The sequence below is a fragment of the Phyllostomus discolor genome, chromosome 6 (genome assembly GCF_004126475.2).
Source record: "Phyllostomus discolor isolate MPI-MPIP mPhyDis1 chromosome 6, mPhyDis1.pri.v3, whole genome shotgun sequence".
In the NCBI taxonomy this organism is placed as follows: domain Eukaryota; kingdom Metazoa; phylum Chordata; class Mammalia; order Chiroptera; family Phyllostomidae; genus Phyllostomus; species Phyllostomus discolor.
This window is the reverse complement of record NC_040908.2, coordinates 9,293,847-9,435,558: the sequence shown is the minus strand read 5'-3', so window position 1 is coordinate 9,435,558 and position 141,712 is coordinate 9,293,847. Positions and strand designations below refer to the sequence as shown.

The window sequence follows — 141,712 nt, the reverse complement described above, 5'->3', positions numbered from 1 at the left end:
TATGCCCCACCCTTCCCAGCTTATTAGTTATTAGTTTTGTAGTTTTTGCAGAATGTACCTATGCATATATACATAAAACAAGTGTATATTTCCCCCCTTATTTTTGGCTTACAAAATGGTATGATACATTGTTCCGTACATGTTTCCTCATATCTCGGAGATCTTTCCAGTAAAAGGGTGCAGCACTGTTCAGTGAGTCAGAGCCCACTGGTGGCAATCTAACAAGCCTGGGCGGTCTCCCAGTGTTGCCGTCACTAGTGTTATCCAAATGATGAACCACATTGTTCGTACATCACTTCACGGAGGTGCAAGTGCGTCCATCCTGTAAGTTCCCAGAAGTTGGACTGCTGGGCCAAAGGGTGTGAGTTCATTTGAAATTGGAAGTATTCTGTCACATTGCCTTCCACTGGGGTTTACGCTCCTACTAGAAGCAGATGAGAGGCGCTGTCTTCCCATAGTCTTGGCAAGAATGTGTATTACCAATGTTTTGGGTGTTTGCTAAGCTGTTAAGTCAAAAATTGAATTTCAGTTTAATTTTGGGGGGAGGGGCTTTTGATTTTGATGTAATTTAAAACGGACAAAATTTGTAAGAACATACAATGACTTCCTATATATTCTCGGTTGAGAATATTTGCATTTTTTGTCATTGAGAGCGAAGTTGTGAGTAAAGCCTAAGAACTGGTTGGAGACGCCATCAACACAGCTAGATGCAAGGTGTTCCTGTGGACGCCAAAGCGCAGGCAGGTGGGACACATCCCTGAGGCAGCGAGACCTGCGTGGGACGGGTTACTGTGCGGGGAGGGCCGAGGGGCTGCCAGGGGGCTGCTGGCCCAGAGCCTACACTCACCAGCAGGCACTCACAGGAAACCCAGCAGGCAGGCCGTCCTGAGGACCATGTCCAGACTGGGAGGGGGCTTTGCAGGCTCCCATTGTAGGAAAGCAGCTGGTAAGGCTGGGTGGCGCTGGTACCACCGGGGCCCAGGAGCTCTCAAAACTGACCAACCCAGGATCCCTTCCAAGACAAAGCCCCAAGTGAAAGAGAACTGCTGGGGCAGTATCCAGATCGAACGGAGCAGGGGCCCAGGCACAGAGAAGCCTAAGTTCCAGTGAAGGGCAGAGCAGAGCCAGCAGAAGGCATGGGGCCATGTTTTTTAATACTTTGTGATGATGTTGAAGAGGAAGCCCGAAGACGTACCAGCGAAAATACAAAAAATGCGTCCACAAGGATAGTCATTGTGGCTCTATTTGTGACAGCAAAAACTGGCAACAAATCCAAATAAAAAAAAAAAACCATCGATAAGAGGCTGGCTGAATCAACCATGGCACAGCCACACAATGGACTCCTAAGCAGCTATCAAAAGAAACAGCGATATCTCTGTTTAGTGGCCTGTGGTCCCTGAATATCCCACTGACTGAAAAAAAGAAAGTGGGAAGAGTGGAGTATACACCAATTTATTCAATAAATGGGGGGTGATGGACACATTAGTACATATGTGCTTAGATTAAAATTCTTCTAAATTAAAAAATATATATGTACCTATGAAGGGGAGAGGGGGTGGTGTATGGGAACAGGAATAAAAAGCTAGGTATCTATGAATATATTCTGTTTTGTAGATTAGGCCTTGGAAGCATGTCAGTTATACTAAATTATTTTTAAAAATCAAAATGAAAAATCAGCTCTTAAAAGTTGAAAAAGGCGTGTGACCGAACGATTCCACTTCTGGGAATTTATCCAAAGGAACCCAAAAGAACACTAATTCGCCCTGGCTGGCATAGCTCAGTGGATTGAGCACGGGCTGCAAACCAAAGCATCGAGGTTTGATTCCCAGTCAGGGCATGTGCCTGGGTTGCAGGCCACGGCCCCTAGCAACCGCACATTGATGTTTCTCTCTCTCTCTCTTTCTCCCTCCCTTCCCTCTCTAAAAATAAATAAATAAAATCTTAAAAAACAAACACTAATTCAAAAGAACATATGCGCTCCAGCGTTCATCGCAGTGTTATTTACAGTAGACAAGATGTGGAAGCAGCCCAAGTGTCCATCAGTAGAGGAATGGACAAAACAGCCATGGTATATTTACACAATGGAATACTACTCAGCCATAAGAAAGAAGAAAATTTTACCCTTTGCAACAGCATGGATGGTCCTGGAGAACATTATGCAAAGTGAATTAAGCCAGTCAGAGAAAGACAAATACCATACGATTTCACTCATATGTGGAATCTAGTGAACAAGCTGAACTAACAAGCACAATGGGGACAGACTCACAGACGGAGAGCAGGATGCCAGCTCTGGGAGGGTGGGAACTGGTGGGTGGAGGGACTGAGCAAAAAGGGAAGAGGACCCTTGGACACAGTTTCCAGTGTAGTGATTGCTGGCGGGGGTGGGGTGCTGGGTAGAAGTGGAAGAGCATATCAGGGGGACAAATAGTAATGGAAAAAATACAATAAAAATCATTTAAATAAAATAAATACAAAATACAAAATACTGCTAAAAGAAAGTTGAAGAAGTCCATAGACGTAGCTGTACTTTCAGAGGACGACATACTGCACAGAGAGGAATTCCTTCACGTTACTTTGAAACAGTCATTGGACTGCGGGGAGAGGCCGCAGGCAGGCCTGCAGGTTGCACTGCCCGGTGGCTCTCGTCTGCTGTTGCATCGACAGGGGCTGCTGCCCGGATGTGTGGTGTTATGGGGTCAAATGTGTATTACCCAAATTCAAATGTTGAAATCCACCCCCCCACCCCACCCCGGCATCTCAGAACGTGAACTTATTTAGGAACTGGGTCATGGCAGAAGTCATTGTCTAAGTTAAGAAGCGATCACTAGGACGGGTCTTCATCCAGAAGGCCTCCTTATCACAAGGGGAAATCTGGGCACAGGCGTGCCTGCAGGGAGAACGCCACGTGATGATGGAGGCAGAGACTGAGGTGGGGCTTCTACAAGCCAAGAAATGCCAAAGATTGCCAGGAAAGCACCAGAAACTACGCAAGAGGCATGGAACGGACCACCTGTCGCAGCCCTCTGAAGGAACGCACCCTGCCAACGCTGTTACCAAACTAAAGGAGTTCGTTCCCCTGTGCGGATCAGAGTCCAATCCAACACGAGCAGGCGTGTTCAGGCTTTGCTGAAATGGCGCCACACCGGAGCTAAGGCTCAAAGACCGGGCTTTCCGACGGTGGCTGGAGGGGGATGGGTTATGGAGGGAAAATTCACTAATCATGGCAGAGTGAGGGTTGTGTGGTCTCTAAGGTCAGCGCGAGGGTAGGGGGAGTTGATCACGTCAGCCACGGTGCTGCTGTCTGGTTTGGCAAGGATGTGGTCGGTAGGGTCAGTTAGCTTTCGTGGGCACCGGGCTGAAACACAACTGCAGTCGAGAGGTTATCTTTAGTTTGACCAGAGCTCTGCTTCTGTGGTCAACAGGACTGAGGCTTTATTCTTAAGGCAGGTTGCCGTTACCCAGTATCTGATGTCCCAGGGGCTCACGGATGAAGGCAGAGGGTGGATGGGCAGAGAACAGAAATGGAGTTCGTGTGTGTGCTAACGCCACCTGGATCTCAGACTTCCAAGACCAGACGCGTGAGACACACTTCTGTTGTCTGAGCCACCCAGTTTGTGGCACTTAACTGGGAGGCCTGGTCTAGGACTCTCTGTGTAATTGTTTGTGTAGGCCACTTCCCCAGCTACCTTGCAGTAGATCAAGTGGTCCAAGGGGGCTACTGCCATCCTTCCTGCTCGCCAAAATCCATCGGCACCGGGAGGCACATCCCCTCCCTTCAAGGTGAGTCCCTCGCCTTGGGAAACACCTGTTTGCTGATGCATTTTAGACTCCGCTGCTGTTCGGGTCTTTCATTTCTTCCTCACGTCCTCCTTCACCGCTTCTGTCGAACCTCAGCTGGCCTCGGCAGCCCCGGTTTGCACTGTGCGGGCCGTGGATACTCACTCTCGGCTTTGCTGAACATCAGGTTCACGGACTTGCCATTCTTCTTTATGTTTTCTTAAGATTTAAAGGAGAAGGAACAGGGAGGTACTAAATCAATGTTAGCACGTTCATGCCAGACGTCCTTAAGGTTAAAATGTAATTCCACAGCCTGCGTAGTGATCTCAGCCAAGTGGATGGAAAGCAGTTTTCCCATGGTGATAATTACACAGTACTTTTCATCTTCAAGGCACTTGGACAACACTTACCAACTACTCCTTTCCAATACCTTGGAACAATTAAAAATAAAAACCACAGGTTTATTTTGTCTGAAGGAGATAATGACCAATATCAGCAGATAAGAAATACCTTAAGGGGCTAGAGGTGGATACTCCAATTACGGTAGAAATATTTCAAGGCGTGATTGACTTCTGCTTTCACCAGGGTAAAGAAATGAAAGCTTCACCGGGAAGCACATCTTCGTGTCCACTTTACAGGTGAAAAAGCAGATTCCGACAAGAGGCCAACATGGATTAGCCAGCCACCTAAACTGCTAACTCGAGAGTTGTATAAACTTACAGTATTAAGAATTTTGAAAATCCTAAATACCCTTTCCTTTTCTGTTAAAAAAAAATCTGCTGAGGGTGGATCTTAGGGTCTCCAAGTCTCCTTTTCAAATATCATAACCATTGTCCACTGTGGTGGTTAGAAAGTTTAGGTTAGTGGTTCTCACACTTTTTGGTCTCAGAACCCTTTACACTTTAAAAAAATTATAGAGGACACCAAAGAGCTTTTATTTATATGAGTTATAGTGATGAGTAGTTATTATATTAGAAAATAAAACTGAGAAAATTTTAAAATATTTAAATTGATTTAACAACAATAATAAATCCATTATCTGTTAACATGGCATACTCTTATGAAAAAGAACTACATTTTCTAAAATGTACAAAAGTAATGAGAATGGCATTATTTTATATTTACATCATATTTCATGTAAATCATATATTTATATGGAAATCTCTTTAATGTTTGGCTGGATGGAAGTAGCTGGATTCTCACACCTGCTTTTGCATTAGGTCTGTTGTGATACGTTCTTTGGTTGAAATAAACAAAGAAAGCTTAGCACACATACGTAGTTGGAAAAAGGAGGGGTCTTTTAATAGCCCTTTTAGATATTTGTAGCCATTCTTCTTTTATTCTACACTAAAACGTCAGTTACAGTGTATAATATGAAACCATATCAATGCACTTTTCATACCGTTACATGAAAAATTATTGGTTTATCTTGTATTTTGACTGGCTCCTTTACTATCCATAATTTTGTGACATTATCCATTGTTTATCTGGGAAATGTTGGTTCACTGCATCAGGCAGATGTTCAAATGCTGACATTACACAACATCAAAAAAAAATCAGTTTATTTCACTTCCATTCCCATCAGAAAAATCTGTTACCATCAAGCTCACAGTGGTGGGTGTAATTTTTCTTTGAAAGCCTAATTTTATCTTTGGCAACAATATTCCAGTTAGGACAGGCTTAATTTCATTTGTTTTCAAGAAATTGAATACCAAATAGCATGTCTGAATTGTAATATTTGCTGGCCAGTCATTCTTTCAAGGAAAAACGGTGCTGTGTGAAAAAAGCGGACAGTTCAGTTCTCAGATCTTGAAAGCCCTGACTCAGTTGTGGTACATGTCATTTCTGCTCATATTTAATGGTAATTAAAACCATTAATCTTGATATAAGGGATCCTATAAAAACTACGAGGGATACCACAGGTCTGTCTCATTCATGCTTGTATCCCATCACACGGTATATAGTAAATCCTCAATAAAAATTTGCTGAACTAATGTGAATAAGACTAAGCCATTAGTGAAAGAGAAAAGTAGGTTAAACTATGCTACGGGAAGAGCTCACCCAAATTTCTTTTTCTGCAGATATCTCCAAGTTATTTTCTTCTAGAAATACTGCCCACTTCCCAACAAAAAAGGACAAACTGTTTGCTAATAGTGCCTTAAAATTATTTTCTCCAAAAATGGTGTGTATATTTGATGAAAATTATCCAGATAAAACTCCATATTTCTCCCCTTAATCCACAGCTGTGTACACTTCCCTGTAATGGACACTTAGCCACAGTCCACTGTCCCTTTCCTGGAACAAACAGTCTTAGCACAGGAAAACCTTAGAGCTGATCTGATGCCATGTTAAACATACCTGATTTAGAATATGGATTGATTTTGGCTTTTAGAGAAACTGGATAACTTTTCCCCATCTTATCTGACTTATTATTTTTTATTGTATTAATTTTTGTCGGCTACATTTTATATCAAGACAGCATTACAGTGCTGCACATTAGAATAACCTGGAGAACTTTAAAAAATTCCCATGCCCAGGTCTTATTCCACAACAAGTGCTTTTCCAAATATCCTCATGTGGTCCCGACATGCAGCAGCTTGGAAGCCACTTGTGTGATAGGTTTTAATCTCAGTTCCGACACATGCTGCCCTTGTGAGGGCAAATTCATTATGAGTTAAATCACTACCACTCCATCCTTTAGTGTAGCAAGCTTGGGCATGTAATTTAACTTCTTTGGAGTTAAACAATATAAAAGTGCCTGCTTTGCCCTGGCTGATGTGGCTCAGTGGACTGAGCACCAGCCTGCAAACCAAAAGGTCACTGACTGGATTCCCAGTCAGGGCACATGCTTGGGGTGGAGGGCCAGGTCCCCAGTTGGGGGCATGCAAACGGCAACCCATCAACCCATCTCTCGCACATTGATGTTTCTCTCCTTCCCTTCTCTAAAAATAAATAAGTAAAATCGTTTTTAAAAAAGTACCTGCCTAGCCCTGGCTGGCGTACCTCAGTGGATTGAGCATGGGCTGCGAACCAAAGTGTCGCAGGTTCGATTCCCAGTCAGGGTACATGCCTGGGTTGCAGGCCATAACCCCCAGCAACCACACGTTGATGTTTCTCTCTCTCTCCCTCCCTTCCTTCTCTAAAAATAAATAAATAAAAGCTTAAAAAAAAACTACCTGCCTTATAGGGTTGTTGTTATGAGGATGAAATGATTCAAGGGAAACAGTGATCCATGCACAAAACACAGTGAAGGCCATGTTACTTTTTTCTTGCGGGGAGGGGATGTTATTATAGTCTACTCCTTGGCAAGTGGAAAAGTGCCCAAATTTATTATGAGTTAAATTACTACTACTCCATCCTTTAGTATAGCTTGCTTTAATGATGACCTCCCAGGTATTTTGAAATATCAGCCAAATTGGGAAAAGTGTCCATGGACAATTCTTTCACTGATATGGGAAAAAAAGTCTCTGCTTTTCCAGAATTCACATTTTAGTAGGCAGGAAAAATAATCAACAAATCAATATATAATTTCAGGTAGTGTTCATGGAAGCCGTGCCAATGCAATAACCTCTACTCTGAAGTCATTGTGGTCTCTCCAGCTAAGAATACATTTGGCAGTGAGGAAGGCCTTTCTGTTCCCTAAAAAACGTGTAGGAACTTCCAAAGTGTTATAGTATGGATGAATAAAGGGTTCTAGGAAAAGTGACCTCAGGATCAGATCATAAATTTCTTACTGGGTAGGTGGTGGGTAATCCCGACCCAGGCATGTACCTTTTTTTTTAATTTTAGGGAAATCCATTTGTTGTTCCACTTATTTATGCATTTATTGGTTGTTTCATGTGTGTGTCCTGTCTGAGGATTGAACTCACAGCTTCGGTTTACAGATGCACAGCCACAGTTACCGTGGAACTTAAGTAAAAGTTTCTTTGCACTAAGCAAGCCTTGTCTGTTGTTTTCACGCATCTACATTAACCCACCTTTGAAATCAGTGTAACTATCCTCCAGAGAACACTTGGTCTTTATTATTCTGTAATCCAATCCCAGCCTTGCTTTCTCCTACCTTTGTGTAATCTTTACATTCCTTCTGTAACTTCAAAAACATAAAAGAGAGTGCAAAACTCATTATCCGGATCATTTGAGATCTTGTTTCCCAGCAGTGTCATCAGTTGGGCTCAAATAAAATATTATAAAAATTCCTTACATGTTTGAACGTTTCTTGATTCAACGGTACACTTTTTAAAAAGAAAAAGTCATAAATCTCTTACCAATACGAAATCAACACGTGTCAAAGATTTTATTTACCCATTAATTGAGACCACTAGGATGTAGCACAAGTTTACAGGACAATGTAAGTACCCACTTATTTGCCCTACAAAAATCACTCTGGTGATCTGTAAACATCCAGCACCTAAGTCCTAAGCAGTTCTCTCGTTTCATCCTCGATCCTCTGGCCTCTTAGTTGCTTTTGGAAGGGTTGAACGGTCCGTCTTGGCTTACACCAAGAAGGCTCAGGCCGAGGAACAAAGGAAACCTGATCTTTTACCCCCCCAGGAAGTCAATTTCCGCTCTAGCAGAGAGGAAAGCCCAAGAACGGAGATTAGCCCCGCCCATTCCCCCACAGGCACCGCCCCCGGCCAGCCCAATAATGAGCTGTGCGCAAAGGTCACGTGAGCAGCCGCCCCCTCCCCCCCCCAGCAGTTCTTGGCGAAGGCGTCGCTCAGAAAAGTCCTTCGGCCCTGTCTGCCAGCTTTGCGTCCGGTCTCTCCCTTTTTCTGTTAAATGCCTGTTTTCTAGTCGCTCTCGTTGCGGAGATGGTGAACTACCAGGCTACACCCAACTCCAACTACCCTAGGCCTCCGCGGCAGTTCTCACCCTCACAAACTGAGGCGAGCTGAACTTCTGATTGGGCTTAACGTCTTGTCAATCTCCGAGTTTTTCCAATCAGAAGTCGAGTCCTCCCAGCTTCCAGCTCTTCCATTGGCCTGTGTGCCCGGGAAGGTGGAGGAAGAAGGGTAAAGCGAGGTCGCGCGAGAGCGGCGCTCTGTTCTCAGTGCGCAGGTGCGAAGTAGCTGGCAGGGGCCCGGGCCGGGGGCGGGCTTGAAGACGCGTCTTTGGGTTTTGGACACTGTGACAGAGCCAGCTCGGTGCACCGCTTGGGCGCAAAGCCTTTGTCAGGGTCCCGGCCGAGAACAAGGCCTGCGAGATTCCCAATGGTGTCCATGACTTTCAAACGGAGCCGCAGCGACCGGTTCTACAGCACCCGGTGCTGCGGCTGCTGCCATGTCCGCACTGGGACGATCATCCTGGGGACCTGGTACATGGTAAGGACGGGCGGGGCGGGAGGGTAGGGCCCGGGGGGAATGCGCATGAGCGGGAAATGGGGGATCCCGGTCTGGAAGGAAGGGAGTGTTTCCTGGGAGGGGTGGGACTGAAAACGGGGTGTTGGGTGGGGCGGGAAGGCATAGGGGAGCTTCTTTTTAGGGTGCTCCAATTTGAGGGAGGGTACTGTGTCCAGGAATCAGAGTCGGGGTGGAACTGGGGAGATTGTTTCTTGGCTAGAATTAGAGAAAAACTGGGGGTTGGGAAAGGCGGAGGCGTTGCGGGCGGGGGGGGGGGCGGGGGGAAATGAGAATGTTGGGTTTTGGTGGGAAGTTCTGGAAATTACCAGATTTCAGCTCTTTTTGTACTTCTGTGATCTGAAGCACCACCCCCTCCCCCAACCCTTTCCCGATCCCTGGATTTATTTTTTTCCCCCCTAACGAAACAGTTTGAAACGGACTTAAATAAATGCAGCCCAGTTTCGAAGTTCTGTCTAGCCCGAAGGGAAGGGAAAAGGTCCAGTTTGCAACGCAGTCTGGTTTCTTGACCTTATTTGTTACAATGTGTTTGTGATTTCGGCAGGAAGGCTTTTCTGGGCGGCAGTACCATTTGTCGGGATTTACACTCCATCTGCTTCGGTGGAGCGCTACCCCGACGCTTTTCCTATCAGACCCAATCCGTTTCTTTTAAGTGTCCTTTTTTGAGAGCCTGTTCTATCTATTCTGACCACACAGGCTAGCATTCCCTGGATTTCAAGGCCTGTGTGATTCTATGTCATAATCAAGTTGGCAACGTTATTGATGGATGGTTCGCTAGTAATATTTTCGTGATTTCTTACTATTTCCAGTACGCGTACATTTTGAGGCTAATTTGCGACTTTTAAATACGTGGTTTTGTTGAGGCAGCTTTAGGCTGTGATGGCTTTTCAGAGGCTTTGACAAACTTCTCTCACGGTCGACGTGGCCACTTTTCCCTAATGAGTTTGTGATTTATTTTTTTGGTGTGGGAGGTTGTGGCATTAGTGACACTGCGCAGGTTCTGATGACTTCAGTTTCAAAGGGGGAGAGCTTTATCACCGACATTCTTTTTGCCTTTCTCTGTACTTGTTACTTCCCTACCCAGTGCCTTGAAATCATTACTGTTTGGACAAACACCAGATGAGAATCATCTTCAGTTAGGCGGATAGTGATGCCTGCCCCCTCCCTCCGCCCAGGGGACTGTCCGATCTTATTATTTCTTAATGCCCTGTTTTTACAGCCTTGCTGCATTGGCGAATATTAGAAAAAACAACACAACTTGAATGTGCGGGCTTATTTGCTTGTTTCTAAGTTTAATATTTCCTGTGCTTTTATGTTCAGAATTACCATCTTACTGGTGTCGTTTTCCCGCATTTCCCTGAAAAAACTTTCTAATGTATTTTAACTGTTAATGACAATAGCAGCTGTTGTATTTCTTTCTTTTATTTCTAACCCATTTTTCTAAGGGTATGAATCTTAATTTTTTTTGTTTGCTCGCTCTTAGGTCTGCCTTTGTTCCCCTACAAGAATAATTGAGGTCTTTAGAGTCCTCAGACCTCTTACCCAACCCTGCCTCCCCCGTACCTAGAAGATGGTCTGCCCTGGGCCTTTAACTGAGGAGTGGAGGAGTGTCCGGTAGTCTAGCACTCCTGCCTGCAAATGGAGTCTTTTTCTTCTTGGTGTCTTTCCTCCATTCACAGAACAAAGGATTTTTAACTTCTCAAGAGGAAATAGCCACCCTCTCCCAGTTTCCACTCTGAATGTAATTGGCTGGTTTTCTTTCCAGGGGAGATTTTTTTGATGCTACGGGCTCAGCCCATAAAAATGTAAGGGATCGCAGGGAGAAGTAGGAGCTAACAAACAACAAAACTCAGGATGGAGGGAGGAAGAACTTTACTGGGTGCATTTATTTTCCCAAAATAGGGGATGAGGTGTTTAAATCTCTTCCCCTCGGAAACACTTGATGCAGAAACTTTTCACATCTGTGTTTTTTCTCCTGCTTTAGCTATAGCTGTTCTTACTTTGCATGGACTTTTCTTGTTAGTAGAATTTATAAACTGCTTAAATTAGTTAATGTAAAATTAAGAGATTTATTGATAGTGTACAGTGGACAGGGCTGTGGCAGATACTGAAGAAGAATAAATCACAGGGACCATAGGTTATCGATCTTTTGTATTCTTACCACCTGCCATATGGTGCCCTCAGATGTTTCTTGCCTTGAACATGGCGCCTGTCCTCAAGATTTTTATGGTATTACAAAGAACTTGGGAGCACACCTGCAAAATTAAATTTAATCTACATTAACAAAGGGGAGGGAGAAAGTGGTCAGATTCTAATCAGATTAAGGACTGGAAAAGGCCATTGTTTTCTTGGTTGCAGTATTGCTGGTGACTTTGAAAAGTGTGGCTTCAGTACCCTAGCAATATAGGGTCTAGTTGGAGAGGCATGCAACATTTAGAAAAATGAGACCAACTAGAGAAAAGTGTAATAGACTATACTAAGCAAAGGATGTGCCCACACAGTGCGTTTTGTTGCCAGAAGCTCCTTTACTAAGACGAGAAAAAATACAGGCATTCACGAGGTGGAGTGTTAACTTCTCTTTCCATCCTCCTTGTCCTGATACTCCCCTGTATTTGAGGTGGGGGAATATTTATGGTTCCCTTTAGGTTGCCTCTGGTGTTTGGAACCTGGAGTTGCAGCCCCTCCCACCTGCTGGGCCCAGACCGCATATCAATGACTTAGTATCTGATATCCAGTCATTGCTTTCTAGCAACTGCTCCTCTTGGCCTGGTGGTAAGGCACCTGTAACACTATATACATGTGGAGTATTAGGTGTACGGTACTGAGTAGTGCAGTGGGACTGGAGAAGCCAGAGTCAGTTCTGTGCACCCGGCTCCAGGTGTTCGTTAGTCTTGGGCATTTTGGATTTGAAGGAAGCGCACCTGACTTAATACGTGGTTGAGTGATATGTGAAATTTCAGGATGAGCTCCAGTTTAAATTTTGGCATTTCTGAAACTGGCTTCTCTACCGTTTACTAAAGAACTTGAAGACATGATTATTAAACAACAGTTTCTAATGTGGTATATTTACCACGTAATGTTTATTGAATGATTGAAGATGGGCTTACAACTCTACCGCCGGCGTCCCCCCCCCCCCCCCAATCCTGTTAGTGGTGTGCTGCAAAATGGCGTTTTGAGCATTTGGAATAATTTTAGGTCTTGCAAAGATTTAATATATGACTAACTTTATTTCATTTGGCAACATAATTTATTTTGAAATTATCTGTCTTTCCCTGGGAAAGGGTGAACCCCATCATCTGTATAATACATTTTTTATGAGTGTCGCAGACATGAACCACCTGAAGTCAGGTAGGAGGCAGAGAGGCCAAGACAGGTTTCCTCAGGCTGCACTCCTTTCCAGCCCTGACCCCGAGTCCTTTGCACACGAATGGCGTGTTCGTGTTTCAGAGTCAGTCCCTTGCCTCACTCGTGCTGCTCCCTGCCTCTCCCTGCCTCAGTGCCTTTGCAGACGCTGTTTCTTCTCCCTGAGACGTTCTTCTTCCCCGAACTCATAAAAAAACCTCATGAAAGAAAATTTCAAAAATACGGAAACAGTGAAATGGTATAAAAGTCTCCCATTACTCATCACCCGGCTTCCACCATTAACATGTTGCCAATTTTGGTTAATTAATTTTAATTGTTAGCTAAATGGTTAACATTTTAAAAATGTTTTCTTGGTGAAACTTACTTTCTTTGCTTCCCAACCAGAGGGATCTGGTTTTCTCACTGGTACCTGGAAAAGTTTTTATACGTCTCTTATATGTACTTTTAAAAAAATCCTTAGTATACATTAGTATAATTACCCTTTTCTTACTTTCCTCCCCACACAAGATGTTCTCCTCAAAGGAGGAAGCTGATACGCTCTGCTGTGTAAAATGAGTGGGGTAGCTAGATGGTTCACCAGAACACTCCAAGTACTCATTAGACCTTCGTTCAGTGAATCGTCTCCTGCAGAAAAGCAGTAAGAGTAACTCACTTGTAATTGCACTCGAGGGCTAATAGCAAAAGCATAACCTATAGTGTACATTTATTATAATTTAAATTTTATAATTAAACATTTTTTGGCAGTTTTTTGTTTTTTATTTTATTTTTTTAAGATTTTATTTATTTATTTTTAGAGAAGGGAGGGAGGGAGATAGAGAAACATCCATCTGCGGTTGCTGGGGGTCATGGCCTGCAACCCAGGCATGTACCCTGGCTGGGACTCGAACCTGCGACACTTTGGTTCGCAGCCCATGCTCAATCCACTGAGCTACGCCGGCCAGGTTGTATTTTATTTTTTATCGAAGTTACCGGGATGATATTGGTTAATAAAATTACATAAGTTTCAGGGGGTCGAGTTTTATAACATATCATCTGTGTGTTATACAGGCAGTTAGACATTGTCTGCTCACCACCCAAGGCAAGCCTCCTTCCCTCACCATTGATCCCGTTTTACCCTCTTTTCCTGCAGCCAGTGCCCCCCCCCCCCCACCATGATGTTGTCTGTTAGTTTTTTTTTCCTTAATCCCTTCACTAAACATTTAAAGATAGTTACTTTTGATCTCTATCTGATGAGGTTTTTTGCTGGCCTGGGGGGTTGTAGCCTTGGCTCCTCGTGGATCCCCCTCTCTTTGCCTGTGTGACCCTTATCTGGATGCCCTGAGGCCAACACGTTGCTTTAATTATAGTCTCCCAGATACTGGGCTGTGGCAAAACATGCCGTGGGAAAAGTAAAGAGTGATAATTAAACAGCAGACACCAGTCCACAAAAGTCTCTCTGTGGATGTGGCGGTGACAGGAGAAAGCGAAGAGGAGTAACTCTCTCAAGGTCCAGTGCTTGCTGGGTCTGATGTTGTTTCTTTGTGACAAGTGAAAGCCAATAGCGTCTGGTTTGACGTTTCTTGTTTGTTTCCGTACATGAGGCGTAAAGAAATAGTGCAAACCCTGTTGTTGGACCCACTGAGTGTGTGGCACCGCTCCCACGTTAAGTGGTGTGTTCATTCCCCACGGTGTTAACACAAGAGCATAGTTGCTGCGTGCTGTAACTCCACGAACTACGAGATTTAGAAATTAATTGTTTTAATTACATTTTTGTTCATTTTCTTTGTTCAAAGTACAGTAAAGGGAAAAGTGAATTGGGAATAAATATTCTGGAATTGTACATACTTGCTATTTTCAGAGAAATTTTATACCGCAAGCCTATAACATCAGTTTCATGTACTTTTTGAAAAATGCTACATGGAACTTAGAAATATCAACTGAAATCAAGCGTGAATAGCGCAGGCCTGTATTTGAGCACAGGATAGGTGTGTACTGGTGAACCTTTTAAGGTCCCAAGGGTGGGTTTTTCAGATGAGTGTTTTAACACGTAAGTTGGGTCCTGATGAAACGTGGTGACTTCATGGAATGTGATGAACTCAGTGAAGACTTGAAAAATCGTGTGAGCTTTTAATGAAGGAACACTGAAATTTCTTTTACCATTTCTTGGTCTTTTTGATTAGACCTATGATTTGTTTTATTCATTATTTAGGGGTAGGACTCACTGAAATTTGAGGTGTCACAAATACTAGAAGATAATAGTGGGTGATTCTGGCTTATCCATGGAAGAGAAGACATTTGTAGAAGTCCTCCACGTGATACAAATATTTAAGAAGGGAATATGAGACTTCTGAGTATTTTGAGTGTGTTATTTCTTTCATTTAGTAATTGAGTTTGCATGTTTTTCTTGACATAAGATTGTTTCTTTGCTCAGAGGTTTCTCACTGTGACTGTATTGTGTTTAAGCAGCGAGTTTGCGGAATTGATTCCAAGCTGATTTCATTAGAATGGATAACTTCAGTAGATGTATCTGATCAATAATTAATTCGTCTAATCACATTAACTCATACTCTTACACCAATACACTGGCCACACCCATTGCGATGACAATGAACAATTTAACAAAATCAGCCTTCAACTGGGAGGGGCCATCTTTTGTGAATGTGATTTTCCCTTTTAAGACCTTTCAGGAGTTGAGGGATAAGTACTTTGCCTTTGAGTAGTGCAAGGAGAAAAGGCATGTTACTGAACATTTATTTGGAGAGTTAAGTATATATATTTTATACCCTTGGATAATGGGTTTGCTTTTGGAAAGACCCCCAAACGAGTTGCTTAGGAATGTAGTGCGAGGAAGCAGGCTGTCTTCTAAGTGCCAGATTTGTATCCTAGCTGTGTCCTGCATCCACTCAGTGGACTTAACATGAATTACTGTGCTGTTTTGAACCTTAGTTTCCCCATCTGCAAATGGGCTTTAGTTACATTTACTTCCCTTACGTAAATAAGTGAAGTATGTCATTGTTCTCGGTATATAGTGTATCTTCAGAAATCTTAGTTGATTCTGTACTTGATATTGTGACATTGTTTAGATCACCTAACCTTATGTTATTTTGAGATAAAAACTTGGGTTGCTTGTCTAGAATGTATAAAGCTTTTGACTGATAAACACCTCTAGGAAAATTTAAGCCCTCATAAAAACTGTCATTTATCCTTCAGGGTGGACAGGAAAGAGCTACATAATAGAGTTTGTTTAAAATGCTATTGATAAGACTCACACATTCCTTGAAAGTGTCAAACGTTCAGATTCTCCAGCTAGGGGAGGAGGGCGGGTTCTGTTGGATGGGGAACCCTAACCCCAGTTCCGGGTGGGGGTTCTCTGTGAAATCATTAACATCACTGTTTCGAGCACTTAACCGGAAACTGGGGCCTGAAGACCAGGGGCATGAAGAATATTGCCCTTTCTGGTGGGGTTGCAGGCCCCACCCCGCCACCCGGGAAATTCAGCAGATTATGGTGGGCTTTCAGCAAGGTTTTTGACAGTCTCAGGATGTTCCTCTGCATCAGATAAAGAGTTGTAGTCACGTGTAGTAGCTTTGTCCGCCCCCTTCTCTTGCTGGTGATGCGGAGGGGAGTACTGATGACATGCTGATTGTATTTTCATACGCAGGGTGCTGAGAGATGGGAAATCTTAGGGCGTCAGAATCTAAATGGAAAAAATCTTGACGGGGAGGAGTGTGATGAGATGACGTTCGATTGCAGACGTGTGTGAGGGCCCGTGGGTGGGCCTCTGACCGCAACAGCACAGGCACAGGCGGGAGCAGCTTAGTGGGACCGGCCGAGCGTGAAGAGGAATGAGGGGTTTTAGGGAGTTGCTCTCGTTCAAGAAGTTTGGGCCAGTGTGATTTCATGCTGTATTAATTGAAGCTGGTAGCTGGGATGTGGCAACTGAGAACCCCCTGTGTCCCCTCTGGGCCCAGCTTAGCTCATCTGAAGAGTGTGCCCAGTACACTGGGGTGCCGGTGCAGGCAGGAGAGCAGAGAGGAGTCAGCCGGGCGGTGTGCTGGGGAGAGCAGCAGGGCAAGTGCCTGAGAGTTGGTTCTGGAAAAGGCCTGTTTGGAGGCACCTGTCAGCCTCGCCTGGGTGTTAGAGGAGCACCTACCCCGAAGAGGGAGCAGATTATCTCCCAGGGTAGAATTTAGAATTTAGACCGGTAGGTGCTAAATTCTGTGAAGGGGTTTCAGGCTCATCTGATGGGTCATCATGCAGAGGTCGCCAAAAGTAGATGCATGGTTGTGAGTGATGTTATTTTGTGTTGATGAAGCTGTTGTAATAGTCATAACCTGCATGTCTTTTTCCAAATGAAAAACGGCAAACTCCCCACTTCTGCCCACCCCTCCATGTTTGTCCGGTGGCGGGTACAGCTATCTGATGGATAAGTATATTGGATGAACTGGCTTCTTCAAAACCGGAAATTCTGAGATTGGTATATGAATATGTGAATAAGAACGATTTGTAATGATCCCTTATTTTTAATTTCTGTTTTATTGTATTGAATCAAATCAGTCATTTATCTTTGATCTGAAACAATTAAGTTATACTTTAACTTTATGAAATATTTATCTTAAAACCATTCTTAATAGTGGTATTGCATATTTATCTCACAGGTAGTCTCCAGTTGTATGTTTTTCTTCAATTAAAAGAATTTTAAGTATGGACAACCTCCAGAGATTGTGCTGAAGACTGGCTGCTTCCTGATTAATAATATAATTGATAAAATAATATCTTTCGTAGGTGGTGAACCTGTTGATGGCAATTTTGCTGACGGTGGAAGTAACTCATCCAAACTCAATGCCATCTGTCAACATTCAGTATGAAGTCATTGGCAATTACTATTCAACTGAGAGAATGGCAGGTATGTTTTTAGTTGAAAATGTCTCCTGCGAATGACACACACACACACACACACACAGGCAGACACGACTTGTTATTTAGAGGAGGATTAATTATGTTTGAGTTAACTCTGATTGCTGAGGCAGAAAAGTGTTTTGTGGGTTTTTCAAAGATACTCAGTGAGGGTTATAATTGAGCATTTTTAGCCAAGAACTGTAGCAGACTACCAGAAGATTTTTGAGAAATGGGTGTGTGTACTTTGACTCCTGTGGGGTGCTGTGGAGGTCAGAGGGAAGAAGGAGTTACAGAAAGACTGGTGGAGGGTGGGAGGTCTGCTCATGGAACAGAAGGACATAGTGAAACACAAGAAGGAATTGTTTGAACACTTGGTGCTATCTATTGCTTAGGGTCACGATTCTAAATGTGTTTCTTTTAGACGGAGAAATACTTAACAGTGGAATTAAAAAAGAGTAACCCTCGGACATTTATAGAAATTATCTTTTTAAACCTGTTTATTCCCTGATAGCAATATTTTCTTTATTTATTTTCCTCTACAATACGGGTGTAGAAAAATTGTAGTAAAAATTTTATATTATTATAAATTATGTTAGAAATTTAATATTTGAACAGAAAATTATGCCTTAGATTTTTCAGTGTGAAGAATTCCTGTATGTTGATGTAAAAATTTTTTCACTTCAGAAGAATGTTCCCAGTTCACCTGAATATGTTATGTACATAATATTACCAGATCCTAATGCTCATTTTTAGAATTACTAGCTTTTTTGTGACATTTATGACCTGCTCTCCTCCATTTATGAAGTTGCTGTTTAAAAACTGTGGTGGTTAATTTAGGTGACCCGCTGTCCACAGGGCTGACTTTCTGTTCCCAGGAGCTCCGCAGCTGTGTGTGGGCCTCTGTCAGCCACTGCGTGCAAACACTAGCAGCTGTTCGCCGCTCTTGGAGTTCCTTTGGAAAAATAAGTGTCCTGGTTGTCTTCTCAAAGCTGCAGTGTCATCCTTTAATTTTGTCGTCAAATGTGATAGAAGAACTACCAGGAGCTTTAGAAACATCCCTTCAGACACTTCTTTTGAGTGGTCTGTTTTTACTTAGAATTCCAGGATAGAATGGTGAATAAAACGTCAGCTTCTGATGGCCATCTTTGGCATTCATAAAATTTTCCTCAAGGCTGTAAGATGAACTGAACCTACTTGTGCCAGGCTTTCCCCCCGCCCTGTGTGTTTCTCTTAAAGCCGGGGAGTAGGAAAAGGCATAGTCACCGAGGGTCTTGCAGGCCGTCCGGTAGGCTCTGAGCCTCGGCCAGAGCCACAGGGGCGAAGTCACAAGTGTTTTCCACGTTGCGTGAGTATTGTAACTGCTGTCGAGAGAATCAGGTGTATTCATTATCAGTTTTTATTGATTATTTCTTCAAAAGCCCTTATTGGTGAGACAGTGAAAAATGCATAGTTTTTGGTCATGTGGTAGTTTATGTTTCTTTGGGAGTTGAAATTTGACTTTCCTGTAGAGCCAGTGTTAAATGGCAAGTTAATTTCTGATGGGTGGCCTGATGATCGCTTTTAAGTAATAGGGTTTATGATTAGTTTTTAATCAACTAAACAGGATATGTACTCAGTGTATCTGAAATACTGCTGCAATATACGCAAGCTGTTTTTCAGATACAAATATCATCCTTATTTCTACTGACCTTGAGAATGGGGGAACACTTCTTTTTAGTGACCTTTTTACTCCCTAAAGGAGGTTCCCGAATGTGTTGGTGAGGGGAAACCCGAGGTCCATATACGGGCATCTGGCCTTCATACTCGTTTGCTGTGTGGATGCACAGGTACTGCAGCATCTCTTGTTCCAGGTGCTACATGTCTTTCCCACCTGCCGCCTGACTTCTCCCCGCTTTGCTGTTTGTTGCTCCAGTGGAAGACCTGGAACTTCACTTCCATTATTTTAATATTGTAAGAAATCAACATAAGCGCGTCGTCTTCCGTAATAGATCCTTAAAAGCTGATTGTTTGAATTACCAAGTTCTTACTAAATAGTTCCAAGTGCCATTTTTTGCGCTGCGGCAGGGAAGTCCTGTGAACCCTCACCAGTGAGCTCTCCCGTGTCCTCCAGGAAAAGCGAGAGCACGTAGTGCCAAGTATTGATGATGTTCGTACTGCCAAGTGACAGGGTGATGGATAACGTGTATCCAGGAACATGAATAGTCAGCAGTCGCTCCAGTCATTCATTAGTGCCTTCGAGTTCTTGGTATCGGTCCAGAGTCTCAGAATCAACATTAGATTTGTGGTAGGAAACTCACCAGGTCACGTGTGGTTTAGTGTTTTTTTAAACTACTTGGATGTTTTGTGAGAACATGCGTGAACGTGAGTGATGTAGAGAAAGGGAGCAATCTGGGAAGGAGTTGAGGAACAGAGAAGAACTTTTTATTCAAGGTAAAATATTTAAGTTGATATTCTGAGTCGGTTTTAGGTACTATTTTTATTTTAACTAACCCTGTTTATTTTTAGAGTGTTCTAAAATAATGTCACTGCTCTTAATTACCATGTTTGAAACTAGCAAGATGAAAATAGAATATCTTCTTACCATACCATTTGGATATGCCAATATTAAAAGTCTCTTAAAATTGTCCTGGTAAAATTTAAGGAGTAGTTTGACTATTGTGTTGAGTAAACGAAAGAATGATGATTTGACTTATTTGGCACTCATTAAAGTATTGGCAACGAAGCCAAGGGGAAGGAATTCAGAGCAGTGAGTTCGGGTGTTGGGATGGAGAAGAGGGGGTTAGTTCATGGACAGCCTTGGATTTCGGAGTGTGTGTTTTACGTAAGCCAAGAGGGGGCATCTGTAGCCCTTTCTTTGCTAATATGTGTGTCTTGGAAGCAAATACCAGACTTTCCCTTCAGATGAACCCTGCTCGTTTCACAAGACCCAGTGCGTGCTATTTATTTTATTTAGTTTTTCCTGATTCTCCAGGCAAAGCTGATTGTTTTTGCTTCTGTTGTAGCACTTGCCACATTGGATTATAATGATCTGCCTGCACCTGTTAGACTCTGGGCAGAGATTTGTCTCCCTAGCAGGGTACCTGGTCCATGTGCCAACTTACTTATTAATAAGTGTCAGTGAGCTGTAGCAATTTAACAAACAAGAAAACAAAGGTACGAATTTCTTAAGCTTCATTACCTAATAATGAGGCAGATTTTTTTTAACGCTCTTAGCCTCAGATTTTTTTCATAGCCAATCTTAAAAATTCTTAGGTTTTTGTAAGCCAGCTTCAAAATGTTACTTTGTCATGAGGAGTTTTGTTCTTTTTATATGATAGCTTAATCAGATTTTGGCTTTTGTTTTCTTAGATAATGCCTGTGTCCTTTTCGCCGTCTCCGTGCTCATGTTCATCATCAGCTCGATGCTGGTGTATGGAGCAATTTCTGTGAGTATTCTGTGCGTTCGGCTTTCGGGGTTTGCGCCTTGCCGAGCAGTACTCGGTGATGTCATCATGTGTGTGACGGGATGTTGTGGTTCCTTTTTCCCTCCAGTATCAGGTGGGCTGGCTCATTCCCTTCTTCTGCTACCGGCTGTTCGACTTCGTCCTCAGTTGCCTGGTTGCTATCAGCTCTCTCACTTACCTGCCAAGGATCAAAGAGTATCTGGATCAGCTGGTAAGTGTGGGAGCGAGTTAGACTTCTTTTATTCTCAGTGATTGAAATTGATATTCCGAGTCAGTTTTAGGTACTGTTTGTATTTTAACCAACCCTGTTTATTTTTAAAGTGTTCTGAAATAATATCGCTGCTCCTCACTGTCATGTTGAAACTAGTATGGAAATAGAATATCTTCTTACCATACCGTTTGGGTAAATCCAAAATTAAAAGTCCCTTAAAATGGGATTGTAAAATTTAAGGAGTAGCTTGACTTTTATTCTTAATAGACTAAAAGAATGGTAATCTGACTTATTTGGTACTCACTAAAGTATTAGCTTTTTGTTTTTGTAGGTATTCATAACACGTATTTGAGTGCCTACTCTATCCTTCATTCTGTGCTAGGCAAACTATTGGTGAATGGTATAGATATAAAAACAACCCCCCCCCCCCCCATGTGCAGCAGTAAGTTAACTGTGAATTTGGGGAGTCAAGACATGAACATGTTCCCTGGTAATGAACTAGAGCTGTCACAGCTCAGCGGTAAATGAGAAGCTCAGATTAGGCACTGTGTGGTGGAGGGGCAGGGGGCAGTCTGGGCCAGAGGAGGGTCTACAGGGAACTGTGGGGTCCAGACAAATGCAAGTCCATTTTTACAATTCTACCTTTTAAGAATGTTCTCCCCACTTTGTAGATTTTTTGCCTAGTCCATTTTGCATAACACCAAATTTATTGTTTGTTCAAAAAAAACATTCGTTGATAGCTTCTTGTATGCAAGGGGGTCTGCTTGATTCTGGGGATGTGTCAGTAGAACTTGCTGTCTGTGAAGGAGTTGGGAAACTGACTGGATTAGAGTTGTGATGAAAGCTGTGCAGGAAGACCGTCGGCCGCTCTGTGAGTGGGTATCACACAAGTGTCAGACCTGGGCTGGATGGGGAGCGACATTAAGTTCTGTGTAGGAATTCAGATAGGGAAGGAACAGCAGAACCCTTCCAGGTGAGAGAGACGCCCTGAAGCAGGAGGAATGGGCTTCGAGGGGGTGGAGCAGGGACTGGCGGCGGCACGCGGTGGTGACGGGAGGGTGGTGGCCTGTGGCGAGGCCGAGAAGGGCCCAGAGGGCTGGCCGGGCGCGGGGCCTGGGGGTCTGGTGTTGACATGGACATGCCCATTAAAGACATGTGAATTTAAAACAGTTAAATGAGCTACATAGAAGAACATAAAAATGAATTTTCTCCTACTCCTTTTAGAGACCTCCCTGGCTTCTCCCTGTTTTACTCGGTTGGTCTCTCAGCCTGGAAGGTGCGTCCTCTGTGGGCCAGCCTGTAAACCCTAACCTGCTGGCCCGTGCAGCGCAGATACAAACACCAGATACAAGCTTCCTGACTTAGTGACCCAGGGGCAAATTTGGAGTTCTATACAGGAGATAGTATCTTTCCAAAGGCCAGAAAGGTGTTTAAAATAGTGAAAAGAAACGGAGTGTAATTTAGACCCCTACGAATATTCTGAGTATTCAAACAAGTGTATTTTAAGTGATCAAAAATATGCATTAACGATATGAGGCTTAAAAGTACTTTGAATTAAATTCTGTTTATAAGTTTTTATTAGAATATTAGTTCTGACTTCGTTGCCTATTTTGTATTCGTATCATGCTCTTCTAGGTTACCTCAAAGTGCAGGTGCTATGGCCGAATTCCACGTGTGTGTATGTGTGTAATAAACTTTATTGCCTAGAGCAGTTTCAAGTTCACGGCAAAACAGAACCCAGTACAGAGAGTTCCCGTACACCCCCCGCCCCCATAGCCTCCCTCCCTGGCCACGTCCCAAACCACAGTGGTACGTGTGTCACAGTTGCGAACATCATTGTCACCTGAAGGTTACCTTTTACATTAGGTTTCCCATTTGGTGGACAGTCTCTAGGTTTGGACACATGCAGAGTGACTCGTGTTCACAGCGTTGTACGGAATACTTTCACTGTCCTGAAAACCCTCTGTTCTGCCCCTTCACCCCCGCCCCTTGTTGTTTCAAATAGCCTGACTTCCCTTACAAAGATGACCTCCTGGCATTGGACTCCAGCTGCCTCGTGTCCATTGTCCTGCTGTTCCTCGTCTCATTCATTATTTTCAAGGTGAGTTTGTGGGTGAACGTTCGGGGGCCTGCTGGACTGGGGGCCCACTGGACTGCGGCACTGCCCGTCTAAGCCTTCCTGTTGCTCCGTCTCCCCAGAGCTCCCGGTAAGTAGCAGCGTAGATTTTGACACACAGTCCTCCCTCTTGTCCTCCCTCTTGTCTTCAGAGGGTGGTTGGGAACACCGGAACCCTTACTAAGGGCTACCATGTTTTTAGAAGTGGTCTGTGATTTGGATTGAAAGTCGGCTGAGATCCCCAGGGTTCAGAAGCAGACCGTCTTCGGCACACTGGCTGTCGGGCCCGAAACCCCAGCTCGGGTGTTTCTGTGAAACGATGATGATGGGCCTTGTGACATCAGCCCTGCCTGGCGTGGTTCAGTGGCTGGAGCATCGTCGGTGGCTGAAGGGTTGTGGGTTCGATTGCCAGCGGGCACAGACCTGGGTCGTGCAGTTCACTCCCCAGGCTGGGCGCATCTGGGAGGCAACCAGTCGGTGCTTCTCTCCAGCATCGATGTTTCTCTCTCTCCCTCCCTAGGGTGAGGATTAGAAAACAAACAAACTCCCAAACTTGTGACATGTAGGTGGGAGCAGGCAAGGGTAGGGCCTGGCCTGTGCTAGGTCCAGGTGGACACCAGTTTCCTTCTCCGTGCAGAACTGGGCGGGGAGCATCGTGAGTCCCCTTACCTTAGAACACGTGGCCTGTTGCATTCCAGCGTTGGTCAATTCTGTGTGAATTCTTTCAGGCTTACCTAATCAACTGTGTGTGGAACTGCTATAAATTCATCAACAACAGAAACACGCCGGAGATTGCTGTGTACCCTGCCTTTGAGGCGCCTCCGCAGGTGACTGACCTTCTACTGCATTTCAACTTGGCTAGCCATTACTGAGCATGCTCAAGAACCTGGGTCTTGCTTTCCCTTTAATGCCATAACTGGTTTAAGGCACGAACAGCCTCAGTCCCCAGAGATCGAGCACTTCCCGGTTGGAATCCTGGGTATGTGGTCAGGAGACAGCCCGCACTACTGAGCTCATTCAGTCTGGTGGTCAGGTTGGGTTCGTACATGGTTTCCGAGAACATTGCATTCTGGGTGGGGGGAGAGTAGGCAGGAACCAACAGTGTGAGCCATGCCAGGCTCATGGCTTCTGGAGCTTCTGAGGACAGAGGTACCGTCAGTTGTTTTGCTTTCAGGAACCATGCGTGTGACCCTAAAGAGAAGCTGATTTTCTGTGGGGACGTGAATGAATGGGTTCCATGAATCTTTTGGGGATGCTTAACTCTGGGGGCCCTCTGGTTGCTACTCTGCTCTGGCCAGGTTTTCAGCGTGTAGAGTGTGTGTGGCCCGTGCAGGGCTAGCCTGTCACGCTGGGAATCAGGTTAGAACGCTACTCCCCCGCATAGACATGCCCTCGACCCGGGAGAAATGCAAGTGCTTGAAGCTTTGACTGTAGATAGGGATGAACTCAGGATCCAGCATCTGATTGGCGGCTTCCATCAGTGTGGGTCAGCGGGGCCCTTGTTCTGGGTTCTCAACCGCCTGGGGTGTGGTGGGCACCACTGGTACTTTACTAGCCACGTGGGGAGGGCAGGGGAAGCAGAGGCACGGCTTCCTCTCACGGTATTTTGGTGGCCCCTCAGGGTCAGTGCAGGAGCAGCATTGTGCCCTTCCTGCCTTCCCTCCCCCCTAACCCCTCCCCCCCCCACCACATCTCAAGCAGTCTCAGATCAGGGGTCTCACTGGCGTGTGAAGTCTGAGGTCACAGCCAGTCATCACTCAGGAACTCCTCAGCTGGCAGTTTCTGCAGCTCTTCTCTGTGGGTTCACATGCCCCCACTTGTAAAATCTGACCGCTGAATTATTCCAAGTGGGATTTTAAAGGAGAATTAAGTCTGATAAATTTTTTTTTCTCTTTTCAGTATGTGTTGCCAACCTACGAAATGGCAGTGAAGATGCCCGAGAAGGAACCGCCGCCTCCTTACATACCCGCCTGAGGACACTCGGCCTTTGTCAATAAACCCTATACCAGCTTTTCGTCTTGTTTATTTTACAGAATGCTGCAATACAGGGCTCTTCAAACTTTTTTGATATAAACTACCTTTTCCTTTGTTTAAGCATTTATTTTCAAACACTAACAAGCTTTTTGGACATCTATTAAAAGTCAAGGTTTTTTGTTAAGTCTATCACATTCTAGTGGGTTTCCAAGACAATCGAGGAGAAGCGAGAGCAAAGTGCCATTGTTTGCCTTTCATTGGGGGGTGGGAGGGGCGTTCTCTACACATTTCCTTTTTTAACTTTGCACTTTCTTTATACGATAGTTTGCATTTTGGTTGTTTGCTGCCCTGGATCCTTTCAGGAGAAACGAGTAAGATATTCAGGGTGAGTGAGTTGGGTGTAAGATCTGAGGTTTTTAGCTCTGAACGCAGGAAGAAGACGCAACATTGTAACGTGACTGTGGAAGGCGATAGTTGCATGTTTCTAGTTTGTATGTGGTTTCATCTTTGTGATAAGATGCTTTAATAAATCTCTTAAACTTTCCTGTTGTCATATTTTAACAAGCCTATTCCTCTTTTTTTTGGTAGATAAAACCTAACATTTTCCATTAAAATAAACTCAGACTGCCATGGTCTTTGATACTTGGAGACTACAATGCTATACTTTTCATTAGAAAGCATTTCTTGAATCCAGTAACTCGGAAGTATTGTTAAGGAGAGGATATTATTTGAATCACAGGCCGGAAATGAATGGTTTGATAGAAAAATTACATGGGTGGAGTAGCAAGGTGTGTATTTATGCTGAAATAGTTGGGTGATGTGTTCGGGAAGAACAGTGCATGGGAAAAGGCATCACTTGACCTCCAGAGGGGAACCAAAGACGGAGCAGAAGGGAACTGCCATCGACGGACCCCACCACGAGAATTTTCCCCGAAAGTACTCCACTTTGCACCTTGCTAAGAATGCAGCTGTGAGAACGCTTATCTAGTATGTCGACAGCGTATCTGACGTGTTTTTAGGAGGGAGACCAGGACTGTTTGGCTGCAGCGTCACTTTGAGGAACAGCTGCCACCCACAGACGAGTAAGCTGCACGTGGAGGCGTGGCTTCTGATTGGTCTCGGTATTTCCGTCTCAGAGCTGCTGACAGCGAGATGTCTTCAGGAAATGCCACAGTTGGCCACCCTGTCCCCAACTTCAAAGCTCCATCTGTTGTGCTAAATGTTCAAAGATACCCGTCCGTCTGACTAGGGGGCAGGAGGACGGGCTCTCCCTTGACCCTCCTGACTTCATCTTTGTGTGCCCCACGGAGATCCCTGCTTTTAGTACTCAGGCAGAAGAATTGAAGAAACTCAATTGCCAAGTGGTCAGTGCGTCTGGATTCTCCCCTCTGTCTCCTAGCATGGATCAACACACCCAAGAAACGAGGACTGGGACCCATGACCATTCCCTTGGCGTCAGACCCCAAGTGTGCCGTTACTCAGGACTGGGGTCTTCAAGGCTGATGGGATCATTGAGGTTGTTGATGATAAAGGTCGCCTTCAACAGATCTCCATGAATGACTTCCCTGCTGACCACCCTGTGGATGAGACAGACTAGCTCAGGCTTTCCCATTCACTGGCACACACTGGGGGTGGTAGGGTGTCCTGCTGCCTGGAAACCAGCAGTGACGCCATCACACCTGATGGGCAGAAGAGCAAGGAATGTGTCTAAGCAGAAGTGGGCACTGGGCCACTTTGGGGTCACGTGACAGGACCGCCATGAGAACAAAACCTCTTAAAACATGACGAGCCCAGATGTGGTATGGGACAGGCCAGGCCTCTTCCTCTAGCAGGGTGTCCAACCTGTGGCCCACAGGCCGCATTTGAGGACTTTTTTGCTTATTTGTGGTGGCAGATATCATGAAAATAATGCACAGACCTCTTTTTGGGGGGTCATCAGTTTTTGTATATTTAATATGTGGACCAGAGTCACTAAAAGGTTGGACACCCCTGTGAGGAAATGTCCTGAATGTAGGGAGCAGGCCAACTGATGGTGCTGTAGTGGGGCATCCCCTTTGATGTTCTGTAGTTCCTGTTGAACTGGGGGAAAAAGTATGATAGCATCTGAGAGTATTCCCAGGTTTTGGTAGTGGTGGGAGATGTTTTAGTGACTATGGTTCTAGAATATTTCAGAGTCCCAAATGACATCTGTGGGCCAAGACTCACTTCATTTCTGCACAAACACGGAAATGGAAGTCTCACGAGAGATCCATCAAGTCTTCTCGTTGCTGTTGGTTTACCTCTGTTCTCCACTGAGGAGACACTAAGCAGCATTTGGATATTAACCCAACTGTTAGTCCTTTCCCCTGACCTCGTGGGACTCCTTTCAGTGGGGGTGGGGGTGGTGTAGATGCGATGGAGTTTGCCCACTACCTACAGCCAAACTCAACAAACTGGATGTTGTTCTTACCTGTAGGGTAGAGATGATGGGCCATCAGTACATTGGAAGCAGATGTATCTTCTGGAAAAGGACATCGGCCTTCGACTTAATAGGGAACAGTCAACAGTGTTTTAGTCCCAATCCTTTCTTCCAAGGAAGGAGAAATTGTGATTCCAGGGGTCGTTTTTCCAGCAGAGGAATATCTGCTGTTAGGGTAACATTGTTTAATTATATAGGCATAAGGGCGTAGAGGGTACAATTCTATAATTCATCAACCATACGTTGTGTGTGCACCACCCCAAGTCATGTCTCTTTCCATCACCATATCTCCCTGAACCCTCCCTCTCCTTCCTCCCCCCACTCCCCTTTCCCTCTGGTAATCACTATACACATACATACTGTTGTCTTATGAGTTTTTTTTTAATCCCTTTGCCTTTTCCACCCAACTGCCCTACCCCCACCCCTATTTTTTTAAGGTTTATGGTTAGAGCCTTGTGTATTTTTATTTTTTAAAGACTATTTAGAGACGGGGTGGGAGGGAGAAAGAGGGAGACACACCGTGCCTCTGGTGCGCCCCCTACTGGGGACGTGGCGGGAGACCTGACTGGGAATTGAACTGGCAGCCCTTGGGTTGGCAGGCCGGCGCTCAAGCCACTGAGCTACACCAGACAGTGCATTGAGCTCGTTAGGTCGTTAGTATTTTGTTCATTAGGTTTTTTGTTTGTTTGAGTCCTTATATAGGGGAAATCATGGTGTTTGCCTTTCTCTGACTGGCTCACTTAGCATAATATTCTTCAGGTCCATCCATGCTGTTGCAAAGGATGAGAGTTCCTTCTGAGCCATGTAGAATTCCATTGTGTAAACGAACCACTGCTTCTTTATTCTTTTAACTGCTAACGGGCCCTTGAGTGTTCTATCTTAAGCCCTTCCTTTGTTTCACCGTGTCCTCAGCTTCAGTAAGCACACTCTCAAAACAACCCCAAATCACCTGGACTCCGTGAAATCTTGCCTGCAGGAAGTTAAGAACCCACACATTCCAGCCCCTGCCTGCAGCAGACCCGCCTCAGCCTGGTCCCTTTCCCTGACATTCTGGAGCAGAAAGAGGATGTGGCGGGAGCCTTTGAAGTCCGGGTACTGGCGGTCCCGCCTGTCCTTCGGCGAGCAGGGCGCTCCCTGGGGGCCGTGTGTTTGACTTGCTATTCTCGGTGACTTGCTTCTGCCCACCCCGTAAGCTCGGTAGTGTTTGCAGATGTTTGAAGCCGGGATGAAAGCATCGCTATTCATGCTGCCAGAATCTGTGAGGCTTTATTGTTGTTATTATTTTTAACCGAGAGCCCACAGCAAAACGTGGGTGCCTTGGCCGGGGGAAAGGAATGCAGTGTGAGGAGCAGGATGAAAGCTTGAGGCGGGCAGAGCAGGACCGAGAGGAAAGGCGGAGCCCGGGCCTCATCGCTGGGACCCTGGGGACGGGCCAGAAGGACCCCCAGGGCCGGGGCACGTGTGTGTGGGTGGGGGTGTCAGGCCAGACTGGTGTAGGGACGGCAGTGGAGACCAGGGTTTGGAACCGAAGGTGCCCACGGCCCAGAGCCCACCCTCCCGGCCACAGTGCAGGGCGGGAGTTTGGGGGTCGGGGCACCGCCTCCCTGGCCCAGCTGCCCAGGTATTTATTTGCGCCGCCGGAATGCGCAGGGCGGGCACCTTGTGGCCAGGGGCGGGGATCCACGGTCGTGGCTGCTGGGCGGGGCGGGCCCGAGGCCGCGGGACCTTTAAATCGGCCGCCCTGGCGCTGGCCCTGGCCTGTAACTGACCAAGCCGGCGAGCCACGACCCGATGCTGGACACCATGCCACGCCGCCTTCCGGGACTGCTCCTGCTGCTCTGGCCGCTGCTGCTGCTGTTGCTGCTGCTGTTGCCGTCTCCCGCAGCCCCCACTGCCCCCAGGCCCCTGGCCCGCTCGGGTTTCCGGAGGCTGGGGACCCATGGCCCCGGGGGCAGCCCCGGGCACCGCCCCGCTCCTGCAGTCCCCACCGGTGCGCCCTATTCGGGGGCCGGCCAGTCTGGAGGGACCCGCGGTGCAGGTACTGCCAGGGCTGACGGGAGAGGCGCACCAGGAGAGAGACCCGGCAGGGGGCACGGAGGGAGGGAGAGCCTGGCATGGGTGGGCTGGGGCATTGATGGGTTCCCCCTCCACCCCAGCCTGAGCCATCCGCGGTGCAGGAGAAAGATTCCCCTCCCGGACGAATCCTGTGGGGCAACTGAGGTTCAGAGAAAGAAGGGAGTCCGAGGGCTAGGATTTGGGTCTCCTGAGGCGCAGGCTTGGATAACTGCCCCCGTGATCTGGGCCGGGCAACTGGGGGGACTGGCGCCTCAGCCCCTACTTGTGCGGCAGCTGAAGAGGGCTTCTTGAGATTGTGCTTTGAGTACCCTGGAAATGGCTCCATCCGTATAGCCCCAGCTCAGTCACCGGCAGGCTATATGGCCCCTCCTGCCAACCCACAGGCTGCCCCAGTTTCATCCAGGATCGGGGCTAGAATTCTGACTTTCCAGTCTGAGGTTGAGGTGTGTGATCAGGGAGGAAACTTGAGTTACCCCTGGGTGCCCCCCACTTGTCTTGTTACCATCCTGGTCTCAACTTTTTTTTTTTTTTAAGATTTTGTTTATTTTTAGAGATTGGGGAAGGGACAGAGAAAGAGAGGGAGAGGCTACCTCTTGCTGGCCCGCAACTGGGGACTCAGCCTGCAACCCAGGCATGTGCCCTGACTGGGGATCGAACATGCAACCTTTCCGTTTGAAGGCCAGTGCTCAACCCAGAGAGACACCAGCCAGGGCATGAAGCTGATTCTCCTTCCTTCCTTCCTTCCTTCCTTCCTTCCTTCCTTCCTTCCTTCCTTCCTTCCTTCCTTCCTTCCTTCCTTCTGATGTTATTTATTTATTTTTAAAGAGATGGAAAGGGAGGGAGATGGAGAGGGAGAGACACACCCTTGCCAGTGCCTCTCACATGCTCCCAGCCTGGGACCTGGCCTGCAACCCAGTCTTGTGCCTTGACTGGGAATCAAACCGGCGACCCTCCGGTTCACAGGCCAGCCTCAAAGTCCACTGAGCTGCACCAGCCAAGTCAGCTTCTGTTCTGCCCCTGACCACATGTATTGCTTCAACTGACTGGGCCCCAATTCCAACCTATCTTCCCCTTGGGCCTCAAACACCCAAAACACTCTGAGTCTTTGGTGAACAATTCCACTTCCTTTTCGAGTCAGTAGTTGGTTCCTGCGGCTGAAAAAGGTCCTAGAGCAGTGGAGCCGAAGGGACCCAGGTGTCGATCATCTCGTGCAATCCCACGAGCAAGTACAGGACAGTGAGCCTTGTCCAACTGAAGGGCCCCAGCCAGTCAGTGTCAGAGCCCAGAATAAAGCTCGGCTCTGACATCCCGGGCACAGGGCTTTCCCCTGCTCTTAGTATGGTTTATGTAAGATTTCATCTTCATCACCAAAACTCCGGCTTCTGTCTTGTTGGAGAGAGGCTGCTCCAAACCATGTTTGGGTATCCAGTCTCATCTGGCCAGGGATGCTGCCCGCCTCAGGCTGCTTTGTGCTGTCTCTCCCCTCCTGCACCTTTCTGGGTGACGCTGAGAAAGAACCCAGGGATTCTTTCCTGCCCCAGCCCCAGCCCCAGCCCCAGCCCCAGCGGGCTGGATGTGTAACGGCGACAGCATTTCAAAAGTGAGCCAGGAAGTGCCGGGGTTCACAAAGGGAAAATTCAGCTGGTTGCTCCTGGCCAAGAATAGGGATAAAGCCTTTCTTCTAGCAGTTATTCTTCCCTCTGGTCCTGACCCACCTCCCTCGGGAATGGGTCTGGGCGAGGGAAGAAGGGTTTCACGGGGGATGGCCATGTTCCCCCCAAACATCACTTGTCCTTTATCACCTGGAATCCAAACTGATCTTGAATGATGATCCTTTAATTAGTATCACATTCATTCTTTTCTGAAGTGCTTCCGTTCCTAATTCCCTCAACATTCCTTAGAAATTCCTAAGCTTTGCAACTGAAATTGCTAAGCTTCACAACAGGCCTTTATTTTTAGCAGAACTCAGAATTTGGCAATATTGTGAGTATGGAAACCTTTTGGGAAATTCAGATTCTCAGTTTCCTGGTTGTTTTTTTTGGGGGGGGGTGATGGGTGGGGGGGGTGCCTGGTAGGGGAGGTGGTGGGTGCTGTGGGTGACACTTCCTTGGTTCTGAGAATCAGAGGGCTGCTATCAGAAAAGGGGGTGAGGTCCACAAACAAACGATGGGGTAACTAGTAATTTCCAGTGAGATACGAATCAGGAAGTAACCAGATGCTCATAGGATCTCCCGCCACCCCAGACCAGGCCCCTGCATTAGTTGTCTATGGCTGCTGTAATGAATTACCACAAAACCAGTGGCTTAAAACCAACCCATTGTCCAAGAGATCTGTAGATCAGAAGTCTCCCTGGACTAAAATTAAGGTGCTTGCAGGGCTGTGCTCCTTTTGGGAGGATCCAGGGGTGAACTTGTCTCCTTGCCTTTTTCAGATTGTATGGGCTGTGCCCTCATTTCCTGGCTTGTGGCCTTTTCCCTCTGTTTGCAAAGGCACCGAAGGCGAGTGGGGTCCTTCTCACATTTTATCACTCGGATCTCTTCTGCCTCCCTCTTTCACTTTTCATGGGGCCTTGTAATAGTGGACCCGGGATAACCTCCCCATCTAGGGTCCGTTCCTTAACCGCACCCAAGAAGTCTCTTTTGTCATGTAAAGTGACCTACTTACTGGTTCTGGGAATGGGGACGTGGACATCTTTGGGGGTGGGGACAGTTTTCCCAGGGGGGATTCCGTGTGAAAAACCTAGTGGAGAAGGAAGGAACCAGCACGTTTATGTATAAGAACATATAACCTTGACACTGGTAAGGACACTCTTTGGGTGTTGGTGAAAACACTGTCAAAGATGGGGTTCACATCAGCACACATGTCTCCTGTTACTGCAGTCACGCAAAAATACGTCCGTCCGTCTCTGGGAAGGGTTTTCAGCACGGGCCTTCTCCCTTGCTCCTCATCTGTGGTAACCAAGGGGTGAAGTGAAATTCTGGAGTTGTTTTTTTTTTCTTTTAAAGGCCTTAATTCCTTTTGACTTAACTAAATACATGACATGCAGCCTACTTCAGGGTGGTGGCCAAATGTCAACCAGCAGGATGTTTACTAGGCGCATGAGATCATGTTGATTTTTGTGGCGGAAAAACGTTGCCTCAGAGAGAGGCAACCGCAGAGGGAAAAGCCGCCCTGGGCCAGGGAGTCAGCAAATCTGTATAGTCCAGTCCCTGTTCTGCCACTTTCTAGCTCTCACGCCTCCCGGAGACTCAGGCTTCTCCCCTGTAAAGTGGGCCCAAAGGCAACCTCTGCACCTCTCTCTGGCTTCTTGGAGTTGTTGTGTTGGTAACCCTCGGTCTCGGAAGTGTTAATGATAGTAGGATGTTGTTTCTTTCTTTCTTTTTTTAAAAAGATTTTTAGAGAGGGAAAGGGAGGGGGCAGGGAGAGAGAGAGAAACATCAATGTGCGGTTGCTGGGGGCCATGGCCTGCAACCTAGGCATGTGCCCTGACTGGGAATCGAACCTGCGATGCCTGGTTCGCAGCCTGCGCTCAATCCACTGAGCTATGCCAGCCAGGGCAGATGTTGTTTATTTCTTAACGGAGTATCTTCAGGCAGCAGAATAAAACCAAATGGATACTTCTCAGTTTTTAAAAGAAAACTATGGAGACATGTAATTCCCGTCCCACATAGGACATTTTTTCTGTCAGGAACCGCATAGCCTAGGGATTCATTGTGAATCCACTTTCCCCCTACTCACGGAGCAGCGTGCCTCAGAGCAGCATCAGCCTCCAGCCCCTGGTAGGAAGAGGAAGAGCTTTGATTGGCACTTAAGGTTCAGGGGTCTTACTTCCATGTAGAACTTGGTGTGTAGGATGAGTGTGAGTGTGTTTGTGAATTGGGAGAGAAGGAGGAATGATTTGAAAAAAAGACATTTAATAACCAGCTTCTCTCTTAGCCAGTCTTGACTTTTGGACTTGATGTTGGCGGCTGGAGAGGGAGGGGCATAGAATGAGATTGGCGGGAAAGGATAAGAGCGAGTAGACGAGCCCTTGCTATGTGGTTCGGTTGGTTGGAGCAGGAAAGTTTAGGTGAGCTCTGGTTGGGTGGCTTGGCTGGTTGGGGCATTGTGCCCATACACCAAAAGGATACCAGTTCAATCTCTGGTCAGGGCACATAGTTGGGTCACGGGTTCGATCCCAGTCAGGGCGTGTACAAAAGGCAACCAATCTCATGTCAGTATTTTTCCCTCTCTCTCTCTCTCCCCCTTCTTCTCTCTCTAAAATCAAAAATTATATCCTCAGGTGAGGATTAAACAAAAAGAGAAACTGCACATGAAAAAAGTGTATCATGTTACCACAATGCTTTTTTTCAGTGTAGGAAAGATGTACATTTCTCGAGGGTGGGGAACATGGTTTCTTTGCTTTTGTAGCCCCAGGGCTTAATACATGGGAGGCCCTCAAAAAGTTGTGGTGGATGAAAACATGAAAGAGAGGTGGCAAGAGTTCAGTAGGGCAGGGGGATAGATACCAAGTTGCAATCTCTGCTTCTCAGAAGGAGAGAAACGGCCACAAAGTTGGAAGTGTAAATAACATGGATCTGATTAGTGGTCATGCTTCTTCCTACTTTCAGCCTAGCTCAGGCACGTTGGGCCCCAGAGTTCACTAAACGTGCATTATTGACTAGGCAGGGGAGACTCAGGGCTAGTCTGGAGCAGCGTTCACCCCCATGGAAGTGGGCGGGGTGGAGTGGAGTGCGGCTGCCCACACAGTTCACCTTTCCCACAGTCCAGGGACACTCGTCCCATTGCCTCAGATGGCCAAGATGCCCGAGAAGGGTCTGGAATTCTTTCATTCCTGAGAGTCAAGAGGAACTTTGAGAACAAAACTTGAAGTGGAGGGATGAGGTCTTAAGTGAAATTTCAGGGCTCAGCCAGCCCCCAGGTGAGGTACTGGGGGACACCTCACACCTCTGTGTGAATTCTCACTAGGTAATTCTGAAGGCCTAGGTGCTTTCACAACCCAGAGGGAGATGGGCTTGGGAAAGAGCAGACAGTGGGGCATTTGGAGGTAGGGGACGCGTCCTTGTCTGGCCTCCAGTCCCAGAGCATTCTGGGTATGAGCAATGGCCCCATTTCTGACTGTGCTCAGATCACTGCTTAGTCACTTCTGTTCCCCACACCCTTCCTTGCAGGTGTTTGCAAGAGCAGGCCCTTGGACTTGGTGTTCATCATCGATAGTTCTCGCAGCGTACGGCCTTCGGAGTTTACCAAAGTGAAAACCTTTGTCTCCCGGATAATCGATACCCTGGACATTGGGGCGGCGGACACGCGGGTGGCCCTGGTGAACTATGCCAGCACCGTGAAGATCGAGTTCCATCTCCAGAACCACTCGGATAAGCAGTCCCTGAAACAGGCCGTGGCGCGAATCACACCCTTGTCTACGGGCACCATGTCGGGCCTGGCCATCCAAACAGCGATGGAGAAAGCCTTCACCGTGGAGGCAGGAGCGCGGGGGCCCAGCTCCAACATCCCTAAGGTAGCTATCATCGTGACAGATGGGCGGCCGCAGGACCAGGTGAACGAGGTGGCGGCGCAGGCGCGGGCGGCCGGTATTGAGCTCTACGCCGTGGGCGTGGGCCGGGCAGACATGGAGTCGCTCAAGACGATCGCGAGCAAGCCCCTGGACGAGCACGTGTTCTACGTGGAGACGTACGGGGTCATTGAGAAACTCTCCTCCAGGTTCCAGGAAACCTTTTGCGGTAAGTCTTTGCTTCCAGCTAGAAAGGATGTTATAGTCCTACATTATGAATCCAAAGAAAAAGTGAATTCTTCTCCCCCCTCCCCCACCCTTTTTTTGGTGGAAATTTTATGGAAAACTGAAATACAAGCAATGCTTTTTTACAGTGTTTAGGAATATAGAGCTGCCTTATATATAACTTGGTTTGCTCATAAAAACCTGCATGTTTGCATTAGCAGTGGGAAGGTTGGAAATATCCAGGATAAATGATCCCACTGTTCCCTGATGGGGTTAGAGCAAAAGAAAAACAAAACGTTCAGGGTGCTGCTCCTCTCCCCTCCGCCCAGCGCTGCGTTTTCCCCAGATGCTTTCTTTAGCTTCCCCACGACCACGGTTCACAGAACCCTGCGTGTTTTCCTGCAGAGCACAGGGCCCCGCCCCTGTCCGCGCAAGGACCAGCCGGCCTGGGTTCTGGGGTAACGGGCAGTTAGACTGAGGGTGTCGTGACCGCTCTCGGTTTGAGGTCCGGCCCGTTCTCTGATGATTCTTTGTGGAGAGGCAGGAGGAGGAATCAGGGAGGCTGGGAGTTCAGCTCATTTCGCAGGGAGAAGGAGCGGGGTTTGTTTGTTGTTTTAAATCACTCTCTGATGGCCCTTCTATTTTCTTCCTGTAGGATGGACATTGGGATTTTTAGCGTGAATTAGCCAAATCCTGAATATGATCCCTCTGAGGCTGGGGTTTATTATCAGTCACTGATCAGAATTAGGAATGTGGGACTTATACTATATTCTTTTATTTTGCATTTTAAACCTACTTATTTTTCTATCTATCTATATATATATATCATCATGCTTTATGTATTTTTTTTCCTTTTATCATTTGGAGATAATCTTTTGAAGCCCTCCAATGGAATTCTCCAAGCAGGTGTGGACAGATTTTTAGTTTAGGTGAATTTTATTTTTTAAGATCTTATTTATTTATTTTTAGAGAGGGAAGGGGGGGGAGAGAGAGAGAGAGAGAGAGAGAGAGAGAGAGAGAGAGAGAGAGAGAGAGAGAGAGAGGGAGAGGGAGGGAGAGAAACATCAATGTGCGGTTGCTGGGGGCCATGGCCTGCAACCCAGGCATGTGCCCTGACTGGGAATCGAACCTGCGATGCTTTGGTTCGCAGCCCGAGCTCAATCCACTGAGCTACGCCAGCCAGGTCAGTTTAGGTGAATTTTAACATGTAGATGCCTTTTGCTATATAATCTAGTCCACATTTATTTATTTAACACACGTTTATGGGTCACTGTTGATACACAGATGAAGTTAGTCCCTCCCTACCATCCAGCAGCAGTCGGGGGGTGGGGACGAGACAAACAGGGGAGCCCATGATCACAACGGCGTGTTTCGAGGAGATTACTAAACGAATGGGAAACGCAGCAATCGCCCGTTTATCAGGAAATGGAGATGACGTCTCGGTCTGGAGTGAAGTCTGGCCTCATCTCAGCCAGACCTGGCCGGGATCCCCTTGTCTGTCCTGTCCCAGGACACTGGGCTTTCACAGGCTGCCATAGGCTTTGGGGGCGTCTACTTGGCCTTCATGGGTTTCCCAAAGGAAAAGGGTGTTCTTTCTCCTAGGAAACCGCCTGTGCTTGTGGGCGGGAGCTTTTCCCGAGAGGTGCTGGTCTGCGGCAGAGCTGGGTCTCACAGCTAGCACCCGGGCTTGGGCCTGAAGGCCATAAAGTAGCAAGTGGTGAGTGGCCACCTTTTCCTTCTGGTACAAAAGAGCTGCTTGTTCTGGGGGGAAAATGCCCTCTCTATGGAAAAAAGGACTGCGGAGCAGCGTGTTGTAGCGCACAGACTGGAAAGACCGCTCCGTGAAAAGGCTCTTCTTGGGGAAATATTAGCCTTGTCCCGGGGCCAAAGCCAGGGAGGCTGGGTTACCTGCCACAGCGGTGGCAGCCTCCTCCAGCAGGCTTCCTCGGTTTCTCAGCAATGACTAAATTCATTGATTCTTCTCTCAAAACATCTCGCTAGGAAAAAATCCAGTGAGATATACATGGCTACAGGAGGGAAAAGATGGAGATAGATTCTAGCTAATATAGTTTTCTTTAGGTTGTTCTTCTTACCTGTTTATGTCTAGTATGAGTTTATTCTCCTTACTGATATCGGAGGCCCTGAAGTGCACATTTGAACTGGCTGCATATTCGGAAAGCAGTTACCTGCACCCACCTGCACCATCTGCAAGTTCAGATATGCGTTGCTCCCCAACTGTGGGTGAGTTCCAGGCCTAGAGCAATGCGCCTGCGTGTGAATTCTGTTTAGACACAAACTATAGAACCTTGGAAAGCAGACCGTGGCTGCAGTGGGCCAATGAGCTCACAGACCTTCGGAAGTACATTATTGTTCTCCCTGTATCTGGCTTTGGGGGAGCCAAGTTCTTTTCATGGATGGGGGATACGTTGAACAAGTATCAAATTACCTGACCCATGTATGTGTTTGGCTTCAGCTCCAAATGAAAAATTCCCTTTCTGTTTTGAGAAAGTTAACCATAAGATCTGTGACTTAAACTTGGTCACGTGACTAGTTTAAGAGTGACATTTCTAAGAGGCCAAGGCTGAGCGTGAGCCAAAGACGGGACGGGAAAGACACCAGAGAGCGGTGTCTTTTCGGCACGGGAGACACTCCCGGAGAGGTTGACGTGTCGACACTGACTGTTGGCAACTCCCTTTGTGCAGCGGCGGACCCGTGTGTGCTCGGCACCCATGGGTGCCAGCACGTGTGCATCAGCGACGGGGACGGCAGGCACCACTGTGAGTGCAGCCAGGGCTACTCCTTGAACGCCGATAAGAAGACATGTTCAGGTGAGGCCTGCTTACCTGGTGGGCGCTGATGAGAACTTCTTTTTGGGGACCCACTCTCCTGGCTTTGGGGTGGGCCTTATGCTTATCTGCTCTTTGCTTTTCGGCTGGTTTACTGTTGCTTACCAACACTTTTCCTCTAAAAGGGAAAGGAGAAGAAAAGTGAGGTAACACATATATTGGCCTGTGATAGCACAAAATTCCGGGTCCTTCTGAAGATTTAGAATTTTCCCTGGGCTTTATTTAATTACGTAAAAAGCTGCCCTTTCCTCTCTGTGGCTGAAGATGCCCCTGGAGTCTGGAAGAAGGAGAAAATTTAGGGAAGCCCTCACTCATCTGGTACAGGAGTACTCACACATGGTCAACCAAGAATGGGACTCAGTCCCATTTTAAACTGAAGCTCTGGGAAAATGTTTGTGAGAGGAAAACTTCAAGATCTTTTTTTTAAAAAGATTTTATGTATTTGTTTTTAGAGGGGAAAGGGAGGGCGAAAGAGAGGGAGAGAAACATTAATGTGTGGTTGCCTCTTGTGCTCCCCGCACAGGGGAACCTGGCCCACAACCCAGGCATGTGCCCTGACTGGGAATCGAACCAGCGACCCTCTGCTTTGCAGTCTGGCGCGCAATCCCCTGAGCCACACCAGCCAGGGCAAAACTTGGAGGCCGTGGAATTTGGCTTACGCATTTTATGCATCATGAATTGAGACCCAAAACAGAGAGACCTACCCATGCATGAGGTCTGCTAATGAAGAGTGAAGACCTCAGTCAGGTCCAGCCTCCAGCCCCGTGGCCTTCCTCCTGTGCTGAGCTGCCCCTGGCTGTGTGTGTGCGGTCTGTGATTACTTATCTACGTTTCCCTGTGTTCACGCATGTCCTAATAATTTTTTAACTTTTTTCTCTTTTGGTCCTGATCATTTTTGGTAGCTATCGATAAGTGTGCTCTGAACACTCACGGCTGTGGACACATCTGTGTGAATGACAGAAGTGGCTCTTACCACTGTGAGTGCTACGAAGGCTACACTTTGAACGCAGACAGGAAGACGTGTTCAGGTAAGTGGGCGAAGAGGCGTTGCTGTTGCTTCCTCTTCGTCTACCTCGTGTCCAGGCAGCGCTGGACCGGTAGGGTCACATCGACGGGAAACTCCGTGTTTGCCTCTCTGGCCACCCTTGGCTTTTCCCATTTCTAAGTCTTGTGAGAACCTGGCCCGCAACCCAGGTTTGTTCCCTGATTGGGAATCAAACCGGCGACCCTTTGGTTCGCAGCCCACGCTCAATCCACTGAGCTATACCAGCCAGGGCTAAGATTTCTTTTTTTTGAAAGAGGTTTTATTTGTTTATTTTTAGATAGAGGAGAAGGGAGGGAGAAATAGGAAGAGAAACATCGATCGGTTGTGTTTTTGATCAGTTGCCTTTCGCGTGTTCCCAGCTGGGGACCTGGCCCACAACCCAGGCATATGCTCTGACTGGGAACCGAACCTGCAGACTGCTGGTTTTGTGGGATGATGCCCGACCCACTGAGCCACACCAGTCAGGGCTGCAAATAAGACTTCTGTGCACAGGCAGTAAAAGACTTTTCCATGCTTAATTTCTTTTCCCCCGGACCTTGTCTGGCAGCTCAGGATCAATGCGCTGCAGGTACACACGGCTGTCAGCACGTCTGTGTGAGTGACAGAGCCGGATCCCATCACTGTGAATGCTATGAAGGCTACACTCTGAATGCGGATAAAAAAACCTGCTCAGGTAAGGCACACTCAACAGATTCTTTCATGCTTGGCCCTTTCTAGTGCAATGAAACCAACTTGCAAGTCACCCAGAGAGAAATTCTTCAAAGTATCTTGGAGAATCAGGCTGCAGGCACTCTGCTGTGCTGATCCCCGAAGGCATGCATCACTTAGGGGGCAGTGAGCTCACTAGAATCTGCAAACATAAACGACTCCAGAAAGTTACTGGGAAATGGGGAGGGAGTGGAGCATGTGAGAAAAGCCCAGTGAATGGAGGGTCCTTCTCCAGGAAAAATGTATCACCCTGTACACTGGGGGCTTTTAAAGCAAATAGGAAACCTTAGAGGAAGTCAGTTGGACAGCAGCTATTTGGTGTGATAGCCTGAACTGATCGTTTTCCAATTAAAACTTGGCCTGGCATTTTCCTGCAGCCTTCATCTTAAAGCTGGATCGTGTTAGCAAAGGAGACTTTGTAAGGAGCTGAATTAGACCCACACAGACCCTCCAGGAAGCTAGGAGCCAGCCGTTCCCTGACAGTTGCTAGATGATCAATCTTCGATGCGTCTGAGGCTTGGCTAGCGAGCCCATGCCAGAACGCAAATCCTCATTAATTTGATTTAAACTCACTGGCAGAACAGGGTGGCAAGTATAATCTAAAAACACTCCTAAGAGAAATGCATAGCTCTCCGGGTGGTGTTTAGCTCTGGTATATGCAATATATATGTTTATTTAGATTTTATGCATATTTTCCTCTCTCTCTTGAGGAGGCATATTAGGTGGCTTTTTCAAGAGGGATGAAGGAGAATGACTATCACCAATTTTGTTTGTAAAAGATCAGTGAAAGCATCCTGAGCACCTACTTTGTTCCCTGGACCGTGCTAATCACTGTAAAGATATGAAGAGGCAAAAGTTCTGCCTGTGAGTGACCTACAGGCTGGGTGTAAAAGAACCAATGCCCTAAATAAGCGGAGACTGAGTAGCCAGGGAGAGGGGCTGACGGTGACTAACTGACTAAGGGCCGGAGGTGGAGGCAGGTCCCTTGCTCTGTCTAGTGAGTGACACGGCGAGGGTGGGGCTGGAGGCGGGTCCTTGAGGTTGGTGACAGTGGGATGGAGGAGGAGTGGAGAGATGGAGCCGGCTAGGGGCCTGGCTTGCACAGGCTGGTTCTGGGAGGGGGCGCTGAGTGGGGTGGGGTGGAGACTATCCATGGCTGTGCTTCTCATATGGCTGCAAGTATTATTACGCTTGGTGCTTTAAGCTGCCAGGAGCACTGAAGTCCTGGGAGAAGGAAAGGAAAACAAATTTACATTTCAACGGACAGATAGGGAATCAAATGGAACACTTTGTTTAAGAAAACCCCCCAATTCTCAGAGGCAGTTTTCAGTCAAGGCGGACTACGGGAGGACTACTCCTGCTAATGACAGCCAACATTCTCCAGTGCCTACGGCACGTGTGGGTGGTTCCAGGCCTTTTAGACACACTCACACATTTGGTGCTCAGAGCGGCTTTCCGAGGAAACAGGCGCAGGCGGGTTAAGTCACGTGCCCCAGTCGCTCAGCGCGGGAGTGGCAGAGCCAGGATTTGAACTCGGGCACTTGCTCTGGTGGTTGCCTATGCTCTTAGACACTAAGCCACCCTGCCTGATGGTGCAAAGCACAAGAGAGCAAAGAGAGGTAAGAGAGAAAGACAAGATGGCGGCAAGACAGTGTTTATGTATCTGACAGTAATCATGGATACTATCCAACGCTGCAGTACATGGGTCAGATCCTCTCCAATGGCCTGCTTTGCCCCGGCTGGGCAGTAGGAAGGCTTGCAGGTGAGATGTGGAGGCCCAGAGCAGAGACCTGCCCAGCTGTTACCTCTAGAGTTGGCCGCTAAGCGGGGAGGAAGGGAAGCATAAAGCTTTCTGTTAGTCAGCGTGTTGCTGGCACAGCTTGAGTTGTAGTGATGACGTCGGGAAGACACTCCACAGACAGATCACACAGAGCCTTGCCTTTCGCGCAAAGCAGTTTTAGAGGCAATAGGGAGCCACGGAAGGTTTTTGGCCATGAAGTGACACTTAAGAGGAGAGTTAGAGGGGAACAAATGAACAAGTTTGGTCCCTGCCATGACAGAGGAAGAACCTGTGTCTCTCAAGGAGGCCTTTTTGCATTTGCTCTGAGCTGCGGTTTTCACTTGTCCCAGGTCACTCGGGCGAGGACAGCACTGTTGTCTGCTCTCCACTCGAATCTGGGCAAACCGTCTCCCTCCATGAAATGCATTTACTCGTGAGCGATAATAAATATGTCGCTGTCCAATCATACACCTCATCATCATCATCACCATCATTTTTCTGTGTGTGTGTGTGTGTGTGTGTGTGCAGGCCCGTTTTTTCTGTCCCACTTTGGAAGCTGTCGAGGGCAGGCCCTTGGTCCCTGGAGTCCTCTCTGTGCAGCGTCAGATTTAGCGCCCTGGGTAGGTGGGTCCCTAATAACAGTCCTGGTGGCGGGGGAGAAGCGTGGATGGCTGGAGATACTGGATGCCTTGGTGGTTGTCAGGAAAGGTTGGAGGTGAGTTCTGGAATAGAATCAAGACCCCTTGCAGCCCCAGGGCTGTGGGGAGGAAAATGGGGAAGGGCTCCCACCCAGCTATCGGCCAGAAACTCAATGGCCTAAAAGGCCAGAGGTGACATATGGGACAGGAAAACAGGTTTTCTTCTTCCAGAACTCGGGGCACTTGCTCCTGATGACCAGAGGGTTTGCTCTCAACACATGCTGGGGGCAACCCAAGGCTTTTTTCTCCCAGAAGTCTGTGTTTCGTCTCCTGTTGTAATTTGTGGCTGTTTCCTTCCCTGCGCCTCCCCTGGTCAGTTCGTGACAAGTGTGCCCTGGGCTCCCACGGTTGCCAGCACATTTGTGTGAGTGACGGCGCGGCCGCCTACCACTGTGATTGTTACACCGGCTTCACCCTGAATGAAGACAAGAGGACGTGCTCGGGTAAAGAATGCCCCTTTCCTCCTGTTTCATTTGGTAGGACAGCCTAGGGGTACGCGGTTCTCTCTCCAAGTCTGAGGCCCCTTCTTGCGGCTGGAATCCTCCGGGGGGTCCCCGCTGGCATCGGTAGGAAACAGTTCTCCTCCTCCCACCAGGGAGTCTTCCCTCCTTGATCTGGTTCCATCCTCTCTCTCTCTCTAATTAGAAAAAAAAAATCAGTCTTGGGCATTATTCCTACTCCTGGAAGATGGGGATTCGCCCTGATTTGTAATGGTTTAGGCTCTGACTTCATTTGTTTGACCATTTGCCTATTTCTTTGTTTAGCGACTGTTCTCGGAGCTACTGGGACACACCAAGTCCTTTAATCAGGTCCCCAGGAAGGGACTGGAGACAGACCAGGGTTTTGTACTTAGCAGTGTACTGAACAAGTCTCACACTTCTCTTGTTAAATTTATTCCCGAATCTTTTATTCTTCCTGATGCTGTTGGGAATGGATCCATCTGTCAACTTTCAACTGAGCTGTGTTGCAGTTGTCCAGTTTTCCATGGGGCCTTTTAATTAGAACATCCCACAGAGCCTCTGCCCTCACAGCGCTTACAGGCTGTCAGTGCAGATACACTAAACAAGTATCCTAAGTCTCAAAGTGACTGGTTGAGATGGGCTTTGAGCTGGCCATCCCTAGCAGGTTCAACAGGATTTGGACGGGTAGGTAGACTATGTGGGATCAAGTGAGATTTTAGTCCCCCAGCCCTCTGTCAGATCTTTGCAGAATGTAAGGAAAGATGTAGGAGCCCCGCCCTGTCCTCAGGCAGTAGCACCACTTAATGGGAGGACTACACACCAGTCTTCGGACCTGGGAAGTTCCTCTTATTTCTATTAGGCCACGTGGGGGGCTCTGATATTGAGTAGAAACAGCTGCCTCATGGAATTAAAGAAAGAAACAGGGGTTGGCCTTATTGTTCTCCCAGGTTCTTTGCTCTAATGTCAATACAACTTTTAGTTCCAAAGTATTTATGGGCAAGAACTAGAACTCTCAATTTATTTATTTATTTTTTAAAGATGTTATTTATTTATTTTTAGAGAGGGAAGGGGGGGAGAGAGAGAGAGAGAGAGAGATCAATGTGCGGTTGCTGGGGGCCGTGGCCTGCAACCCAGGCATGTGCCCTGACTGGGAATCGAACCTGCGACACTTTGGTTCCATTTTGGTTCTCAGCCCACACTCAATACACTGAGCTACGCCAGCCAGGGCAGAACTCTCAATTTAAACAAGTCAGTAGAATAATTGTCCATATAGGAAACCAGGAATTATCTAGTTCTTTTTAAAAAGAGATTTTATTTATTTATTTATTTAGAGAGAGAAGGGAGGGAGAAAGAGAGGGAGACATCAGTGTGTGAGATACATTGATTAGTTGCCTCTTACACTCCCCCCACTGGGGGCCTGGTCCACAAGCCAGGTATGTATCCGGACTGGGAATCAAACTGGCGACCTTTTGGTTCATAGGCGGGCACTTCATTCACTGAGCCACACCAGCCAGGGTAAATTATCTAGTTTTAATTCTTGAAGTTTTTTGGCCACACAAATACAGGTTTTTCTCATTTTCATTTTTTAATGAGAATACAGTATCATAAAATTAATTATCTTATCTCTGCATTCATGGCTTCCCACGATACTGGCCTTTTAAAATTTTACTTTATATCGTGGAAAACTTCAGATAATCACAAAAGTATAGAGAAAATACAATGAGCTCACATACAACCGTCACCCAACTTTGGCAATGTGAACTGATCCCCAACATTTCCAAATTCAGTTTCTTCTGTGATAGTCACATTCTGAAGTATTTCCTCCTTTTTCTGCATGCTCTTATATCCTTCTTTCCAGAAAATGCGTTCTGGTGGGTCTTAAAAAAACGGAACCATTGAATCACAGATTTCCTGATTCCCTGTGATTTCTAATTAGCTGTCACCTTTCATGCACTGTCATTGTCACCAGCCGTTGAAGAAGCGCGAAGACTCATCTCCACAGAAGATGCTTGTGGATGTGAAGCCACACTCGCATTCCAGGAGAAGGTCAGCTCCTCCCTGCAGAGACTGAACGCCAAAAATATCCTTTCTGGAGGGTTCTCTGCTGCTGTCGCGAGCCAGCTAGGTACTGCAATGAGCCAAACATCTTAGGATATTCCTCAGGATAAGGGCCCTCCCTATTCATTAAGTTTTAAGATGAGCGATACGAATACTACAGAGCTTTTATTTTTTTAGAGTTCCTTTTAAATGTTTTAAGAGACTTTTCTTATTTAATATTTACAAGGAAACACTACCTATTTCTTCCTCTAGTGTTTTTCCATAGCAGTGTATTGGGAGCAGTGTAAGAGCTCCTAGTTGAGCTCTGATGAACAGATGGAGCTATTATGCTATGATTTCTTAATATGGCTTCAGTTCAGAATGTGTACCTGCTTGGAACGGGGTAGCTGGCGCGTGGGCTGTGAGAGCGCAGATGACCCAGAGCCGTGCGCGCTGGCCAGCCACGTGGTCACAGGGCAGATTTGAAGTGTAACGTGGCACCATGTCCGAAACTTCCAAAATTAAATCTTTAGCCTAAATTGTAATTCAGGAAAACTGTTTTTCCTTGCTGTGGCTCAAGTTAACAACACTGTTCCTGGGGATCTGAGAGGGGCAGAATTCAAACTGTGACAGGGATACCCTAGGGGTACACAGAGACTTTCAAGGGGTTGGGTGTGTGTGTGGGGGAGGGGTGGGGGCAGAAAGTTTTAAAGGGATCAATTTCCAAATCCTGCACGTCCTTAAACTGATCTGCCTAAAATGCTACTTGTAGTCAGCATTCTCTCTCCATTCTCCTGATTTTACACCAGAAAGGCACAACTCTCACGTGGCCCGCATCTCCCTAGGGTGAATTTCTTGGAAAAGTGAAATCTCCCCCACCCCCCCAGAGCCAAACAAAGGGACAGTTCAACAGTTTTTTAAACTAGCGCTTCATAAACACTTCTCCCGAAACCCATTCCGTTGAGAGACACCTTTTCAATTCAATTTTACCTTTTATTTTTAGTGACTTTACGTCAACATTTGTAACTTATTTGTTGTTTGGATGCGTTATGTGCTCATAGTAGTTGTGATTATAATCCAGTCCAGGTGACTAAAAACAGCTGGGGCCGTATGGGCAGGAAAGGTCACTGAAAGGTGATTTCAACTTAAATGTGTGTGCTTGTTTGTGCAAGTTTACATCAGAGACACATACAGAGTGACCGAGAAAAGATTTCCAAGGTTCGAAGTAGACTCAACTTCTGTGGGGAAAGTAGAAAGGAAATATAAATTATTTTATTTTAAATATTTTATTTTAGAAGAACGATGCTAGGTGTCAATCCAGTATGGGATACATTTGAAAGATTGATATAAACTTTATTTTAAAGTATTTCTTTCTTTTCAGAGAGAGGGGGAGGGAGGGAGAAAAAAAGGGAGAGAAACGTAAGTATGTGAGAGATACATTGATCGGTTGCAGGCGCCCCAAATGGACACAGGGCCCGCAACCCAGGCATGTGCCCTGACCTGGAATCAAACCAGTGACCTTGTGCTTTGCGGAACGATGCTCCACCAACTGAGCCACGCTGGTCAGGGCTAAATTTTATTTTAGAGAGTCAATATTTGTAACAGCAGAAATTGCATATTTTGTAATGAAAACTTATGATGAAAATTTTTACATAATTTAAATATGCATAAGGCATCGCTTATTTGCCAAATTATTTTAGGAGACACGGCACAAAGGTTTGTAGACTCCTGCTTATGTTGTGCTTTCTAAAGAAAAGAATTTCTGAGTTTTTAGATTGTATTATACTTTTGAGGAGAAAACAATTTCACTTTTTTAAAATTCACAGTTAATTATTTTCTTTTATGTTGTATTGAAGTGTTTGAAAGTGTGTTTATGTTTTCTAATATCTAAAGATAACGGTGTTGGCCTTAACAGCTATCCACTTGATGACATATTGGGGAAGCTGCAGGCAAATGAATATGGACAAATACATCGTTAAACTGCTTGAAAATTTCACCTGGCAATATGGAGAATTTGGTATATTTAATATTTTTGCACATTGCAATGTTCCTGCTAGTGTTCTGCCATTACCAATGCTTGGGTATTACTGGATAAATAGTTTGAGGATCTTCTAGAGAATCAGTATGACCCTTCTAAAGAAGTAAATGTCCAGATCCTTATTAAAAGCAAACTTTAGTGTCTCTAAGCTATGACTGTGAAAATAGAATGAAAAATTTAATGTTTCTTTATTTACTAATTGAGCCATTTAATTTTTTTCACTTCCTAAGTTCTCATTCTATTCTCAAACACAAGTCTTCTGTTTCTACAATTATGTTCATATTATATATTCACTATAGATATTTTTAAATGTATAGAAGTATAAAGAAGTAAATAAAAATCACCTGTATAAAACTAGTAACACTTCACTATTTTTTTCAGTGTTATTCCTTTATAAGTGTACATTTTTAATTCTGTTCTTTTAAAAATGTGTTGAGTTTATGGGGGTGACATTGGATATAGAGATTGCAAGTGTAGAATTCTGTAATACATCATCTGTGTATTGTAATGTGTTCACCACTCAAAGTCAGGTCTCTTCTGTTACCCTCTATCCCCCCACACACTCTTCTACCTTCACCCCCTTCCCTCTGGTGATCACCATGTTATTGTCTGGGACTTCGAGTTTTTTTCCCTTAATCCCTTTACCTGTTTCACCCAGCCCCCAACCTCCCATCCCTCTGACAGCTGTCAGTCTGTTCTCTATGTGTCTGTTTCTACTTGGTTTTTGTCCCTTAGACCCAACATATAAGTGAAATCATATGATATTTGTCTTTCTCTGACTGCTTATTTCACTTAGCATAATGCTTTCTAGGTCTATTAATGCTGTCACAAAGGGTAAGATTTCCTTTTTTTTTTTAGTGGCCACGTAGTATTCCGTTGTATAAATGTATCACAGCTTTTTTATCTAACATCTACTGATGGGCACTTGGGCTGCTTCCAAATCTTGGCTATTATAAATAACGCTGCAATGAACACAAGGGTGCATATGTTCTTTCAAATTAGTGTTTCGGGTTTCTTTGGATAAATTCCCAGAAGCAGAATCACTGGGTCAGAAAGCATTTCCATTTTTAATTTTTTGAGGTATCTCCATACTGCTTTCCGTACCAATCTGCATTCCCACCAACAATTTGCAAGGGTTCTCTTTTCTCCACATCCTTGCCAGTACTTGTTTGTTGATTGATTGATGGTAGCCATCCTGACAAGTGGGAGGTGATATCTAATTGTGGCTTTAATTTGCATTTTGTGATGATTAGTGATGTTCAGCATCTTTTCATATGTCTGTTGGCCATCTGTTATATACTCTTTGGAGAAGTGTCTATTTGAGTCCTTTGCCCATTAAATTTTTTTTTTTTTAATTTATTGATTTTAGAGAGAGGAGGTAGGGGTGGGGAAGAGAGAGAGAAAGAGAGGAGAGAGAAACATCTATTTGTTGTTCCACTTATTTATGCATTCATTGGTTGCTTCTTGTGTGTGCCCTGACTGGGAGTCGAACAAGCAACCTTCCTGTGTTGGTATGATGCTCTAACCAGCTGAGTTCCTGGTCAGGGCCGTTGCCCATGTTTTAATTGGATTCTTTGGGGTTTTTTTTTTGGTGTTGAGTTTTGTAATTTCCTTATACATTTTGGATTTTAACTGCTGATCAGATGTATCATTGGTGAATATGTTCTTCCAGTCAGTGGGTTGTCTTTTCATTTTGCTGATGGTTTCCTTTGCTGTGCAAAACCTTTTTAGTTTGATGCCTTCCCATTTGTTTACTTTTTTCTTTTGTTTCTCTTGCCTGAGGCGATCTATCAGAAAAAATATATTGCTACAAGAAATGTCTGAGATTTTACTGCTTATGTGTTCTTCTAGGATTTTTATGGTTTTGAGTCTTACATTTAAGTTTAACACATTTTGAGTTTATTCTTGCATACAGTCTAAGAAGGTGGTCTAGTTTGTTTGGCATGTATCTATCCAATTTCCCCAACATCATTTATTGAATAGACTATCTTTACCACATTGTGTGTTTTTGCTTCCTTTGCCAAATAATAATTGACCATAAAAGCATGGGTTTATTCTGAATTCTATTCTGTTCCATACAATGGAAACCTCTGATCTATTTGCTCTTCATAGTATAGTCTAAACCATTCTTATTACTGAGAGTATAAGTTTTACATAGTATTTACACATTAAAAAGTTCCTTTAATTAAATTGAGGTGAATATAATTTAGAACTGTTTTTTAAATACTCTTTGTTTTTTGCTCATTTATACTAGAGTATTACTGAAGCTGTGATCAGGGGATTATAATACATGCATCTAAAATAGTTAACACAGATCAAGTGAACATTACATGCCATTTTTAATTCATTCTGATATTTGAAAGAAACACACAACTAAAGGCATTAGTTGTGAATTAAGAGTATTATAACTTTTTACAAAGGACAAAACCCCTCAATTTATTTTATTCTTTTACTTTATGGGTCAATAATAAAAATATTTTTATAAATATTGCTGTAACAAGTAACAAAACCTAATGTTGTCATTTTAAATGTTAGTGATAAGCCAAACTTTTTTCACTTATATACTTGACACATGTAATTTTTTTCAGCATTAAAGCCTCACTTTTAGAAGAAAACAGTCCTTTAAATTGTGTTCTACTCAGTTCTTTATTTTTTTGGTTTGTTTTGTCTTTAGTATAATAAAAATATCTTTATATATTATTACTGTCATGCCTTTTTTTTTACAGGGTGGTGGCTCATATCAATTTTGTCTGTTAACATATTTCCTTAAACTGGATCATTTTGAATATATAACAGTTTCTATTCAAAGGACAGAATTTTGTGACACTCTGTATAATTTAAATCTGATGCTCTTAAGGTTAAAAATGTAAGTTCAGGTTAAATAGAAAGGCTTTAATCAAGAATGTTGTGGAAGAGGGAATAGAGCAAAATTATCTAAATTTAGATGAAATAATGATAAGGGTGTATTAATATGTGTGCCTGAAAAGCAAATATAACACAAAAGAACAGTCAAAACCCAGAAACCATAAAAAATCTAGAATATAAACTTTAAAGGGAATAAATGAAAAATAAATACATCAAGGCAATATATATTTCATGAAACATGCATTGTCATTTCTCTACACTTTTAAAGGACATGATGGAGCAGTATTATTTTACAAACTTGGTTGAATACAGAATCAGTAATATGCTGTATATTACTAGACCACAGAACAATGGTGCCACAGAAGGAATAAATGAGAGCCCATGTTCAAGAACTACGGAAAGGTGTTGAGAGTTGATTTTTCAAGAGTGTGACCATTATAAACTAGCTAAAATTAGTTCTGTCTTAAATTTGACCGGTTGGTTGGGGTCCCCTGGCTTATGGAACACTCATTTGCTTCACGAGTCCAGTATAAGGAGCCTGTGAGGAGGTGCCAACATATCTTAGCAATTAACAGCTTGGTGCTGAAAAAACAAATACTTATACATTTGAAAACAAATTCATATATCATCTGAATGGGCTGGGGCTGAAGTTTGGGAAGAATTTCTGAGGGAGAACTGACTGATGCGTTTGGCTAGGCGCAATTGGCCAAGAGGGTAGGAACATCAAAGGATATATAAAGTTGCCTCGGAAGCAGAGAGGAATGGTGGGGCACCACAGTAAAGCCATTTTAGGATTGAAGGAAATCTGATTTTAGCAGGGGTTTAAATTTGATAGGAAACACACCAGGACCATTATCAACTCTTGAGTGCACTGGGTGAGGCAACAGGCTCGGGAGAAGGATTTGCACATTATTTGCCTGAGATGGGGAGACTGTAGGTAGAGAAATTGGCTACTGTTGCATAAAGCACATATTAGATTATACAAATCAACAGTGGAAGCTGTAGAATATGGTAAAAGGAAACCAGAGAAAAATGAAAAATGCGGAGACAGTAATTTCCTGAGAGTTTTGGCCTTGTCCCTGAAATTGTGGTGCGTTGTAACTTTCCAGGGCATCAAAAAGCACAAAGAACTGCAGAAAGAAAGAAGGTAGAAAAAGAAGTGAATATAGAACAATGGACTCCAGGCGAGAAAATACCAAATACTAAAATTGTTAAAAAATCAAAGGCTATGCACGAATGGCAATTATATGCTGTAATAGCCCAAAGTTCATACATTATTTTCATGAGGGCCCTTGGGCTCAGTTACAGCTTAAATAAACTGTTAAAAAAATCCTAAAACAAACAGAACGAGCACAAACTCCAACCCTCAAATCGCTCCAGGGAGCTCTCTAATCCCCAAAGGCCCAAGGGAATAAGGATTTCCATCTCTGAAAAGGCATGTTTGCAGTTTCATTTGCCCCGAAGGCGCCAACCTACCAAACACCGTTAATGACTTTTGCCTTTCAACAATGCTGGGGCTTTGGGGCCTCCAAAATTGCAGGGGCGCCTTTCCTGCTAAATGGACACCGACACCCCTGAGTTTCACAGGGAGGTGTGGCGTGCGCTCCGAGCCTGCAGGGACTCAGCGCATCTGAGGCTTCGGTGCAGGGCGCAGAGGGTCGGCGACCCAGCCCTGAGCTTAAGCAGAAAAGCCCTGAATTTGAGGCCAAGACGAACTATGGCTTCGGTCCTCGCACAACTAGTGATGCAGCCCCAGATGTCCGCGCAAGCGCGCGACGCTCATTGGGCCAAGTTGGGCGGACACCGGAAGTGTCCCCCGGCGCCCCGGATGCGACCGGTTGCCAGGGCGACGGGAGCTTCCAAGAACCGCTGGTACTGGCGATTGGCGACTTGAGAAGGAGTTTCCCATTGCGGGCTTTGGCGGCTGGGGGTCGTCCTCTCGGGACCTCCAGGATGTTCTTTTACCTGAGCAAGAGAGTGAGTTTTCCCGCGGGGCGCCCCCGCTCCTCGGGTAGCGTAGCACGCCCGCGGAGCCAGGCGCCCTGGTCGCCGCTTCTCCATCCCTCCTCCGACCTTCCTGCCTGGTCCAGCATCGGCCCTCCTCCAGACGGTCCCCGAGCCCCAGACCGTCCTTGGCGGAGCCAGCAGCCCTTCTTACAGACTCTCTCCCATCCCTGCCCCGTGGCTGGGTTTTTTAGCGGGTCCCGCTGGACAGATCAGTGAGTGCTTCCTCCACCTGTTGCTGATCCAGGTGACTTAAATTCTTTGGACCTTGACGGGCCGCCGGGGAAAAGAAAAATAATTGCAAAAGGGTAGTCTAAGTGTTGTGTGTGGAAAGGGAATGTGCACTGATGGCATGGGTTCCTATCTCCCACTCGCCTCTTTTAAAAATCTTTCAGGCGACTCCCCCGTTGGGTTTCTCCGCCGTCACTTCGTCATTTCGTTCTTTTCCAAATAGTAGGGCCCGGCGCAATTCAGGGACTACGCCCGTTTTCAAAACATCTCACACTGTAAGGCTGACCGTTTTTTTTTTCATCTTGGGCGGATTTTCTTCAGCCTTTCATCTCCTGTAGACTCATTTCCCAACTCCTTCGTAAAAAGTTGTGAGAGTGGCTGTGGTTGCTTTTCAGATTGCCATTCCCAATAACGTGAAGCTGAAATGTATATCTTGGAACAAGGACCAAGGATTCATAGCGTGTGGTGGTGAAGATGGATTACTGAAAGTTTTGAAATTAGAGACACAGACGGGTAGGTGAATGAATGCAAGCCCAAATGTTTGAACTTGACGGAAAATGAGATTTGCTCATGTTATTGTCAGAATACAAGCCTTTGCTTTTTGATCCCTTTTATGCTTTAGATTTTCCAATGTAGAAGTGAGAAATATTTCTATTCATGACCTTTTGGGAAGGAATAAGTAGTAACAATAATTACTAATTATTTAATATACTGAGTAAACAATGTTTTTTATTTTACTTTATTTTGCCAGAATAATACCATTGCAATGGTATATATATTATTGTCCATGTTTCCATCAGGAGAAAAATAGATACTTAAAAAAATCCTTCTATTATCAACCAGGAATAGGATCTCCTTTCAAAAAGGCAAGAAATGTGAAAATCTTATTATCTGTCACTTTTATTTTTTTCCATAGTATTTTTTGTTTTTCTAGATGATGCAAAATTGAGGGGTCTTGCAGCTCCTAATAACCTTTCTATGAATCAGAATCTTGAAGGGCATAGTGGTAAGTCATATGATTTTTACATTGTATTTTGTCTCTAGGCCTTTGGAAACCATCTACTTACTGCAGAATTATCATCATTTTCAATAATGGTAATATTTAAAGTAGTTATTTCTGTTGAGCTACAATACAGTCTATAGTCATTCAACAACTTTTATTTTTTTGTTTTAGTTATTTATTTTCTCCCCCTTTTCCCTGGCCTGTGTGTCCTGGGATTGAGAAAAACATCACTGTATGTTGGTCATTGATGCACAGCACACACTGCATCCTGTGAGACCAGCCTTTTGGGAGGGATATTGTTGTCCTACTGGCATCATAACTGAATTTTCAGTAAGCCGGTTCCCTTTTCTATCGGACCAGCTGCTTCTGGGTGATGGGATTTGTGGGAAGACCATTCCTTAACATGGGCAGGGGCCATGGCCTTCTGCAAAATGAGCTCTGTGATCAGAAGCATTGTTGAGTGGAGATTGTGATGGTGGATAAGACCCTCTGGGAGTTCATGGAAGTGGGGCTGGCAGAAGCTTTGTAGGCAGGGAGGGCACACCTAGATCCATACTGTGTATTATTCCAGCAAAAGCAATTGTTGCCCCTTTAGTATAATCTACCTGCCATCAGGTCTCTGGCTGACCCACCTGGGCCAGAGTGCTGTACTGGACTCAGCATTGCTCTCTCTGCTGTGATTAGCTTGGGCACTCAGCCACGGTGGAGGCCAGGTGGACTTCGTGAGTGAACTCTGTATTATTTTTTTTTGAGATTTAATTAATTTATTTTAGAGAGCTAGGAAGGGAGGGAGAAAGAGAGGGAGAGAAATCCCCTGACTGGGAATTGAACCTATGATATTTTGATTCACAGGCTGGTGCTCAGTCCATTGAGCCATACCAGCCAGGTCTGAACTCTGTATTTTTAAGCCCACACACAAACTCCATATCTGCTACCATGGTTATTTTGTGCAGAGTTTTATTGAGCAACCCCTGGGATGGCTGGGGTAAAAAGCAGGTGGGCATCCACAAAATATGCCCTCTTGTCCACTTGATTGTTGAAAACCTCCTCCAGACTGACTGCCCTTTGGTGAGGGAGCTTCGGAAAGCATGCAATGTATTTGTGTTTTGTGCTCCCTGCAAGAGTTCCACCCACGTGTCTCTTCCCCAGATCTCCTCATCACCTTCCAACCTTGTTCTTCCCAAGTCCTGGACCATCTAGTAAAACCATCAACCACAGCCCACAAGCTAATGCAGATCCTTATTTCAGGCACTCTCTCAGTTCAGCCGAAGAGGACCACCAAAGATGTGCTTGAACTTGTGTCCATGGGGAGGATTTCCCTGAACCGCTCTTTTAGGGACACCGTGTTGACCCGGGTTGTCACGTAGCCATTCGCCTCTGGTTGGTGCTGATGTATCTGCAGAACCATCTGTAAACCCTTCTGATTGCTTTCCTTCCCAGTCACCTGGTCAGAAAGAACTCCCTGCGAATCCATCTGCGTAGTTCCATCCCTCAAAGGCAACCGCCGTGGTCTTGTTTTCTGTGCTCTTTGGTGGTCTCTAATATTGTTGTATCTTTATGGCTTGATTTGGTAATTTTAGACCTACATGGATTCCCCACTGTGAAAGATGAAGGTTTAGCTTACTCTCCCATTTATATCACCCTATTTTTGGCAATTATATTTATTTTTTATACTAGTCACCTTAGCAATTTTAAATATGTGCTTAAAACACTCAATCCTTCTGCTCTTAACATGAGAAAGCAGTTCTTGGGTGCTTCCTCTGTAAGGTGAGGCCAGCGCTGGACCTCCTGCCCTTGTCCCTCCCTTCACCCCCCACTCCCTGCCCCTTTTGCCTTCCCAGCCTCTGCAGGTGGAATGTCAAAGTTGATGGCATTGCTGTCTGTTCTTTAACTATCTGTATGCCACCCTGTGTGTTTTATCTGTGGATTGATTTTTCATATATACATTTTTAAAATCATATTTTATTGATCACGCTATTATAGTTGTCCCAAGGTCATAGTGGTAAGGCATGTACTTTTTAAATCATATTTCATCTTTAGGCATTTAGAAACCACCTACTGCAGAATTATCATTTTCAATAATGGTACTATTTAAAGCGATCATTTCTTTTTCTTTTTAAGATTTTATTTATTTATTTTTAGAGAGAGGAGAAGGGAGGGAAAAAAACAGGGAGAGAAACATCAATGTGTGGTTGCCTCGCACATGCCCCCTACTGGGGCCTGCAACACAGGCATGTGCCCTGACTGGGAATCCAACCTGCCACCGTTTGGTTCGTAGGCTGCACTCAATACTCTGAGTCACACCAGCTGGGGCTAAAGTAATCATTTCTATTGAGCCACAACATAGTCTAGAGTCATTCAACAACTTTTACATTACATGATTAAACACCATCCTCAATAAATCTGAAAAAAGGAGCTGTTATTTTATATATTAGAAAATACCATATCTGTCTATGGATAGGGTATAATCTTTTTGACAATTTGTCCCGTGGCTCCAGATTAAAGTAGACTAAAGAGATGTCACAACTGATGCACTATGTAATCTTAGATTGGATCTTGGAATGAGAAAAACAAGTATCTATTAAGGATACTATTTAGATGATGGATAAAATTTGAATGTGGATCGTGGGTTATAGAATAATATTGTATCAGTGTTAAATTTCTGAAGTTGTAATGTGGTTATGAAAGAGAATGTTCTTATTCTTAAGAAATATACACTAAAGTCCTTAGACATTTCAAAAACTAAATAAAATAAAATAAAATAAAAAAAATTTGTCAAATAACCCAGAGGTTTAAGATATGCTCAAGAGCCCTGGCTGGCGTAGCTCAGTGGATTGAGCACAGGCTGCGAACCAAAGTGTCACAGGTTCGATTCCCAGTCAGGGCACATGCCTGGGTTGCAGGCCATGGCCCCCAGCAACCGCACATTGATGTTTCTCTCCCTCTCTCTTTCTCCCTCCCTCCCTTCCCTCTCTAAAAAATAAATAAATAAATAATCTTAAAAAAAAAGATATGCTCAAGAGTGTGTTACCAATAGAATGGAAAACAAGGGAGGGGGAGGGTGGAGAGAGATCAGAGCACACGACCACGAACAAACAACCCCTAAACCCCCCGAAAAAGCAACCGAGTACTTAGTGTGATGTCCTTTGGGCATGAGAGCCCTGGGGGCCTGGCCAGTTCAGGAAATCGTACATTTGGTTTGTCATCAGCTGTGTGGCAGATGTTGCAGCTGACCGTAATAGGTGCTTTGTTGGTGTGAAATAGGAACAGAAATTAAAAATAATATTATATATCATTCTAAAAAATGAGTGATACTATTAAATGTATCCTATGAATATTTTTGACTATATTAAAGATGGGTAAGTTGGACAAGAACCATATTAATTGTAACATGCTCTTGGTGTTTGTCATAAAAATGTGTGTGAAGTTAATTACAATTTCTAAATGATTTCATATTTTTTTAGGTTCTGTTCAAGTTGTCACATGGAATGAGCAGTATCAAAAGCTGACTACCAGCGATCAGAATGGGCTCATCATTGTTTGGATGTTTTACAAAGGTGTGTCGGGGAGCTCAGTGAGTCTTCCCACAGGCTGGAGTGTGGACTGCAGAGCTGGAGTGGGGGAGGAGCGTCTGTGAGATAGAGCCCCTCTCACCAGCAGCAGGAGTTCATCCTGCCTGCACGGGGCGGCATTTCTGCATTTATCGCTCCCTTCTGAACTGTGACCTTGTGTTGGGAAAGTGAATTAGGTAACTGTTGGGTATCCCCAAGTTAACTTAGACTCTTACAGAATAATTTCTGCTGGAGGTAGCTGTTGTTTCTCCAGGTTCCCAGTAAGAGTTAGTGTCCATGTGGTCAGTGACTAGAGTTGGTTCAGCAGATAAAAACATGTTTACTAAGAAGCCAAAGGCATTTATTTCCTTTATTAAATCAGTTAGCTTCCTTTTCTTTCACAGACACAGATTTTATGTCACCTCTGACGACCGGCTCACAATTTGTGCCTTTTGCCCACAAGAGAGAGTAAGAGAAGGATTAATTTAGGTGCATCGCTATTGCCAAAGAAACCCTCACAAAACCAAACCCCTCGTAACACATGTTCTGTTGAGGCCTGTAGCCGTCATCTTTGCATAAAAAGGCTACCCTCATGCGTGTGTGTGATTTTGAAAATGTTCAGGGTATACCATTTTAAAATTCTCAGTTAAAAAATATATGCCATTTTTTAACTTAAGTACCTGAACTTATCAATTTTTAAGAAGTGTGTGTGTGTCCATGTGTGTGTGTGTAGGGAGTGGAGTGCGGACGTACAGGAGGTTATGGTAAACTTCGTCTTTTTCCAGGGCGCGTTCTCCGGGCCTCCGTCCTGGCTCTGGTGACGCCCTGCTCTGACTTGCTGTTTGTCTGGCTGTGGCCGGGGTTCCCCAGTGCGGTAAAGCCTTTTAAGACCACAAACAAAACAGAATAGACTTGTGGTTTCCCTCATATCTGATTATCCCTTGAGACAATTCACATCTTACTCCAAACCTGTGCACGGGAATATTTTTGTCATTCAGCATTGGTGATGTGATATGTGATATAACCTGTGTAAAATGTTTTTCAGGTAGTTCAGAGTTTTTACCTAATGTGCTTATGTTTCATGTGCTTGTCATTAATCATTGGAGAGTTTGTGCACCCTTGCAGAGTTATTGTGGCTGTCCTGCTTTCGCTTGGTTATTCCCTGAAGTGTGTTCAAGTGGGCAAAGTTAGGCCTTGAGAAAATCCATTGTGTTGGCCCTTGAAAAGCAAATGAAGTTTTATTTTTTAATTGACTGAAAGGAATAAACAGAGAGAGAGAAGAAAAAGGATGGGGATTTATTGTGTTTTCTGTGATGATCTTTGAGGCAATTATTAGTCGAGGCCTAAGTTAATTTTTCATTTGTTTGTGTTGGAGTTGAAGGCTTTATAGCTTAATGTCTGAGGTGGTAGAAAACTTTGCAGTTATTTGTTTCACATTCTATTTCATGGAAAGTTTTAAAATCTAAGTACCACTTAATGGCCGTGAAAGTTTTACTTGTAACTTTTTTTCCTTCTGTGAAAACAGGGTCTTGGTATGAGGAAATGATCAACAACAGGAATAAGTCAGTGGTTCGGAGCATGAGCTGGACGGCCGACGGCCAGAAGATCTGCATCGTGTACGAGGACGGGGCGGTGATCGTGGGCTCCGTGGACGGTGAGCCTCCCGGCGCCTCCCTGCGCCTCCCTGCGCCCGGGGCTGGGGTCCAGAGTTAGCCGACTTTGCTGTCCTCGGAGGATTAGACTGATTTTCTGTTAGTCTGCAGACAGAAAAATAAACATAAAATGAGAAAACAGTTGGCATGTAATTTGATGACATTCAAGAATCATTTATTTTTAAGTATGTTCAAGTAAAAAAGTTTCTTACGGTGGCACTCAAAAAAAGTGAATTAATTAATTGTTCAGGATTATTTTAAATATGTCTGCCTAATTATATAACTTATCTTTACACTTGTTACACTGTATGACAACTGTATAGTTTTTAGTTTCAGAAAGGACATAGATATATAATAATTTCTGGTTACTTTTTAAAGTTGATATAATTGACATATGACAGTAGTTTCAGGTGTGCAACATAATGATTTGGTATCTTATATATTGTGCAATGACCAGTCATGTTTTAATAGAGCTGAGCATGAGAAACTGTATCTTTCAAATCCTAGTTCATAGATAACACAGGGCTTCTGAAAGTCTCTACCTTTCTTTTAGTAAGAAACTGTCTATAGAGGAATAGTTTATTTTTAAGTCATTTTCACTTTTCAGTTTTAAAATTTCTTTTGTGTGTAGAACTTCGTGTATTCCACAAATGTTTCTGAGAGCCTACAAAATCACAGCTGTAGCTATGGTACCAGGTACAACAGAGGAGTTAGTGCAGATTTAGGTCAGGAGAGGTGGATAAGTAACCATTACAGTGCTTGTGCTAAGTTCTAAGACAGGGAAAATACAGCAACTTGAAGTATGTTTTGAACCCAGATTTGGAGGGATCAGGGAAGGCATCCTGGAGGAGGTGATGTCTATGATGAGGCCTTAGCCACAAGGAAGATTGATATGTAGACTGTCCTAGGCCAAAGGAATAGCATTTGAGGAGGTCTAGAGGGTTTGAACGTAGCCACATTTGGGGAATGGAAAATATTTTGAGAATCAGTATAGTGTAATACTAGGGAGAAGAGTTGTATGTGATGAAATTAGAGTGATTAGCAGAGGCCATACTGTGAAGATAGTAAGTTATAAAATGAGTTTGGATTTACCTCTAGGAGCATTGGGAATCCATTGGGAGGTTTTAAGAATGGGAACAGTGGGATCACATTCGTTCTCTGGAAATATCTCTGTGACTGAGATGTGAGAAATAGTGAAATATGAGAAACCTGAAATATGAAGAATGGAGAAAGGAAAGAAAAGGAGCATGTGAGCTGAGCATGAGAAACGATGTTTTTCAAATTCCCCTTAGGAAATTATTCTAGTAATTCAGGTGAGCGGTGATGGTGGATGCAGCTGTCAGGGTGATGGCAAGGAGGAGGCAGTGGCTGGACATACTGCAGAGATGCTTAGGAGGTAGAATAGGTAAGACGTTATTATTCACTGGATTGGAAGTGTCTAGGGTGATATCCAGGTGTTCAGCTTTGCCAGCTGGATGGGTGGTGGTGCCTTTCATTGAAATAAGGGCTGTGGGAGAAAGACTGGTTTTGGACACGTTGATTTTGTCATTCTGTGGGACACCCAAGTAAATATGTCTCGACCACAGACATGTATGTCTGCATTTCAGAAATATCTGGGCTGAAGGTGTAATTTTGGGAATCACCAACATATAGAGGGTAATTTGAACTATTGGAATAGATGAAAAACCTAAGGGCCATCTGTGAACCAAGAACCAGCCTCATTTAATGGATGGCAGAAGAAGAGGATTTCATAAAGGATACTGAAAAGTAGAAGACTTGGAGACAAAGGAGTACATGGATTTTTAGAAACCAGGAAGGAAGGAAGGGGAGGGAGGGAGGGAGGGAGAAAGGAAGGAAGGGAGGAAGGAAGCAAGGAAGGAAGGAAGGAAGGAGAAGAAGGGGTGGTGGAAAGAAAAGTGTCCTTGGATTTAGCAACAGGCCGTTGGTGACCTGAGTGAAGGCAGTTGCCGTGAAGTTGTGGGGCAGAAGCCGGATTGCCCTGGGTTGAGGGTTGAGTTGGAGGTGAGGAAGCGGACACTACAGGTGTGGATAACTCCTGCACGAGTTTTGGCAGGGAAAGGGGTGGTAGAAATAGGACGGTGGCTAGAGGGGAATCTAGGTTTGAAGAAGGGTTTTTTGTTTGTTTGTTCTGACTGTGTTTAAATGCTTACGAGAAAGGGCCTGGAGAGAAGTGTTTCAACAGAAAGAGAAGATGTGAGTTGTCAGCAGAGGGAGATCTTTGCAAAGCTACGAAGGGGTTAGAGCCGAGAACGGGTGGAAGGTTAGCCTTAGATGGGTGTGCTTGGGTGGGTGTGCTTGGGCACATACCTTTTTTCTTTGTGTTGGGGGGCAAAGCAGAAAGGGGTAAATGTGAATTACGTTCTGGATGTTTGAAAGTAGGAATGAAGGATTCCTTTTTTTGAAAGCTTTTATTTTCTTTCCAAAGTAGAAGATAAATTTGTCTACTAATTGGCAATTGGGTCCTGGGCCAGAGTTTGGAAGAGAAGGGAGAAGGTTGGAAACAGCTGCTGTTTCAAATGTTTATTAGGCGATTTAGCACATAGTGGTTGCTCCAGAATTTACTGACTGAATACACTGAACAAACGTGTGAATGCTCTTTAGAAAAACAAAGATTTTTACAGCAGTTTGCAGAGAATCATAACCTTGAACTTTTAATGACATAATTTTGTTGCATGTTCTGTTTTAGGGAATCGCATTTGGGGAAAAGACCTGAAGGGTGTACAGTTATGGCACGTAGCATGGTCCGCAGATAGTAAAGTCTTACTCTTTGGAATGGCAAATGGAGAAATACACATTTATGACAGTCAAGGGAATTTTATAGTAAGTATACATACATATATTCATTAGTTTTATTTACATATTTTTATGCGATTATTTTATATATCATTCGTACATATGTACACATTTCCTTATGATGGTTTGTGTAATTAAGAAAGTCTTCAATTCAGGTTTAAATTGTCTACGAGTTTTTTTAATTAAAAAATCTTCTGGGTAGCTGAAGGTACATTAATGCTTTAGTTCCAGGTTTCTGGTGGCTGGACAGAACCCGGTTTCTGTGTGCTGGAGCTGAGGGCGGGTGAGCAGGACGGGGTGCAGTTTAATCCTGTGTCTGCTCATCCCTGAAGCCGGAACTCACGTGAGATTCCACACATGTTCTTGTAGCAAGCCACTAAAAGTTGTCTGTGAGAGAATGGAAGACGTAAACAGCAAGGGACAAAAGTCAGGGCCTGTAGAGAAGGTGAAATGAATAGGCTCGGTAGCATCATCTCGAGAAAGGCACTGGCGTTGCAGGATTCAGCTGTGACAGGTCGGATTGTGCGGGCACTTCTCTTCTCAGTCAGCGCCAGGACTTGGCCTCGATGCCCTCTCTAATGGGAGTGACGGGAGCCAGCTTTTCACGACACTTTGCTGTTTCCATAGTCTCATAAAAACTCTGGGTGTTTCAACCCTCCTTTGCACATTCGGAGCACTGAAACTCAGGGGAAGTGGTTTGTCCAGGGTTGGTAAGCCAGTAAAGGATGGAGCTTGCATTTGAAACCAGATTTTTAAGTCCTACTTTCTGTGTTTTTTTCTATACAGTACTCTGTTCTTACTGATCTGTTTTAAAACGTAGAGTGTAACCTGACTGATTTTACTCAGATGAAGATGAAGCTGAACTGTTTGGTGAACGTCACGGGAGCCATCAGCATCGCGGGGATCCAGTGGTACCACGGCACGGAAGGCTACGTGGAGCCCGACTGCCCCTGCCTCGCCATTTGTTTCGACAACGGGAGGTGCCAAATAATGAGACACGAGAATGACCAGAGTATGTGGTTTTCAGAACACCTTTAGTGTGGAGCGTTAAAGACGTATTTAAAGATTGCCCTGGGGGGTATCAAGTTCTCCGGGCTAAGTGTTCTACCGCGATCGCCTCCTTTTCTTTTCGACTAGATCCCGTTTTGATCGACACCAACATGTGCGTCGTGAGCATCCAGTGGAACCACACGGGCAGCGTGCTGGCTGTGGCGGGCTGCCAGCGGGCCGCCGCCCAGGAGGGCGACGCCAACCTCGTGCAGTTCTACACGCCCTTCGGCGAGGTGCGCGCCGCGGGGTCTCGTCTCCTCTCTCTCCGCCCGAACTCGCGGCCCGGCGGGTGGGGGAGAGGGAATGCAGGGAAAGGCACGCACTTTGCACGTCTTCTAGAAGGGACGACTTCACTAGAACTGTCAGGTGTATGGCTTTGAGTGAGCCTCGTCACGAGCCTCCGTAGTTGTGTTCTGTACATTTGGAAAACCAGGTGTCTCACCTAAGAATACCACTATGGAATAGTTATTTAGAGGATTTTCTCTTTGATCTGAATATGCATCTGTTTTCACAGCTGGTTTATGAGTTGTGTTTGGTGTAATTCAGCTGTTTCAGATCAATTATTTTTATTTTTAATGTAATATATTAAATGTGCATAGATATTAATGTATTACCTGTTTGTCCTTCTCCCAAACTTCTGATAGTTTTAATTTGTTGTGGAATAATCAATAATTTAAGAAAATCTACCTTAATAATTAATCTTAGGTGACTCAATGTGAAAACATAAGCATTGTTTTCATAAATGCATATGTTAGCATTTTCAGTAGTGTTACTTCTAAGTTCATTTTTTAATGAGAAGTTTCTTGATGTGATGGAAAATGTCAAATAAGACAATGAATATATTGTGCATTTTAAAGAATTTAGAAAATGAGAACTTACTAGTAAGTAACTAAGCTTAATGCATTTTTAACATTTTATTTTCTAACTTTGGAATATATTCAGTCCCTTTGGGATATCCTGTTGGTTTTTATAAATTTACCATAGACTTCAAAAGTGTGTATTTTTGCTATACAAAGCCTTCACCACTTATTTTAATACTGTAATATTAACGTTTTTACGTGTTTTAATAATTTATGCAAGAATAAGAGATGATGTCAGCTGATACCTTTGAATCTGTGTCTTCAAGCGACCCAGTGAGCTCTGCTGTAGAGACTGGGCGCTGCCCGTGGATGGTCGTTAATGTGTTTCTGGTAGACGTGTGCGCCACGGAAAACCAGGAGCATAGTTCTCAAGGTTCCTAAATAATTAAGAACCTGATGTTTATTTTGATGTTTCTAGCCTTTCTTTTAATTGCCATTCTTTATTGGTTATTTTCGTTCATGGCCATCAGCTTATTTATCATTAAGTTGCTTTAACTGCTTATTTTGTTAGTTCAGCCTTCTCCAAGTAGAAAAACATGGATTCTTAGTCCTGTCTGCGTTATCTTGCAGAACAATGTATTATGTGTGAAGCTGAAAAGTGTGAGTGGGTTTTGCTATAGTTGTAATTGGAAGTATCTAGCATAGTTCCTCTGGGTGTATTAGTCACTTAATATTTTTTGAATGCATGAATACATGGGAGATTTATTTTTGGAATTTTTTTTATTAAGATAGGGAAGATAACTTGGAAGGAAGCTATCAAAAGATTTATACTTAAGGATAACCACAGGGGAGAATTTGTTTTTGATTCTGAGAGGCTGGGTCTTCCAGGGTTGACCTGTGGTCTCAGCCCTCGGAGCGGGTAGCAGCGTGGGTTTGGATACAGTTTGGACTCTGTTTCCCCAGTGAGGTTCCACTTAGAGGAGTTTTTTAACCCCGCAGTCTCAGTTTATTTATTTTCTGAAATAAAGGTACTGCCTCATGGTGCTGTTGTAGAAAGAGAGGGAGATAATGAGAGGATGCCCAGCACAGCTTCCCAAGGTCAGGTTCTTCTCGCTGCCTGGTGTCCTGCTGGCTGCTCTGCAGGGGGAGGAGGCTGCCTCATTCTCCCTCTCCCAGAGCCCCCCCCCCCCCCCCCCCGCCCCCGCCCACATGCTAGGAAGGCTGTTGTGAGTGAGGGTCTGCCTGTGCCCTGCGGTCTCATGCAGGCAGCAGGGCACATAGAGGGGACCCTCCCAGGTTCAAGCTTTTTTCCCCATTCGGTTCCCCAGCAGGTGAAGTTTAAAAGTTTCATACATTAAATTTGACTTCACAGCATATCTGCTTAACAACAAGGGATACCAGTATAATTTATTCAAGTTCTTGGGATGATACTGCTCTGTCAGATAAGCATAGATTTGAAATGTTTTCTTTTTCTGGCCACATTTTAAAATGTCTATATGTTCATTTCTTTACTCACTAATTTAGCCATAACATGTACTGTGTTAGAAGAAATTAACTTGAACTTACTATACATTTATTTACTTAATAAATTATTGAATACCTGTTTACCAAGCAATCTGTTAAAGGACAGGGAAGTAAATGGGGACATGAGAGACTTAGTGCCCTCAGGCGGCTCACTGTCTAAGTTCTCCGGAACCGTGGGGGGAGAAGAGACGGCAGGAAACCGTGTGTGAATTGCATCTGGAAGGGTGAGTGGAGGTGCTGCAGGAGGCTGAAGGATAGTAGCAGGGGTTGGGGGAGACGGAAAGGAGGATTTTAGGTAGGTTTTTGGCAGGTGCTGCAGGAGGCTGAAGGATAGTAGCAGGGGGTGGGGGAGACGGAAAGGAGGATTTTAGGTAGGTGTTTGGCTCGTACTGCATGAGCCGAAGGTGTGGAGGCACAGCCCGTCCCTTGTGAGCGAGAACCCAGCAATCACGGCCACATGGTGGGGCGCTGAGCCAGAGTGTAGCTTCCTCTCGGAAGGGAAAGGCATCGTACGCTGTGCTAGAGAATGTGGTGGCAGGGAGCTGTTGTTGGTCTTTGAAGTTATGAAACATTTAAAAAAGCGGGGTAGGATGTGATCAGACCTGTGGTCCAGAATGATAGTTATGACAGTGGAGTGGAGGTTGAATTTGGGGGTACCAGGTGAGAACGAGGAAGGAGGTGGAAGGTGAGCATTGCAGCTGGGAGGCTCTTCCCACAGTTCCCTGAAGAGAGGAGGCGGGTGGAGTGGAGGACGGACGGGAGTGGGAGCGGGGTGGGGGCGGGACTGGGGCCTGGCTGGCGGTGGGCGACGGGAGAGAGGCGAGACTTAAGGAGTGAATATGCCAGTACAGTAATTCCTTGATTCTAAGAAGCACACAGTTCCTTATGATTCTAAAGTTGGCATGCATCTTGTAGTCAGAGTTGTCCTATTTTAACTAGCAGTGTGGTTTTTCTTTCCTTAGTTTACATAAAAATAAAGGTGCACGTTTAAATCTCTGACATCTTAGATTTGATGAAATGTGATACTGAGTTCTTTGACTATAGTTTGTAAATTTCTCCTATCATATGTATAGTTTTCATGATAAAAATTCAAGGAAATGATCTTAAAGTGAGTAGCCACCTTTCACAGAATAATTTTCATACCAGTTTTGATCCCTGTCAGGTGGTAATTTGTATTGTATTGAACTTTGACACTTCAGGTTAAATAGAATTGTTTTTCCAGTCTCTAGGCACCTTGAAGGTTTCCGGAAAGCAGATCTCTGCGCTGTCTTGGGAAGGAGGTGGGCTGAAGATCGCACTAGCTGTTGATTACTTTATATACTTTGCAAATATTCGACCTGATTATAAGGTGAGTATTATGAGCAGTTATTAAAAAAAAGGCTGTTTTTTTACTAAATAATTTTGTTAGAGCTCAAAGTATAATTATGTTTCTTGCATCTGCTCACGGCCTCTTTTAGAAGCCAGCTGAAAGGAGGCTTTCGGTGTGAAGACCTTAGAGCTCGGAAGCTTTTCTAGAAGACTCTGTGTGATTAGTACCATTACTCCAACAGTCAGGGTCCCAGCTGGAAACAGATGGCGCCTTCAAAGGCGTCCTTGAGAGAGACTGGGGAAGGGTTTATTACAGGCGTGTGGGCAGGGCTAGGGGACTGGTAAGGGAGGCACACCGAGCACTTGGAGACTAGCAACAGTGGGCACGTGAGGAGGTGTTGCTCCTGGAACCCACTGGGGCGTGGCTGTGCAGGAGGGGCCGCCCTGCGGGAGCACTGCCAGTCACCGCTGGCTGGGCAGAGACAACCCGGAGGAGCAAATGCTTCCGCCCTGTCTCCACCTGCTGCTGTCTCCTGTTGGCCGAACCAGGAGGCGAGGTGGCCTGGGGAGTGCCGTTCATAGAAGTCAGCCTCCAGGGCACAAGGCTGGGTAGAGAAGGGCAGAGGATGGATCAGAGGGAGAATGAGAATAAGCAGCATAATAAGTAACGAACATTTTATTTTATCTTAAATTTAATGTTTAATCCAAAACAAGTTCTGAAGTACACGATTGAGCCAGTAGACTACTAAGAATATTTATTATTAAAAAGCTTATATGTCTAGTTTTTAAAGGGCCTTAGAGAAATGGCTGATACTAGGACTAGTGTGGGGAAAGCGCAAGATGAGCCTGGGGCATCCTCCAGTGTCAGAAAGTAGGAAGCGCTTATAAGACAAAGGATGGGGACCTACCCAGGAGACACAGGGGCCACCGGAAAGAGCTCCCAGTGGCCAAAGGCGGATTGATTTGAGCGACAAAGTAAATGAAGTGACACTGGATTGTACCCCAAATTATAAAACAAATGCCCAGGGATACACACTGGTATAAGTAAATAATTTTAATAAATAAATGGAGGAGATGAAACAAATCTTCCCTAACATAGTATTTGAATTTACTTAGGCACCACCCCCTTCAGGAGGTGGAGTGTAGTTGCCCCCCTGCCCCAGTTTGAGTGTGGGTTGTGTTTAATGACTCGCTGCTAAAGAGTACAGACGAAAAGGGAAATAGAAGAAAGTTACTTGACATGGAGGAATCTGGCAGACACTGCCTCGTCCAGCTGGCCGAGGTGACGTCGCACGGATAGCATGTGCCCGGTGATGTGACGTAGCAGGAGAGCGCTTCACTTCTGAGAGTGTCTTCCTAGAAGCTGCTGATCCTAATCTGAGCGTGGGAAAAAACGTCAGACGAACCCACACTGAAGTTCATTCTACAGAATATCTGACCAGTGCATCTCAAAACTGTCAGTGCTGTCAAAAACCAGGAAAGACTGAGAACCCATCCCGGCTGGGGAAGCAGAGGGGGCAGGATGACCCAGTGCACCCTCAGTAGGGTTTCGGGAGAGAACAAGGACAGTAGGGGAAGCCGATGAAACCCAGATGAGCATGGGTTTAGTGTGTAGTGCTTCACAGTGTTGGTTCTTAGTTCTCACACATGCGCCATGGTGCTGGAACATGTTAACAGTAGGGGACACGGGAGAGGAGTATAAGGAACTGCGTGCTTTCTTTGTAACTTTTGTAGAAATCTAAAATCATCTTACAGTAAAAAAATTTTTTGAAAGTAATCCCGGTATAAAAAGTAAACACGGCTTAGTTTAGAATAGTAAACACAGTCGTAATAGTGTTCGCTCTGAATGTTTATTTGTTCAGAATTACACGAGTACACTGGGAGCGTTAGCAGGAAGGGGAGCTCTAAGCGCCCGAGTTCGGGACCCAGCACCTGTGCGACGCGGAGATAAACCCCAGCCATCACGGCTAACCGAGCTATAAACAGCCACCCTGGGGGGAATGAGGGCCAGCCTGCCTTTTGTTTTAGTCTTAAACAACCCACGTGACTTATTTCACTGTAAACTCTGTGCACATGCTACTCTGATAGAACAAGTGTTAGAAATGGGGGTGTGGGGCAGGGTGGTGGGGGGAGGCGAAGCATCTGGTTTTGAGTGAGGCTTGGGGAGCAGAATGGGACCTGGGGTGGGCTACTGACCGTGGAGAAACCTGAAATCTTCGCTGCTGAAGCTTGAATCTTACAAATCAAAATAAGGGAGGTTAAACTAATTTATTTTTGCAGTACGTAATTTGTAACTATCTCTATTACTCTTAGATTTTTTGTTATTTTAATGAGAGAAGGTATTAAGGTGAATGTTCAGTCTGTCATCCATTTCTGAAGAATATATTTTGTCAGAACTGATAAACCACATATCTGCAGTATTTCTAGAGTAAAAATATGATAATATAGTTTTTCTTTCCCAGTATTAAATGTCCTTCTTCCCCTTTTCTGCTTTCTTTCCCTTCTTCCCTCCCCCTGTTCCCTCCCTTTCTTCCTTTGATTTTTTCTTAGTGGGGTTATTGCTCAAATACTATAGTTTATGCTTATACCAGACCTGATCGTCCAGAGTACTGTGTTATATTTTGGGACACAAAAAACAATGAGAAATATATTAAATATGTGAAGAGTCTCATTTCCATTACGACCTGTGGAGATTTCTGCATTCTGGCTACGAAAGCTGATGAAAATCACCCTCAGGTAGGTTCCTTGATATCATGAAACTCAGATGGGGCCACCCCTGGGCAGAATTGGGCTCTCGTGACCCCCCTTCTCAAGCTTGGGCTCTGTTCGGCAGGGACAGGGAGGTATAGGTCTGCCGGTCGTGTCAGGCTGGGCCTCTGGTTTGGAAAAATTACACGGCCCCATTGGTTCTATGTCCCTTGATGTTCTTCCCCGATCAGCTGACCCACTGACATTTTGTATTGACTACTTTGGTACTGAAGCTTTTTGTCTCTGAAATATATTTAAAGTACCACAGTCCTTTTCCAAGTTAAAATTTCATGAGCAAAAATGAATATCCAGATGTCTAGTATAAATGCCGAAGAAATATAACAGTGACCACTGTAACACTTTGGATAGCTTTGACATGGAGAAATATACTTTTATTTAGAGTTATATTGATTTAAAAATCATTGTCTTGTGGCACAAAATAAAAAACACAAATAATGCCTGTTAAAAAAGTTATGCTAACAGTTTAAATATTTGCAGAAACATGTAAATTTTTCAAAGAAGGACTGCAGCTGTCTTTGGCCGTGTTATAAATTATTTTATCCCATTAAAAAGTACAGAGTTTTTTGGTTTAAAGGGGCCATTTGAATAGGTACATTTGGCTGTTTTCTCCTGAACCTCACCACAACAAGGTGTTTTTAAAGAAGCCATAGCCCACAGGGACCAGAAAGGGAGAGGAAATGGCAACATGGCTCTGGAGGTTAGAGAGGAGGTGGATTGGTGGTAATCGCCTTAGCAGCCCTGAGAACTCGGAGCCCTGAGTCACCAGAGGAGAAAGCAAAGAAGCAACCAGTTTCCGCTGCAGAATCCCGAAGGGACACAGCACTCGATGGCACCAGGTGGGAGACAGAAGCAGACAGAACATTGCTTTGGAAGTACCAGAGACTGCGCAGGAAGGAGAAAACTTAAAAAAAAATGCATGTGAAGAAGCAGTTTCTAGACCCCTTCCCCCACTGAGGCCATGGGCAGCTGCCCTTCGTCGCATGGGGAGACGGGGCGGGGGGCTTACCCGGCAGAGAGGATGGAGTCTGCATGGAAGGGTGCCCGGCGCAGGTCAGGGGGCGGGAGCCTGCTGACAAGCAGGCAGTCACATCACGAGTGCACCGCTCTGTCTCCCCTCATCGTCTTTTCCCACTTGGTCCCCGGAACACAGCATGTTGCAGGAGTTCTCTAGGGGGAATCAGACCAGTTCCAGAGAAAAGACCTCCAAAAGTAGCCCCACTGGGAGTCCCCAAGGAGATGTCCCTGCCCAGTCACCGTACTCTGAGGACAAGAGTCGATGAGGCTAACCCGTAAACACACAGATTCCAAACAGCTTTTTAGTGTCACCTCCTTACACGTAAGCAGACAGACAGGGGTCATCAGGTTTAAGGAAATCATCTGATTTAACACAAAAATAAACACAAGAACGGAACTGGGAGGGAGCAGAGACTATGCAGAAAGAACACTTCACCAGAGTCATTTCAGGCATCTCCAGAGAATTAAGAGAAATTGCATCCATAAAGCAAGGAAAGCGTACTATAGGAGAGGAGCTTTTGGAAATCGCATGTATGATAACAACAATGAGAAACTTGGAAGAAGCGTTAGAAGGGAAAATGAAGGAAAAGTGGAGCAAAAAGATGAGGAAATAGAGAATGGAAGTGAAAATGTAAGAAAACTAGACTACTGGTCCGGAAGGTTAGCATTTGAATAATAGCTCTAAAAAGAGTGGACAGGCGTAATGGAGGCTAATAATTCTGAGAGAAATTCAAGAAAATTTCCTTGAGCAAAAATATTTCCGTATCAAGTCATATCATTGTGATATTTCAGAATACTGGGGATAAAAAGATCCTGCAAACTTTCTAAGAGGAAAAACATGTTTTGTAGGATCAGGTAACATACTGGTATTCAACTTGTCAACAGTAATACTTTGGAGAATTTGCTTTCAACATTCTGAGGGAAAATGATCTCCCATCTTGAATTCCATGTCTTAAGTGAAGTATTACTTAAAATGAAGGTGAAATAAAGACATGTTTAGATGTATGAGCTCACCAGAAATTTACCCTGCAAGCTTCCTGATCTTAGAAGGTTACTTCAGGATGTGGTCTGCCAAAATGAGGAACGAACCAAGAAAGGGGAAGAAGCGGGAGAACCCGAGAACAGTGGCGAAGAGCGGCCCCAGCAGACAGCTGTGCGGTGTGCCCAGGGAGGTGTCCCATGGCAGCAGGTCCCACGGCTCTGGAGGAGGTTCAGGATGAGATCAGAGAATTTGTAATGTGGTTGAACCCCTGAGAGGTGACATGCGTACCTGGGAGGTAATTGGGGACCTGAGTTAGTAACAATTAGAGAAAACTAAGCAAAGAGAAAAAAATAAAGACAATGACCAGCTATAGGGAAAGCAAAGTGCTCACAAGGAGAACAGATCACGATATACGCGGCGGTGAGTAGTATTTACATGGTCAGAATGGTGTACTCACTGGGTTTTTTAGTTAAAAAACTTAGGTGAAGTATCGTAAACTTATTAAACCCGGAATTCCGACCTAACACACTTACAAGTGGAGAACGGGAGGATGGAAGTGTGTTCCTGCGTGGTGGGAGCCACGCCACCACGAGACGGGTCTCTGTGGTGGTAGGGAGTCAGTGAAACAAGAAGACTGTCATAAACATGTTAGCACTGAGGTTTGTGGAGGCGAACATCCAAAGGATGAGTTTAAGAAGCCGAAAGTATATAATTACTAATTACTCCAGGGAGCAAGAGCTGGGAGGTTAGGGGAGACGTGTGTTTTTGGCAAGAAGTCTCATGGAACTACCTGAGTCTGTGAGCATGTACATGGTAAGTGAATTTACAAATACAAGTTACTCGTGGTATTTCGTGGCAGTAAGCAAGCTCATTTTAAGTAGTGGAAGGGTAAATTATGATGTGTTAGTATAATTTTTGTCGTTTAGATTATGTTTATGAAATTAAACAAGTTTTACTTGAGATGCTGGGAAAAGAAAGACAAAGTTGGTATGTAATAGTACATGGAGAGCTGGTTAGTTTGAAGTCATTCTCATCAGGATAACATCTAAGTGAAATAGTATTCTTACTGTTCTTCCTGGTACAAGATACAGAAGAGGTGACTTAAGAGTCAAAGTAAAAAACGAAACAGTTGTTGTGGAGTGTACAGTGTGCTTGATCGTTTTCCTGGTATGAGTTGTCAATCATTATTTGGTGTGTGTTAACTAATGGAATTTTAAGTCATTTTCGCTAGGTTGGATTATGTTTTTTCTAAATTAACTGAAATTTTCTGAATTTCTCATGTTATTTACATATTGCTTCAAAGGAGGAGAACGAGATGGAAACATTTGGTGCAACGGTAACACATTAAATTAGCTCTTATAGCTGATCGTAGGATAAAAATGAATAGTGAGGTGATAGCTGACCAGTAAATTTAGAAGTATAAATAATGAAAATTAGCCAATGTATTTGTGTTTCTTAAGTGGCCTGCTAATAACCACTGTTCCATTATGGAGAAGTCAGTCTTGGTGTAATTTTAATTCATATTTCTTTATTTTAAATGCTGTAGAGTACACTTATCTGTTATGCCTGGACTTCATTTTGTCCATTACGTCTCAGTTAGTGATACTTGAAGGGGAGACAGGCATGATGTGTTAGGCATTGTTCCCTTTACTGAGCTTCAGCAGGAGTTCTGACGCCTTCCGTGTTGTTTGTTCACAGTACGTGCTGGTTCTCTGCAACTCTATCGGAACGCCTCTGGACCCCAAGTACATTGATATTGGTAAGGAAATGTCAATGCTTATTCCCTCTGTCGTCAAGTTTTACCTGTAAAACTAAGTAAAAAACCTAACAGCAGTACTTTTAAATTTGAATGGTGTTCTCCAAAAGAAGGATGAGCCCACTTCCTGGTCTGCCGGGTCCAGTGTGTGCCTTTTATCATGGTGCAGTTACTAGTGCTCTGTTTCACGGAGTTAACCAGTAGTGTCCTGGTCAGTACAATCAATTATAAGGTTATCCCATCTAAAATCCTTAATAACCTCACAGCTGCTGCACTGCCATCATTTGCTTTAAAAGGGAACTATAATTGTGTAGGAGTTGGTATGCAACATAATGATTAGTATGTAATAAACTGAGGATTATAGAAAGAATTTTGCCCTTAGACCACTTTTATTATTAATAAACTGCCTGTAAATACCTCTCTTCCATAAAAAACACTTAGCTGCTTATAAAAGTGAGTTTTCTTTTTCCAGAATTTTCCAGTGAAACATGTCTATTAATAGGGACAACTTAAAAAATCTCCTGCCTTTTTGTTTTCAGGTATTTGTTACTTCAGATGTAGCATTCCCTGTAACCAATAGCTATGAAAGTAATCATTAAGAAATTTCAAATCTTATTCTAAGTACTTTGTTAACAATCATTACTAAATATTTTCTTGCTTTTTCACTGCAACTTCTAGAAGTAAGGTTTTCTTCCAGAGTATATGGTAGTTATTGGATATGATATTAGAAAAGTTACCAGATTTCAGCAACTAGAAAACCATGGAATTACTGGTACGTTCTGAATCTGAGAACCAGTTTTTTTCCTTCAGATTTCACATTTAGCCTTAACAGTCAAATGTTAGTGTCGGCCTTTTAAGTGTGTTATTTTGCTGAGCCCTTTGGGTAATACAAGCAAATTTGAGATACATTTACTGACCTCAAAGATTTTATACTTTATGTTTAGGGTCTGGGGCACTCACTTTTGCATCTTGAAACTTTGCAACTTCATGTCTTATATTTGTTGTTACATAGGTATGTAACAACAGATATGTTACATAGGTATGCACATAGCTATGTTACATAGGTATGTTTATATGTTTGTATATATGTGTATATATATGTTAGTATCCCTTGTTAAAAGGCTTAGCTTAAAATTATTATAGACTTGTCACATGAATATCTTCTGTTTATTACAAGCAAAAGTCTAAGGAATGAATTCTGCCAGTCTTCGGATTATATGCTTTTTCTTTTAATATCAAGTTTTAACATAGAATCATAATGATGATAGGGTTAGTTTCAAAGTAATTTCGATTGCAGATGTTCTATTTTTAAATAAAGCCAGATGTAAATTCTTCACCTTCATAATGGCAAGTGCTTGAGGGCATGATTATTTGTAGTTTTGAGTCTAGAAACTTTTTTTTTTTGCAGTCTCTGTGGCTGAAATTTTAACAAACAGTCCTTTCATTGGTTTACTGCCAACATAAACTCAGCTAAGACTCAACATTTTTTTTTCATACTGTAAAAATTCCCTTTTTAAGTTTCTGTGCCAAATTTTCATGAGGACTGGAGGCTAGAGGAAAAAAAGCATGTAATTGATGTCATTGTAGAAAGTGTAATTTCTGTTTTGTCACTTAGTCTTCCTCCTGACCATTTCTGTAGAAGCTTTAAAAAAGAGCCACATGCGGTATTATAGAAGTTCCACCTGTGGGCCTCTGCCGTACCTGTAATAGTCAGGTACCCTTTCTGGGATTCTTCCTCTGAGCCCCCGAACACCTTTGGTGTGTTTCTACTCAAAGTACTCACTCTGCACTGCAACTGTTCATTTTCTTGTCTTTCTTCCCCATATGATTTTGAGCTTCTTGAAGATCTACATCTGTTCATTTCTGTACCTCCATTGCCTAGGCCTGTACTTGCGCCGTGACAACTGTCTATTGAATGTGTGACAAGAGTTAAAACAATGCATATTGTTTAGCGCACCATCAGTGAGTATATATTGTTTCAGGCACTGTACTGGGTACAGGGAGGGAGAAGGAGTTAGTATTATGACATTCCCTGTAGGGTGTCCAAGTGAATGACTACAGCGTGGTCAATCCACTGAACAGTGACTGTTCCCCGCTGCTGTGTGCCCGGCGTGGTGCCAGGTGCCGCAGGAGCGGATGGCCGCGCGTGAGCAGGTCGGGGACGTCGTTCCTACTTAGAGGAAGCTGCCTTTAAGCTGGGTTTTGAAAGGCATTTCTTCAGGTGACATTTTAAGGAGAGGAAACAGCATTTGTAGAGGAATGAAGGCCTGGAAAGTGCCAGAAAAGTACCAGGAGCCTGTGCCGCAGCCGTGTTGGTTGGGAGCAAGTGGGAGCTTTCTGATGGGGCCCTGGAGCGCACGCACTGAGCCTGTGTGTGTCCAGAGAGAGGTCATTGGTGAGGGCGCTTCAGTGCGGCTTCGGTTTGCCCGCTCCTCGAAGGGCTGAGAAGTGAATGCGTAGGAAAGTGGGGAACATCACGGATTAGACATTCATTTCAGTCCTCCGCACTTAAATACTGTCGTACAAGCAGGTTTGACTTATATGGGATTTCAAAAAATCATTTTAAATCCTTGCTGGGCTACTAATTACTACCACCTAGCATCACAGTTTAATTAATGAAAGCATAACTACTTTCTTAAAACATTTTTTCCCATAGTCGTAGATACTGAGTTTCCCTTTCCAGATAACTGAGTAGCTGAGCAGGATATGGAGTATTTTTATCTTGGTTGAGTTTTCTTCCTGAAGTATTCTGTTAAAATTTGTTCTAGCTTTTTCCTAAAGGTGAGGTCCAGGGAACTAGGAGCTGATTTGCCTGGGTGGGTGGATCTGTTAGTACAGGTATAGCATGATTTATGGACATAGGTTAGCTGCCTGTGTGACTTTGCTGAAATTAACTGCCATATTGATTCCAAAGGACAGATGTTTCAGATGTGTTTATATTTTGTATTTTTTGTATGGACTAGAGGATCTGTACATGGCTTTATTATGCAGACCTAGGTAGGCAATACAAGTAAAAACAATGATAGCAACCACACCTAACGCTCGGTTACCCTTAGCGACAGGCCGCGTGCCATAGTGGCCGCGGGCAGAGGTCTGGAGCCGTGAACTGGGCGTGTGGCCCGGCTTCCACCGCTCCCCAGCTGTGCAGCTTCAGCCGGTGGTCCGGCCATTCCGTCCTTAGGTTTCTGTGTCTGCTAAATGGGGACGATGGTGATGATAATGTCTACCTGAGGGAGCGGTTGTGAGTTCATACATGTGAGACACTGATTATGTATCGCTATGATTATATGTTATTCATTATAACTATACAATTATAATGGATACAATTACATTAAGATATATGTCTGACATAATTTAGGAAAACTCAATAAATATTGGCTTTTAAAATTATTAAGCATTTACCAGGTATTGTACTATGCCAGGCATTGTACTATGCTTTTTATTTATTATTTATTTTAATCTTCAAAGCAGCTCTAAAAGGTTGGTGTTATTATTATTATCTTTAACTTACAGTAAGTAAACTAAGGTTCAGAGAGAATACGTAATTTATCTAAGGACACGGAGTTAGCAAGTGCCTGTGACTTGAATACAAGAAGCCTGACTTTTACTTTGAACCATTAACATTTTAATTTTGAATTAATCAGGCTAATGATAAACTCTTGTAATTATTTAGAATGCATCAAAATAAAAGAGCATGAGTGTAATTTGTAATTGCAGGTAAACATTAGTTTGAAAAATGCCTTTATATGCTCAGGAAAAATGATTATTTTATTAGAAGGCAGTTACGGTTTGTGAACTTTGCATCCCATTAAGGGCATAATAGTCACCAGCATCAGGAGTCTCCAGGAGAGAATTTACTAAGATTTTCGCAAAGGCCCCAGGATTTTCTGAAGGCAGCGTCGGCGACAGGGGAGCAGAGCCTGGGCCTGGCCTGCTCATCCCTCCAGGCGGTGCTTGCCACGGGCTCCGTGCCACCCGAGCCACCCTCCTCCGGGACCGCCCTTCTCCGGGACTGCCCTCCTCCGGCGAGCTCCCCGCAGGAAAGGCTTCTGTCTCCCTCTAGAGTCTGGTGACGGCACACAAGTAGCACACGATAGAAAAATCTTGACACTTGTAAGGGAAAAAAAATTTAAATATGGTTCACCTTACTGAGTTATTTAGCATTTAAATATTCTTGAATTTGAACCCCCAAGTTGTTAATCTATTCTGATAACATACCATCGTCTAGTTTCTAACTCTTTGTTCGGTTTCTGCGTCTCTGGCTGCCTTAAATATCTTGTCTTTGGCCTGCGGCAAGAACTGCACAAATGGTAGCTGCAGTGAACACCGTTTGTTTGTTCTGGCCTGATAAAGGGTGACTTTTCATACTATTTGTGAGTAGAAGAGTAATTTTTGTACCATTTTAACCATGAATTCATAAATTAGGTACTAAAATGATCTTTATGAAGGAGTTTTTTGTGTTCATAGATTTTGTGTGAATTTGTCTAATTTGATGTCATTTATTTGGTTTGTGGCTTCGGACAAGCTATTTTACTTCTTTAGCTCTCCAAGTCTGCATCTGTAGGATGGATTGATGAGACTGTGTGTTTCACTAAGGGGTATATAGTAGTAGGAGTTTAACTAAATGTTCTCTAAGAAGCAGAACATATGAAAAAAAGTTATGTGTTTAGGAAAATATATTCCTAAATTAGGAAAGACCTCCGGAGAGTTTTCTTTTCTAAATTAATGAGGAAATATAAGACATATGAGAGCAGAGGGAAGGATAAATGCTGGAACCAAGCAGTAATGGTGGCGGGGAGGGAAGGAAAGAATGGGGTTTTAGTTATCCATTCATTAGTTAATGGACATTTGGGCTGTTTTTACATTTCGGTTGTTATGAATAATGCTGTTAGGAACATTTGTGTATGAGTTTTCGTGTGGACATTTTCAATATGTTTTTATTTCTCTTGGGTGTACCTGAGAGTGGAATTGCTGGGGCCTGTGGTGATTCTGTGTTTAGCGTTTCGGGGAACTGCTGGGTCGTTTCCGGAGCGCACCACCACGCATTCCTCCCGGTCCTCCACGTGCTTGCGGTGCTCAGGCCTTGTGCACCGCAAGATGCCAGCAAGTGCAGTGGCTGTGAAGGGGTACCTCACGGTGGCGTTTGCCTGGTGGCTAGTGCTGTTGAGCACCTTTTCATTTGCTTAGTGGTCATTTTTATATGTTTTTAAAAATTTTTATTTAATTTTTCTTATTGTTGTTCAATTACAGCTGTCCCAATTTCCCCTCTGTTGCTCTCCCCAGCCCTGCCTTCCTCCCTCTTAATTTCTTATATTTTCATTGGAGAAGTTTCTATTCAGATCCTTTGCTTATTTTCCTTTCCTTTCCTTTCCTTTTCTCTTCTCTTCTTTTTTAAAAAGATATTTATTTATTTATTTTTAGAGAGAGGGGAAGGGAGGGAGAAAGAGAGGGAGAGAAACATGGACCAATTGCCTCTCCCACAGGCCCTGACCAGGACTGAACCCACAACCCAGGCATGTGCCCTGACCGGGAATTGAACTGGAGACCTTCTGCTTTGTGGGACTGTGTCCAGCCAACAGAGCCACACCAGTCAGGACTGCCCATTTTTCAATCAGGCTATTTGTCTCTGGGTTATAAGAGCTCTTTGCATATTCTAGATATAACTCCTTACCAAGTGCATGATTTGTAAATATATTCTGCCTTTTGTGGGTTGTTTTTCCAGGTTTTCGATGGTGTCCTTTGACGCACAGATGTGTTTGATTTTGATTCAGTCCATTTTATCTACTTTTTCTTTTGCTGCTTGTGCTTTTGGTGTCATATTTAAGAAACAAGACTTAATACTATGCTTTTTCCCCTAAGAGCTCTACAGTTAGGTCTTTGATCCATTCTGAATTAATATTTTTGTCTGGTTTTACGAGCGTTTGACTCCTGCCTGCTTTCCCAGGCTGTGCGGAGGGTACGTTGTCTGTCAGATGAGGGGTTGGACTCAGTGATCACTGAAGTCCTGGGCAGCACGGTCTGTGGCTCTGTGTAACTGTAACCCATTGCCTCTGTGTTCTTTTCAATAGTACCATTATTTGTTACAATGACCAAAACCCACGTGATCGCAGCCTCAAAAGAAGCATTTTACACCTGGCAGTATCGCGTGGCAAAGAAGCTCACGGCTCTGGAAATTAATCAGATGATGCGGTCTCGAAAAGAAGGAAGAGAAAGGTATATCTTATGGTGTATATTTTTTAGAATCTCAACCATATCAAATTCTATTTTTCTTTTTTTAATTTATTTTTTTAAGATTTTATTTATTTATTTATTTATTAGAGAGGGGAGGGGAGGGAGAAAGAGAGAGAGAGTAACATCAGTGTGTGGTTGCTTCTCATGTGGCCCCCACTGGGGACCTGGCCTGCAACCCAGGAATGTGCCCTGACTGGGAATCGAACCTGCGATGCTTTGGCTCCTAGCTTGTATTTTTTATTTTTCAAAACCTGTGGAGATTTTTTATGAGTTTACCTGAGCCAGACTGGCGACATGCTGGGAGCAAGGTCTCGGATGCTCCCCTCAGGCACGCCACGTTTCAGTTAGACACAGTTGTGGCTGTCATGCTTGAGAGCTGCACGTTGTTTTGATGAACAGAAATAACATTTTCCAGTTAATTTGAATATCTTTCAAATGTAAATGTTAAATTTATCAAAATAAAAGAGATGTGAGCATGGCATAATAAAAGAAGGCCTTTAGAGATAAAGGCTGGAAATCTATGTTTTTATTATTATTATTTTTTAAAGAGTTTATTTACTTATTTTTTTAGAGAGAGGGGAAGGTAGGTAGAAAGGGAGGGAGAGAAACATCCATGTGTGGCTGCCTCTCGCACACCCCCCTTATTGGGGACCTGGCCTCCAACCCAGGCATGTGCCCTGACTGGGAATTGAACCAACGGCCCTTTGCTTCGAAGTCTGGCGCTCAGTCCACTGAGTCATACCAGCCAGGGCTGGAGAGCTGTGTTTTTAGAAGGAAATGGCTATTCTCACTCACCTGCTCTCACCAAATTAGAGTTACAAAGTTCTACTGAAACTGGTTATTCAGTGAAGCCTGTGTGTTTGTGGCGCAGGCCTTTCCCCGAGCAGGAGGGCGGGGTGACCCCACTGCTGCTCACCGCAGCAGAGGCGGGTCCGCCCGCAGACACAGGTGTGGAGGAGGCCTTAGGTAGGGTGCGCTGCTCACGCAGCTTCTTCCCCTCCCCCTGGATCCCAGGGGCTTGGGGTTGGCGCTCTGCCTGGTGACTGGGGGTGGAGAGAGCGGTACCACGTGGAGAAGTTGGGAGCCCGGATGGAGGACTCTCTGTAGTCAGTCTCAAGTGCAGCTGCACTTACTGTGTTTGGAAGTTCTCTCTCAGTGGTACTCTGTGCGAGTTGCCCTTTAGTTCTTATCCTAAGCCATTAAGTAAAGCATTTTGCTGAATGCTTTAACCTAATGAGTCTTAGTGAGGGCGTGGGCCTGTGTTGGGGTGGAGAGCCGGCAGTCATGTCAGAAATCCCAGGTTCCGTTTTTAGACCGTCTCCTCCCTTCCCTTTAAGGCGCACTCATGCACTAAGATAGGGGATATGTGCCCCGTAAGAGTATTTCGGATCTGTGAGTTCACATGGAGGCAGAAAAAAAAAGTTGAAAAACACCGTATCTTGGCTCCTTGGTACTTGTGAAAAGACTCAGTGGAAATAATCCTCAGCCTCTGTAAGGACGGTCCGTGGCCGTGGGGGAGTCAGTGGGGCCTGCAGTCTGGGGACGGGGGGCAGACCCAGGACAGCGCTGGGCAGAGAAGTCCAGTCCCTCCCTGTGTGGGGTTCGTGTCCTCCGTGAGCCCGCTCAAGAGGGCCTGGCTGTGTTTAGACAGAGAGGGCGGCGTTTTCTTGTGTCTCTGTCGGGGACGCCTTTGCCAGTTTCAGCGACTGTGGGCTAGTTCTCGCCGCTCCTCAGCGTCCTCGTCTGTCAGATACAGTTGGTGATGGCGAGAACGTCTTCCGTGTCAGACACCGTGGACGGTCTGTGTCTGTCCTCCACTTAGTCTTTCACAGAGGGGGAACCGAGACACGGCACGCTTCAGTTATTGCCGAAGGTCACGCGGCGATGATAAGCAGAGACCAGACCTGGAGGCCGTTTGGCCTTGGAGCCACTTCTCAGATGGCCTGCCTGGAGTACCCACTCGTTTTAAGAGGGGGGTCAGATCTCTCTGGGTACCTATTTCAGCTTCTGTTTCTCATGACTAAGTAGAAATAGTGACTGTATTGTATACTTAATAGAAATGTATTAAAATGCAGTGACACGGTACCTCTAAATGGGCCCACTTTTCTATATTTAATATATTTCTATTAAATTTAACATTTGATCTCCTTGTTACATTAATGAATGTACAATTAGGATTTCAATTAAATAGTGATACAATTTCATGATATTTTAAGATGGAAAATGGCTTGCTTTTCCAGTAATTATATTACAGCAACAATTTTTAAAAAAATATTTTATTGATTTATTTTTAGAGAGAGGGGAAGGGAGGGAGAAAGAGAAGGAGTGAAACATCAATGTGTGTTGCCTCTCACGTGCTCCCAACTGGGTCCTGGCCTGCAACCCTGGCACGTGCCCTGACTGGGAATTGAACTACTGAACCTTTGCTTTGCAGGCTGGCACTCAGTCCACTGAGCCACACCATCCAGGGCAGCAACAATTTTTTGAATTCTTTTTATGTATCAGGCTGTGTATGTATATGCTTTATCAGCACAATTTTATTTATGCCTCTCAAAAACCCTCCAAAGGAGGAATTGTCATCCTTTTATACAGATGGAGAAATTGAGGTTCAGAGAAATTAAGCAACTGGCCCAGGGCCTCGTAGCTACTCTGTCATGTATCTGTTCTATTTATCTCCATTCATTTGAATGTTATTTCATCATACGTTATGGAGCGCTTGAGTGTGTGGCAGCGTGCCATACAACGGACAAACAGTCCTTGTCTCCAGGAGGCTCACCACCTGTTGGGAGAGACGAGAGAACCAGCAGTGATACTGCAGCATGAATAAGTATTAAAATAAAGGTGTCAGAGAGGTGAGAGTCCCAAAGGAGTGCATCTTCATAACACAGTAAATATAGGGAAGGATTCCTTACTTCAGAACAAAAATTCCAAATACATTTAAGTTTTACTTTCATTAAGCACATTGATAGAAGGGAAGTTATGTAGAAACGACAGGGAGACTTAGTGTATTAGAAGTTACTCCTAGCCCTGGCTGGCGTAGCTCAGTGGATTGAGCGCAGGCTGGGAACCAAAGTGTCCCAGGTTCGATTCCCAGCCAGGGTACATTCCTGGGTTGCAGGCCATAACTCCCAGCAACCGCACATTGATGTTTCTCGCTATCTCTATCTCTATCTCTATCTCCCTCCCTTCCCTCCCTAAAAATAAATAAATAACATCTTTAAAAAAAAAGAATCGTCTAAAAAAAAAAAAGAAGTTACTCCTGACTGATGTTCATTTGGAGAATAAGGAAAACATCCCTTGCAGCTCAATGAAATTCATTGGAAATACGTGATTCAGTGTTCAGATGTGTTTTGGCACAGCTTTCAGGAACATACCGCTTGTGTAACTAGTAAGCACCTGGTAGATAATATCTACCTTTGTGAGACTGAGCTTTGTCAAGAGCTCTTTAAACTAATAAGGACAATTATATGAATAATATTCATTGGTTCTATCCAATCTGTTAGCTGTTTTAGAGATCATGAAATAGTATAACCTTTACACTGTCTTTGAAGTTCTGATTTTTTTTTTTCCAGAATTTATCATGTTGATGATACTCCTTCTGGATCAGTGGATGGGGTGCTTGATTATAGCAAAGCCATTCAGGTAGGTGACTTTATTACTACCATCAAATATTAGTATCTGTAGATTTGAAAATACTATAATTTTATTTTGAGACCTGAAGAAGAATTTGTTTCCAGTGATAGCATATTATTCTAGTAATTTTTAAAAAGATTGTATGTATTTATTTTTAGAGAGAGGGGAATGGAGGGAGAAAGAGAGAGAAACATCAGCGTGTGGTTGTCTCTTATGTGCCCCCTCCACTGGGGACCTGGCCCCCAACCCAGGCATGTGCTCTGACTGGGAATTGAACTGGTGACCCTTTGGTTTGCAGGCCGGCACTCAATCCACTCAGCCACACCAGCCAGAGTATTCTAGTAATTAAAAGAATTTCTATTCTGGAAACTTTTTTCTAGATACGCTGTTTTTTCTTCTTTTGATTTTTAAAAACATCTTATTTTGAAATAATTATAGGCTCACAGGAAGTTGCAAAAATAGCACATAGAACCTCTTGAGCCAGCTTCCTTCAATGGTGATGTTTTATAAAACTGTAGTATAATGTCAAAATCAGGAAACTGACCTTGGTAGTACTACTGTTAAATTACCACCTGATTCATTATTGTTTGCACTAGTTTTTACACGTGTGTGCATGTGCATAGTTTTATGTGATTTTTCTGCCATGAAGGAACTTGCCTTGTGCTCCTTCTTCATTTTCATTCCCACTCTCCACTCCATCCCTGTTCCCTGGGACTCCCTGGTTTGTTTGGTCTCAGAACCCTGAGAGTGTGGTATGGATGGACTCAGACAGCATGTAACCTGTGGCGATGGGCTTCCATACACTGAGAGTAAGCTCCTGAGAGCCATGCGGGCCGTGGCCATGCCAGGCCGTCTCTCCCTTCCTCGTTTTGGCGTGCTTGGGCCTTCTGCCGGCTGCTCGTCTTTCATGAGTAAGCTCAGATTTTTGCCCCCTTGACCGTTTCTGTTTAAGTGAGATGCTCCTTCCTCTATGCTCTCATAACGTCTGTGTGGGCCTTATTTTTTTTTTTTTACCGTACTGTACTGCAGTTAGGTGTTTGGTTCTCTGCCTTCCCCCTCAGGCTTTTGACTACTCCCCGGGGGTAAAGCTTTCATCCGAGTATCTCCAGGGCTTAGTTCAGGGCCCAGCACACAGTCGGGGCTCAGTTGGTGAATGTTTGTCAGTAAGTGTGTTGTTGAACTGCATGCCCCCTTAAAGCAGACTTATCATTCAGTACATATTTGTTAAAGAATAACGACTGATTTATTTTAGGGCACAAGGGATCCAATTTGTGCCATAACTGCATCTGATAAGACGCTGATTGTGGTAAGTTGTGAAAAAATTTATTTTATGAACAAAAATTGTTTAAATTGTAAAAACAGAGTAAAGCGATATATTTTGGATTTAAATATCATCTTATGGGACACTTTGCATGTTACCGAGTCCAACATAAGAAACGAGAGTCTTAAAGATTGCCTCACAGACTGTCCCTTTGCAGAAAGAGCTGTTTCTAAAAGCAGTAGAGTGGGGCCCACTGGGGAGAGCTGGGCACCGGGTCGCGGGAGCCCCCGAGGGGCTGGCGGAAGGGGGGCGGACTGGATGGTGGCTGCAGGTCTTGGGAAGGGTCCCCCTCTGCGTGGCCTGCTCCGTTGCCCTGGGGAAGGTGCTGTGACTCAGCTGCTTGTAAAAGGCGTAGCACGAAGAGGCGGTGTGATTGCTAGCCGGGAAAGTGAAGAAGCACATGGCAACTTTTCACTGAACTTTTCAAATCACATCGGTATATGGTGTCTTTTCTTGAGTTCTGGCATTTGAAAATATTAGTTTTAGAGGTAAATGTTTAAGATAGTAATGCTGGTAGAGTCATTGAATTTGAATTATGTAAACAAAGCCTTAATAGTGTCTGTTTCCAGTTCTAGTTGTGTTCTTTAGCCATTGGTTTAAGGGGGGAAAATTTTTGAAGAACATAGTATTCATATTTCCTCACCAAATGGTGTTGGTGTGTGTTTTAGGTCTGTGGTCTTTGTTTAAAACTGGGTCTTTGGTCTGTGGAGTCTCTTGTTTTCTTTTGATACTTGCTAGATGGTAGGGGTTTGTGTGTGTGTGTGTGTGTGTGTGTGTGTGTGTGTGTTTCTGACTTCTGCAGAAAATAGCAGCTCAGACAATCACAAAAACTGACCTAATGCCTCAATGACAGAGGCTGCCTGTAAGAAGCGCACTCGCGTGGTCAGCACCGGCCAGGCGCCTCCGTGGGGAAGATCGCCTCTGCGTCGGAAACTGCTGTCTCCCCTGGCCGTGTGCACAGCTTTTACGACGATTGCTTTTTCAGACTTTTTCAGCCACAGGACCCTTGTTTTCAAAAACGAAATTCATTTTGTCAATATATTAAATCTTTTCAAGCCCATATGTCCTTTTTCTAAATTAAGCCATATCCTCCCCCTTCAGCAGCCCCCAGGCCTCCGCAGCCTTTCTGATGGCCCCCCCCCCCCCCCCCCCGAGAACCGAGCTGCACGGTGGTGCTGCTGTGTCGGAGGGGAGAGGAGGCAGGAGGACTGGCTGCCGAGCGGCCCCGCTGTCCCTTTGCGTGGTTCAAGGCACAGAAGGTTTGAAACCACAGTTCTGTCCTTAAGGCTTACACAGAGTCACACGGAAGCTTGCACTCTATTTTACTGTTAAACACATTTAAACTCCCCCGGATTGTATCATTGCTGTCTGATCATCTCCCTTCGCTGCAAACGCGTGTCAGAAAGACGGCTGGTATTGGCTACACTGGTTTCAGGTAGACTTTCAGTAGCAGCTGTCTCATAGGGTGGTGTTGTGTTGATTTTTCATATATATGAAATTTTTAGCTTTTAATGTGCCCTGAATATCACCCTAGACAACAATCGTAAGTAATACTAGGTATTTCTTCCTTATGATTGTAAGAACGTGTGTGTTATTGAAGAACTAGGTTGCTGACTTCTTTTGAATACATGAAAAAAAATTGGATCCCTTTCTGCCATTTCAAAAGGTTTTAATTAACTTGGGAGCTAAATATGTACTCAATAACATGATTCAGTATCACAAGGGAATTCACTGTGATGCCATCACTTTGATTTTGAAACAAGTGTGTGCACATGTAGTGGGGCCTGTAGTTGTCATGTAGTGTTGTTATGGGAAATTTGCTTTAGTAATCATAAACAACTTCCATAGGGTCGTGAATCTGGCATCATTCAGAGATACAGCCTTCCTAATGTTGGTTTGATTAAAAAATATTCCCTGAAGTGTCGAGCCAACCAGCTGTCGCTGAATTGCAACTCTAGGTAAGTTTGAAAACTCCCTCAAGCAGATGTCTGATTTAGAAGTAATCAGTTTGGATTGTTGGATTTATATAATAAATGCAAAGATATGTGTTTGCTTAAACTTGTCTATAGTTTAATGTGGTTTTACTGTATTTTATTTGTATTTAAATATTTATATTTTTTGTATGGTATTTGGTGTTTAGATATCTTTCTCTAGTTGGGCAAAATCTAGAAATTCTAGTGTAATGTTTTAAGTTATTTGTATACCAGTTGCTGTAATTCATTGGGTACCTTTTCCTTACAAGGAGCAAAGTGGAGCGTAGTCCATGTCTTCTATCAAACTTATAAAAGTTTGTTTGAACTCAGTTATCATTTAAAGCCATTTCTGCCATATTTCCAGGTTCTGATGAGCCGATTTTGAAGAAGACTGGTTATAGGTGATTACACCCAGGATTGCTGACAGTAACTTACAACTTTTCCTCTCTCCGATTTCGTTGTTGGCAGTCGTCTTGCTATCATAGACAACTCAGGAGTGCTGACGTTCTTTGACTTGGACGTGCGGGTGACAGACAGCACGGGACAGCAGGTCACTGGCGAGCTGCTAAAGCTGGAGCGCAAAGATGTCTGGGATATGAAGTGGGCCAAAGATAATCCTGACTTGTTCGCAATGATGGAGAAGACCAGGATGTATGTGTTCAGAAACTTGGATCCCGAGGTAAACACAAGACACGAGCATTAATGGTGCTTAAATAATGAGCCAGCGATTAAGGCCTGGATATTTCCCATTTGTTTCTGCAAGAGCTTTATTGATGTTGGCTGCATGAGTTTCTGAAAGTAAACAGAAACATGTCTGTAGAGTTTTAAAATATTTGGTCTTAAGGGGGAATAATACTTATTTTTAAAAAAATATTCTCTACTTCCTCTGAAGGGCACTTCCTAGCATTTTATCTGTTCTTCTTATAATGCTGATTATTGGCTATGTAGCCTTCATTTTTTTCTGTCAAAGTTAAAAAAATTGGTGGTCTTATTCATCATAATTGCTTAAAGTAATCTAATGAAAAAAAGTGTGGATTTGAAGTTGCCTTGGCCTTCCATTTCCTTTTTCCTGCGGATCCACCTGGCCTCCTTCACCGCACAGGCCCTGGCAGCCACTAGTCCGTGCTCTCTCTCACCCGACAGCCTTACGAATGTGCAGGTGCAGGCTGTGGTTTGTCTGCCCTCTCCGGGGTACGGGTAAGCCCCTGTCCCACTCACTTTACAGTCATGTTCTGGTTTTCTACTTGCGGTTCACATCAGCTCATTTTTAGGCTCTGAGTTTCCCTGTCGCTTGGTCTGCCGTGGATCAGCTGTTAGCTGTTGCGTTTAGGAAATGCAGCATAACTTGAGTGGCAGCCATCATTGAGAAGATAACTCCTTTAAACAGTTAGTGGAGCTTCAGTTTGGAATTTTCTGTACCCCGCTAAGGTAAATAATAAGAGATGAGTTAATAGATCCTTAGGTCATTAATTGTTGTTGGTGTGGGCCTGTAGTTTTTTCTCCTCGGGAAGAACTTGCATGTTTGGGCCCCTGAGCTGCTCGTCTATAGCAATTTATTTGTTGGTAAAGTATTGACCTCTTTAATATTCTAAATTATTTTTACATTTCCCCACTTGAGCCCTACATGGTTTTTGGGTTGGCAAATGACGTGAAGGAAATGGCTCCGAAAGGTTTTGTTAAAGCTGGCAGGTTCTTGAGGATCTGTGTGGGTCGTTTTTAGAGCCCGAGTGATGGTTCAGAGCACAGGCGTTCGTTTGACCTGTAAGCACAGCCCCTTCCGAGGGCCCGCGGGAAATTCGACCCTTGCCACAAGGCAAGTGTGGGAATTTCACAGGTGACTTGCGGGATAACCTTGAAGGTGGAGGTGGAATCCCTTGTGAAAGTTGCAGTCCTCTTCCCCATCCTTGGAGATTATGACTAGCTACAGCTTGTACTGACCCCGAAACCATTTCCCGGAGGAGTGAGAGTGCGGGGCCCGCCTGCTCGGGATGTGTGGGCAGCACTCGCGGAGAATGCAGCGCCAAGTGCAGTCTTTGCCCGTGGGAAGTGTTTCTTAAGCAGTTTTAACAGAACAGCCTTCTTCTTTTTGAGTTTGAGTTTGCTGTCTGGCTTGGCAAGTGCTTCGGTTTCTGTTAGATTTATGGCTAGGAGAATTTTTATAACCTCGCCCCTGACTGGATGTCTTCACGCCGCACGCCGTACTGCTCTGTTCCTTCCTGAGGACGCTGGCCGGCTGTGGTCCCCGTGCGGCACGGCTCCTCCGTTCACCCCCAGCCGACTGGTCGTGGAGGACTCGCCCTTCGCCAGGGAGCTCAGCGCAGCTCCTTCAGACACACGTGCTGGGCCCTTGTTCCTGCGGGAGCTGCTGTTGGGCAGTTCATGCCGAACACGGTTTTCTCCGTTTGAGTGTTGTCGTGAGTTCTAAATTTATACCTTTAAGTCGTAAACTCTTCTCCAAATTGCATGTGAGAAAGGGTGCCATTGGTGTGCAGAGTTCTAATTCACTGATAAGGCACATTTTCTTTGAGAATTAGGAGATGAAAATTTTATTTTATTTTTTTAAGTATATTTTATTGATTATGCTATTACGATTGTTCCATTTTTTCCTCCTCTTTCTCCCCCTTGGCACTGTACTGCCCCTCACACCTGCACCCCCTGCCCCCCTTAGTTCATGTCCATGGGTCATACACATAAGTTCTTTGGCTTCTCCATTTCCTATTCTCTTCTTAACCTCCCCCTGTCTATTTTGTACTTACCAATTATCCTTCTTATTCCCTGTACCTTTTCCCCCATTCTCCTCCGTCCCCCCTCCCCACTGATAACCCTCCATGTGACCTCCACTTCTCTGTTTCTGTTCCTGTTCTAGTTGCTTGCTAAATTTGTTTTTGCTTTTGTTTTTTAGGTTCAGTTGTTGATAGCTGTGAGTTTGTTGTCATTTTACTGTTCTTATTTTTGATCATCTTTTTTTTCTTAGATAAGTCCCTTTAACACTTCATATAATAAGGCTCGGTGATGATGAACTCCTTTAACTTGACTTTATCTGGGAAGCACTTTACTTGCCCTTCCATTCTAAATGATAGCTTTGCTGGATAGAGTCATCTTGGATGTAGGTCCTTGCTTTCATGACTTTGAATACTTCTTTCCAGCCCCTTCTTGCCTGTAAGGTTTCTTTTGAGAAATTAGCTGATAGACTTATGGGAACTCCTGCGTAGGCAACTCTCTCCTTTTCTCTTGCTGCTTTTAAGATTCTCTCCTTATCTTTAATCTTGGATAATTTAATTATGATGTGTCTTGGTGTGTTCCTCTTTGGGTCCAGTTTCTTTCGGACTCTGAGCTTCTGGGAATCTATTTCTTTCACCAGATTGGGGGAGTTTTCCTTCATTATTTTTTCAAATAAGTTTTCAATTTCTTGCTCTTTCTCTTCTCCTTCTGGTACCCCTATGATTCAGATATTAGAACATTTAAAGTTGTCCTGGAGGTTCCTAAGCTGCTTCTCCTATTTTTGAATTCTTGTTTCTTCATACTGTTCTGGCTGAATGTTTATTTCTTCCTTCTGCTCCAAATCATTGATTTGAGTCCCAGTTTCCTTCCCATCACTGTTGGTTCCCTGTGTATTTTTCTTTACTTCACTTTTCATAGCCTTTACTTTTTTCTCTATTTTATGTCCATACTCAGTCACTTCTGTGAACATCCTGATTAACAGTGTTTTGAACTCCGCATCTGATAGGTTGGCTATCTCCTTGTCACTTAGTTCTTTTTCTAGAGTTTTGATCTGTTCTTTCATTTGGGCCATATTTCTTGGTCTGGGTGCACCTGTTACATTGTAAGAGGTGGAGCCTTAGGTATTGGCCAGGGTGGGGCAGTCCACATCACTGTGTTTGGGGGAGGGGTCCCAGAGAGAACAATGCTGCTCGCTAGGATCTTGGCTGGCTTTCAGTCACTTCCCCTGCTACCCACAAGCAAATTAGGCCCTTCTGATGCTAATTCTGGGGTGAGGGGGCTGTGTACATTCTAGGACCCTGTGGGTTTTTCCAACAAACTCTCCTGTGATGCCAGGAGTTTCTCCTGCAGCAGTCCCCACAGGTTTTTATAGCCAGAGGTTTTGACACTTTAGTTTCCCTGCACTGGAACCCTGGGTTGTGTGGTCTGTCTTGCTCCCCGGTTGTTCCTCCTGGTTTATCTGCATGTGAATGTGGGGCTACCTGGTCCGACAGCAGCTGCCTCACACCCGGTCCCCTTGCCGCACGTCACTTCCTCCCGGCAGCCTGTCTCAGCCCCGGCTACCGATCTGGATGAATGTTTCTTTAACTCCTTGGTTGTTGAACTTCCATACAGTTTGGTTCTCTGGCAGTTCTGGTTGTTTTTTGTTTTTAAATTTGTTGTTATCCTTATTTTGGTTGTGCGAGGAAGCAAAACGTATCTACCTATGCCTCCATCCAGGAAATGAGAATTTTAATATTGATATTTCCTGTGTGATCATTTTCATCCCTGGGGACCCCTCAAGGTACTGAGTCAGCCCTTTTATTCTTTTTCTTGGGTCTCCCCTCTCATTGGTACCCCTATTCATGTTCGTCTTTCTTTCATATCACATATTTTTAATCCACCAGGCTATCATTTTTATACATTTGCTTCCTTTCCAGACAAGGGCTTTCCAAACTTTTGAATACATACCTTTTTATTGAACACATTACCTTTACGTAAAACAAACTCCTTTTTTGAGAAAATAAAGGGATCTCATCATTTTTCTCATATAATTTGACTATTTTAGTTAATAATTTCTACTTTTCAAAAGAAAATATACATTTTAAAATCTAATTAACACATATAATAATGTACTTCTAAGGTCCTCATTCTTAAACCTAGACATACTAAACTCAAACTGAGTATGATTCAGGTTTTACTCAAACTAAATATGGTTTTTATTTTCACCATTTTGGTATCTTCCTATAAAAATGTCTGTAGTTTCTATCATATATGAAGGACTTTCAGAGTGATATATGTGATAATGTAATTTCATTTGGAATTTGGTTACTTTCTGTTTCATCATGACATACATTATTACACACATATTTTTAAACATTACATTCTGGCACTATTTCTGTGGCCAGACCACCTCATCCTATTCTTTTTCCAGTGTTCTCAGAGGTAGTAAGTATATTGGGTGTTCATTTCTTATGGTTTGTATATTTGTGCCTATTGTTTCTGCTGAATTTAGGGTAGCTACTTGACAATATTCATTTACTATAGCTTATTTCTACAAGCCTTATAATACTGGGATAAGAGACAGACACATAATAGACTCTCGTGTTTACATATTGGCAAACTGAATTCTCATGTAGAAAATCTATCAGGAATGCTATCTGGCTAATGTTTATAGAGGACAGATTTTTCATGTATGTGTGTACTTAAATACAAATACAGCTTTTGTGAATTTTATTAAGAATTAAATTTAATGTCAAATCCCATGAATAAAAATTGTCAAGCTTTATAAAGCATTTTTGGATTAACTGGAAAATTTACACTATTAGATGTTACTGGGGAATTAATATTGATCATATAAGGTGTGGTAATACTGATGTGGCCGTGTGAGAGGACAGCCTTTAGAGACATGAACTGAAATATTTAGGGATAAAATGTCATGAATTTTATAAATCTACTTTAAAATACTTTAGCCAAAAAATTGAAGCTTATTAACCAAAATGTTAATAATTATTTAGTTGATGGGTATATGGGTATTGATGACATCCTTTCTACTATTCTGTTGGTTTGAAAATTTGATAATAAAACTTAAAATCATGACATGTTAAGGAAGGGAAATTTTATATAATTAAGTATAACATTTGTTTTTGTCTTTAAAGGAACCCATTCAGACTTCTGGATATATTTGTAACTTTGAGGATTTAGAAATTAAATCTGTTTTGTTGGACGAGATACTAAAGGTAATTCTTTTTTTTTATGAGTCCTTTTTCCAAAGGCAATTCTTAAAAAGCAGTTATATTTCTATTATATTTCTGCTGCTGGCCTGACCGGGATTCATTTCTGCCCTGAGCAGCGCGGTGTCGCGGGTGGGAGTGCGGGGTGAGGGGTCGGACGTAGCTGGCGCCCAGCCCTGCGTTGCCAGTTGTGCGCCCTTGGCAGAGGCTCCTTGGTCTGTTTGAGTTTTCCTTCCCTGTTCACAGACCTCGGTTTTCAGCCTCTCTGAAATACAGACAATGATGGCACCTTTCACTATGTAATTTAAAACGCGTGAAAAGCACTGAGCACAGTGCTAAGAGCTCAGAAAATGGTAGCTGGTTGTTGTCATTGGTTTTACATCAATAACAAAGCGGTTCTGAAGAAACACCTGACAATTTAGTTCTAGGACACTCGAATAACCTTTTTTCCAAAGGTCACTATCTTTTCATTTTTTTTTTTCTGGTGTTTAAAAATAATCCATTTCTGGTTCTGGATAGCTTTTTGAACTATTACTTTGGCCTTTATTAACCATCTTTTGAGGATCTTTTTTCTTTAAGACTATACTGAGTGCAGTTTTAGCTTCATTTTATCCAAAACATTTATTTTTTGTATGTACCTCATGTATTTTTTGGAATTAGGACAGTAGATTTTAAATTTCTGGAAGTTAGTTGCAGTTTGTAGCATGTTTTCATGTGTAAGTTACAGCCATTTTATTATGAATTGTTTTTTTTTCCTGTGTCATGAGTACCCTACAGGAGCAGGATGGGCCCCATCCAAAGTTTGGTCTGGTTGTCAAGAGTGATGACCCCACAGACGCTGAGAACGTGGGAGAAGGTCATTACTTGCTTAATGAGGCTTTTGGGGAGAAAGGGCAGGCTTCTCAAGCTGGTCTGAAAATGGCCTGAGAGAGCAGGGCTGGGAGACTGGCTTGAGGTTTTTGGTAGTTAGAGGGTAGTTGTTCAGTAAATCTTTTGAGAAAAGAGGACAAACCAAAGGCCTTATATCTTCATTCATAAGAGAGGAAAAGGGAAAATACATATTCTCTGGTGCTATGTGTTCAGTTTAAATAGCACAACAACTATGGGAACAAGTTCAATTCTGTACAAGCCTAATACCCTAAACAGGCACAGGTTTGTTTTTTTTTTTAAGATTTTATTTATTTATTTTTAGAGAGGGAAGGGAGGGAGAGAGAGAGAGAGAGAGAAACATCAATGTGCAGTTGCTGGGGGCCGTGGCCTGCAACCCAGGCCTGTGCCCTGACTGGGAATCGAACCTGCGATGCTTTGGTTCACAGCCCACGCTCAATCCACTGAGCTACACCAGCCAGGGTTACAGGTCTTTTTCCTTACTCTTTGCGGAAGTGCTGCCCACACAGAGAAGAGCCACGTGCTCCCATTTGGAGAGCATATAATCCTAGACTGCAGGAATACCGCGGACTTCACTTTTGATGTTTGAGTGCCGACAGCTTTTAAGCTTCACCTCTCACCCTGCGCCCTTCCCCTCCTGCCTCATGTCGCGGCAGGCTGATTGGAAAGCCCAGGTGCTCCCTCCTTTGTCAGCGGCATGTAGATTTGATAGAACAGAAAAATGGACAGAAGTAATCTTGTAAAAATGGCATTGTTGCACAATCTACCTTTTTAGTGTTAGTTTTAATTTAATAACTGGGAAGTGAACTTGAAGGAATTGTAGGACTTTAGGTAATTTTTTTAGTACAAACAATACCATTTTTTCAAGTTAAGAAAAAATTTATGAAAAATTAAGCGGTGTATTACCAGTATGTTTACTACATTTTCTCTGTAAATGAATCCTTAATTTTGATTAATCTTTTAGTTGGCTGGATTTAATTTTTTTGTAATATTTTTTAAGAAAGGCTCATCATTGCTGATTAGCTTAAGTCCTAGAATGTTTGAAAACACCTGCAGTGTCATTGCTCTGATGGATGCATTGGCTTCTGTGAAGGATTTAAAAATACATGTATGTAAATCGGTCAGGTGGACTTGAAGACTCTCGATACACTGCACGCCGTTTTGTGTATGTGTATTAGGACAAAGAACACGTGCAGTGCCGTTGCCCGGCTTCCTGGCAGGAGATGTGGGACTGCACGAGACACCCCGTTCTCTGTGCCAGTTTTGTTCTCTGTCCGACTTTCTGCGAGCAAATCTTAGAGGAAGGAATATCATCGTGCCTTCCTCTGGGGTCGTGTTGACCAGGAAGCCCTTAGCTGAACTATGGATTCCGACAAGAATTCAGTTGAAGAAATAACTCAACTATTGTACACCTAAACTAATGCCGCGTTATGTGTCAGTTAATGTCTCAGTAAAACAGGAGAAAAAGGAAACAACATGAGAAATTTCTTGGAGGACTAGAGAAGAAGGAATGCAAAAGGGAAAGGAAGGGAATTAACGGTGACTAACGTACTTCACGTGAAATATTCCGTGCATGTTACATGTTGTGTTCCTTTGTTACCATCACCGTGGTACATGGGCACAGACCTCGTTTTCAGATGAGGAAGGCTCCTAGTGGGTAAAATGATTTACCTAAAAGTTACCTATTCATTGACGCAGCAAATGCTTATCGACAGTGAGACACAGTTCCTGGCCTCAAGCTGACCAGAAGCGCAGCAACCGGAAAAGGGTCGGGCACGCTGTGGACCAGTCAGTAGGGGTATCCCTGCAAAGGTCTGGAGCGAGAGAGCATTACCGGTCGGTTCTGAGACCGGATGATGTGAGAGCATAGCCAGCCATTGTGCCGAATATTTGGTGTGTGTTATCTTGTTGAACCCTCATAACTGAAGGAAGTACGGTTTGATTATCTCCATTTGTTCAGATGAACAATCTGAGGCTTGGGGGGAAAAACTAGTTTGCCGGTGACACCTGATTAGCAGCAGGCAAAGACATGGTTTGACTCCGAGCTGTCTGCCTGGCTTCGGGGCTGGTGGGTGTAATTGGCACAGATGAGGAAGGGGAGAGGGACGGGGGAGGGCTGCTCAGGTCCTAAGGGACCTCACAGGCTGTGCAGCTTGGACTTCCTTCTGGCGTCAGTGGGGGAGGGAAGCAGGAGAGGGACATCATGGGGTTTCTGTTTTGGGAAGATGATTTTTTTTTTGTTTGTATGGGGAGCGGGGGAGGTAGGGCAGGCTCTAGAAAGAGTTATCACGTAGCCAGAAAGCAGTGGAATTAGGATTCGAGCCCAAGTCTGTCTGAATCCCAGCCTCACGCTCTTTTCATACTGCTCCCTACTTCGTCCCTGGGAGTTCCCAAGAGCTTTTCCGTTTCTGGACACAGCGGTTTAGTGGCAGGGTGAGTGGGGGGGGGCGCCTGCGGTGACTCGGTTCTCCTCTTCAGAGACTCTGGCCTCTGGGAGCCACTGCTGTTTACACCCGGGGGCCCTGATTTTCTCGTGTGCTTCACTTTTCGTTACTTGGAACGTGTAAAATATTGCCAAGTTCATTATAACTTTGTGCTTCCTTTCTTTGGACATTAGCTCTTCTTTAAGACTTGCCTTCAGGGTTTTTTTTTTTTTTTTGGTCAGTCTGCTATATTACAAAAGAAAAGTGATGAATAAATACTAGCTCTTTCTCTCTTGTCTGCCTTGGCTCAGCAGCACGTGGAGCAAGCGCTTCATCGCCGCAGCGGGGAGGGCGGCGAAGGGGAGAAGGTGGGAGGCCCAGCCCGCGTTTGCCCGGCACTGGGGTCGACAGGAGAGCAGTGCCGGGGAAAGACGGTTGAGCTGAGGGGAACAGGTTTCTCTTCTAGACTGGGACCCCCTCTCCCACTGCCCCTTCTTCCCCACAGGTAGCCTGATCGCCGCAGGAGGGATGCTTTTTCCGTAACTCAGAAGACCCACACCTGGGACTTTCTTCCACGTTTTGCTTGCAACATGGTGCAGTTTTCTTGTCAAACTGTAAAAAAGAAACAGAGTCCAAAGGCAGCTACTCAAATTCCTTTCTTTTCACCTTTTCTTTTCAGAACCCAGAACATCCAAACAAGGATTACATAGTTAACTTTGAGATTCGGTCCCTGCGAGATAGTCGAGCACTGATCGAGAAGGTTGGCATTGAAGATGCATCCCAGTTCATCGAGGACAACCCGCACCCCCGACTGTGGTGCGTGAAAGGGGAAGCTCCCCCTGGGCGTCTGCTGTCCGCTCTTAAAGCCTCGGCCCCGTGGTGTGCCTCTCGTGCCAGCCTCCCCGGGGATGGGCCTCCTGTTCTTGCTCTTCTTGTTGAGATGGGTTCACTTTAGATTTGGAAGAGCTCCAAATAAGCATGATATTCCATGACACTTGTATAAAATGTGTTAAAATAATCACTGCCCACCACGTTTCACTGGCAACCATGATTAGAATAATTGCATTATTCTAGTTCAGGACTTGCGTATCAGTAATTTGCAATAGACGTCTCTGATTCTCTTCTCCGAAGGCGCCTGCTGGCGGAAGCAGCCCTTCAGAAACTGGACTTGAGCACGGCGGAGCAAGCATTCGTGCACTGCAAAGACTACCAAGGCATCAAGTTCGTGAAGCGCCTGGGCAACCTCCAGAGCGAGTCCATGAAGCAGGCGGAGGTGGCCGCCTACTTTGGCCGGTTCGAAGAGGCTGAGAGGATGTACCTCGATATGGACAGGAGGTCAGTGGTGCAGGTGCGGGGCCCCCCCCCCCCCCCGGCCCCGACTGCTTCCCGAGTTGGCGGTGTTCTCATGAGTGACTCATGTAACGTAGACTAACTGTACCGTGCCGTGTCCTGTAGAAAATAGTTTCAGTTTGGATTGTGTCCTGGATATTATTCCACATGCCCCTCATTAATTTACAGCTTGCGATTTGGGGGCAGTTTTCTTCCCAGTTTCTACACATGTGAACCGCTGGCCGTAGGAGATTGTTTCACTTGGTAGGAAAAATAATCGTGTGAATACAGAGACTGGGGGGCTTTTTGTCATTTATTACACAGTCCATTACTTGGCTTTGGGCCATTATTTGATTTTCTGTTGTCAGGGAGCACAGAATAAAAGTCAGACATATTTAGGGATTGAGTTTTATTCTTTCTATTTCACTTCAGATTTATGTAATGTATAAACTTCATTTCAGCTGTGAACATTATGTCTAATTTTCATGAATAATATTTGTACTTCCAGCAGATCCTTAATACAACTTGAGCCCTACACAGAGAGATAAAACCGAACATGTTTTTGTATGTTTGGTTTTTAAATAAGCCTGATCATATCTAGGAAACTGATGAAAAGAAGTGATTACTATTTCATTATTTTGCTAAAGAAATTGGAAGTCTAGGGAAGTAAAAGGTGGGAAATTGTTTCCTTTTCCCTATTCCACATTCTCCCCTTTGCTTCCTACCTGGTCAGGTTAAGTTTCTGAAATGTTTGGAGATTTACCTTGTCTCCCTGTTCATTGCTGTGCATTCTCAAGTGCCCTAGAGTTGAACCTAGCACATAGTAGGCACTTGATAAATATGTCAAATGAACAAGTGAGTGAATGGCCCTGGCTGGTGTGGCTCAGTGGATTGAGTGCTGGCCTGCAGACCAAAGGGTCACTGGTTCAATTCCCAGTCAGGGCACAGGCTTGGGTTGCAGGCCAGGTTCCCAATAGGGGGCACATGCTAGGCAACACACATTGATGTTTCTCTCCCTCTCTTTTTCCTTCCCTTCCCCTCTCTCTAAAAATAAAGAAATAAAATCTTTAAAAAAAGACAAGTGAATGAATGACTGCCGTTGTTTGCAGAGATCTCGCTATAGGCCTCCGGCTGAAGCTGGGAGACTGGTTCAGGGTCCTCCAGCTCCTGAAGACTGGGTCCGGTGATGCCGACGACAGCCTCCTTGAACAGGCCCACAATGCCGTCGGAGACTACTTTGCTGACCGACAGAAGTGGTAAGTGACCTGTCTGGACTCCCGCAGCCACTCACCGGCACTTAATATGCAGCTGCCTGCATGCTCACCTGTGAAGTAATACTTGGGAAATGGAGACCGTCCCCCTGGATCCTAACCTTCAGGCAGCTGTCGAGGCATGTTGGCGGGGGCGGGGCGGCACGGGAGGCTTGCGGTTGTCAGCCAAGCGCAGGACACCGGGGTTCCCGAGCCCACTGAGCTGGTGCTCCGCGGCAGGCGGCTCTTTGCTGTGGGGGACCGCCGCCGTGTGCAGTTCCAAGCCACTCTGTGACCGATTTTCAAGAAATAAAAAAAACAACAACAGTATTTTATGTTGGCTTATTTTGTCATTGTAGATTATTTTCAGAAATCATTGGCTTGTATTCTTAAGTTTTCATTCAGATCCATATGCTTTTTTATTTGTCAGTGTTTGGAAGTGGCACTGTGTATCAGATGAAAACAACATTAAGGCTATTCAAAGAATGTTGTAACTAGAAAGTTCTTCACAATATTAGATTTTTTTCTTCCCGATTTAAATGCTACAAAGAGATTTTGTGACTGAGGATGCCGACTGGAATGTACTAGTGATTCTAATGAAGGAGTGTGGTTTGCTGGAAGGCTGTTTATCAGGAGATTCGCCTGAGCTTGCACAGTTTTCTTCTTCCCCCCCACAGGTTGAATGCTGTGCAGTATTACGTGCAGGGCCGGAACCAGGAACGCTTAGCCGAGTGCTACTACATGTTAGAAGATTACGAGGGATTGGAGAGTCTTGCCAGTTCACTTCCAGAAAACCACAAGTTACTTCCAGTAGGTATTGGAAATTTTAGTTCTTGAAGTTGTTAGTTTACTTTATAAGGTTTTTATGGTTTTTAAAAGTTTATTGATTTTAGAGAGAGAGAGGAAAGGGAGAAGGGAGGGAAGGAAAGAGAGAGACTGAGAGAAGGAAAGAAACACCCGTTTGTTGCTCCACTTATTTCTGCATCCAGTCATTGACTCCTGTATGTGACCTGACTGAGGATCGAACCTGCAGCCTTGGCCTACTGGGGTGATGTGCTAACCAACTGAGTCACCTAGCCAGGGCCAAGGCTTCTATGTTATTACCAGGAAAGTCCTCTGTAACAAGGAAAATTTTAAATTAATCTATACTCTTACAGTTTCTTAGACATGGGGTTGTGCTTTTAATTGTTAAAACACTCTATCAATATTATAGAGTACTTGAAAATGGAGGGGAAAATTAATCATATTCTTGCTACTTTAACATGATTGCAGTTTTGTAGAATCTTGCTAGTTTTTAAAAGTAGTTTATTTTTATTGTATTTTTTCCATTACTATTTTTTCCCCTTATACCTTTCTTAACCTCCAACAACTGGTCTTGCCGGTTTTATAAAATTGCTTTTAAAAGCCAGCTGGACACACGACACATTCACAGATAAAACACTATATTGTCAGAGAGCTGCTCGCTCCAGGGTAATCCGTGCTGGGTCTGGCAGTCTGTGCGCCTGTGCGTATGCTTGAAATTGAGTATAACGAGAGTTTTAAAAGATAGCTTGACTTTTATTAGTTTATATGTTAAAAAAGAGAAACTAAAAGCAGAGTTCTCTGGAACTTTGTTCTTTTCAAGCTTCTTTTAATTGACTGTTGAATGACGTTAATGAGCTTGTATTGTATTTGTCTTATTATCTAAAACGTAAATCACTGAGCTGTGTAGTAACCTATAGAGTAAGCAGCTCTCAACTGCAGGGTCTACACATGTACCAGCTGTGAGTTCTGCCGTGAAAATTTTGTCTGGTAGCTAACAGGTGAGTCTAGATGCTGATAACTCAGTGTTCTCTGCTGTGGATGAGAGAGGTATCCCTGTCGTAGTGGCACTGCACACTCCCTTATTCCCAGTCCCGTGAGTTTTCTGGGGTGGGACAGAAACGGAAATCCCTGACAACTCCGGGCAGGGGGCTGTGCCGCCCACGTGCGCGTCGTCTGTCGGGCGCGTCTGATGACGCAGGAAAGAAGTACCACAGGGCAGGACCCAAACCAGTAATGTTGCTGAGCAGACACTAAGTAATCACAGCTCTAACGACAATTAAATAATTAAGTGATTAAAAATGTTAAATAGCACTGCACATTTTAAATCAAGTTTTGGAGCAGTTTTTAATAACGTGGTAAACAGTACATAATATTTAAGTGGGAAATGCAGGATGCAAAGCTATATACAGGGTTGGGCAGAAGTTGGCCTACAGTTGTTCATATGGGAAGTAATACAGTAATTAGCGCTAGTATGAGGGTAAACTGTGTTTCACGTACTCCCAACTGTCAACCTCCCTTCCCACCCTGTACCGTATCACGGTACGTGCTCCGCCTCCCACACGCACGTATCCGGAGGAGGCAGATGGTAGGAAATTACATCAGACTGTAGAGAGAGGTCTCCTTGGGTAATAAAATTAACTTCAATTTTGTGTTTTCTAATTTTGTTTTTACCGTGAGGATGTATCATTTTATAATTAGAAAAATACGGCTGTTACTTTAAAACAGATAGTTGGACTCCCTTCCATAGCTCAGCCGGTAGAGTGGAGGACTGTAGGTGTATAAAAAAGATAGCTGGATACAAAATGTACTTTTATGATATTCCCCAAAATATTTTAAAAGTAGAGGTGGAGCGAGAAAAACTCTGGCCAGTTAGATATTCAGAAGGACAAAAAAAAAAAAACAACAACGCAAACAAACTCTGGAGATGGAAAGTACAGCCACTCGGGTGTGACGGGCGTTTGCTGTGGCTCTCCCTCCCTGCCGCCGCCCTCGGGGGGCTCTGTTTTGGGTCCAGCATCCTGACCCGACTGGCCAGCTTGTCCGGGGCATCCTCCTCTGTGGATGCATCGGGGAGCTCTGTGAGTGGGTTCCCTAGGCCTCGCGTGAGCAATCACCTTTAACCCGACCATCTCTTGCCTTAAAGGTTTTTCCTGCCCACCAGTGCGGGGCTTATTTTACAGCTTAATGTTGCTGTGAAGCGACTTCTAAACCTAGAAAGACAAGAGTGCAGGAGCGGCAGGGCCGGGTGAGCCCTCAGCTCCCCGGGGGGGGGGGGGGGGGGGGGCAGTGACGCACTCGTCTTACCCAGGGTGGTGCCTCCAGCATGCTGTGGTTTGTGGCCTCTGTCCCTGTGTCTGTGCAGACGCAAAATTACTGTAACCACATGTCCCCCTGGAGTTTCGTAAATTAAAACGTAAGTGACTTCCTTGGTGTGTGGAATCTGATAGTGCTGTTTTGCCCTTACAGGAAATAGCACAGATGTTTGTGAGGGTTGGAATGTGCGAACAAGCCGTGACTGCATTTTTGAAATGCAATCAGCCCAAGGCAGCGGTGGACACCTGCGTGCACCTCAACCAAGTAAGGAGCTGAAAGGGACGTTACCCGTAGCCTTCCCTCGTAAGGCTGTTGCGGACATGAGGGTTGGAGAGCTGGAGGTGCACTTTGCGAAAGGAGACAGGTAGTCTCTTACTTAGCAGAGGACTGAGAAAATGTTGGCATTCCTTCCCTTTTTGAAGTGCGGGCTTTAGGGGTGGCCCAGTCGCACCTCGCTCAGTGTGGGGACGGGAACCAGCCTCGTGTTTTCAGTCTGGCGGGTTTGTCCGCATTTCAGCGGGATTGGATCTTGTTTCTGGAGAAGGACCAGGCAATGGTCATTGCAAGAGGAAAGAGTTGGGTTACTTTATCAGTATTTATTTTGACAAGTCTATATTTTTTTCCCTTTATTTTTATTTATTTTTGATTTTATTTATTTACTTTAAGAGAAAGGGTAAGGGAGGGAGATGGAGAGGGAGAGAAACCTCAGTGGTGAGAGACACATACATTGGTTGCCTCTCACACGCCCCCAACTGGGGATTGGCCTGTGGCCTGGGCAGGTGGGTGCTCAACCCACTGAGCCACACCAGCCAGGGCAGTGTATTCTTTTCCCTGTAAAGAAAGTGTATACTTGATACTTTTAAGAGCTGGAATTTAACTAAAACTAAAGTGCAGAATTTTTGTTGAAATTGTTGACAATCAGTGCATTCCTCTGGAGTATTTTACAAAGCTTTGTTTTCTTTATAAAGTAACTTGTAAATATTAAATCTGATAGGACATTTTCTTAACTTAAATTGCATATTTTGTTTTACTATACACATATCTTTTTCTCTCTCATAGTTTGTGCAGAATTAGAATTTTAAGATTAATGTCATAAATTTGGAGACATTCTTTTTCAAATGTACTTCTGTAAGCAAATCAAAGCCTCAGATCCTTTAATCATTTTGATGCATGTTTAACTTATAAAACTTATAATTCCTCTGATTTGAAGTGATTTTTAAAAACATATACCAGTTTGTAATTTTAATACAATATTATTATAAACTTAAAGCTTTATTGTGTGAATTGTATGATACATGTGACTGGATGGTATATTTTTTTCTCCTAGTGGAACAAAGCTGTTGAATTGGCTAAAAATCATAGTATGAAAGAAATTGGACCCCTGTTAGCGAGGTATGCAGCTCACTTACTGGAAAAGAATAAAATTCTGGATGCCATAGAGCTCTACCGGAAAGCCAATTACTTCTATGATGCTGCTAAACTGATGTTTAAGGTAGGGAACGTTAGCGGTGAGTGTTTGGTTTGTTCTCGTCACCAGTGTTTTCTTAGATGGCAAGGAACACATTTTCCACTTGTTGGGAAACAACTATTTGTTGTAGAAAAAACATGTCTGGTTTTATCACTACTGTAACTCTGTTATCTTAGCATTCATACCTTTACTAACAAGGCTATCTATTAATATTAGCACCTTATTGGTACCTAAACAATTATGTGCTTATTTAATACTGATGTTGAAGAATTATAGAAATTTTAGGGACCGTAAAGTAGAAATTTCCTTACCTGGGAGTTAACTCCTGTTGATAACAGAGTTTTGAGTCCTTTCAAATGTGTAAGTTCTAAAGGCGTTCCCTTTTCATAATGTGCGGTTGTCGGGAAGCTCACTGGTGCAGTATTAATGTATATACACTCACATTCTGTTCTTTTCCCATTTGCTTCAATGAAAAAATGAAAAATTTCCTTTGGAATCATTTAAATAAGTAAAAATAAAAATTCCTAAAGGATATACCATGTTAAAACTATTTTATCTCTGCGTACTTGGAACATTATTTAAAAAATCTCTTTGTTATGAAAATACAATCCATTCCATGAAAGCTTTCTTTATTCTGACTTATTTGACAGCATCTCTTATTTTCTAAGTACGTTGTAAGTTCTAACTCCAAGGGCTAAATACCAAGAAAGAACTAAGCACTTACCGGTGCTAAGGAAAAGAAAATGGATTTTCAAGGGTTTACCATAAATGAGGGTGTTTCAGTTCCACCGCACTGACTTTCCTCCTTTCTTTAGAGAGTTGCATGTATAGCTGATTGTATCTGTGTAAATGAGGATTACACAGGATCTTCCCCCAATTCTTTTGTGGTTAAAGATCGCAGATGAAGAGGCGAAGAAAAGAACCAAGCCCCTGCGCGTGAAGAAGCTGTACGTACTGTCAGCTTTGCTCATCGAGCAGTACCACGAGCAGATGAAGAGTGCCCAGCGAGGGAAAGCTAAAGGGAAGAGTTCGGAGGTAGGCAGGACACCGGAGGAGACCGCATCAGCTGCGGTGTTCAGGGGGCAAAGCCCCCGAGTTTCTCGTTTTGGACGGGCCATTTAATCTGCTCACCTGCATTTATTTTCTTAAATGATGTGAGGAAGACGAATGGCTGATTTGGAATCAGTCCTCACATTTTAGAAGTTTCTACTTGGAAATATTGAAAACTTAGGAAATCCCTTCTAGTCCGTGAGTTCTAAAAATCTTTCCCTAGATTATGAATCTCTTACTATAAAAGTTTAATTAATTTTATTTTAACGTGTGATCAGTTTTTTCACAGTGTACGTAAATGTCTATAGCAAATCCCCACAATGCACACCTTAAATACCTTACATTTATTTGTCAATGGTACCTCGATAAAGCAGAAGAGAATGCGGTCATACGAGTCTAACAAAATACGAGTTATAACGAAGAAGCTGAGCCTGTGGTGACAGTTCTGCGGTGACCGTCTGCCCCTCCGAGCACTGTCGGCACAGCGGCTTCTGCAGCCCCTCCCTGGGCAGGGCCGCCGCGGTGGTCGTGCTGACGGGACGCGTGTGCTTCGCCCGCAGGCCACGTCGGCTCTGGCCGGCCTGCTGGAGGAAGAGGTTCTGTCCACCACCAGCCGCTTCACGGACAACGCGTGGAGGGGGGCCGAGGCCTACCACTTCTTCATCCTCGCGCAGAGGCAGCTCTACGAGGGCTACGTGGACACCGCCCTGAAGACAGGTGGGCCTGTCCCCGCGTGCGCGTGCGCGGAGCCCGGGCTGTGCCGTGAGTCGGCGGGGCCGCTTCCGCAATGTCCCCTGAACTAACTGCAGCGACACCTTTTCCTGTGCGTTTTCATGTGTTTGGGATTTGCTCCCTGTAATTTGTTTGTGCATTCCACTTTTTGAAGTTCTTTTTATTTTTTTAACGTGCTAAATTTTGCCATTCTTTCATACAAAGTTTATATGCTGTTTTCTAGTTTGACAAAAAAATGAGATTATAATGAAATTGCATTAACTATGTGTAATTTGAGAATAACTTACAATTTTATGATTTAATATAAATCTTGGAATGTCTCCCCAAGATTTATATTTTACAGGTTCATATATATATATTTTATATGTATAAATATATTTATATACATAAATATATACTTCAATACATTTCTATTTATATATTTGTTTTTATTTATATAAACACATTTATTTTTATTTTATATATTTATATGCTTATTATGTATAGTATATAAATATATTTTATATATAGGTTCATATATATATTTTAAATATATAATCTTTTATTATATTTGTCCCATTACCATTTAATCTCCTTACTCGCCTCTCCCCCCAGCAGTCACCACACTGTTGTCCATGTCCGTGAGTCCTTGTTCCTTTCTGCTCAGTCCCTCCACCCCTGACCTGCCCCCACTGGCTGTCATCTGTTCTCCATCTGTGAGTCTGTCTGTTTTGCTTGTTAGCTCAGTTTGTTAGATTCCACGTATGAGTAAAATCATGCGGTATTTGTCTTTCTCTGATTGGCTTATTTCGCTTAGCATAATGTTCTCCAGGTCCATCCATACTGTTGCAAAGGGTCAAGTTTTCTTTTTTATGGCTGAGTAGTATTCCGCTGTGTAAATGTCCCGTAGTTGCTTTACCCACTCATCTACTGATGGGCACTTGACCTGTTTCCATGTCTTGGCGATTGTAAATAACGCTGCAGTGAACACGGGGGTGCTTGTGCCCATTCAGATTTGTGTTTGGGGTTCCTTCGGATATACCCCTGGAAGTGGGATCACTGGGTCAAGAGGCAGATCCATTTTTAATATTTTGAGGCATCACCATACTGCTTCCCACAGTGGCTGCACCAGTCTGCATCCCCACCACGAGTGCAAAAGGGCTCCCCTTTCCCCACATCCTCGCCTGCACTTGTTGTTTCTTGATATATTGATGCTAGCCATTCTGACAAGCACCTCATTGTGGTTTTTATTTACATTTCTTTAAAATTTTTTTATTAAATTGTTGTTCAAGTATAGTTTTCTGTCTTTTACTCCCATCCCAGCCAACCCCCCCCAGCCCTCCCCATCTCCCTCCCATTTCCACCCCTCCCAGTTTTTGTCCATGTGTCCTTCATTCCTGTAAACCCTTCCCTGCATTCCTTTGATGATTAGTGATGTTGAGCATCTTTTCATGTGTCTGCTGGCCATCTCTGTGTGTCCTCTTTGGAGCAGTATCTGTTCCGGTCTTTTGCCCATTTTTTAATTAGGTTGGGTTTTTTTGGTATTGAGTTTTGTAAGTCCTTTATAAATTTTGGCTATTAACTCCTGATCAGATATATTGGTGAATATATCCTCCCATTCTGTGGGTTGTATTTTCATATTGCTGACAATTTCCTTTGTTGTGCAAGAGCTTTTTGGGGTGATGGAGTCCCATTTGTTTAATTTTTATTTTGTTTCCTTTGCCTGGGTTGATATATCCAATATTTTTATTACATAGAAAGCAATGTACAATTTACAGAAAAATAAGAAGCTTGAGATAAGGGAGGACATTTATAGCATTCACTATTCATTCAATGATAAACACTCATACCTTTTATATATCTGTGTTTCTCTCTAAGGTTCTGTAGTACTCTTGTGTGCACAGAACATTTCTTTTGCTGTGTATCCCTATTTTTTTTTGTTGTTAGCAATGGGGCTGTAAAGTTTTTTCCTAATTGCCCATCAGTTATATATAGGAATCATTTTGATTTTGATGTCTATTTATAACTGACCTTTCTTTAATTCTAACTGATTAATATGTTGTATGAATTATATACTATTTAAAATAGTTGTGTTTTATATAACCTATCACAGTTTCTAGATTTATTGTAAGAAAAATTAGACCTTTAACTTGGGATCCTGCACCTACTGAGCGAAGATATCCATATACTTTAATATTTTTGTCTTTCAGTGATAAACTGATCTGAAAAAATATATGCCCTGTGAAGTCAGAGGGTATTCTTTATTTTACTGAATGAGTTTATTTTTTGTGACCTTTGTTGTAAACTTTTGATCCCCAAACCAGTATGTAGGAACCTAATTGTAAAATACATGAATATATTGCTTTAAATTATTTTATGAAATTTCTAATATTATACTATAAGATATTTTTAAGATTTGAAAGTTTAGAGAAGAAAAAAACCATACAATTTTGTTACCAATCTGATATTAATTCTATGGTGCATTTTTAAGAAAGAGATTGTATCTCCAGTATAGAAAAGCTGAAAATAGGATATGATAGCTGTCAAAATAAATGGTCTGAACTGACAACTTAGATTAGAGGTTCATTTTGACTTTTCCCCCCTCAAAGTTGTATTGTTTCAATAAGACAAACAGAAAAGCAATACTCTATCTGTTCAAAGAAATACGGAGAGAAAATAGTTTCCTTTTTCTGGAATGCCACAGACAGTTCTAATGTATTTATGTGGAACAAAAGACGTGTGTTTAGACCCCAGCATTTTTGTTCGTGTGTGTATTTCTGCACGGCATGTGCGTCGTTTGGTGGTGGTCACGTTTCCGGGCCCTGAGTGTCAGCTGACGCTGCAGAACCCGGATACCATGTAGCCTCTTCCCTGCTGCCGGCGCTCTGACCTCCCACCACTGTTTCTCTGACTCTGCTGAGGTTCTCATCGGTTAGACAGAGACCACCCGACACCCGGGCTTTCCAAGGCACGATCATGACTACTGTGCAAAATCCAGATTGTCCTTTCTTTCCTAGCTCTTCACCTGCGAGACTATGAAGACATCATCCCCGCCGTTGAGATCTACTCGCTGCTAGCGCTCTGTGCGTGTGCCAGCAGAGCTTTCGGCACTTGTTCCAAAGCTTTTATCAAGCTGGAGTCTCTGGAGAGTCTCAGCGCAGAACAGAAGCAGCAATACGAAGATCTCGCTCTGGAAATCTTCACCAAGCACACTCCAAAAGATAACAGGAAGTCGGAGCTGGACAGCCTTCTCGAAGGGTAAGACTAATTGTAATTAGTAAGTGTCATTCTACCTTCTCAGAGGCTTGGATTTGTACATGTATAGCAATGCGAAATAATAATTAAAGCACTGAATTTTTAAGTAGTTTACCTTAACATTATACCCTATTTTATTTAGCCTCATAAGTATATTAATGCTTTATTTTCTCGTTGTAAGAAAAGTTTTTGTTGACCTTGAAATGTTTTTTATCCTTCAGTTTTGTAAATGTAATAAATACAGTTTTAAGTAACTGGACATTTTAAAATGTAGTTATTTGTTTTTCCTCTTCTTTTTGCAGAGGGGAAGGGAAACTTCCCACCTGCGTGGCCACCGGAAGCCCCATCACGGAGTACCAGTTCTGGATGTGCGGCGTGTGCAAGCACTGCGTGCTGGCCCAGGAGATCAGCAACTACTCCTTCTGCCCCCTGTGCCACAGTGCGGTGGGGTGACGAGTGACGAGATGTGTGAACTGTAAAATATATGTAGCCCACGTGCACAGCTATAACTATGTTATATAGTACTTTATATAATTTTGTGTTAAACTATGACGATGAGTAATGATGCTGATTTTCATATAAAACGTATGGAAGTCAACCTTATTTCATGTCTGTCTGTCTGTCTAGTGGTTGGTTACATAATAGTGTGGAAGTACTCTGAAGAAGAAATTTTTTCTCACAGTATCAAGGCTCCTAATTCACTGAAAAGTCTTGGTGGGGGCATAGGGGCAGCATGGGAGTGGGGCGAAGTTGTAACAAAGAAGTTAAACTATTTGCTTCAAGTCCAGACTTAGCCATGGACGTCTTGAGCCTTTCCTAGCATGCCCGTTGGGAACTGTCCTTCGGAGCCGTCTCCTTGCCACTCACTCCGTGATGCCTGAGTGCCGGGACCTTGCCTCCAACTGATTATTTCAGATGGAGCCTGAGCTGCTGTCCCTGCTTCTTGTTCAGTGTAACGTGGAAACAGAAATCCCTGAAATAACCTTGCGTGCACTGTAGACTTAATTATCACACGTGTCGGGCATGCCTTTTCTGCTGTCGTGAAAGGTTGTGGTGGTTGTCTGGGATTTGTGTCTGTGAAAGTTTCAGTGATCTGTCATGTCTTGGGGACCTTGCCTGTCTTGAAGATGGTACTAGAGCAAGACCAAAGACCCACGGTATGAATTGACCCAGCTGGTTTTATGTGTGAAGGAAATCTGAGAATAACACCAGCAGACTCTCCCTCAGTGAAACAGCAAAGGGAAGCAAGTACTTGGGGAGATGTTGGAAAGAAGCAGTGTGCTGAAGGCGGCGTATGAAACAGTTCTCTTCTTGAAATCAATAGGAACTGATTCCCTTTCAGTAATGCTGAGCTGTTCTTTATCGTAGACCTTGGTCTGAATCATGCTACGTTTCGGAAGCGTGGCGGGCCGAAGTACCGGGATGGCAGACCTGCTGGGAGCGCTGCCTGAGCGAGCGCAGTGCCCAACCAGCAGCAGAGCGCCGCTGGCCCGCCCGCCGTCGTCGTGCACAGGGGCTGACCTTATCGTGCATGGTTTCTCTAAAGTACACTCGGAAACTGCATGCTTATACTTCGGGGGATGAGACCTTAGGTTTAATGGGGCATTAAGTGAAATAATATGAAAACAATAGGTGGTGAAGTAAGAAAAAGACTTGTATTTATCTTAAGGTTCCTTTATTAAAACGTATAGATAACATGGTATTTGTTTTGTTGATTTAAATATTTTGGTGGGGGTTGGGTAGGAGGGTGCTGGGCTGTGGAGCGGGTAAGGAGAGGAAGGGCCAGGCGGTACAGTGGATGTATAGTGTCACTTTCGGTACCAAATGGGAAAAACAGCCACCTCCATCTGTAAGGTACTGGGCACGGGCCGGATGACCTCGGGTAGAGTGAATTACTCCTTAGAGGTCACACAGCGTTCTCATTTAGAAATGGGGCGGGGGAAAACTACGTTGCTCGACTTTCAGGAGAAAATCAAGAGTACTTAATTCAATGATATAGCTCCAAGATATTGCCACTGAGTTTCAAAAAGGCAAATAGCAACATTATGGCTGTCCCCTTGTGAATGCTTATTTTGTCAATTCATTTTTTTGAAGAAATGAATACCCACTCTATTGGTTAAAACTGACAAGTGTTGGTGGGGATATGGAGCAACTGAAGCCTTCGTACGTACGGTTGCTGGTGGAAATGCAAAATAGGACACCAACTTCAGAAATGTTGAGATTTAGAAGTGCTGTATACTGGAAGTATACATATGTAACTGTATGTGTATGTATGTGTAGCTTTAAAAGTTATTTTTATTTTACTTTATCTTTCACTGCTCCCGTTAACCAAATGGAAGTTTTATCGAGGCCCCAGGTCCCTGGGGCTCAGGCTGCCCTGTTGGGGAAGGAGGGACCTTATTTGACTTTCTTCTTGGGGTCTCGGGTGTTGGTGTGGCCACACTTCCTCCTGTGGCAGCTGAGCGCATGAGGTTGCAGGCGAGCGTAATGCTTTCAGCACATTGTGGTGTTTCAGCTGTTTCTTTCTGGGTGAGCTGGTGGAGCGAAGGCTCGATGCCTCTGTTCTGCAGGCGGAGCGCTGGGTGCAAGCGCACTCAGTGGAAGAGGGGCATGCAAGTGGCACAGCTGTGGACAGCCGCTGACCCTGGCCCCGGCACTTCAGTCCCAGACGCAGACCTCCAGTGTCATACACACCAGAGCTTTTCAAGTGCGATGGGGACACCGTGTATGTTCTGTGAGCAGAGACACACCAGCCTAGCCTGCCCCACGGACCCTCTGTCTGCATTTCCTGCTCTTATCAGATGTGTGATTTGAATATATTTACTCTCATTCTCTGGGTTGCCTTTTTATTCTGTCCATGGTCTTTTTGTTGCACAAAAGTTGTTAATTTCTATGAAGTCCAGTTTGTGTGTTTTTTCTGTATGAAATACATTTTTTCTGGACCATGAAGTCCAGTTTGTGTATTTTTTGTGTATTGTCTTATGTGGACTGAAGCATAAAGCCTGACCCAGTTTTGTTCCCCAAATCACATGGCCCATTCTGCCCAAGACATTCTAGGAACACATTGTCCATCTCCTTGAACAATGTGACCAAGCTGCCCTTGAAGAAGAGGAGACAGCATCACCATTGAAATTGACCCTGTGGCTATTGGTAAAACCATTGAGCAGCTGGCCATGCCTTGGGACACCTAATGACCAAACTGGTCACAAGGTCTGGCTCCCATCACAATCAGACCGGGCATGAGAAAAGAGGGATTTCCTTCTGTCCTCAGAACAATAAGGAGCCATTCAAAAGTCCAGTCGGAGGGACTGTTTCATTCTTTGTCTTGGGCTGGGCCGTCAGTGTGATCACTTCTGCGTGTGATCACTTTGGTGTCATATCCAAGAGACCACTGTCAAATAGTGTCCCGAGGCTTTTTTGCCTTGTGCTATTCTAAGAATTTTGTATTTTCAGCTCTTATATTTAGGTCTTTGATCCATTTAGAGTAAATTTTTAAATACGGTGTTAGGTTAGGGTCCAGCTTCATTCTTTTACATGTAGATGGCTAGCTTTCCCAGAACCATTTATTGAGAAAACTGCCTTTATGCCAGTACTGTACTGTTGTGATTACTGGTGGTTTGTAGTGGGTTTTGAGATCAGGAAGCATGAGTCCTTCAACTTTGTTCTTTTTCAAGTTTGTTTTGTCTGCTTGGGATCCCTTAAAATTCCATATGGATTTTAGGATGGATTTTTCTGCTTCTGTAAAAACATTATTGGGGTTTTGAGGGACTCCATTGAATCTTGGAGTGCTTTAAGTAGTATTGACATCTTTAAAATACTGAGTTTTATAATCCACGAACGTGGGCTGCCTTTGCATTTATGTCTTTACTTTCAGCCATGTTTCATTGTGTGTCTTTCATCCCCTTGGTTAACTCCTAAGTATCTTATTCTTTTTGATGTTATTGTAATGGAAATTTAATTAAAAAAAATTCTTCTCTGGATTGTTCATTTTACACATTTTTAAGTGAATTAAACATATTGTACTTAAATTACTGCCTGGGTTTCTTTTTGGCATAAACAGCCAAGGAATGTAAAGTATCATCCATAGACCATAGACTGTTGACACATACTACCATGCAATTAATGTTTACACTATTCCAAAGGTTCAAAAAGGTTGAGAAATTTGCAATCTAGGGTCTTGCAGCTAATAAAGTTTGAATTTGAACTCTGCACCATGGGACAACTGTTAATGGCATTCCGACACAAAATATCTCAGGAAAACCAGAGGTGTTACGCTAAGAGTGGACACAGGAACTGGATACGTGCTACGATTACCCATTCATAAAACAAACGGAGGTTTCTTCCGCTTCCGGCACGCCCCCCTCCCCTTGTACAAAGGGCAAGCGCCTTGCAACATCAGAGCACAAATTTGGAAACCAGTTTGGTGCATTACTTCTCCAGGAAATGAGGCTGACGGGATGAGCAGTAACAACGGAACTGCACTTCCCCAGGGTCTCTGCAAGCTTTCTGGGCAGCCTGCACTCCCCGCCAGCAATTCAGTGCAGATCTGGCCAGACGGGTCCTCAGAAGGCACAAACTGCCCCCTCTGCTAGTGCGGGAGGTTAGATTCCGCGATGGGGAAGCGACTGCGGTTCTGCCTCTGAAATCAGCTCCCGTTCTACACTGAAAGCTACGCCTCCAACAACTATGGCAGGGCAGCCCGGGCGAGAAACCTGCACAACCCTAGCACGCGCCCAGGCTCATTTCCAGAAGGGCGAGTATGCGGAGGCCGAGGCGCTGTACTCCGCTTACATTCGCCAGTGCGCCTGTGCGGCTTCTGCTGGAGCGGCTCTCGGGAGGTAACTATCGCGAGAAGTGCAGGCAGCCCTGCCTTTTCCAGGTCTCTGGGCTGGGGTCTTGCAGCGTCTTTGCTCCCAAACCTGAGCTCGAGGGCTGCAAAACCGAAGGGCAGGTGCTGGTTTTCTCAGAAAGGCGGTGAGGGGGAGTGTCCTGGAGGGCAGGCCCTGTGCTTCGCTCCCAGACTCCCAGGAGGCTGTCGGGACTCGGGCTCATCGGCTGCCGTTCACCCACCCTGGTGTTCCGCTCTCACTTTACTCTCGTTCAAGGGACTCAGGCCCGGTAGGGCTTTTCCACCCAATCTTTTAACAGTGGATTGGATAGCCGAGACCTGGTGTAGGGGGGTGGGGGGAACATGGCTGGGCAGTGCTGCGATAGTGCACGGTACCGCGACCCTAACCACATTTTCACAGCAAGGATATTTTGTTTTTCATGTACTATGAAAACATTTAAATATATGGGACATAGTATAATAAACCTCTAGGTAACCATGATTCAGCTTCAGCATTATCATTTTACCTGCACCTCAAATTATTTATCTATGGATGTTTCAAATGTACTTCTGAGTATGAAGGATTCTTAAAAACACATAACCACAATATCATCACATAATGCGTCAATATTAAATATCTAGTAAGCGTTGGAACTTTACTGATTGATCAATAATGTTTTTTTTCCATTTGTTGACTCTAGAGAGAGACAGAGGGGGATAGGGGGAGAGAGAGTGAGAAAAATCAATTTGTTGTTCCACTTATTTATGCATTCAATTGGTTGATTCTTGTATGTGCCCTGACCAGAAATTGAACCCACAACCTAGCCTATCAGGACCATGGGCTAACCAACTGAGCTACCTGGCCAGGACAATAAAGTTACTTTTGTTGTTTGGTTGGTTGGTTTTAACTAGGTGGTTCAAGTCAGGATGCACATCCGGTCTCTTAATCTATAGGCTCACCTTTTTTTTCCTCTTCGTGAACCCTGAGGAAGAAGACACCTCCTGAGAAGGGCTCCTAGTGGATAAGCAGACTCAGAACAAACAAAGAAACAAACACCCCCCTCCCCTACAGCCCTAGCAGACATCTTTACACAGGGGTCTCTCACGCAGACTGCACTTCAGGGAGGGGTCTGCACAGAGCTGCTTGCCTGCATGGTGTTTCTGCCACCTGAGCCAGTTCCTGGAATCCCCTTTCAATCGATAGGACTGAGGCTTTCCCCGTCAATTGGAGATGCACAGCTTTGACCAACCAGCGTGGCACTATTCTGACCAATGAGGTCAGTGTCTTTTGGGACAAACCACTAGGGTTTGGAGTCCTCCTTTGCATGAGGACAGACCAATCAGGGACCAGGGGCAGGGACTTACATCCGTATAAGCCTGCTCCCCTCTGGCTCGGTGAGAGTGCCCGTTCCCCGTCCTTGGAAAGTTGTGTTTCCCTGGCTGAACTGAAGCACTGGAGAGGTCTCCAGAGCAGAGCAGCAGCAGGGAAAAGCAGACCATCCAGGAGCCAACCGTCCTTGCCCTGGGGCCGCCTTTCAGCTGTGCTGTTCTCATTGCTGTGCTGTATCACAACTGCACTGTTTCGCACTGAAGAAAGTTTCCTTCTGCACCACATTCCAAATTGGGGATTCCCGTTGGCGTTGAATTGGCACCAATGACCACTGGTTGACATAGTTTGTTGAGGAAACCATGTCATGTGTCCTGAGAGTCGGCCAGCCACACGTTGGACTTGTGGGACCCACCCCCCTGATGTTATTTAACATAGTTCTCTGTGCCCTACATTGCTTGCAAATTGGTAGTGACATGGGGTTTGATTCAATTCAGTTTCAGTATGGCAAGAATACTTTATAGATGGTGTGTACATCTACCAGAAAGTAGGTAGTGTCTGGAGTCTTTCTGTTTGTGACATTAGCAACCTCACCCACTAATACCAGCTCGCCCAAAGCTGATTCGGTTTATGCCTGAATGTATAGCATTCATTGGTCCACATTTTGCCGTAGTTGTTCTGGATGATGTGGAGGGGACCAGGACAAGAAAACAGAGAACAGGGGAATTGAATGAACAGCGTTTTTGACAGTTTGCGTTGTCTGCCCCATCACCCGCTTCTTCCCTCAAGGATTTTTTGTTTTCTTGAGAAGATGCCAGCTTGTCTTTTGTGTGTGCCTTAAGATTTGCCTCTTCGTTAACTCCATGTGTATGAAGCCAGGGAAATTGCTCTCTCTTTCAATAATACACCAGAATAATAGTTAATGGAAGTTTCTGAATAGGCAAGAAGATGGTACCACCTCCCCCCCCCAAAATAATGAGTGAACATAGAAAACATAGTTTTTTATTCTTGTTTCAAGCTCCAAGAATAGACTTACCTCGTAGGTTTCAATAGTATCCATCAGCAACGAGTGTATGGATGCCATCGAGTCTTGCTCCTCCTCTTCCTGTGCACATCGGAGCCTGAGAGCATGCTGTGTTGGCAGGAGATGCCATTTCTGCCCCTGCCCAGTTCAAGAAAGAGAATCTGCCTGGTGTAGTAGGAGGGAGCTCAGTGGGTGTGGATTCCAGGGCTGGCTCTCCCGCGTAGCTCGCCCCTTCCCTCAGCCTCAGTGTCTCATCTGTGAAGGGAGCCTTCGGTTTCCTTGGAGTTCTGAAATTCTTCTAGGAACCCACGGATCGAAACTGAATTCTCTGACTTCTTCTTTTACATATACCTTTTAGAGTTTAAATTTATTTTAAAAATCTTGGGTCACTGAGTCATTTTGAAATAGTATTTGCAAACTTCGAATGCCTCTCACTCTGAATGGTTTAATAACATTTTCTTTTACGATCCAAAAGTACAGCTTTAGCTAGAACCCAATTTCCAAAAGTTTTTTCTTTGCTGAGGTTAGCAAGTGCTAAAAATCCACATTTGGATCAGGTAATCTGGTTAAATTACATTACCATAAATATTATTATTACAAAAATCTCAGTATGACAGAAAAAACTTGGGTCCATGTCTTTAAATTAGGAAACAACTTCCACATGGAAAGAAGGCCTTTAGAACTTGTAACAAGATCTAATTCTGAATCAAACATTCTAGGATCCTCTGAATATAAGAAATTTATAACAAAACTTTAAAGCCTAGAAAGTTAATGACTAAAACTTTCCTGGACTCCTGAGGCTGCATTTCCCCCTAAGCCCTTTGCAGGGTGGCAGTTAGCCTAGTGTCATAGCAGGTGGGTGGGGGAGTGAGCCCTCTTGTTCTCTCCCCTGTCACAGTGGCGCTAGGAGCATCCAGAAGTCTCTCTCAACCACAGCCCACGGAAACAGGCATTTTCTGAAACCACAGTGGTTCCTCTCCATCACTAGCAAACTTGGTACTTGAAGGAGACCCCTAGGCTGTGAGTACCGCTCAGGGCAGCAGTAGTTACAGTCCCTCACTGACATGTCAAGAATGAAGATTAAGGGAAGTAACTTTTCATAGCACTGATAGCAGTCAGAAATATTTCCTGAGGACTGTGGGGTGTAGCAAAGGAATGGCAGATGAGTTTAGGCTGCATCTCTCCTGTTTGGTTCACATTTGAGAATCCCTTTGGAAAGAAAGAAAGGGAAACAGAATCACCTGACCTGGAACAGAGCCCCTGAATGTTGTCTGTGCAGAGGCTTTGTGCAGCAGAGGCTGGGCGGGGCGGGGGGGGGGGGGGTAGGAGGCTGTGGAACCTCTTGGGCTGGTGGCTGTCAGAGCGGCCTGGAGCCCTCAGATGCAGAGCTGATTCTGCACACAGGAGCCGAAGGGGACCGGAGCCTCGCTCCTCCAGTAGCAAACCAGCTTGGCCTTGGCAGGACCTCAGCCCAAACTGGAGGGAACGTGGCGCTCTCCCCAGAAAGCATTCCCTGGGCATCTGCGTGTTGACTTTTCCCTTAGGGTTAACTTTGATTTCTTTACTGGTGGGAAGTGGTTTCAAAGCTCATTGTTGTGGGATCACTTAAACTTTTGAGAATAAAATGGACGATTCACTTTGTGACCTGTTCATAGCAGCCTGGAACTTGGGGCCGGCTTCCCCTCCTTGCTCAGCCTGAGTCTGATCAGTCGTCTCTGCCCGGCTGGCATGCGCTTAGCAAACGAGCGGTGATTCTGATACTGTGTTCAGCCAAACCAGCTGGCAAGGAGCAGGGGCTCTGAGCACACTGTGAAATGAATGTGCTCTCCTGATGGACGTCGTAATGCCTTACCCAAGTAGACAACGGGGTTAAACAAAACTTCATCCGCTGCTTTAATTGCTCTGCCCTTGGTTCCTTCAGCTTGGTTTCTCAGTGGGCATGCCGCATGCTCTAGGCGATGAGCTTGGGCAGCGTCCCAAAGAGCACGAAAGGGGAAGCGGGAGGAGTTTGGTCACGCGGTGCGCTGAATGTGGACTTTCTGTTCCAAGCAGATGCAGCCCCGAGGACTTGGCTACGGCGTATAACAACCGGGGGCAGATCAAGTACTTCAGGGTCGACTTCGACGAAGCCATGGACGACTACACGTGTGCCATAGAAGTGCGGCCCCGTTTCGAAGTTCCGTATTACAACCGAGGGCTGATACGGTATAGGCTGGGTAAGAATGTTTCCCCCGTTTGTCTTTGGTTATTACATCCGCCGGATTTAGAGCTCTCGGATGTTGTGAAACCAATGCAGTGCTCATAAAGGCTTAAGAGTGATGTGACATTTTGGTTTAGAGCCGGGCACAGTGGAGTTGTTCCTGAGTCTCGTTTAAGCTTTGGACGGGCAGGCAGACCACGGGGGAGCACGGGGGTGGGAGTTGGCCGTGGGCGCGCACCGAGGGAGGGGGCCCATTCCTCTGGGCCTGCTCGTGCCCAACCGCAGAACGAGGGTGATGCTGATGATCGCCCGTGAAACTTTCCTGAGTTGAAATCTTTGAGGGCACACGAGGCAATATGAAGTGAAGGAGTTTTAGCTCCTTGGCATCAAGGGAGCGTAGGTACTGTTTTATATTTAAAGTGTTAAAAAGAATGATTTCCTGTTTCCTAATTTTACTGTAATTATCTAAAATAGGTGATGTCATTCTGTTGAAATGCCATGATGATTTATGCAATTTACCTGCTAAATCGCAATAAGTAAACCCTGAGCTAATTTTAAATATATTGTTCTGTAAGGGCAGACAAAATTACTTTGATGTAGGCCCCCCTATATCATTATTAAGAGGAAAAAAAATTCCTCCAGTAGGAGTGGTTGAAAGCTCATACATATAAAAGCAAAAGTGTGTGTATCCAAACTTTGCTATGAGTTATGTAAGGAAATGCTCAGCTTCTTTTCTCTTTTCCATTTTTTTTTTTTGGATTCCGGTGCAGGGTACTTTGATGATGCTTTGGAAGACTTCAAGAAAGTATTAGACTTAAATCCTGGATTTCAAGATGCTATTTTGAGCTTAAAACAGACTATGCTAGACAAAGAAGAAAAACAAAGAAGAAATTATTGAGAACTTTAACTTTGAAATATTAACCCATGATCCTTATACATGGCATCTCATTGTCTCGAATTTAAAGTAGGTATTGAGCTATTTTGATTTACATTTAAGATAAAGAGGTTCATACATTAGCACTGAAAGTTAAATAATTGAAGGTAGTTTTAGATTTAGTATTTATGTTAAATAGGTGTGCTTTTGATAAAGTATAAATAAACAATAATGTATAATTGTATATTATTACAGTAAAATATTTAAAGAAATGTGTGGTGTTTTAGCAAAGCATTTTTTTTTGCTTATTTCCAATTTTCAAAAAGATTGTATGTATTTATTTTTGGAGAGTGAGGGGACGGGAGGGAGAAAAGAAGGGAGAGAAACATGGGCTGCCCCTGCACGCACCCTGACCGGGGACCGAACTCGCACCCTTTCCTGATCGCGTTCGGACTGGCCAGCTTTTGCTTTGCAGGACGACGCCTACCCAACTGAGTCACCTCAGTCAGGGCTCCGATTTTTTTACTTAAAAAATTTACATCAGTAGAAAAGTGGAAGTAGAACGTAGTGAACACCTACAAACTCTCCACTTCGATTCACCCGTTGTTCACATTGTGTCACATTTGCTTTTTCTCCGTGGTTGAATGTGTAAGATTTTGCGGAACCGTGTGAGAATAGGTTGCAGACACCACAGTGCTTTCCCGCTCTTTTAGCCTGCATCTTCTAAGAATGGGGACATTCCTCTTTCTAGCCACAATAGCATTATAATACCTAATAAAATTACCAGTCCTGCAATATAATCCCTACCCAGCCCATATTCGAACTTTCCCAGTTGTTTCCAAAATGCATTGTGTTGGTTGTTATGCCTGGATCTGGAGTCAATCGAGTTACGTTGCGTTTTGCTGAGTCTGTTTGAGTTCTTTTAATCTAGAACAGACCCCTGCCCATGGTCTCCCCATGGCATTTGCTTTGAGAGCAAAGCTATGGGACGCAGCTAGGCAAGGGAGACGCAACACGTGGGGTCAGCCATGAACGAATGTCCTACTTGAGAGCGATCTGAAAGAATTCAACTGACAGCGATTTTCTCTATAAATCACTGATAAGGTGGGTTAGGATTTAAATATCGGGTATTATTTTCTGTCTGCAGAATTATTGTCATTATCAACATTTATTAATGATAAGACATTGTCATTATCAGCATTTACTGAACACTCACTGTCAGGCAAGCACTGTTCAGATTCCTCATATTGTGAACTGGGAGTGGAGTGGGGGTGGATAGAGAGGCGAGGAACTGATGAAAAGCACTGAGTAACTGTAAATTTAAAAAAATCAGTGTTACCTGGGTGCTGCCCACAAACAGCTAGATTACGATGAAGCGTTTAGAACTGGGAAGAAGCTGGAGGGAGAACAAGCCAAAGCCAGCATCTCATCTACACATTTTTTTTTGTTTTTATTGTCGTGGTTTGGCTTTCAGGGATATAGATCCTGCACCTTGGGGTCTCCCAAACCGTTTATTACTCCTGTGGACACACCGTTCCGGCATGGACATGACCTAGTCGGGAGAAAGGCGCTGAGTAGCTTCTGGGGCTTCTCAGATGTGCCCGCCATCAGCCATCAGCCTGAACAGTTTAGTTTTTTACTTTCGTTTTCTGAGTTTAGGTGATCTCATGAAGCAGAAGTAATCACCCCATTAGTAGTTAATAAATACTATCTGGCAAAATACGTGGGGAATTTGGGCTGCAGGTGAGTGAATATTAAAGGGAAATGAAGTTTGAAAGGAAACGAAAAGTCTCCATATTTCTGGAATTATTCATATTTTCCAAAATGACTTTTCATTTGGGAAATGTCTTTAAAAGAATGTATAAAGTTGCATTTAAATGTACCAAAATCCCTCTTAAGAAAACTTTTATTTAAAAAGCAAGGTCCCTAGACCTTGGGAGAGCTTCAAGCCATTCCTACCCAGAAGATCAAATACCTAAGTAATGCTTCAGTAACTTTATTTTCTCTTGGCTCATAGTCTCTTTTCCTTGCCCTTGACTGGGATCAGGTATAATGTGAAAAAAAAAAAAAACCTTGTTAAGAACTTTCATTTGGTTTGTTGGATTTATTATTCAGTGTTTCTCCATCCTGTATCAGAAAAAAATTCAATGAAGTTCACAGTCAGCATTTCCTGATTAGAACTCAGACACATATTTGTTGTTTTTGTCTCAAGTTACTGGAAATAAGCAAGGAATAATGTATTTTCATCGTTTATCTTCTTCAGAACTTTACGCATTACACACTCAGATTCTAAATTTCTGATCGACTAAGATACATGCCTTAAAGACGTTCTTCTGTGTTTGCTAGTGTTAGATTGTCCATATTTCCCTTTTCTACTAGAAAAGTAGCCAACGTGTATTGTTTTCCCGTTTTTCTCTCAGCAAACACAAGGCAGAAAATTCTGGTTTGTGATGAGGTTTGTCTTTCATGACGTGAGAGACCAAATGGATTTAAGTTGCTTTTGAGCTTAGACACTTTCTCTTAACTCTTCAGCACGCAGCTGTGTTTTGCCCCTGAAATCTGGAGCTGAAGAAAGCCATTGATTGACTATGGGACGGTAAACTATTGTCCAGCTGCCGAGACAGCAAACTGCGTTTCCAAGTCGGCTCTCCGTCAGTTGTCTCCTTGCCCTTTTCTGTGTCTTTCCTGGTTTTTCCGTCGTTCGCTGGCCTCTCTACCCTCCCCGCACTACGCACGGTCTGGGCCCCCGGCCGGTTCGCAGGTCTGGTCCTCCTCAGTGGGCAGGATATGTTTCAACTCTGCCACCCAGGGCAAATCGATTCAGCACTTCCACTGAGACTCAGCCCGACCTCAACCTCAGATTTAACCCTTAAGTTTCAAATAATTAAATGTATCTCAACACCAAATTTAACTCCAAGTTTTAAATAATTAAGCCCATCTCTTGCTTAATAGTTTGATTTGTCCCTGAAAATATGCTAAGTAAAAAGCCATGAAGTGAAAAAATATTTCCAATACTTTTTAATTGGAAAAATGATGAATTTCATTTAGCCCAGTGTACCCAAATATTTTTATACAGACATAAAAAATAGATCCATTGGGCAATGAAAAGAGTTATATATAAGTAATAACTATTTGAAATTATAATACAACAGTCACATAAACTATAATGGCATGAATGTTTACTCATCTTTTTCTCCTTTTATTACCATTAAATAAGCTTTACTGAGGTATAATTCACATACATACAGTTCACCCATGTAAAGTGTATAATACAGTGGTTTTAAATAAATGCAGTTTCTGCACTGTTTTTAAAACTAAATATCTAAGTTTTGAGGTCTCATAGTCTTCTTGCACGCAAAGTGTACTTAATGAAGTTATTTTGGGGAAATTAAAGGCTGAATGTGAGAGCACCTCAGAACTGTGCCCCCCCCCCCCCCCCCCCCGCCAACACACAGACACACCAGCTGGAAGGGTCCCGAGACAGGCTGCCTCCTTTGGTTTCATCTCAATAAGCACATGGCTCCAGGTGGGCTCACGTGATGTGCTCTGGCTAGACACTGGGGTTCAGTGCACGGGAGCACCCACCTCTTTTTGAAGCTATGATGCTGTGATAGTTCTTGTGTTGTCTTTATTTAGTGTGTTTGAATGAACAGGTTGTCATTTATGAAATGAATTATTGACCAACACATGTGAAGAACTAATCGAGCAGTTGGCTGTGTGAGCTAAGCGTGTAGTTTTTAATCGCTTCTAGATAAAGTTATGTTTCAGTGTTTTCTATATTTCTGAAAAATGTGACGGTAAATAACGGGAAACAGACTCAAGTTTCAAGTGGCATTAAGTCAGAGAGAGAGCAGACTTGTTAAATACCACATCCAATGTTAGGGGTCATCAAAAGACCATTTCATTTGTTACAAAAAAGGAAAGAAGGATGAAACATATGACTTAATATTTTTTGGAAAAAGAAAGCAATTGGTAAGATTTTTAAAAATATAGCTTATTCTTTTTAAAATCAGAAGAAGATGAAGTACACATCAATGTAGCAAAAGACAAACGATTAAAAAAGAAACCTACAAGGAAGTCCCGAAAGAGAAACGGTGACCTGTGAAAATGCACAGAACAGAGTGAAATAACAGCACGGAAGTATAATCCCAGTTTTTGATCTGTTGGCATCTAGTTACGAGAGCAACAGCAGCGAGGAAGGTCTTGTTTTTCACAGAGGAGGAAGCCACGGCTGAGAAATTCAGTAATGTGCCCAAAGTTATGTCCCGAGTCCAAATACAGATTAGAAACTGCAGTTAGTATCAACTGATATTTTTTATTTTTGCTAGCATCCATTCAAAACAGATACGCATTGTTTTCTTTTTGGTCCTACTACAAAGTTTAAATTGCCCATAAAATGTTTTAGTGTCCACCAAGATAAATATCAAAATAACATTACAATACATTTCATTTTTATAATGGAACAGAATTGCAATTCCGGAATTGCTTATTGGTAATTGTCCTTCCGGGTTGAAAGCCGACAGGAAAGATGGTTGAAAAGTAGATTAATATTAAGAGCAAATTGCATTTGGAAAATTGAGAGCCATAGCTGCCATTATGTAAATGTGCACCTTACGTTATGAAAGGTATCCAACATTTATAAATAAGGCAAAGGGAGGATTGTGCTTCCTTCCAGTATCATGAGAGCACAGCCTAACAAAGCCACCCAGCGCTCAGGGACCTCAGCCTCTGGGCTGCCGTTTTCTCTGATTTTCCTGTTTACTCTTGATTAGGGCCCAGCATCTGGAAACGACAGGTAACTGGTAGAGTTTTGCCCAGATGAGAAGCACATGACTTTTGTCTGGTAGAAAGAAACAGCAACCCTGAGCATTATGGTTTTATCGCCCTGGAGGACTTTGGCCAGTTTCGCTTCTAACCTGGTAACTTCATTCCCCGTTTTTTCTTCACTGACCATCAACACGCAGCTCCCAGATGCTCTTTTGCCTTCCTGGTGGTTCTTTGTTTGTTTGTTTGTTTGTTTGTTTGCATATAGCTTTTAATATAAAATCCTATTGATGATACACTTTTGATATTCTTTTTTTTTATTTTAATCATTGTTCATATACAGTTTTCTCCTTTCTACTCCCAATCCAGTCCCCCCTCCCACCCTTCCTGGTGGTTCTCTTCTTGATGAGTTAAATCAGGATTCATCAACTGTTCATTCTGTTTTCTTACGAGTCATGTCTAACTTAAAAAATATGTATTTTAACACTTCTACGGAGAAAACGACTTTAATAGAGTTTATTATTCATGGTGTCCGTCATTTCTTGCAGGAATAAGGAAGCAGGGGAACTGAGAAGTCGTTACTGCCTGTTGATTTAAAATATTCAATAACTGGTTCGGATTATACGGAGGTCTAATTGAGCTCTGAAAAGCATAGGGAAGGCCGTAACCTTAAATTAAAACACATGTAAGTATTTTTTAAAAAGTCGGCAAAAACTGCCGAGGAATATACTTATTGTAAAAAGTGAAAGTTCCCTGGTCTCACTCTTGGGTGGGGGTAACTGCTGTTAAGATATACCTGTCCTTCTAGGCCTTTTCCTGTGTACACACACACACACACACACACACACACATGTGCAGATACATGCATAGAATTGTGGACCACATATTGTTAGTAACTTAAATCATTTATTATCTTGGGCACTCTTCTATGTAAGAACATAGAAATCTACTTCATCCTGCTTAGTCTCATGATTTTTAAAACCACATGAGAAATGCTTGCCAAATTTTTGTTATAAAATTATTAAAGCATCTGGTGATGAAAATTAAAACGGCAGGAGCTATGAATGAAGAACGAGACCCCTCCAGAACGAACCACTTTTAACTAGAGCAACTGGACACGAAGGGTTAAGCGGCTCGTTTCCCCTGTTCCCACTGGGCACATCTTTAAAAAATTAGTTTTCATTCCTTTCACCACCTTCGTGGCTCTATGCCCCCTAGGCAGTTTTGACCAGTTTGTACCAAGAACACCTCTGAATAAGATCCACATTTATTTGCGCCCATTTCCGCCTCATTAGAGTGCTCTTTTTCAGATTACAGAGTGGCTATAACACAAGCTGAAAACGCCCCTCACTGAGCTCTTGGGCCCCCTCCCTGCCGATGGTGTCACAAATCTCTGGCTTCTCGGACCAGACCCCTTCAGCCCGGGCCCCCCCCACCGTGGATGCGTGGGTCTGGACCTCAGCACAGACTCCGAGTCCAGCAACTTCCACCTCCCCCTCTGCACCCCAGGCCCAGATGTCACCACCTCTTTTTTTGCAGGTCTCCCAACTAGTCCCCTGCCTGGGTGCTCACCCCCCTGGTCTGTTTCAACACAGCCGTCAGAGTAGGGGTTGGAAAGAGGCAGGCACTCCCTCAGCACTGGGAGTGAGAGGCAGAGTTCTCACAAAGGTCCGTGTGGAGAACTTGGCACTGTCTGTGCCCACCCTGCACCCCTGCCCCATGGCCGGGCCCACCCTGCCTTCAGGCCCCTGCCTGTCTGTCACCTAAGGTGGCCCTCCTTTGACAACCTTCTTTAAAACTGCAACTCCCGAGCATACCCATCACTTCACTTTCTTTTTCTCTCTTTGCCCATATCGTGTGCTCCTGTGGCTGCCCGTCTCCCTTCCCTGGAAGGCATGCCATGTCAGGGCGGGATTTTTGTCTGTTTTGTTCTCTGCTGTGTCCTCAGTGTCTAGAACAGTGGATGGCATTCCGAAGGGCCTCAAATATGTCGAATGAACAAGTGAATTAGCTGTCAAACCTGCTGTTTGACTTGCTTTTCAGAGTTTGCAGATTTATCACTGGCTCTGAAGTGTGGCGTGGATAAGCGTTCGATCCCTTGTTTTCCAGTTGGTCTTGAGAATATGGCCTGCTTTATAGTTCATTCTTCATTGTATTTCAGTCAGTCCCTGATTTACTGTTCTGTTTTAAAGAAAGAAAGTCAAGGTCAAATTCAGCAGGGACTACATGTTTTAACGTGGCATTATAACACATACCTGCTAGGAGTGGAATCGTGTCCCCAAAAGGCATGTGGAAGTCTTCACCACCAGTATGTCAAGAGGTGACCCTGTTTAGGGATGGGTTGCTGCAGGTGTCATTACTTAAGTTACACTCACACTGGAGTAGGGCGGGCCCTCAGTTCAGTATGTCTGGTGTTCTTTCATGACATCACGTAACGTGACTGGTGTCCTTTAACAAGGAGATTTGGACACAGACATGAGGGAAGACGCTGTGTGAAGATGGAAGCAGAGGTTGGAGTGATGCCACCACGAGCCAAGGGATACTGGGGCCACCAGACGCTGGAAGCATCGAGGAAGGATCCGGCCCCAGAGGCTTAGGAGGGAGCCTGGCCCTGCTGCCACCCCGATTTCAGACACCCAGTCCCCTGAACTGCAAGAGAGCACGTTTCTGTTCTTCCCAACTACCCGCTGTGTGGTCCTGGGTTAGAGCAGCCCGAGGAAACTAAGACAGTATCCAATAAATAGTAGTCCCATTTCCAAATGAGAGACCTCCCGCCCACATACTTTTGTGTTCCTGCACCCACAAATGCAGCTCTGCGGAAAAGGAGGAGGACATTGTGTTAGAGTAGGTCTAAAGATTTCCAAGGGAGGGCTCTCACTGCCTGATGTGGTCAGGACCCTGGACCGGGGAGGGGCTCATGACTGAGCACCCGATGAAGCGTGCTGGTTTGCTCTGGCTGCCTGCTGAGAACTTCTTCACAACCCCGTGTGCCTTCAAGACACCCAACTGCTGGAAGACTGAAGCCCCTCTGGCTGCAGATGGGAAAGGAAAAGTGGGAGTCGCTTCGGACTGCCAAACAACAAGCCGTTGTAACGAGCCAGGTGAGGCGCCATCCAAGTTGGCCGAGCAGGCAGCATTGGGAGCTGTCAGTGGGGCTCGCGAAATAAGAGTCGTTTCCATTACGGAGACCAGCTGCCAGTAGACTTATTGGAACTGGAGCAGCTCCTTGAACGGGGAGGGGGGTGGAGGGCGACGGGAGTGAGGCGCCTGCATGTGGAGCCCTGAGCTTCCATCTGTCACTGATGTCAGCACGAGACGGTGATGACTATGGCCAGCGTCTACTGCTCTACCCTTGCTCTTCTCACTGCCACCTCCCGGCCTCTGCTCAAGGTGTTCTCTCCCAGAGCGCCCTCTTTCCCTCTCTTCTGTCAGCCACGCCTATTCTCCGAGTCCAACAACCACCATTAACCCTTCGCTGACAGTGTCAGGCCAAACTCATTTTTCTTCTTTGCCCATTTTCCATTATGGTCCAGGTAGGGCCCCTTTGCCACTGAATGTGGGCCATAGGCCAGCAGCGTTGGCATCACCTGGGAGCTTGTTATGAACGCAGACTCTCAACCCGAGGCCAGACCCACTGAAAGAGAATTTGCATTTCCATGTGCTCCCCCGGTGGTCCATCTGCACACCGAGGTGTGGGGAGCGCTGGTCTGAGGCTCCAGTTATCCCGCTGTGGTCCCTGGACCAGCAGCACCGGCATCACCTGGGAACTTGCCAGAATGCAGCATCTGGGTCTGACCCAGACCCACTGCACTTGACTCCCTGGGGGTGGGGCCCGGGCTTCTGTGTTTAAGGACGCCTCCGGGAGACTCCGATGTATAGTTGAGCTTGAGAACCACTTGTCGGTGTCATTTGGCCAAGTATCTAGTTATGCTCTTCATTTCCTGTGTCCCGCCCTTCAAGCTGGGGACCCCGAGGTCAGGAACGTGTTTGCGTGTGTCCCTGGCACTGAACCCAGGTCTAAGTGAGCAGGGGGCGACTGATGTGCAGGGTGACAAGTCAGCGTTTCCTCCCGGTCTGTTCTGTTCTATTCAAGCGTGTGGGCAGGGAGATGGGGAGAGACCAGGGCAGAGGCAGGGACATTTCCCGTGTTTCTTGGGGGCAGCGTTACATTTCCCTCTTAAATCGGAGACTAAATCAGTCTCATGTAATTTTGTGTATTAGGTGATACTGAGTTACCACGTCGGGGCCTGACTTGATCCAGACTTCTGTTTCCAATAGTTTTATGTGGGTTTTCCTTCCTGGGGGAAAAAAAGTTTCATTGCTATGGAGCAAATAAGCAATGCCCGTGAACTGTTCCTTTTTCTGGATCAGTAAGCCCTTCATCTGGGCAAGTGGCAGTGGCTAGCTCTGCTGGCTAAGGGTGCCAGCGAGAGGGATTTTCAGACATGACGAATGGATGGCCTCCTCAGGCTGCCTCCTCACGGCTCTCATAAAACACCGCTCCGTCCCATCATCATCAATTAACACCCCAGCCAGCAGTCCCAGCCGGGCTGGAAGCGGAATGTTCTTGCCTTAAATGCTCTTCCTCCTCTGGCTGGCTGCTGGCTTTCAGATTTCTAGGCGCAATTCCTTTCGAATTGCTTATGGGCATACGATTTTCATTGGTATCATGTGACATTGGAGCTGAAAGGCACTGGAACCGTCCTCTATTCCTTTATTTTTCATTGGCTTATTACTATTTGTTTAAAAGAGCTTTATTTTTGGAGAAGTGTTAGGTTTACAGCAAAAGTGAGAGGAAGTACAGAGATTGGGCGTGCTTCCTCTAGCTGCTCACGCGCACAGCCTCCCTCCGTGTCGACGTCACTCTGAGTGGTACTTTTTTTTTTTAAACCAAGGACCAACCACTGTTGACATATCGCAATCGCCCAAAGTCCATAGTTCACATTAGGGTTGACATCCCCATACATGCTATGGGAATGTAGGATGACATATATCCATCGCTATAATATCATACAGAGTAATTTCGCTGCCCTAAAAATCCTGTATACTGTGGCTATTCATCACCCCCACCCCATTCTCCCTTATTGTCAGGTTTACAGGTGGGACCAGCCCTCTGAACTCTCAGTTTAAGAATGCCAGCGACTTCCAGTTAGGGAAGCACCCCAGTTTATACCTATTTCCATGAGTCCTGACGCCAAATTTTGACCTGCTTCAAGATCCAATTTTTCACCCAGCACCACCCCGAGGCATGGGAGCCCCACAGGCCCAGGCTGTGATGAATCACGCCGAGGCCCAGAAACCTAATGCAGAGAAGCACTATGTGTATGGACACCAAATCACACCCCCGAGCACAGAGAGTGGGCCACGGCCCAGGGGAGGTGGGGGCTGCGGGGAAGGAAGCCGGGATGCAGAGCTTCGGGAGAGACGAGGAGATGGGGCATGCAGGCCCAACGGTGAATTCTGGTTATAACGTGACTTGTGAGTGCGGGAAGAGACTGGTAAATTCATATAAAACCCAAGATACAGAGGGAGGCAAGATACGGGGAGTAGGAGTGGGGGTGAGTGAGAGAAACTTCCAGGAAGTTAGATGCCTGCCGTTTTCCACGTGTTCTCATCTCAGCCTCCTGATATTCCTCTGAAATGCACACTGTTTCTATTTTACCAAAAGGGATGAGTTCTGACTTAAATTAGCCTCAAACTAGACCAGAGTCAAGGTGCGTGGAGAGCCCCAGGCCCGTGTTTTCCTTGTACCTCAGCTTCTACTGGGGTGTCTACCTTGTCCCAGTTTGCCCAGGACTTTCCTGGTGGAGACTGGCATTCTGACATCAGTTGGAGTTAACCTAGCTCCTCCTTCTCTTTGCCCCCCCTCCACCTCCGGGGAACCAGTGTTCTTGCCCAAACCCACACTGGCCCCCCTAGGGCCCGAGTCAGACCTGCTTTGCTCAGTTGACCGGCCCAGGCTTCAGGGTGGGCGGCCGGCTTCCTGGCTCTGAGGTGGAGATGGGGTGGAGCCCACAGCCCCAGGCTGGCGCTGTGGCCAGCCCTTGTCACACTGCATTCGACTGTGGGGCGCTGGTCACCACCAGGAGAGTGCCGTCTTACTTTAGCCCAGAGGGAGAGGTTGACACACAGGGAGACAAGTGACTCAGCCATCGGGAAAGCCAATTCCTGCTGTTTTGGCCTCGGGTCAAACTCAGGTGCAAGGATCAAAAACTTACTCAGAGTCAGCTCAAGTCCAAGTGGATTTCAGCTAAAGGGTACACGTTTCACAGCAACCGAGAACAAGCTTCCGGAGCAGGCTCGGAAGGGGAGAGTGGGAGTGGCTGCCCAGCCAGCCCTCGCCGGCCCAGGCTCCCCTGTGTCTTGAGGGGCCCAGGTCATGGGCCCCTCATGAACCCACCGCTAATGCAGACAGGCAGATCTACGGGGACAGGGCAGGGGGTGCTGGTCTTCTTGGGAGGAGAACTGGGGTGGAGGATATTGCTTAGAGGGAGTGGAACACTTTTCCAACAACGGAACCTTCGAATGAGCACAACTCACCCACAAACTTGCCACTGCCATGCCACGTTGGGGGTAGGGCGGAGCCTGCTGCTGCGGCTGGGTCAGGCTGGGGCTGGGAGGAAGCAAAAGAGAGAAGCACAGACTCGGAAAGCAGGAGACCCCCAGGAGAGGAAGGGAAGCGAGGACGTGGCCCAGGCATGCAGCTTAGTTCCTAACCTGCTGTGCAGGGAAGTCACCCCCAGGGCCCCCCGGGGGATGGAGGCAGGTAAGGGACAGAGAGACACTGGGTGTCGTGGACAAAGGCGTGGGGAGTGGAGAAATGAGCTTTTGTCCTCTGCTTCAACAGTCCGGCGGCCGCAGCCTTGGTTCATGGCCACCGTCCACACGACAGGCACGTGACACCTTCCGTTCCCCAAACTTACAGACCTCATCCCTTTTCAGGAAGGCGCTGGATTCCTTGCCGACGTCTTCCTCATGCTCCTCAGAGCTAGTCTTCCTCTCTGAGTACTCACATCGCCCAGTTAGACCCACTACTTGGGGCCTTTGGCTTTTTAGAACAATTGGCATCTTAGCCAGTGAATACGTGCAGATCCTATGTTCTTACGGGCCCTTTAAGGGTCTCCTTCACACACATACACTGTATTGTTCTTTTTCTTTGAAGCCCTTGTTCCTAAAAACCTCATTGTGCACTGGGGGCCTGAGGTCCTCAGTGGGGAGAAGCCAGCATCTTAAAGCCTTTATGGCTCAGCAGGGACCAGGGCTGCAGCCCCACGCCCCCTCCTGGCCCGTGGAGCTAGCCGACCTATGACGCTCAGCTGGTTAACAAGATGGACCACCCATTTCCAGATGCAGAAACATTGCCCCTTGGAGACAGCTGCCTGGGCCAGGAAGGCGAGTTTGGGCCGAGGTGAGGGCTCTGCCCGTTACAGCAGGACCTGGAAAGGCATCAAGCTCTAATTGGGCCTGAGGGTCATGCTCTGACCATTTTTTCCAGAGCCTCCTTCAGGACCTGCCAGGAAGGGCCCCATGACCACGGACCTACATCAAGGGCCATGGGAACACATGTGGAGGAAGAAAGAACTGAGCCAAAGAGAATGTCCAGCACCAGAGCGTGTTCTGTGCGCTCCCAGAGCAGAGGTAGACACTGAACCCCGCAGGTGAAGATGGTCCCTTGCGCATCCCTGGAGACCATGCTCGCGTGGGGGAGCGGGCAGCTGGGCTTCCCCTGAGTGCTATGCAGGACACGGCCTGCCCCTGCTCCCACGGGCCAGGCTCACTCGGGACACAGCAGGGCACGCTGCCTGGGACGGTGCAAAGAGCTCATCGAGGACTCAGTTTCCGGGGCCGTCTTCTCTTCTGCTCGAGGGTTCTAGGAGTGGTAGCTCTCCCTGTCCCTCTGCTCCTTCCTTGCTAATAGGAAACCAGACGGCACAGCTGACATCGTGCATCTCCTCGCACAGAAGGGAATCCAAGGCAACAAGCTTGAGGTGCCTCTCTGCGGGGCTCTGGGGAGCCTCTCTTGTCGGAGGAAGGGGGCCAGGTCCCCGAAACGGAAGACCGCTGACAGCACAGAGGGTTCGGTGTGTGCTGGGCTCGATGCAGTCACTGTACTCGGCATCAGCTGCCACTCGTGGAGTGACTCACACACCTTCCTCGGTGGTGGCAGCACAGCGGCCGCCACTGTGATGAGGCCCATGGCCGGGACCTTTGGCTGCTGTTCTCTGAGGAGGAAAAAGCAGCAGGGTTCTCAGAGTTGCCAGGGTTCTCGAGTGACATGCTTTCTGCAGTTCGCCCTCACGTTATGACCTCCTGACTAGCAGCCTTGCAACCCCCACAGTCACTGAACCCAGGCCAGAAGGTCAAGTACACTTCCCCAGCCAGGGTTCAAGGTGGGTGTGGGGTGAGGGGAGTCACTGAGACAGGAAGACTAAGATTTCTGGGCCCCTGTGGAATTCCTTCTAGAACTTCCTTCTTTTAGGAGGATGACCAGACTTGTTAAACGTCTCATAAAATGCCTTACAATTAGCATTGCCAGACACCAGACAAGCTGGATGGGTGAGAGCCAGGGTGCTGCGGCCAAAGAGCCTTTCGGGCTCACCCAGGTCTGCGTGCCAGGCCTCTCCAAGCCAGCGTGCGGCGGGCCGAGAGAACAGGAGGGCCCCCCCCCCCCCCACCCGCCCCCAGCTGTGGCTGTGACATGCAGAGTGCGGTTCCCAGAGCCTCACGGGAAGGTCAGCTCACAGTTAGGTCCGCCCCTGAGGAAGGTTGGGTTCCTGTGGAGCCATGGCAGGGAGAGGGGGGCTGTTTGTGGGCTGGGTTTCTGAGTGTCACTACTCTACAGTGTGGCAGGGGCTGGCTGTCACCAGCTCCTCCCTCCTCCCCGGGAGAGCACTGGCCCAAGCAACACCCATCAGGGTCCAAGCGTAGGCAGACTCGGGCCGGGCAGTGCGGACACACCGGAGAAGAGAAGTGGAGAAGAGTGGAGGTAGTCTCATAGGAAGTCTATGAGTGAGATGCGTTGTCCCCACTTTGAAACTCTTCAGGGACCTTAGTGAGGCTTAGGTGCCCCTTTTGCAGAAAAGGTAGTGAGTGAGGCTCAAAGAAGAGAAATGCCCGGTCCAGTAACTGGCTACATGGAGGATCACCCAGCGCTCCAGTTGATGCCTGGCTGCCTCTCCCACGCTTAATCTGAGTTGTTAGTTGCCCTCTGTTGAACTTGACTTCTGGACATTGAGGCCAAGTCCCCAAGCAGTATGCGTGAGCCAGGTCTCTTCCAAAACACCCAGGAAGCACTTAGAGCCTGTGGCTCCCGGGGACTAGGTGCCGTGTCCCCAAACAGTCTGTGTAACTAGAGTCCAGGTTCCTGTGTGGCCCTTTCTGGCGCTCTGAGAGCTCACCTCTTTGGGTCCAGAAGTCACAGGCTTCCCCACTAGCTTCTTGACCAAGGAGGGGTACAGGACTCTCTCACCCTGGGAGACAGGGTGACGGTCTGCCTCCAGCGGGTTCTGACTCCCTTTCCTGCCGCTGCCGGGAGGACTGTGCAGACGAACGAAGGCTGAGGCACTCCGGAGGAACCTTGTGTCCATCAGCGTCACCCTGCGGTCCGCCCTGGGGCCCCCGTGACCCACGGGGAAGCCTGCGCAGGGCTGGTGGCACTGCCAGGGGGTCGGGGCCCTCCTGACTGAGAAACTGCCCGTCAGGGATGGGAAGCTCCTTTGACAGACGCAGGGGACTAAGATCTGCTGGGAGATTGGCGCCCCACTTTAGGGGTCTTGCCCCGGCACAGGAGGGGTCCTTGAGGAATCCTGGGCTGTCACCTCTGGTAGGAAGAGGGTCTGGTTCTGCCCTCTCGGCCGCCAGCTGAGGACACTCGCCCCTTTACAGTGGTGTTCCCCTGGGGGCTGTTGTCAAACGCTGGTGACACTGACACCCAGCCCTTGTCCGGGACTGATTCTGCTGTGGCGTCTGCAGAGTCCATCGGTTCCACCTTCAAGGACGCCCACTCCGATGGCACCTCACGGTGGTCATTCCTGTATCGTAGAACTCAGGGGAGGATTCACCTCAGGAAGGGGCGCATTTGAGAATTTTCTTCTGCTCTCCAACTCCCAGAATATACCCAGAATACTCTTTTTTTCCAGATTTTATTTATTTATTTTTAGAGAGGGAAGGGAGGGAGATAGAGAGAGATAAACATCAATGTGCGGTTGCTGGGGGTTATGGCCTGCAACCCAGGAATGTACCCTGACTGGGAATCGAACCTGCGACACTTTGGTTCACAGCTTGCGCTCAATCCACTGTGCTACGCCAGCTGGGGCCCAGAATACTCTTAAAAAATTTTATTTATGCATATTTAGAGAGAGGGGAAAGGAAAGAGAAAGAGGGAGAGAACCCTCTATGTGTAAGAGATATATTGATCAGTTGCCTCTCGCACACTCCCAGTTGGGGACCTGGCCTGCAACCCAGGCATGTGCCCTGACTGGGAATCAAACTGGCGACCTCTTGGTTCACAGGCCAGCTCGCCAACCCATGGGGCCACACCAGCCAGGGCCACCTAGAATACTCCTCCCACCTGTAGCTCCTCTTGCCCGGCTCTCCTGTGTCTGCCTGCCCCTCCCAGACCCACTGGGGGCGAATGTCGGGCCTAGGGCAACTAGGCAGAAACACTCAAGGGAAACTCTACTTCCGTCCTCAAGTTACCCGCTGACCTCTGACCTGGGACTGCAGCACCACCGAGCCATCTCTTGGTGGTGGAAGAGCTTTCTTTCTTGGCCGTCCCCAAGCCTGCTCACTTGGGTTGGTGGTTCTTTAACCAAAGAGTAGCAGCATAGCATTAGCCTAGGACCAGAGTGGAGGCAAGAGCAAGTTGAAAGGGAAGACTCAAGGGGACTCTGCTTCAGAGACAAGGGGACCTGAGGACCAGAGAGGGGACGGGGTTTCACCAGGGTCTCGGTTAATGACTGACAAAGGTGACCAAGTTAGGCTCCGAGCCCAGGACAGACCGCCTGCTGCGGCCCTTCATTCCGCCGGCCGTTCTGCGTTGGTTGTGGGCTATCCTCTTGCCAGACGATGATGGAGTCCTGAGGCCGTTTGTTTTTAGCAAACTATACCACTTAGTCTTCTAAAGAAGGGGGCCTCTCAATGTAACTCCAGTTCATACCACACCTCCAATATGCACAAGAATCTGATGAGGCAATAAGATGCAATATAGCTCCATAAGGAAAGGCTAGCGAACTATAGAAATGGAAGCGTTCTCATATTTGAGGCTTCCCCACAAACTGTTCTTCAGGGTCCCCTTCCCTAGTCCCAGGGGACTCCCTGTGGGGGGGCCACGGTGACAGCAGGATAAGCTCGGGGACACAGCTGGCCTTCAATCAGAGAGTGGCCCTCCAGCCTGCAGTCAGGGTCTCCTGTGACTGCGGGCCAGCCATTCACAGCAAGGGCTTCCTTCTCCTAGACGGCTTTATTTTCATATACAATACAGTAATTTTCAAACAAAAGAGCCCAAGGCTTTAGAGTGTACTGGGAACACAAGACAGAGAGAGAATACCACCCAAGCTCTCCTGAGACCTGGAAGGAGCAGGTGGCCCTTTCCCCTTACTCACCTTCACGGAGGGGCCGCAGCTGGTGATGGCAACGGGCAGAAGGCGTGGCTCCTGCTAGACTCTCTTGGTCTGCAAGGGTGGTCCTTCAGCGTGGCTTGCTCGCGTCCACGGAAGGGCCAGTGGCCACCCTGGTGGAGACGGTCTCAGTGCCTCTGGGGAAGCACACCAGAACACAACCCCAGTGCTCACAACCATTCTTGCTCCCCAGCCACACTTGGGCCGAGGCCTGGACCCCAGTTTACTGCAAGTCTGGGGCCGGAGCCAGGCTGAGCACCTCCGCTGCTGCTCTGAGGCAGGGCTGCCCCGGCTCTTCCCGCAGGGGAGCTCAGGCACGGCCGTTTGGATCGTATCCTTAGGCTGTCACGTAGGTGGGGGACACATATTGTACTTGACTTTTTACTACATACACTTAAGGGGCTGAGTGCAAAGCCTAAAAGCCACCAGAGGCTAAGGTCGTGGGCCTTGCCTTCAGAGAAATACCTTTAGAAGGGACATAAGGACAAATGGTTATGGAAAATAACCAATCCAAGGTAGAATATGGTTATGGCTGGGATGACGGGAGTCTAAGGAAGAAGAGGGAAGGGAGAACCAGAAGCTTTGTAGAAGGGGCAGCATTTGACGTGGGCTCTGAAGTCTGAGAATTCAGTAGGAGGAGATGGAGATAATTCTCATGAAGAAGGTGTGGGAGTACTAGGAGGAGAATGTGAATCAGTCCCACATTCTGTCTGATTCATCTCCCGGGAGCGTAGAGGGACCAGTGAGTCTGGACAGAGATCCCACCGGGGCGGATGCTCCCAGCCTTCCCCACGCAGGACGGAAGCGGAGGCTGTGGCCTCACAGGAAGCCGGCAGTTGGCCTGAAGACACGGCTGAAGGGTGGAGTGAGCCCTTCAGGGTCCAACAGGACACAGAGCTGCTGGAGGCCACGGAGATGCTCTGAAACACCAGGCAGGGGCCCACGTGTGTGCCCGCCCCTGAGGTCTGAAGGGGGTGAGTGCATTGCACGGAGAAGGTTTCCGGAGCTTCCGGTGCGTCTGCCGTCCTCAGAGCCACCTCAGACTGGGATCCTGTACTCTGGAGGGCAAGGTCCTGGGGCCCGCCCCACAGCTGGGTTCAGCTTCCACCAAGAAGGGTCCACTAGGAAGCTGAGACCCAGCAGTCCCCACTATACAGGCAGATTTGGCAACTCACGCCTTTTGGGTCTAAGGCCTTTGGGAGTTGCCTGCTTTCCTGGGGGCCTAGGGTCTGCAAGCCACGCCTTTCTAGTTCTAGGGGTTAGAATGTCATGCTGTCCCCTAGGTCACTGCTGGTGAACTCCGCTCTCAGCTTGTCATAGGGACACAGGAGGATGCCCTTCCTCCATGAGGACATCTGGCTAGAGCTTGCTCCAGCCTGCACCTCACTGCTGGCCCTACACCTGGGGGTGCAGCCAGCCAGCGCCCCGACAGCCACTGCTCAGGGTCCTGGGCTTTAGAGGCCATAGACATGTGGCTCGTCACAGACACGTGTCACCAAGTAGTGTTCCCTCAGCGGCAGGTACACATGAGCAGGTAGCCCTCCCACCTCTGCCCAGACCGTCCTAAGGGCTGGGGCCTGGTTGGGGCAGCAGCTCTGACACGTGTCTGTGATCACGCTCCACGGCAGGGAGTGGCCTGGCAGCAGAGACTGCGCACAGCCGCCGCCCTGCCTCTAGTCCTGTGTTCCTTCGCCTTGACTGCTCTACTGCTTCCCTGCCACCTAGCCAAGTTTTGCTTGCAGGGAAGGATCGAGTTCACCGCGGATAAGGACTAAGTACCAAGGGACCGTGTTCCACGTAAGCGCCAAATTCGGCTTACAGGCATAAAAGGGGCGAGTGGATGAATGGGGCGGTTTCAGTGCCCGGAGAGCCAGCATTCTCACCGGTGTCCCCGTGCCTTCTGGGCCCCATTCGGGAGTGCTCTCCTCCACGTGAAATGGAAATAGATCACGGAAGAGCTCTGGGCGGTCTCTCCCCGGGCTCTGCCAACCCGAACACCTTCCTGTTCCCACCTTTAAGGGGAAGCGACTCATCGTCCTGCGAGAAGGACACGGAAGCGCTCACATCCTAAAGAAGGCTCGGTAAGAGTGAGCCGAGAGGCTGGGCCGAGCCCCACGTGTCGTGGGGGGACCGAGCGAGGCACACGTCAGCAGACAGGCAGGTGGGGGTACGCAGGGACGGGGCAGGAGGGCAGAACAGAGCAGGTCCACGCGCACTGAGGGGGTTCAGGATTTAGAGATCTGGGGTCTGATCTCATCTGTTTTGCACAAAATCTCCCGGCAGCTCCGTATGTCCTCAAATCCTCAAACCCCTGGGGTCCGAGTGGTGCCGGGGCTCCCGTCCGGTCCTCCGCCCACTTGCCCCGCAGCCAGGCCCAAGGCGTTGCCGTCACTCCGAGGCCCCTGCCCTGATCGCCCTCACCTGGAACCTCCTCAGCCTGCCCCAAGCCTCACTTGAGGGCAAAGCCCCTGGGCCTTGGCCTCCCTCCAGTTGAGGAGCAGAGGGGGAGGGTGAGCTGGGACCAGGGACAGGCCCAGGCTGCGGTGGCCGCCTGCCCCTCAGTTCACCTCTCTCCTCCTCTGGCCAGGCCAGCCTTGCTGGGCGGCGAAGAACTCAGGGACAGGAGGTTGCTCTGGGGACCTGGGGCCAGGGGAACCCAAAAGGCCGGCCCTCTCACCAGCGAGTTCTAGGCAGGACTTGATTTTCCAAAAGTGCTCGCTGGTCCTCCCCCAGGAGACCCTGGCGAGGCAGCCTCTCTCCACGATGCCTCGGAGGACCAGTTAGAAGCGCTGGAGCCCCCGCTGCTACCCTGTGTGAAATTTCACCTACAGAGGGGCAGCGAGATGGTGGCTTGGGCGCCCCGGGGCTGCAGCCACGGCCGGAAGTTCAGCAAGGAGAGCCTGCAGGGCGGACAGGTGGGTTAGGGACAAGCAGGGAGGGAGCGGGCAGCTGGGCTGCCCACCTGGAGGGCATGGTGACTTGGGGGGGTTGCTGGAGGGCTGGGGTGGGTGGAGGGCTTTAATGGCTGCGCCCCATCCAGGTGCTGCACGGCCAACTCCAGGTGAGCTGGGTGGGCTGAGCTGGGACGACTGTGCAGGTGGCCACCCCTGGGTGTGGTGCTCAGTGAGGAGGCACAGAACCCTGTCCAGGAGTGCGACCCGGCCTTCCTGGGGAAACCTGAGGTTGTAGGGAACGGAGCTGGTGAGGTTAGCTGCTGTGTTAGCGCTGAGCCTATGGGAACCTGGGCTCCAGTTCTGGCTCTGACTTACTGACCCCGTGGCCGGACCTGCGGCTTCTGTGTGGGCCTTTGTCACCTCCCGGCTGTCTGGGTGGCGGCTGGATGGGCCCCCTCTGCCCGGGAGACGTGTGGACTGGCTGCATCCCACCGTTCTGTACGAGTGTTGACTCTTTGGGGTGCTGGCTACTGGCTCAGAGGTTGTACCTCGTTTTTCTTTCTCTTCTGTGGATCCCGAGTTGGATGCTTTGACGACTACATAGCCACGGATCGGCGGGAGGGACCTGGGGACACGCGGTGGGCCCTGTCACGTACGAGGTCCAAAGACACTGAGCTCTCAGTCCGTGCGTCTCTGGGTGTGGCTCACGCGGGAACTGGGCGAAGGGCCTAGAATGGCCGAGTCCCGTTTGGCCGGCACCAGCACCTGAGGCTACTGTACACTGGACGTGTCACCGTAGCTGTGAGGAGCCGAAGTTTTAGTTTTACTTTAGTTAATTTAAATGTTCAAAACTCAATTCAGTGACTGGGAAAATGTAAGGATGTTGGGAACCGCACCTTCCCATCCGAAGTGTGTGACTCTCCCTTTCCAGCGGCAGAGTTTGTGAAATACAAGCCTGGGTCAAGTGGTGCTGCTGGAAACTTGGTGCCCAAATCAAGAAGTGCTGCACGTGCTAGATAGGTACCAGCTCTGGGAGACTTGGTGCCCAGAAAAGAGTATTAAACAATTTTTTATATTGACTGAGAGTTAAAACGATAACATATTTGGATGTGTTATGCCGGGTGAAATACAACTAACCTTGGTTGCAGCAGCTTCTGCCACTCACTGGCTCCTGGCACTGGGGGGTGGTGGTCCTGTACCTTGGGGCCTCTGTTTTCCCTTATCTGAGTCACTGGGTTGAAAAACCCTTGGGCTGGTCACAGGCTGCGGCCAGCTCTGAGGCTGGTGGCTGCGATGACATTTGGCAGGAAGGTGGTCCCCAGTCCCACCTGGAGGCTGGGCCTTGGGCAGGGTTGGAGCGCCCAGCCTGACAGGAATGCCCCTCCCCCCACAGAAGGGTTCAGCAGGGCTTGCAGGGATTTTAACTCAGATTTCCGTGACACCGCTGCTTAAGGAAGCCCTTCCTTCCTCTCTCTTCTGAGTGCTCCTGATGCTGGCTGTGGCCGCCCTCTCCCCTGCCCCCTGCCCCCTGTCCCCTGCCCTCTGCCCCCTGCCCTGGGCTTCAGGGCTCTGCCTTGGGTCAGCAAGTGAGGAGAGAGCAGAGGGAGCCTGCTCTGCTCCTCTCTGGGCTTTTCCAGCCCCCCTCCAGGCAGCTGGAGAGGTGGGGAGGAGGGCAGTGGTGCTGAGATTTTAGGAGGGATAATAATTGGGGTTCCCGCTGGAATGCTGGGCAAGATCAACATGGACTTGACCTTGAGGTTGGTCTGTGGGTGGCCTGGGGTAGCCTGGGCAGGGGTGTGTGCGGTCCATGGCCGGGAGGCTCCGAGGAAGGGCAGAGGAAGGAGATGCCTTCCCTGCAACATGGTAACTGAACTCCACGTGGAGCTGCCCTACCCACAGGCGTGGGGCGGAGGCTGAAAGAAGAGCCCGCCAGTTCTGAGCACCTGGGGTGGGAAAGGTACAGTGTGGGGTGCTTTGTGCACTGTATCATCAAATCTTCTTGGTAACCCTGCGAGGCAAGTTCTTTGAGAAACCCATTTTGGATAAGGAGATATAGGCCCAAGGAGTTATGTGCATTGCCTAGGAGTGTGGAGCCAGTGAAGGGCAGAGGCAGGATTAGAACCCAGCTCTGATGCCAAGGGCCAGGGTCTTGAAGGTAAGGGGCTCACCCTGGCCCAGAAGGCATGTGAGCTGGAAAGTGGTTTGCTGTAACCCCATGGTTCCCCCGATTTCAGGGACAGGGGTGTGTGTCCAGGCAGGGGCGAGGGCTTGCCGGGGTCCTGGTGCAGAGCCGGCCTGGCGTCCAGGTCCCTACTGAGCTCCTTCTACACCCCGATGCTGGGCCTGTCAGGGGTGGGGGCACCTGGGAGCCCCACTGTGTTGCCCCAAGACGGAGCCCAGTTACAGAGTCAGCCCAGCTGTTCACCACTGGTCTGAGTGGTCTGGCCGTGAGGGCTCGGCTGCCCCCCTCTGGGGCGTGGTTCGCTCTTCCATGTAACTGTTCAGGTGGTCAGACGGCCCTGTGAAGGGGGAGGAGCCCGTGCTGTCTGCTCCCCCCCCCCCCCACACACACACTGAGAACCTGGAGTCTCAGCTTGGAGTGCGGAGGACGTGAGCCCACACATCCATGGGCTCAGCGGATGAGTCTCGGTTTCAGGGCCCGAGAGCGCCATTCTCTAGATGACCACTGGGTGTCGCCCTCGCTCCACCAGAGGGCAGCCCTTCCTGCAGCCTGAGGCTCCTTGAGAGTTCAGTGTGTGTTGGCCTGTGGTAGGGGCTGAGACCCTGCCACCGCCCTGTGCCTGTCCTCATGGTCCCCTTCAACAGGCTGCGGCAAGGGGCATGGCCCACGGTCTGCATGCCGTGGACCGAGGGTCTGGGAGGCGTGCCTTGCTCGAGATCGCGGGGCTCCGCTCTCCTCTGGGCGGGCACTCCCACCCAGAAGAGGTGCCTGTTATGGGTTGGAACGTGTCCTCCCTTCCCCCCAAGGTCATGCATTCAAGTCCTAACCCCCAGTAGCACACGACCTTATTTTGAGATGTGGCTGTTGCCATTGTAATTGGTTAGATGAGGTTATACAGAACTAGATGGGCCCTGATTCTTATAAAAGTCGGGAGAGGGGGGATTTGGACACAGACAAACATGCAGAGAGAATGCCAGCTGAGAATGAAGGCGGACATAGGGTGATATTTCTACGGGCCAGTGGCTTCAGAGACAGCCAGCACACGCAGATCCGCCCCACAGCCTCAGCAGGAAGCGAGCCTGCTGGCCCCTTGACCATGGGCTTTTGGACTCCGGAACTGGGAGACAGTAACTTCCGCTGTTGAGCCGCACAGTGTGTGGCACTTTGTTACGGTTGCCCTGGCATGTGAACACAGTGCCCACGCCCGAGAGGCTGTCCTGGAGCCTCAGTTCTTCTGGCTGGGGCTCTGTGATTGGCCGGCTTGCCTCCCCCGTCCCTGTTCTGTCCTGCGCTCTCTCTTCTCCGTTCTTCTCAGCCTCACCATGTGCCCCTTCCTCCCAGATGGCCCACCCCGGATCCATCCCCCCCAGAATCCATTCACTCAGGAAGTTGGATTCGACTAGAAAGCACCAGGAAAGCAATCTGATTAAACTGATTCTCACTAAGGGGTGAGTGACTAACACCGAAATAGTGTGATTCCAGGGAAAGGCCCCACTTAGCTCTCCTAGGAGCACCTACATGTTCGAGATGAGTGTGTTAATTCCTGAAGAGGACCCTTTGTGGAATGAAGGGTGTGTTTGTCATGGGAGTTCTTGCCCCTAAGTAACTCACTAAACACAGCATGTGTTCTTGTGACGAGAGGCCGAGTCCTAGAGACAGTGTCTGAGCTGCCAACCTGGAGGCCCAGGACTGGTTCTGGCTTCTTCACAGGCGGAGACCTCCCGTGCAGGCCCACCCCTCACCCTGGCCAGCAAAGGCAAGGGCTCCTCTTCCTGCCTCCCTCCTCAGGGGGAAGGACCCAGACCGGAGCTCTGCCCCGCCCTCACGCCTCCTTTCCCCTGCTCCCCGCAGCTCCTCTTGACCTGTAAACATGGGATTGCTCTCTGGGATAGGGCTGTTTCAGCCACTCTGGCCAGGCAAGTTGCCCCTGGGGACAGGTGGTGCTGGCAGCTGGACCTGGTGGGCCTCCTGGGAGCAGGGCTGGCTGGACGGGACCGTGCCCAGAGAGTGTTGGCACCAGGCAGGCCCTGCTGCCTGGCTTTAATGAGTGACAACCCCTGGTCTTCAGCTGTGCAGGGCTGGGGAGGTGGGGGGCCTGAGGTGTTCTGGAGGGGGGCACGGAAGGCAGAGTTGCCTTTTGAATCTGGTGGAGGAACTTTTTTCTTTGGGAGCCTTAAGAAAGGGGGTAGAAGCTCTGGCACCTGGGCCAAGGGCTGGGAGGGTAAGCAGAATCGCTGGTGGGGAGGGGCTGGGCTGGCTGGCTGCCCCCTCCCATTGCAGTATCCCTCATTGCAATACCCCTCAGGCTTGGCAGGTCCCTCCCTGCAGTCCTGGGGTGGCTGGCCCGGGACAAGCCACATTGGGGGTGGGGAGGACCTCGTGGTGGGAGAAGCGGTCCTTCTTCCACAAGAGCACCTTCCTCTGTGGGGGTGCGGGCACTGCTGGACTGCACACTGCGTGGTCACGGCTCCGAACTGATGGCTGGCTGGGGCAGAACAGGCTGAGCGCAGTAGAAACTGGAGCAGGCGAGGACAAAGGGCATTGTTGCCCATGGAGGAGTTCAGGGGAAGCTTCCTGGAGGAGGTGGCGACTGAGCAGGGCCTTGAGGGGTGGATGGGCCTGTGCTGGAGGAAAGGGCAGGGAGGCCATCCCGGCTGAGCAAACGCTGCAGACAGAGGTGCCTGTGGAGAAGCGAGTGTGGGACGCGAGGGCAGCCAGCTGCTCCTGCAGGCCCGTTAGCTCCCTGACTCTACCATCCCAGCCAGGCCCCTCCCACCTGCTTTGTTGCGTGCCCCCTGGTTTCCCTCGGCCCTCCCTCTGCACCGGAAAGCATTCCTCCTTTGCCTCCCTGGGGTCATTTGAAAAACCTCCCTTGGCCATCACTCAGCAAACACGGGTTGCACCCCCAGCTTGCTGGGCATTGGGGATCTATGTCCCCAGCCTGCAGCAGGTCACAGTGGGGGGACAGGCGGACACTCAAACCAGCCCCACACAGTGTGGTGGCCAGCACTGGTTCAGACTGGGTGCAGACCTGGCCCCTGAGAAGCGGGGGTCCTCACTGGAGCCTTGGCCCCCCTCTCTGTCAACATCTTGGAA

General features: G+C 45.8%; 4 protein-coding genes across 7 annotated transcripts; all 4 read left to right on the top strand.

Annotated features, from left to right (window-relative positions):
* The first annotated feature begins 8,478 nt into the window (after nt 1-8,478).
* On the top strand, nt 8,479-25,662 carry LAPTM4A (lysosomal protein transmembrane 4 alpha). The gene is made up of 7 exons (XM_028515497.2): nt 8,479-9,098; nt 17,262-17,382; nt 20,724-20,800; nt 20,907-21,029; nt 23,035-23,130; nt 23,874-23,972; nt 25,045-25,662. The coding sequence occupies exons 1-7, from the start codon at nt 8,988-8,990 to the stop codon at nt 25,117-25,119; spliced, it is 702 nt and encodes a 233-aa protein (XP_028371298.1). The 5' UTR covers nt 8,479-8,987; the 3' UTR covers nt 25,120-25,662.
* Nucleotides 25,663-29,183: 3,521 nt separating this feature from the next.
* Nucleotides 29,184-46,948, top strand: MATN3 (matrilin 3). Of its 3 annotated transcripts, none has more exons than XM_036027681.1 (8): nt 29,184-29,567; nt 34,825-35,391; nt 38,090-38,215; nt 39,136-39,261; nt 39,826-39,951; nt 42,782-42,907; nt 44,895-45,005; nt 46,886-46,948. In XM_036027681.1, exons 1-8 carry the CDS (start codon nt 29,369-29,371, stop codon nt 46,939-46,941), a joined length of 1,437 nt encoding a protein of 478 aa, XP_035883574.1. In that variant the 5' UTR covers nt 29,184-29,368; the 3' UTR covers nt 46,942-46,948. The 3 variants fall into 3 exon arrangements, with proteins under 3 accessions (XP_035883574.1, XP_035883575.1, XP_028372847.1); XM_028517046.2 differs by having other exon boundaries at nt 29,186-29,615; XM_036027682.1 differs by lacking the exon at nt 39,826-39,951 and having other exon boundaries at nt 29,185-29,615.
* Nucleotides 46,949-51,679: 4,731 nt separating this feature from the next.
* On the top strand, nt 51,680-108,244 carry WDR35 (WD repeat domain 35). Of its 2 annotated transcripts, XM_028515649.2 has the most exons (28): nt 51,680-51,842; nt 52,496-52,613; nt 53,035-53,106; nt 56,568-56,660; nt 58,180-58,308; nt 61,014-61,147; nt 61,967-62,132; nt 62,258-62,403; nt 65,717-65,842; nt 68,353-68,538; nt 71,871-71,903; nt 72,266-72,326; nt 78,392-78,536; nt 82,127-82,196; nt 83,440-83,493; nt 85,357-85,466; nt 85,950-86,160; nt 91,340-91,420; nt 95,405-95,541; nt 95,857-96,060; nt 97,164-97,310; nt 97,982-98,114; nt 100,575-100,685; nt 101,749-101,913; nt 102,784-102,924; nt 103,500-103,656; nt 106,668-106,908; nt 107,208-108,244. In XM_028515649.2, exons 1-28 carry the CDS (start codon nt 51,819-51,821, stop codon nt 107,356-107,358), a joined length of 3,546 nt encoding a protein of 1,181 aa, XP_028371450.1. In that variant the 5' UTR covers nt 51,680-51,818; the 3' UTR covers nt 107,359-108,244. The 2 variants fall into 2 exon arrangements, with proteins under 2 accessions (XP_028371450.1, XP_028371451.1); XM_028515650.2 differs by lacking the exon at nt 71,871-71,903.
* Nucleotides 108,245-111,259: 3,015 nt separating this feature from the next.
* Nucleotides 111,260-117,442, top strand: TTC32 (tetratricopeptide repeat domain 32). Its single transcript, XM_028517064.2, has 3 exons — nt 111,260-111,743; nt 116,134-116,300; nt 117,055-117,442. Exons 1-3 carry the CDS (start codon nt 111,592-111,594, stop codon nt 117,180-117,182), a joined length of 447 nt encoding a protein of 148 aa, XP_028372865.1. The 5' UTR covers nt 111,260-111,591; the 3' UTR covers nt 117,183-117,442.
* The last annotated feature ends 24,270 nt before the right edge of the window (nt 117,443-141,712 follow it).

Coding starts and splice junctions, on each gene's coding strand:
- TTC32 (XM_028517064.2), top strand. CDS start 111,592: ATGGCAGGGCAGCCCGGGCGAGAAACCTGCACAACCCTAGCACGCGCC. Junction 111,744..116,133: donor GCTGGAGCGGCTCTCGGGAG/GTAACTATCGCG, acceptor TTCTGTTCCAAG/CAGATGCAGCCCCGAGGACT. Junction 116,301..117,054: donor GCTGATACGGTATAGGCTGG/GTAAGAATGTTT, acceptor ATTCCGGTGCAG/GGTACTTTGATGATGCTTTG.
- LAPTM4A (XM_028515497.2), top strand. CDS start 8,988: ATGGTGTCCATGACTTTCAAACGGAGCCGCAGCGACCGGTTCTACAGC. Junction 21,030..23,034: donor AAGAGTATCTGGATCAGCTG/GTAAGTGTGGGA, acceptor TGTTTCAAATAG/CCTGACTTCCCTTACAAAGA. Junction 23,131..23,873: donor TCTCATTCATTATTTTCAAG/GTGAGTTTGTGG, acceptor GAATTCTTTCAG/GCTTACCTAATCAACTGTGT.
- WDR35 (XM_028515649.2), top strand. CDS start 51,819: ATGTTCTTTTACCTGAGCAAGAGA. Junction 82,197..83,439: donor ATTATAGCAAAGCCATTCAG/GTAGGTGACTTT, acceptor GATTTATTTTAG/GGCACAAGGGATCCAATTTG. Junction 101,914..102,783: donor CTGCTAAACTGATGTTTAAG/GTAGGGAACGTT, acceptor TTGTGGTTAAAG/ATCGCAGATGAAGAGGCGAA.
- MATN3 (XM_028517046.2), top strand. CDS start 29,369: ATGCTGGACACCATGCCACGCCGCCTTCCGGGACTGCTCCTGCTGCTC. Junction 35,392..38,089: donor GTTCCAGGAAACCTTTTGCG/GTAAGTCTTTGC, acceptor CCCTTTGTGCAG/CGGCGGACCCGTGTGTGCTC. Junction 38,216..39,135: donor CGATAAGAAGACATGTTCAG/GTGAGGCCTGCT, acceptor CATTTTTGGTAG/CTATCGATAAGTGTGCTCTG.